General features: G+C 36.4%; 3 protein-coding genes and 2 long non-coding RNA genes across 6 annotated transcripts; 1 reads left to right on the forward strand and 4 right to left on the reverse strand.

Annotated features, from left to right (window-relative positions):
* Nucleotides 1–14,759: 14,759 nt before the first annotated feature.
* Nucleotides 14,760–19,212, reverse strand: LOC123555258 (sodium-dependent glucose transporter 1A-like). Of its 2 annotated transcripts, none has more exons than XM_045345925.2 (5): nt 18,768–19,212; nt 18,459–18,641; nt 18,023–18,126; nt 16,470–16,651; nt 14,760–16,184 (listed from the first exon to the last, which is right to left on the reverse strand). In XM_045345925.2, exons 2-5 carry the CDS (start codon nt 18,636–18,638, stop codon nt 15,118–15,120), a joined length of 1,533 nt encoding a protein of 510 aa, XP_045201860.1. In that variant the 5' UTR covers nt 18,639–18,641; nt 18,768–19,212; the 3' UTR covers nt 14,760–15,117. The 2 variants fall into 2 exon arrangements, with proteins under 2 accessions (XP_045201860.1, XP_045201861.1); XM_045345926.2 differs by having other exon boundaries at nt 18,459–18,651.
* Nucleotides 19,213–24,622: 5,410 nt separating this feature from the next.
* LOC123553759 (DNA polymerase delta subunit 3-like) lies at nt 24,623–70,184 on the forward strand. The gene is made up of 13 exons (XM_053548827.1): nt 24,623–24,750; nt 35,684–35,739; nt 37,726–37,834; nt 42,060–42,167; nt 44,256–44,320; nt 50,311–50,404; nt 51,041–51,202; nt 51,708–51,771; nt 53,716–53,841; nt 55,670–55,738; nt 57,447–57,680; nt 68,965–69,068; nt 69,749–70,184. The coding sequence occupies exons 1-13, from the start codon at nt 24,688–24,690 to the stop codon at nt 69,839–69,841; spliced, it is 1,347 nt and encodes a 448-aa protein (XP_053404802.1). The 5' UTR covers nt 24,623–24,687; the 3' UTR covers nt 69,842–70,184.
* Nucleotides 70,185–75,480: 5,296 nt separating this feature from the next.
* On the reverse strand, nt 75,481–82,804 carry LOC128558702 (uncharacterized). Its single transcript, XR_008371867.1, has 4 exons — nt 82,740–82,804; nt 78,429–78,575; nt 77,713–77,742; nt 75,481–76,714 (listed from the first exon to the last, which is right to left on the reverse strand). It is a non-coding gene; the product is annotated as an uncharacterized LOC128558702 (long non-coding RNA).
* LOC123553757 (uncharacterized) lies at nt 80,055–81,301 on the reverse strand. The gene is made up of 2 exons (XM_053548828.1): nt 80,904–81,301; nt 80,055–80,395 (listed from the first exon to the last, which is right to left on the reverse strand). The coding sequence occupies exons 1-2, from the start codon at nt 81,284–81,286 to the stop codon at nt 80,248–80,250; spliced, it is 531 nt and encodes a 176-aa protein (XP_053404803.1). The 5' UTR covers nt 81,287–81,301; the 3' UTR covers nt 80,055–80,247.
* Nucleotides 82,805–96,261: 13,457 nt separating the features above from the next.
* Nucleotides 96,262–99,819, reverse strand: LOC123553758 (uncharacterized). The gene is made up of 3 exons (XR_006686845.2): nt 99,685–99,819; nt 98,344–98,535; nt 96,262–97,890 (listed from the first exon to the last, which is right to left on the reverse strand). It is a non-coding gene; the product is annotated as an uncharacterized LOC123553758 (long non-coding RNA).
* Nucleotides 99,820–102,637: the final 2,818 nt, after the last annotated feature.

The following is a 102,637-nucleotide window of genomic DNA, read 5'->3' on the forward strand; positions in this document are numbered from 1 at the left end:
AGTTAGTAAAGTATGTATAAAAACATGCAAAAATGTATATTCGCACAATCAAGGCTGAAAAGAAGGAATAAGTTGTACTTTTACACCATGCAGGATAAGTATCAACTTATATTGGTTTATTATGTCTCCCACACCACTGTGGTGGGAGACATATTGATTTACTCCTGTCTCTGTGTGTGTCCATCTGTCAGTATGTTTCAAATCTTATCTGTGCTCCAAGTCAAACAGTTCTCTTTCAATCTTCACTAAACTTAAACAAAATGTGTTTGCCAGTAAGTCCTCGACCAAGTCTGATAACTAGCCAAATCGGCTCAAGCACTTTATAATTATGGCCCTTGAATTACCGAAAATTCTGATGCTAGTGATACCAGTCTTGGTGCATGGTTGACTCAGATATATAATGGAGAAGAAATGCCAATTAGGTGGACCTGCCTGTCAATCTTACATGCAAGATTTTCCTTTCCAAATGGTAGGTCTATGCTTTTTTCTATGTTATCTGGATAAACCACGTTATGCTACAACTTCCAGATTCTGAAACATGCAGAAATCCTCATTAAATTCTCTAGTGAAGTCAGATTTAAAGGTTGATTACTACAATATCAAGTGTAAGCCTACACCTGTCGCCGCAGTCTAAACAGAAATAGTCCTATTCCTTCTTCAGTTCCTTGTACCCTTTCTCAACAGGGTCAGGTCTTCTTATACTCTATTGTGTTTCAGTTAGTATTTGAAGCATTCAATCAAAATCCCCATGCAAGATAAAAATGGCAGGGTAAGGATTTTATGTCCTACAATGAGACATAGAAAGAAGCCAATAGGTTTAAAGTCAGAGGGTTGTGTATAATGAAGTGTTTATGTGAATTTAAGTTTCTGAATTTTCGATGTAAATGAGATGTAGAACCAAAATTTGTAGTCGTGTTTGGCGCCATATAACCTATACTGTGTTGGTGTGTCGTAAAACCCAAATAAACAAGTTTCTGAAGACCTGGTGCTATAGAAAATGTCAAAATAATTTTATAAGTTCCTATGGAACTTATATGAAACAAGTAAATTCGATGAATTGGTATCCCCCACCAAAAGGGTTTGTGGTGAGGAATGGCATAAAAATATATCCGGCAAAAAGTTAAGGATGTTAATAAGAAGCAAATAATTTCATTAGCCAAAATCAATTTAACAGAAAACAAATGTTTAATAAAAAGAGTACATAATAAATGTATGATACTTTGATCCTGACTAAAGAATTTATTTTGAATGGGATATGCTTACTGTAGTAAGCTTAGCTTTTAAAATTAAATGCAGTTAATTGAAATGTGAGCTTGAAGTTTAACTGGAACGTAATATTGTCTTTGAGTGGTTTTGCACTAGGTGTTGCTGTTTAACAAGTACATTTGAACTTAAAAGAACAGATGTTCTTAAGAGAACACAGGTAAGATATTTTGAACATGGCGGAGGACAAGGTTTGTGCAGTCACAACTTAATATATATTTATTTTTTTAGGGGGTGAGGGTGCGGGGGAACGGGAGAGGAAACAAAATTTCACATTTTGATTATAAATATTGATGGAAAATTAAAAATGAAAAAAAAGGGTAAAAGGGTGAAGTTGAGGGAAGGGGTGGGGGGGGGGCAGAGGATGCATGATCAGTGGTGGGCATGACTGGGTGGAGGAGTGAGGTGGGGGAATGGTACAACTTGCATGTTGATAAATAATCATGGAAGGTTTGAAAAAAATCTAAAATAAGAAATGAAAAAACAAATTTTTTTTTTTGAGGGGGGTGGGGGGGGGGTGACCAAGGCAAGTGGGTGACCAGGTGTGGGTGCGCAACTTCACATTTTTATAATAAATGTTCACAGAAAATAATGAAAGAAATTTAATGAAATTCTACCAAATGGTAAATTTGTTATGTACAAATATGTGGATTTTTATACAATTAAAGGGCAATAACTCTTAATTTACAAATAAATCCAAACGAAATTGTGTGTACACAACCACATTATGGTGATCTAAATTCTGTTTAAGTTTCATAGTTCTAGGTCAAATATATCAAAAATTATGATGCAGAAATTGCCATATTTATAGTACCCTATATAGTTAACACTAGAAATTTCTAAGGGCCATAACTCTGGTGTTACTTGGACAATCTGACTGAAACTTGACGGGCTGCAAGAACTCATAGTGGTAAACAAGTATATGAAGTTTTAAATAAATATTCCCAACCATTTCCTAGATATGGCTCCGGACAGAAGGACGGACAGAAAGACGGACGGACAACGCCAAAACTATATCCCTCCGACTTTCGTCGGGGGATAGTAAAGAACAGCCTGATTTTGTATGCGCACCCCAAAATATGTGAGACATTCAGTTTAAAATCAGAGATATTCTTGATATAGTTCATGTGCTGTGCAATTCATGTAGCGTTCATAAATAAGTTTCATTGAATTCCATCAGGAGATGCAAAGTAATTGTCGGAAATGTCAAAAAATAAAATGAGGTAGATTATTTTGAAATTGTTCAACACAAAGATTCTTCTAAAGTACACTTCCTTATGACTATTTTCACATAATTTTAAATTTCCATCAAAGGAATAAAATTATGTTTATCAAGAGCAATGCCTGCAAATGCTTATCTGTAAGTGTTTGACAATAAGGTAATATTCAAGAAAAGAGTTGTGATTCTTAGACTTTTCACAAACTGTTGATAAAAATATATAATCAAAGCCTTGAGACATCTGATGGGGGCAGGTTTTGTTAGATTTATTTTCTGTTATATGGCAACTATTGTGTACCTCAATGCCATTCATTAACAGCTATGGTAAAGCAGCAAATACCTGAATTTATATTTTGTCTATTAAAAATGTCATGTCGTCTGTATAAAATGTAACTTTATAAAACAAAAAACAACAAGAAGTTTGCATGTAAATAGGAAAAACCTTCACTGTGAAATAATAACATTCACCACCTTTACTTTACAAATTTCACTTATAAATTGTGCTATTAATAATGTACTTCTGATCTTTTTGTATCAAAGCAAATGGCAAACTATTAAAATAAATGAGGTGAATACAAATATGCCTCAAATCTAAAATGAACTCTACGTGAACTAACATGAAGGTATCTAAATGGTAGGCTTGAAAGCAGCGATGTAACCATGGGCAGGAATACCTTATTAATATAGCTTATAGAGTGTGAATGGAGAAAGGCTAAATTAGGACTATTGTTCATTGATAATTCTAGCATAAAACTGCTGTTCTTGTCACTTTTCGGGGGTGTTTTAACAGGAGAGAAAACGTGTGTTAACAGAGAGATTCTCGCGCTCGCGTGTTGTTATAACACCTTTTTATAAATGCGCGTTCCGTGGCAAAGCGTAAACGTCATTCGGCCCCAAAACGGATAATTCAAAACGAAATGACGTCAACGTAAAAAAACGACTCGGACATTCCCGCGCATTTCTTGGAAATTTAATGACGTTCAGTGACATTGTATTTATTTATCAGTTTTTAAGCGTTTTATGCTAGAATAGCCCTAACGGGCTCGGGCACCAACCAATCCCTTGGGATTCTGCAAATGTTATAACACGAAAAAACATGCGTTATCCCTACATTCATCCGCGAACTGAACTGAACTAATTTGTGTGGCGCATGAACATTTTTTTTTTGATGTGATTAGTAATAAAATAAAGATTCTATCACTAGAAACTTTGGTAGCTGGTAACCCCGCACCCAACACTATAAGATTCAACGCTATAGTGGCCAAGAATAGAGAACCTGAATAAAATATATACCAAGAAATACCAATTTCGACTAAATGCAAAGGAGATTTAAGATTCGTTACCTTCTTAATCACCTGAAGATGATACACTTATACAAGACTGTGAAGTCTTTTCCAGCTGACTTCAGTTGTTTTAAAAACTTTTTTTGTAAAGTGATCAAGTATTCAGATGAATTTACCTTTTGCAGACAGTTTCTAGTAAATACAGTAGAATTCCTTTAAATTGGATAGCCTGAGGACCGTGCTTTTTGTCCGGTATTGAAGATGCAGAACGTAATCTGACTTGACACAACCAAGTGTGCACTAGACCCTTGGACCTAGTGACATCGGTTGTACGCGTTGCGCGTTGTCTTGATGAGGTTAATGTAGGGATAACGCATGTTTTTCGTGTTATAACGTCTGCAGAATCCCGAGGGATTGGTTGGTGCCCGAGCCCGTAGGGCGAGGGTACCAACGTATCCCGAGGGATTCTGCAGATGTTATAACACGAAATGAACATGCGCTAACGCTATTCTAGCATAAAACGCGGAAAAATACTAATAAATGAATACATCCTACCTCAACGTCATTAAATTTCCATGAAATGCGCGGGAATGTCTGAGCTGTTTTTAACGTTGACGTCATTTCGTTTTGAATTATCCGTTTTGGGGCCGAATGACGTTTACGCTTTGCCACGGAACTCGTATATATAAAAAGGTGTTATAACAGCACGTGAGCGCGAGAATCTCTCTGTTAACACACGTTTTCCCTCCTGTTAAAACACCCCCGAAATGTGACAATAACAGCAGTTTTATGCTAGAATAAGTATCTAGCATAAAACTGCTGTTCTTGTCACTTTTCGGGGGTGTTTTAACAGGACAGAAAACGTGTGTAAACAGAGAGATTCTCGCGCTCGCGTGCTGTTATAACACCTTTTTATATATGCGCGTTCCGTGGCAAAGCGTAAACGTCATTCGGCCCCAAAACGGATAATTCAAAACGAAATGACGTCAACGTAAAAAACAACTCAGACATTCCCGCGCATTTCGTGGAAAATTAATGACGTTGAGAGACATTGTATCCATTTATCAGTTTTTACGCGTTTTATGCTAGAATAGAGTTAGCGCATATTCATTTCGTGTTATAACATTTGCAGAATCCCTCGGGATACGTTGGTACCCTCGCCCTAACGGGCTCGGGTACCAACCAGTCTCTCGGGAATCTGCAGATGTTATAACACGAAAAAACATGCGTTATCCCTACATTCTAGCATAAAACTGCTGTTATTATCAATTTTCGGGGGTGTTTTAACAGGAGAAAAAACGTGTGTAAACACAGAGATTCTCGCGCTCACGTGCTGTTATAACACATTTTTATATATGCGCATTCCGTGGCAAGCGTAAACGTATTACGGCCCCAAAACGAATAATTCAAAAGGAAATGACGTCAGCGTGAAGAAACAACGTAGACTTTACCGCGCATTTCATGAAAATTAATGACGTTGAGGGACAATATATTCATTTACCTGTTTTTTACGCGTTTTATGTTAGAATAGCGTTAGCGCATGTTCTTTTCGCGTTATAACATCTACAGAATCCCTCGGGATTCTGCAGATGTTATAACACGAAAAAACATGCGTTATCCCAACATTACAACTTTTGTGAAAATCTTCCCAGGGGTTAAGAAAATACGCACGGGCGGAAAACGCCAAAACTATCCATTCGCCCACGATGGGGAAAAAGCTCAGCACGCATGCGACACATTTACAATTGATGTGTGCCCACTGTGCAGAGACACTAACCTCGATTCAAATACATGCACATGTAGCTCTTTTTAAGCTCAACATTTTAAGTTAGTTCGTCTTCGAAAAGAAAGCTGAGGCATTGTCACAACCTTAGTCATCGTGCGAACGCTTCAAAATCGCCTATGACATTTTATTTTCCCTGTGAATTAAGCTCCTATACACAAAGAATACGCTTCACATAAACATTTAAAGTTTGGCCTTGACATGGATAGCTTTTCAGTTCAATGTGAAATACACTTTCCTGATCTACTTTTAAAAAACCTTCAGAGATTCAAATGTACGGAATCCTGTTTAACTCATGCCGTAGGTCAGCCGTCGTGTTTATGGGGATACACGACGCGAAATACGACACAACACGCAACATGACGCACGACAATTTGATACGATACACGAAAATGCCACACGGTACGCCACATGTCATAAATCTCATCTTATCCCAACTAGAAACCTAAATTATTTAATCCCCATGTCTCACACTCAGTACTTTCTAACTCATACTTCCCAAGGACCATCCGACTCTGGAACTCCCTACCAATTTATGTCAAATCTAGCCCCAGTCTCAGTATCTTTAGGCATGTAACTGTTTCTCTGATAGCGCCGCCCAGTGATAGTCGGAAACCGACGGTTGGGTGAAAGATGTAGATGTTTCCATATCGTTGCGTTTTGTCGTGTGTCAAGTGTCGTATCACATTGTCGTGCGTTGTGTGTCGGCTGTCTATTCTAGGTCGACGCACAACATGCGATATGACACATGACAATACGACACAAAACGTGACATGACCGCGGCACAAAAATGTGACACCACACTCAACATACGATATGGGCGATATCGTAACATAAATGCGCGCGTAGTGTCACATTGCGTGCCTTATTTCGTGTCGTATTGCCGTGCGTCGTGTCAGGTCGCACTTCCCTCAATCTCTGCATGAAGTGAAGACAAACCAGAACTTAATATATTTATTCCAGACAGACAGACAGACAGACAGAGAGAGAGACAGACAGACTGACTGACTGCTCGTGTTGGAATCAACGTCGTTTTTCTCACCAAGTATTTAATAATGGACAGCGGTCCATCTGTAGAGGTTTTCTCTACTTTAGCTGCTATTCAACAAATTAACACTGAAAAGGATTTTTATTCTTTATAATTATATTCTCACTAGAAGATTTACTACCTGTATTGCAGACAGAAACAATTTTATCTTTTTAGATAACACTTCAGTTGCTTTAAACTAAAATGAGAAAGTATGTGCTACAACATTACCAAATTTATGCGGACCGCATGGTCGAACCATACTGTGTTTATAGAACTTTGAAAAAAAATGTGTGGAAGGCTATGTATGGTAGGCCAGTGCGTCATGCTAAATACCATAAAGTTAAAGCAAAATGCTATTTGTCAAATGCATAATGCCAAATGTTGACTGTTTAACGGCAAATATTGTCAAAAGTAATGAATGCCAAATGCCTAAATGTGCTTATTCAAATAAAGAAGAGGATGAATGCATCGTTTAAAAGTCATTTGTCTTCGTTACATAACTTTGTTACTGTTAAAAACTTCTTGTATGAAATAATTTTCCAAAAAACCCACGTCTTTTCCAATATGAGACGATGTGTTACACAAAAGATACGTGTCCATCGCTTCAAAGCTTAGTAGCACTGTAACAATTAAGGAGAATGTAAGTACATAATTATGCCTAATGGCTGTTCCATCGTTTAATGACACCAACACTTGAATTTTAATATATGAGTAACCGCCATTAAAATAGTCATAGCTTTTTGATAAACATCTCTGACGTTCTCCATGATCCAGTCATGGCTACAATTTTTAAAGTGATCGCTCCGCCAGACAGGTAGGCACAGGACAATGCGATACGATTAGGTATTTCTTATATGCCATTTCGCATTATAGAGCGTTGCTTTGCATTGCAGAGTCATATTACGGCATGACGTGCGATAATTGTTGTTTCGCGTTGTCGGTCGTTATATCGCATTGTTAAGTGTCGTGGTTAGCAAAACTGCAGAGCATGACACACAACATGGCGAAATAACATCGCGACAATGCGAAGTGACATCCAGACAATGCGATACGACGCACGACAGTGCGAAATGGGATTGCGATAAATCGTGCTATAGACCTGCAAAATGTAATCGCGACATTATCATATTTTCGTCCGTCGTATCGCTTTATATAGTTCGTTTTGCATTGTTGTGCACTGTCGCATTGTCATATCGCAATGTCACCTCGCATTGTCGTGTTTCCCCCTGAGTGCGGTGGACGACATTACAGCATGCACGAACAGGATTCCGTAAGTATAACTGAAGTAAAAATTTGTCATGAAAATACTTTTATTTCACATTTAATTGCAAAGATTTACCTATTTATATATATGGCAGCCCCTAAAAAGAGCTGAGCAGAAACATTTGAACAAATTTGAGAAAAAATCCATACAAGGATACTACAAGTTTGGTGAAGATCCTTCAAACGAATTATGAGCAGAAGTCATTCAAATGTTTTCTATTTTTAGCTTTAACGGCCTAAAAAGGGCCAATGCACACATTTTAGCACATTTAAGAGAGGGCATTACAAGGATGTTATGGCCAAAGTTTGATGGAGAAACATCACGCTTTTCATAAGAAAAAGTAATTTAAAAGTGTTTCTTCTTTTGCTCTAGCGATCCATAAATAGGGCCAAGTGCCCCGATTCAAACAAAATTAAGATAGACTTCATAGTGATGCTACAAACCAAGTTGAAGATCCATCAATCAGTTCATGAGAAGAAGTCATTTAAAGGCATTTCTATTTTAGCTTGGCCCTTATTTGAACAAATATACAACAAGACCTTGTACCGATGCTACAAAGTTTGATGAAGATCCGTCAAGCAGTTTAGGAGAAGTCGTTTAAAGGTTTTACTATTTTGAGCTCTAGCGGTCCCTAAATTGGTCTAAGTACCCCCTTCTATTAAACAAACTTGGGAGAGACCTTAAATGATCTAAAGACCAAGTTTGATGATCATAAGTTATTTAAAGTTTTTTTTTCTCTGTATATTTTCTCTCTAATGGCTCCTAAAAAGGACTGAGTGAACAAACTTGAGAGAAGACCTCACCAGGACGCGCAGACTAAACTTGTTGTAATTCTGACGAGACTGAAATGTTTCATGACATGAAAACTGGGTATACGGTCGAACTGACAAGTATTCTATCACTGCCGTGGAGCCGACACGTTTCTATCCTCGACGGCTATCTGACATGTGTTCTTTATAGTTCAAACATTGATTCTATCCAATGACAAGCGAGGGATTTTCAAAAAAGTAACCAACTTATTTTCATATTATTTCATAACTGAAGAATTTGATCCATTTAATCATGAAGTAGTTCAAAATTAATGAGTATTCATTGTTCCGCCTACTATAGATTTCCCACATAGAAGGAGGCGGAGCATTTACCCAAACAGGGACTGCATACAAGAATTATTGTGTCTATGTAATAAACAAACCAAAGATAAATATCAAATTGTGTGATTTTTTAGCCTCACTTTAATGCAAGCTGTATTTTCATAGCTCAAGTTTGACCTTGCTGCACCTTTCACTCCAAGTCAAATACCTCTACTGGTCTAAAAATAAACCAGGGTGCACTTACTTTGTCTTGTTTTATTTATACATGTAGTTGCTTAAATTGTACTGTTGGATCATTACAAGTTAAACCTGCACATTATATTTTCATTGAATAAGAATATAATATTGTGTTCTACAAACTACTCGATAAGTGAGCCGTCTACTATATACTTATAATAACTAAATTAAAATCTTCCAGCACTGGATCAGCCGCCGTTTTGCTAAAGTTGGCACTAAAATGACCTTGTATCAAGTTGTAGTAAAAACATGTACTTCTCCAAGACTAACCAATGAATTCCAAGAGATTGAAGAAGGCGTGGTTAAGTTAACTTCAGAGAGAGCTTTTTGTTTCTTTAACTTGTCAGTAAAATGTAATGGGGCGTTTAAACTATAAATAGGTTATAGATACACTTATTGAACATTTAACGCATTAAGTTTTGCCTTCACTATGCTACGCTCCGTTTCGGCAAACTTAATTGCATTAGAAGTTCAATAAATGATTTATACATACAAAACGTTTGGCTTGCATGCGTTCTTTTCCCGCCGTGAAGTTAACACTTGTTCTATTACCTCCACCCAGCTGACACCAGTGCTATCCCTATCGGCAAGCTGACACGTCTTCTATCCCCGTCAGTGAGCTGAAATTTCTTTCACACGTTAGGGCTGGCGTGTGTTCTAGTCGAACTAATCCGACGCATACAGTTTGTTTTATATTGTGACAGTCAAACTGTTACAAATGTCAGAAATTAAAAAGCAGCCACACAGCGACAGTAAGCTTGTCTAGCGTGGATGCTATTCTTGCCGGCGAGATGAAACTTATTCAGTGACCACCGTCGAGCAGAAAAACAAAAGCGTCATATTTATAATTTAAGCTCCTCAAAAAAGTCAAAAGCAATTATGAAATCAAATCACGGTTTGCTTTAAATTTTCCATGGAAGTGATAATTATCTGTCAATAATCTTCCATCCTAACATAAGTAGGAACAGTTCTACGTGTTATTTTTAGACGCGTGATCAGTCAATTTAGCTGTTTTAAAGATAGGATGTTATTCTCAGTAGAGCCTCTTCACTTCAATTACTGCTGGATTTCTCACCATCTAAACTTTACCATCTCTGAGGCTGACTTTTTTTAGCTATACCTACTCAACAACGAATGTCATATCAAAAATATCATAATGGAAAGACTTAAAGGATCGATTGTATCTTAGAGTTGCATACATCGAACATTTATATGTATAACAAAACAACCGTATGAAGTTGTACCTTTGTGCTTGAATTGTAGACATGTGCTACACTCGAGCATACAGCTTTTACGTTGCTTCCAAGTACATAGTTATCTTGTCTGTGACTCACTTGTAACAATTAAAACTGAAACTTGTGTTACAGAATACTATAATTTCTTTAATATACTACATGTATTCATCATCTTTTGGATTATCTAACCACTGCGCCTTAATAACGAATCCTCCTCTGGCTACAATGGTCCAGACGTCCATTTTAACAGAATATTGTTCTATTACTTTTTTGTTATAATTTGTTTCTACATCCAGCAAATAATGTGTAAAAAAACAAAGACAAATATCAAACAGGGAATGCCACGCACCAAAAACGCAGCCTCCTCAAAACGAAACCCAAAGCACGCAGACGCGTGCACCACACACACACACACACACACACACACAACCAACACATCAGGACAAAACGAACAAACAAAGGAACACACACACACACACACACACACACACAACAACAACACACACACACAACACACACACAACACACACAACACAAAACACACCCAACTCAGTGCAAAAACACCAGGGACTAAACAAGATTAAGTGGGGCACCGCCTTGGACGTCATTGACAAAAACACCACTGGAGCTTAAACCAGTTCATGGTGCGCACCAACCTCATCTCCCCCACATTTCAAAGAACGGAAAGCAATCCCCGGGGGGGATAAAAAACAAAGACAAATATAAAAAAAACAAAGACGAATATCAAACAGGGAATGCCACGTACCAAAAACGCAGCCTCCTCGAAACGAAACCCACAGCACGCAGACGCGTGCACCACACACACACACACACACACACACACACACACACACACACAGCCAACACATTAGGACAAAACGAACAAACAAAGGAACACACACACACACGCACGCACGCACGCACGCACGCACACACACACACACACACACACAAAGGGCCAATTCGTTTCACTCAACCCGGGGCACGCCGGTCACGTGGGCGGCAAGAAAAAAATCTCGCCGGTTTATTAATAAAACGAACGTTTCGGCGTACGCCAGCCACGAGAGCTGCAAATAAAAAAAATAAATTTCCAATTTATTATGATTTTCTCTTGCGGCCTTTTCCAAATAAGTTAGCAAATAGTTCTTGCAGCATGTTTCTATATTTACTGGTACTAACCCAAATTTTCAAATGTTTACTCGATTTCGTATCGCGAAAATATATGATTTGCCGCTTTGCCTAACTCGCAAGACCGGCGCACATCGGCGTACGCCGGATAGACCCGGGCAGAGCCGGCAAGCCAAACGAACGCCTAGCCGGTTGTACGCGGCGAAACGGCGTACGCCGCAAAAGTGAAACGAATTGACCCAATGCCAACAAATCAGGACAAAACGAACAAACAAAGGAATACAGTGGGGCACCGCCTTGGAACGGTCAGTGGCAAAAACACCACTGGGGAGCTTAAACCAGTTTATGGTGCGCACCCAACCTCACTCTTACCCCCACCATGTTCCAAAGACACGGGAAAGCAATCCCCTCCGGGGTGGGGGGATAAAAAACAAAGACAAATATAAAAAACAAAGACGAATATCAAACTGGGAATGCCACGTACCAAAAACGCAGTCTCCCCAGAACGAAACCCACAGCACGCAGACGCGCACACCACAAACACACACATACACAAAGCCAACACATTAGCACACCACAAACACACACACACAAAGCCAACACATTAGGCCAAAACGAACAAACAAAGGAACACAGTGGGGCACCGCCTTTGAACGGTCAGTGGCAAAAACACCACTGGGGAGCTTAAACCGGTTTATGGTGCGCACTCAACCTCACTCTTACCCCCACCATGTTCCAAAGACACGGGACAGTGTAAATAAAAGTAATCCCCTCCAGGTGAATCTCTTACACACGTAATGGAAACAAAAAGGCATGGCATGTAAAACACAAAAATGCTCGTGTATAAATATATAAAAAGCAAACCTTAAGAACCGAAAACGTATGTACTCAATGCCTTTTCAGAAGACAGAGCAACAAGAGAAACACCCTTAAGGGCCCGACGAAACAGGTCAGAAGACAAATATCAAAACAGTTCTGTCCTGGTAGGATTTATAAACTGCTTATCATAGAGTCCTCCCCCTCTTCCGTCAGACACAATCAAAGAGGGAAGCGTAGTGTCCAACTGTAAACGGGTTGAACACTAAACATGCGGTATGTCTCAAAACAATTGGGTCGTAACCTCTTTTAATAAAACGGTTTATAATTTTACCAAATGCATTAGGAAAATTACCATGTCCCAATATCTTACGAAGTTTGTAAACCACATCCCCATAAAAAACGGGTTTAGAAATACCTTCTCGCAGAAGTGTCTTTAAATTACTATTGAATTTTAAAACTAAATCAGAATTACGATAGTAAAATTTAGCAAACTATTTACGTAATTTGTAATAACGGTAGCCTTGCTGAAGAAGTTTACTTGTAATATATTGCTTACGTTCATTGAAATGCTTGACATGACTACACGCTCTGGCAAACCGAATTAATTGAGAAATATATACCCCATAAGATGTAGCATGAGGTACATCCCCATCCAAATGGGGAAAATTTACAATACTAAAATTAAAATCATTCCTCTTGTCATAAATTTCGGTATGTATAATATTGTCATAAATAGAGAGATGTAAATCTAATAATAAAGCATCAGTATCCGAATTGTTAGTTTTAATTAACTGAAGCTCCCTAGGATAAATAGTACCCACCAAATGACCAAAAAACGGATTATCCATATTAAGAATATCATTCAGATAGCGTGATGTATTATTAAATGCAGTTATAATATCTGCCTGCGTATCTGGAGAAAGGCTCAACATAAAGTCTCTTTCATAACAATATAAAACAAATCTGCGACAAGGGGTGCACAATTTCTTCCCATGGGAATACCAACAACTTGTCTAAAAACTGCATTCCCAAACCTGATGTAAATGTTGTTCAATAAAAAGGAAAGGGCTTTACAAACTTCGTCACAGCTCCACATTGTATAACGTTTAATAATATTGCTAGTAAAAAAGCTTTATCAAAATTGCAAGCGAGAAATGTAGCATTCTCTCTGGCAAAAGTCTTTTGAATTAGGGCAGTTAATTTGTCATTTATTAAGTTATGTGGTAAAGTGGTATACAAAGTAGAAAAATCGTATGTACTGACTGTAGAAACTTTGTAATTAATAATTTTAAACTTATCCAGAATTTCGCCAGAATTTTTAATCGACCAAAATAAGTGTTTACCAGAGTTTTCGTATACTTTATCGCAGTATCTTTCCACGTGGGCTTTCACAGCAGTTAGACATGATGTTAATAGTTTTGAAATATTTGTAGTTGTACTAGAGCTTGAATTAGCGATGAAGCCAGCTTTATATGGTTGTTTATGCAATTTAGGAATCCAGTACATTGTCGGTAGTTTAATTTGTTGATCGTCTATACGGACTTTTAAATTAGAAACTTCAGTGATGTGATCAGTGACCAACTTATTTTCAACAGAAGGACTAAATGTATAAGTGTTAGTGCTATTTAGTTCGTTTTGTAAAACATTAATACGATGTAGGTGTCAAATGATGATAATATTGTTTGCCGCCTTGTCTGCTGGAACTAAGACATACTTAGAATGAAATTCTAGGATTTCTGTTTAACTTCACAGATGCCAAATTTTTCAGAATTGTAAGCTACATATGTCTTAAAGAGACTGAAACCAAAACATTGTTTCTGGAACAATTTTTCAAATTTTAATAAATGTGCTATTAAATGTTTCTATGTTTAGGCATAATTAAACAAGTACTAGTATGGCATTGCTTTTGGTTATAGGACAGTAAAATCTTCCGAAGAAATACTGTCAGCCTAGGCTCCTCCTCCTCTGATAACAGTATCCTTCTAATGTTGACAATATTTACTATCTCGTTCAAAGCATAACATTTAATTTATATGATAGTGTTATTCGTCTTTTTTTTCAATTTTCACACCCTTGCATTGACAAGACTGATCTATTTGAAATGTGCATAAGGTATTTAAAAGTACTTGTAACACGTTTTCATTGGGATAAATGTATTTAGTACATGTATGTCTAAAATATTTCCATAAAAATGTCAGTTGGTTGTGGACACCGTTTTGATTCAAAAAGATCCGAGTACTGTACATTAATCATCGTGATATTGAATTCCTATAACAGGATGTGCATAATTCAATAATCGTTACTCTATATACTTGGCTTGCCCAAGTGTCTTCCTCCACTTTTAACTTAAACCCGAAAGTCGCCGTGTAACCAGGTCTGTGGGGTCATCTTGTTCAGAAAGAATATGCATCATAAAAGTATTTAATCTTTCTTTCGAACTCGCATTTATACACAGAATATAATGTTTTAATTAATTGTAATAAAGTCATATAACAGAATAAGGTAAATATGAACTATTTCCATATACATGAATATTTGAAATCTAAGAGCGAATAAAGGTATACATACAAATTTGAAACCAATTACCAGAAAATTGCTAAATATTGAGAGATTCACAGATGAGGCAAACAATCTCAGAGCATTACGCGAGTAATAATAATAAAAATCTAAAGATCAATGAGCAATACACGTATAAGTATATTTTACAATGACATGAAATTAAACCAGAAACTAACATAACATATAGTAGTGTCAACACGGTCAGTTTATGATGTAATTTGCTCTGCTCTCCTTTCTACCTCCGACTTACCATGCATTTTCTTTAAAACATTAAAATACACGAATACAAATGTAAAACAAATACACATTGCGCTGATGAGAATCAGCTGAGAATATATATACCACATTAGAGAAATTTTATCCATCAAATTTCCAACCAAAATTGGAATCACCATATTGCCACTGGTCATAAACACAAAGATAACACTGGTTATTTTCCCTGTCAATTTTCTTATGTGCTTAGAGAGCCACGAGAAGACGGAGGCAAATATAACAGACATTCCAAAGCCTGAAATGCCAACTGACAGCCACACTAAAATGTCAACATCAAGCACAACGGCAATAAGAAATAGTACAGAAGAAGAAATCATTATACCAAAAAATGCAAAAATCACTGCAGATAAATTAATACATTTTACGATGATTATACCAGATATTCGACCAACCGAAAATGTTATCCAAAACAAAGAGGATGCAGTAGAACCCTTTGCTTTACTCCAATTCAACTCTGATATGACGAACGTCATAAGAAATCCAATGAAACAATTTTCACTCAGAACATAAAACACCATAGTTAATCCTAAGAAAATTGTAAAAATGACTTTCATTTTTTGGCTAAGAAAGTAGTGTTCCTGAGTTGTTTGTGTCACATCAACAGATTCCTGATGTACAGATCTGTTGTACACATTACCATACACAAAACAAACGACCAAGTACAAGAGGCCAGAAACAAGGCAGATAGCTGCAGTTACAGAATATGGGATATACACAAATGTTTCACCGTATTCAGTCAGAGTATTGTTCGCCATCTTATCCGGTACTGTACTTAAGTTGTAAGGAGCAACCGAGGCAGATGATAAATTGTTCGAATCAGGTAAAGATATGGTTGACACATTTGTTGCGTTAAATCTTATAAACGCTGTGACTTTCTCTGCCAGAAAAGGTTCCGTTACTAGCGGCGATATAATCCCAGCAACGCTGAAAGCAGAATGGACGGCTTGCATGTATGGTCCGGATTTGTGTTTCCATACCACAGTTACATCGGCAGTAGCGGCTGAAAAATATTATACAAAATATGCAAATGGAAGCTAGCAATTGTAATTATGTAAAAACAAAACAAAAATAAATAGTAAGACGCTGGCTGTAAAATGAAATCTAATGGACCTAACATATGTGCGTAGAACAGTATTAAATTGCATGACAAAGTATTTAGATTGCTTAATAGCATATTACTACACATGTACATTACAGTATTATCTTTATATCCTAGTAAATGCCAAAACATATTGGCTATATCATATTTTGATTTAGAATTTGAGAAAGCCTAAAAACAGCATACCTGTATCGACAGCAGCTGCAAATATCCCATGTAGAACATGAGCAATCAGCATGGCAACAAAGTTGTAGCACCATGGGGTCATTCCTGCGGCCACACCCATGCCCCATACAAATAAGATAAACATTCCAATCTTGTTGAAACGATCGTAGGCAAGGCCACCGAATACTGATCCTATGAGTCCTCTACAACAGAAAAAATTTTCATATAATTATATATTTCCATGTGCTGACTAAACTGACACACATAATTTGAGAAAGTACAAGGGGCATATTATTATAGTAATGCAAAATCATTTCTGATAAACTGTTCATTATTTCAGCATTTTAGTGTAATATACAGTGTAAATGATGAACTCCGCCAACAACACTGCGAAAATTGAAGTTGAAATAGTTATTTTTGTATTATGAACAAAATACCGATATCCGCCTCATATTCCATCGAAAAAAAAAGAAGAAACAAAAACTACTGTTAGTGCCGTTTCCAGGCAGAGTCAAAGCGTTTTACCAGGGACTTAATCATATGCGTTTAAAATGTCTTTTTTATCTTTTATATTAGGTTATATGGCGCAACATAAAAGAATTGTGTCCCTAGACAGCGTACAATAGATAACATATCCAGTGCCCAACTTTTGCTTTAGTTATTTATTTAACATGTAGAAAATCCTCATTGTTACAAATCTTTTCAGTTATAGTGGTAGCATACATTTATACTGGGCTTAGCTATACATTTTAAATGCTAATGCATATAGTACTGCTAATACACATAACACTAAGTTTTATTACATAAACTATTCACAGTATTTATTCATTTCAAAATGAAATTTAGGTTTAGTAAACCTTAAAAACACGTTTGAAAGGAAATGAAGGGTGATCAACACACTACCCATTTTTTTTAAAACTTTTAACAGGCTTATGACACAAGTTTGTTTCTATAGCATGTGCAGAATCCCTTAAACTCGGGATCAAACGATTCTTTGATTATCTGATATCATAGAAAGAAAAAGAATCATGCGTTATCCCAACAATCAAGTGTTGAATGTGATAACGGCGAATGCTGTAACAAAATGTTGGTATAATTGCATAGCCGAAGAACTAACTTTTAAAATTAAGAAAAGTTCGCAATAAGCATAGTCGTAACTGGTCGTTTACTCATGACATTACATATATCACTCTGATAAATTAATCAATTGCCTAAACACATGCACCGAGTCAAAACGCAAAAAGAGCCTTCGCCGAATACGAGACAGAGGATGAGACTGTACTTTCTTGTAAGAGTTTCATATCTGTTATATTTCATTTTTATATATATCGATATATCTGATCACCTGCAGCGATCTGAAAATTAGACAGATTTCATACAAAACTGTACAATGTCCTTGCACCTTTAAAATGTCAAAGTCCTGGATTGTTATATCGTAGGTGTTTCTGCAAAGTAAGGAATGCAAAGGTCATATCGTTTCTTGTGTTCCTTCTCTATACAAAAGCACGAATGATGCAGATGCAAATGTTATTAGATATCAATAAAACATCACAGAGATAGATATAATACTATACCCAAGAGACTTTGCTGTAAATATCCATGAAGAAGTTGATAAATCTTCGTCAATAATTATCCTCAGATCTGGGAAAGTTGGCCCAATCATTGCGTTTCTCCAACCCTAAAATTTAAAAAGCCTTTAACTCCAGTGCACTTTGGTCAAATTTAGGTTCAAAGTTTCTTTCTATATGATAGCTCTACTGATGAAAATAAAAATAATTCTGACTAAAACTCTTGTTTGAAATGATTTAGTTATCGAAATACTCATGTAATTTTATTCCAAACCTTCGTACGTAGCTTGTGTCGCATCATATCTTTTTACAAGTGTTTTATTCACATGTTCCCCTTTGCTCATGGATAACACGAATAGCTATATGTCATAATCTAGTCGATCAGAGTCAATAGATCTAATATAGATTTAGATAATCAAAAAATATATTTTTATTAACTTACTAGTGCGAACATACTGATCCAGACGCATGAAGTATGAAGCAGACGATGCCTATATGCAATGTCTTTAGCCTCTTTACCGTCCCCGCTCCCTTCTTTGTTGTCAACACAGGATTCTTCTAGTTCTACAGTCATATTGTTTCTTGCAGTGTTTTCCTGATTTTCATTGCAATGCTTATCCATCGTCTGAAAGTAACTGTACACCTATATACCCAACAGGGCGCATAAGTTAACGATAAGCAAATAAAGAACGCTTTCAGCAAATAAAATTTAAAAAAAAACATGAAAGTGCAAAAATATAGATCTACTTACTGATGAACTTAATGGTTCTTCAGTGTCTTGACTGTGCTAAAGGTATATCATTCTTACACGAGATTAAGTTGCAAATGTAGATCTAGTCATGAGATTGCATCCTGAATAGTGATGACAACACTGTTAAAACAGAATATAAACTCCATTTTAAATTCATTAATCTACTGCAAAATAATTTGAATCTTATCAGTTTAATTAAAAAAAAATATTTTTAGCACAAACGCTACCATGACCCCAAATAACCTTTTCAGTCAGCAATATAGATCTAGTTGACACACTTGCTGATTTCAACCTGGATCTAACTTTTGAACAGTTTCAGAATTTGGAATATGTCCATTTTCAGACAATGAAAATCATTTATGTGTGCAGCAAAATATCTTATACGCGACGAGCAAAACAAATACTTTAATGCATCACTGAGATATTTGTAGAGTTACCTCCTCTAGTTAATTTAGCAGGAGCAGATCGGGAAACATAACTGAAAGGGGGCGGGGAGACGTACTTCTCCTTAAAAGTACACACAAAAAATAATCCTACTTGGTATTTCATGATCAATGGACGTGTATGACATTGGTTAAAAATGGAGAAAAAAAATCCTGTATCGTTAAATAGCCTACCAGGCGATATATGTCATTTTTGATTTAAGTCATTTTGCTCAGTATTAAAGTATCGGAGGGATGAGTCATGTTTTATTTATAATATATGTTTCACATGATATTATTTACGAAATTCAGCTTAAAAAGTGGATCTAACTGTATTTGTATTAGACTTTAAAACATCTCAATGCATAAAATACACGTGTAATTGACAGATAAGTGTATCTTGCAGTAATCAAGATATATTTTGATTTTATGCATACTTTTTCAACATCTCGGTTTTCTGGGCCTAGAGGTAGGATTATTTGCCAGAGGAACTTGACAGAAATTGAATAAGAATTATTACAACATATTATATAACATGTTTAAAAGTTAACAAGCCAAACTGCCTAATATAGATATATTGCACTTTTATATATTACTATAGTAACTTTAAATCCAAGTACTCTAAAATACGGTTATCTGTACTTGAAAATTCAAATCCAAATTTGAAGTACCCTTTTCAAAACCTGAGATCGGACAAGTCGTTAATTTATTTTTGTCTGTTTTTCGTCACCATTTTCTTCAACTTTGAAGATTTAATTCCACGGGTCATGCAAAAATGCTCTGTTCTTTTATTACAACAGCAACTCTTCAAAGTTTATCAACTTTATTAAGTACAATAGGTTCATTAGATAGAAACGATAACATTTTAAGGGTAAATGGGACAGATTCCTATATGTATATAATGCAAAGATTCTCCTGTGGGAAATAGGTATTAAGAATCATAGGTAACCAGGCTTGATCATGAATTATCTGCCCTTAAAAGTCAGAAAATACTGAAAAATCGACTTTCAAGGGCAGATAAATCATGATCAAGCCAGGGTACCTATGATTTTAATACATATTTCCGCTTTAAACTTAATTCTCTGTCAGTACACAAAGTTTAAAGAAATTCTGCCCGTAGGAAAATTTTTACCCTATATACATTTATAGGAAACTGTCCCATTTACCCTTAAAGACAGGCCCGTCCGCTTAGCTCAGTAGGGAGAGCGTAGGTCTACGGATCGCGGGGTCGCGAGTTCGATCCCCGGGCGGGGCGTATGTTCTCCGTGACGATTTGATAAAAGACATTGTGTCTGAAATCATTCGTCCTCCACCTCTGATAATTCAAGTGGGGAAGTTGGCAGTTACTTGCGGAGAACAGGTCTGTACTGGTACCGAATCCAGGAACATTGGTTAGGTTTTTATACATGACTGAAATACTGTTGAAAAACGGCGTTAAACCCAAAAAAACAAAAACAATCAAACAAACTTAAATGACAATGCAAAGTAGGCCTAAAACATGTTCCTACGATTTAAAAAGTAAATGTACGCTGTTAAAGGGTCGTTTGGGGTTTTTATTTGGATAATATCACCACTGGGAACAAAACAGAACGGAATTTTATTTCTAGGATTTGAACAAACAAGTTCATCATCCATCACATGTATGAAAATAAGTAAACAGTGGTAAATCTTACACATCAGTACTAGTTAATTCACTGTCTATTATCGTTTTGTTTAGCATTCTGAAGTGGAGCTAAGACAATCCATGTAGCCCGCTTTGCGTTATATGAACCCTGTAACGGTATTACCTGTACAAAACAACCACTCTTCAGAGTTTATCAAAATGGTACAATGGGCCCGGGTCCATTAGATGGAAACAACAATTTAATAAGCAATACAGAATAAAATATGTTCCTTAAATTAAAAATAAGTAAATTGGTTCTGTTTAACCAGTCATTTTGGCTTTTTTTGGATAATATGAATTCTGGGTACATTTTGAGTTGTATGACATTCTGAAGTGAAGATTGCATTGAATTTCATAAATATTTACTTTGTTATTCTTATTTCATTTTATACTTATAAATATTTTCCTAGAAATCCTTTATTTTGATGACAAGTACATTGGTTTGGAAAACTCTGTAAATAAAACTAGCAGAAAATACAGCTAGCCTAAAATGTTAGGGTTCATAATTCGACTTGTTTTGTCAGCATTGAAAGTACCAAAACGAAACCCTCCCCCATATATGAACTCCCATTACAGGAAAATTATTTATAAAACCAGACAAGCTAAAAATATATATCTCAAGAATAAAACAACTGAAAACTGGAAAAATTATACAAAACTAAGAAATTTAAAAACAAAAATAAAACGTGAATCTATAACGGTTTATTTTAGGGAAAGGTGTGATGGTGGCCCAAAGTCAAAAGACTTTTGGCCAACTATCAAGCCTTTTTTATCTCAAAAATCAGTCATGAAATCTGACACTCAAATCATCCTTTAAGATCAAGAACAAAATAAACTTATATCTGATCAAAACTTAGTTGTTGACAAAATGAATTCCTTTTATGTAAATTTTGCAAAAAACATTGGTATTAATAACAATACCCCAGTAAATAAGGACCATCCTAGTATAAAGGCAATAAATGATAATATAAATACACATAATTTCAATTTTTCCAAGGTTACAGAGAAAGAAATTGCAACCTGTATTAAAAAATTAGACTGTAAAAAAGCGATTGGAGTTGATGGTATACCCCCCAAAATAATTAAGGCCGGAAGTCCCAGTCTCACTTCCCCAATCACTTCTATTGCAAAGACAATTATAATTAAAGGAGAATTCCCCACAAAGTTAAAACAAGCTCAATTGACCCCTATATTTAAAAAAGATGACCCTTTTACTGAAAAAAAAAACTACAGACCCGTCAGCATCCTACCCACATTATCCAAATTGTATGAAAGAATAATAAGTAACCAGTTAAATGAACATTTCAGCTCCATTTTTCATCCCTTCTTAGCAGCATTTCGAACATCTTTTGGTTGTCAGACCACTCTTCTACGACTTGTTGAAGACTTGAAACAAGCTCTAGATGAGAACAAATATGTGGGTGCGGTGCTGATGGATCTGTCAAAGGCATTTGACTGTTCGCCACATAATCTTATTATTTTAAAGTTAAAAGCCTATTGTCTTACAGATGAGGCATGTAAACTAATGGATAATTACCTGACAAATAGAAGTCAAAGAGTTAAAATTAATAATGTTAAAAGTGACTGGTTAGAAATCATTAAAGGAGTGCCCCAAGGATCGATTTTAGGACCTCTTATTTTTAATATTTTTATAAATGACATTTTTTATTTTGTTCAGCAATGTACTCTATATAACTATGCAGATGACAATACTCTGTCCTTCAGTCATGCAGATCCAAACACCTTCAAATACACCTTAGAAACAGAAAGTAAATCTTTAATAAACTGGTTTGACATTAACCAGGCAAATCCAGAAAAATTTCAGTCTATATATGTAGGAAGCAAAACTAATAAGTTAATAAAATCCTTTCAAATTGATCAAAATGAAATCATGTGTGAAGATGAAGTTAAACTTTTAGGAATAAATCTTGATTACCTCTTAAATTTTGACAGTCAAGTTACTAATTTATGTCAGAAGGCAGCAAAACAACTAAATGTCCTGCAAAGGTTAAGTAAATTTTTAAATTTTGATACTAAATTAGTTATTTTCAAAACTTTTATCAAATCCAACTTTAATTACTGTCCGTTAATTTGGCATTTCTGTAGAAAAAGTAACACAGAAAAAATGGAAAAAATTCAATATAGAGCTCTTAGGATTGTTTTTGATGATTTTTTTTCCTCATATGACACATTACTAAACAAAGTTAATATGACATCACTTCATTTAGGTAGGCTTAGAACTATAGCCACTGAAACTTTTAAATTAATTCACAACTTGTCACCAGAAAAATTAAGATCTCTAATAAATGTCAAAGATTCTTCTTATAATTTCAGGTATGTAAATATGTTAGAAGTCCCCAGGGTGAAGACTGTCAGGTATGGCAAAAATACATTTAGGTTTGAGGCTGTCAGGGTGTGGAACAGTCTGCCAAATGAAATCAGGACCACTGATAACTATAAGGAATTTGTCAGACTGATCCGCACCTGGACTGGCCCCAAATGCAAATGTGCCATGTGTTTTTAGTTTTGCTTTATTTGCTTTCCCTGTGTGTCTTAGGTTTTTTGTTTGTTTTTCTGTTTTTTTGTTGTTTTTTTTTTTCGTTTTTTTTTTTTTGTAGTTTGCTTGCTTTGTCATCTGTAATGCATGTTTTGGTATTTTATAATACCAATGGTTTTAAATGTAACTTCTAGTTCTGTGTGTGTAACCCTTGTTTTCTTTTTTCTTTTTTAGTTTTAGTTACAGAATGCTACATGCTGGTGATGCAAATGTTTTCCTCAGCTGCTTTTAAGTAGTTTTAAATGCCTGTTGTAAAAAATGCGACTCTTCTTATTATTTTTTTGTGTAGTGTCAGCTAATCTTTTTTATATTGCTTTAAATGTGTTCCAATCTGTATGTGGTAAATTGCTTTCCTTTTCCTTTGATTTGCTAGTACCTATGTGCTATTTTTTGTTTTAATGTGCTGTAACATGTATGTGATAATTTGTGATTTGTTTATCAGTTGCTTTATTTGTTTTAATGTGCTTTAACATGTATGCTTTTTATTACAGCTGTTTTACTTATGTTGGGCTTATTTACATGTGTTTGTCGGAAAATAGCTTTAAGCTAGTGTTATATGTTTTATACTTATCCGACGTTAAATAAATCTTCTTATATCTTGTATTGATCAGTGTCCTTTTCGTAACTGAAGTTGTATAGGATCGTATTGTAAATAAAAAGGTTAGACAATTCATATAATCCTCTAAGCATTTTATATATCTAGTAGAAGTGTATAGGTTATAGGAAAAAGATGTTTCATTTTGTGAAGAAAGCACCAAACTTTGTATGTAACTAGATTTATTTTGAAGTATCGCACAAATGACCTAGGCTTCGGCTTTTTTTTTTCGGGAGGGGGGGGGGGGGGCGTCCCCACCCTGAACCCGTTAGTGTTTATTATCTTTATATACATGGAATCATGTTTAGGGTTATATGTTTCTTTATTTACTTTACAACAGCGGGTGTTAAGTGCTGTGTGGCGGCCGTAAAAAGTCGCCCCGACTTCGTCTCAGTGTTGTTATATGAAGATTGAATACTGCTTAAGCCGGTGCTAGGGGGCGTGTGCAGTGTTGCATTTTCCATTACTGCTCATGAACAGACTCAATCAAACCGAGTCTGCAACTTTCACTGTTTGCCTTGTTCTTGGTGCTTCCGAGGGATCTTCTTTCCTGACTTTATGTTATGTGGCCTTGTGCCCCGGCGCAAATTTCACGTATCTTTTTTCTTACGAATTCGCCTACAAAAGTGCGGGAAGTTGAAATTGAAAATAGAAAAGAAAGTCTGACCAAATAATTGGACAAAATGACTGTTGAAGACTTGTATATGGACAACATTGATGAATACATCAAAGATGAAAATAAAATTGTAATTTTTGCATGATAATTTTTTACTGATATGCGCGAGTTGCTCGTTTATTGCGGCTGTTATTACTTTGTCATATAATTTCGTGATATATACCATTTGGTGCTATTTTCGCGTTACATCTGGTCTCGCTGTATTTGATTTTTGCGAGGACAACAATGTGCAGCACTCCCTACAGTAAACAAATTTGACCTACTTTGGAAGCTGATTACCTTTCACACCCTATTTTTGTAAACGTAGGTCAATGCCCTCATCGATCATTTGACTCAGTCAAGAAGTATAAAATACACAGAATGGCAACTGGCTGTAATCTTGCGTGAGCACGTGTCAGAGTGTGATTCGGCGTTATCTTACTAAAAACAAACATCGGCGAGCATGGAGTTACAATTTGTACCTTTAAAACTACATTTAAAATACATGTTAACTTCTAAAACAAAATTAGTTTAATTTGAAATGGTCTTAAGACACAAAGTACACGTTTTTTTTTGAAGCGTGGTCATACGGTGATAATTATTTTACCGATGAATAATTGTTTCGAATACAAAATGGCGCGATGAGAAAGCGCCACTTCCGGTAAACGAGATCTCGTTTTTTTGTCACGGGAGGTTGGCGAGATTTGCTCTATATGCCTTTCAAGTTGCCAATCTATTTATTTTTATAGCTCTTTGACTCAGTTAAGTTGGTAATGAATTGTGTGTTGTCCAACTATTTGACAGAATTACCCTTCCAATGTGTTAATTTTACATTGCAGTAACTGTTAATTGTCTTACTCACGAAATTCATTTTGAAAATTTAGGGGTCCTATACATTTTACACTTTCACAGGAAGCGCTGTATCAAGTCGGATGCCGTACCGCGAAATAAGAATTAACTCCCGTGGCGAAAGTGAAGGTCACATGCACTGGAAACATGATGGGTTTAGAAGTAAACAAGGACTAGAAAAATGATTTTCTGCTTGAAATAATAGTGGAAAAGAAAAGGTTTACGAAGTTAATAGGAAATAATAGCAACATAATATTGCTTTTTCTTTCCTTTATTCATTTATTCCCTTAGTACCACGAAAATAGGTGCAAACAGGCTACAGGTCGGAGACATCCCCTGGATTGAAAAACATTCTCTTAATCTAAACCTGGAACAACTGATACGGGGACTGGAATGCGGAATTTATCTTATCTTATGCTGTCGTCCAATCGAAGCGTATGCCTTAGGTTATTCTGCTATTACTCACACACTTACGCCTTACAGTTTAACTCGTCCTTTCAGTGAAAATCTGGGAAATCATTTGTTAAATTTTTTGTTGAAAACAAAAGTTCTGCCATGAAATTATTGCCTGCATCTGTTTTTAAATGGGAAATATCTACATTAATGTTACATTTCGCCCTGTGAAAATGGCTAAATCTAGGCTTGTCTTACCCAGAGAGAAAGATGTCGTTTTTTACATGATATTTGCTTTGTTAATTCAGAGTGTTTAGAACAATAAAATTAGGACATATTTTAATGAAAATAGCAAGTCAAAACTGTAAACTTTGTCTGAAAATATTTGTTTATTATGATATTGCTTTGTTTTTCACCATTTAAATGCGTGTTAAACCTAGATGATTTTCTGCAGTTTTATCTAAAAGTTCGGAATACTAAATGTAACTTCGTTGTCGGCCTTTTTAAAAAAGATTCATTGTTATTTTAATTTAAATACATTGTATTTTTCACACATCAGTTTTACGATTAAATTAATTAAACTAATTTTTTGAGTTTATACAACAATTTCGTTTGAAACATTCTGTGCGTTCAAGAAGAATGTTTGTTTCTGTATGTAGAAAACTAACATGATCAACAATAGTTATAATTATGGCTCTACAAGATTAAGAAAAGTGTCAGCTTTCTGTTTTTTCCATTTTATTTATTCAAATCCAACAAAAATCGGTCCTTTGATAAAGGTTTGAAGTTACGTGGTAAAATATTTCTTCAGGGAAGTGAGCTCGAGTTAATTCATAATAATTGAGCATATCATCACATGCAGTCGCATGCTGTTTTTCCTTCATAATCCCTTTAGATCAATCTCTGATCATCTAATTATTGCCACTTAACATGTGACTGGTAAACCCAGTGTTCCCACTCAGATTTTTTTTCAGGGGTAAACTTACCCCCTGGGTACAAAAACTGGGGGTAAAACACAAATTTTGGGGGTATGAAATTTGCCGTGAAGCCAAACGCCGAAAGCTTCGACTGCGACATTCTTGCAGATGAGACAGTTTCCGGGGACCCGGATGTAGATAGGTAACCGTTTAATAAGTGTACATTCATTTACCAATGCGTTAAAAGATAAAACCCGTCTACATTTTTTGACGTCAGAGAGCTGTAAGCCAATCAATTAGCAGATGACTTACTGCGGCAGTATTTCCAAGGTTTATTTTTGTACACATAGCGTGGGATTCCAGCTTAGCGGATTCGTTCCCGGCAGTTTCGTACGCGCGCGATCTCGCACCAAGTAAAAAACACTTGCGTGAATTTTATTTTTATAACGTGATTTACGTAGTATTTTACGTGAGTGGGAACTCTGAAACAAAATGTCTTTCGATCGAAAGACTCGAATTAGCTTAAGCAATGAAAATCATTGAAAGAGTAATTAAAACTCTCTTTTTAGAATGCGCAAATTTATTTCAAATATAGAAAATTATCTTTCTTTTATCAAATTTTCAAAATCAAAATTACTTTGGGAATTTTGTTTAAGCATTATAATGCTTAAGCAAACTTCTATGACAATGTGTTATTTGTAAAGTTTACTTGAAATAACATTCAAGTTGTTTCAATGAATAAATAATGCAACTGAAATGAAATGATTGTTTTAATAATGATTTCATGTTTTTTCAACACTTAAGCTAAATACAGTCTTTCGATCGAAAGACATTTTGTCTTTCAAACGAGAGACAGTGTTTAGATCTAGAGACTGTCTATCAATGCAGGGGAAGTGTCCGACCTGATATATGTGTACTTGGGCAGGTCTAAGAAAGCAGTATATTTATATAGTTTCTGTGAATTTACAGATATTCTTTAAATTTACAAATTTTTGGATTTATAAATTTACAGATCGAGTGTAACAGGTCCCAGAAAAATCACAAATTAGCTAAATATCCTTGTGTTTCCTCTGTTTGTGCCTTTGCTCAATTTGCGATGTCATTATTTTCAGATTTTATGCATGTGGCGAACTGTATGACATCTGAATTTTATACAACTTTTCCCTCATACATTGCCAACCGTAAATACTAGGAAAAATGTGGAAGAAGCATGTAAAAATATTTCAAAAAATGATTTGTTTTTATTAAAATTTATATTTTTTTTTTCCAAAAATCTCCTTAATTTCCATTACCGTAGATACCCATGTATAATGCGCACCTGTGTATAATGCGCACCCCCGATTTTAGCCCAAAATCCTGGGGGAAGAAACGTTTTTGGTCAATTTTGAGGGGGATGGAAAACGAAAGTTGAGTTTACATCGACACCGGTAATAAATTTTATCTCCGCGGTGGAGAGCAGCATCGGTCTCGCAGTACTATCGATTTTTGTTTTCTGGAAAATAAAACCAGTAAAATATCGTTATATTTCTTGTTTTACCTTTTTAGCTCACCTGTCACAAAGTGACAAGGTGAGCTTTTGTGATCGCGCGGTGTCCGTCGTCCGTCAGTGCGTGCGTGCGTGCGTAAACTTTTGCTTGTGACCACTCTAGAGGTCACATTTTTCATGGGATCTTTATGAAAGTTGGTCAGAATGTTCATCTTGATGATATCTAGGTCAAGTTCGAAACTGGGTCACGTGCGGTCAAAAACTAGGTCAGTAGGTCTAAAAATAGAAAAACCTTGTGACCTCTCTAGAGGTCATATATTTCACAAGATCTTCATGAAAATTGGTCTGAATGTTCACCTTGATGATATCTAGGTCAAGTTCAAAACTGGGTCACGTGCCTTCAAAAACTAGGTCAGTAGGTCTAAAAATAGAAAAACCTTGTGACCTCTCTAGAGGCCATATATTTCACAAGATCTTCATGAAAATTGGTCAGAAAGTTCACCTTGATGATATCTAGGTCAAGTTCAAAACTGGGTCACATGCTATCAAAAACTAGGTCAGTAGGTCAAATAATAGAAAAAGCTTGTGACCTCTCTAAAGGCCATATTTTTCATGGGATCTGTATGAAAGTTGGTCAGAATGTTCACCTTGATGATCTCTAGGTCAAGTTTGAAAGTGGGTCACGTGCCATCAAAAACTAGGTCAGTAGGTCAAATAATAGAAAAACCTTGTGACCTCTCTAGAGGCCATATTTTTTATGGGATCTGTATGAAAGTTGGTCTGAATGTTCATCTTGATGATATCTAGGTCAAGTTCGAAAGTGGATCATGTGCCTTTAAAAACTAGGTCAGTAGGTCAAATAATAAAAAAACCTTGTGACCTCTCTAGAGGCCATACTTTTCATGGGATCTGTATAAAAGTTGGTCTGAATGTTCATCTTGATGATATCTAGGTCAAGTTTGAAACTGGGTCAACTGCGGTCAAAAACTAGGTCAGTAGGTCTAAAATTATTAAAATCTTTTGACTTCTCTAGAGGCCATATTTTTCAATGGATCTTCATGAAAACTGATGTGAATGTTCACCTTGATGATATCTAGGTCAGTTTCGAAACTGGGTCATGTGCGGTCAAAAACTAGGCCAGTAGGTATAAAAATAGAAAAACCTTGTGACCTCTCTAGAGGCCATATTTTTCATGAGATCTTCATGAAAATTAGTGAGAATGTTCACCTTGATGATATCTAGGTAAAATTCAAAACAGGGTCACGTACCTTCGAAAACTAGGTCAATAGGTCAAATAATAGAAAAACCTTGTGACCTCTCTAGAGACCATATTTTTCAATAGATCTTCATGAAAATTGGTCAGAATTTTTATCTTGATAATATCTAGGTCAAGTTCGAAACTTGGTCACATGAGCTCAAAAACTAGGTCACTATGTCAAATAATAGAAAAAACGATGTCATACTCAAAACTGGGTCATGTGGGAAGAGGTGAGCGATTCAGGACCATCATGGTCCTCTTGTTTAATCAACTATTTTGAATAAATAAATAGCAGCTGATTCAATATTTCGGAATTGTATTTTTCAAAATAACATGAACTTCTCAATTCAAACAGATAACAAAACGTGTGATAGTCTTTTTGTCACGATCAAATAGCCAGTAATTACCGGCAATTAACATGTCACCTCGTGTCAATTATGTTGTTCACAGTTTGATCTCGGTTAAAGATAATTTTCAATCTTCAATTAGTATCATAATTTTTGTGATTTTTAGCTCATCTGATTTTTTGAAAAAAAATGATGAGTTATTGTCATCACTTGAGCGGTTGTCGGCGTTGGCGTCGGCGTCGGCGTTCGGCGTTGCCTGGTTAAGTTTTATGTTTAGGTCAGCTTTTCTCCTAAACTATCAAAGCTATTGCTTTGAAACTTGGAAGACTTGTTCACCATCATAAGCTGACCCTGTATAGCAAGAAACATAACTCCATCTTGCTTTTTGCAAGATTTATGGCCCCTTTTGTACTTAGAAAATATCAGATTTCTTGGTTAAGTTTTATGTTTAGGTCAACTTTTCTCCTAAACTATCAAAGCTATTGCTTTGAAACTTGGAATACTTGTTCACCATCATAAGCAGACCCTGTACATGAAGAAACATAACTCCATCTTGCTTTTTGCAAGAATTATTGCCCCTTTTGGACTTAGAAAATCAGTTTTCTTGGTTAAGTTTTATGTTTAGGTCAGCTTTTATCCTAAACTATCAAAGCTATTGCTTTGAAACTTGCAACACTTGTTCACCATCATAAGCTGACCCTGTACATCAAGAAACATAACTCTATCCTGCTTTTTGCAAGATTTATGGCCCCTTTTGGACTTAGAAAATATCAGATTTCTTGGTTAAGTTTTATGTTTAGGTCAACTTTTTCTCTTAAACAATCAAAGCTATTGCTTTGAAACTTGCAACACTTGTTCACCATCATAAGCTGACCCTGTACAGCAAGCAACATAACTCCATCCTGCTTTTTGCAATAATTATTGCCCCTTTTGGACTTAGAAAATCATTTTCTTGGTTGAGTATTATGTTTAAGGCAACTTTTCTCATAAACTATCAAAGCTATTGCTTTAAAACTTGCAACAGTTTTTCACAATCATAAGTGGACACTGTACATCAAGAAACATAACTCTGTCCTGCTTTTTGCAAGAATGATGGCCCTTTTTAGACTTAGAAAATCATGGGTAGGACAATATTTCTATTATACAAAAAAAAATCAGATGAGCGTCAGCACCCGCAAGGCGGTGCTCTTGTTAATATTCCTTTCATCAAAATACTTTTAAATTTATATGAAATTAATTTTGTTTGAAAGAAAAATAAACCATTCGATCTTATACGGAACGTAACGGCAATCTTAGATTTTAGCGGTGACAGTAAATGCGGGGAGTAGTTTCCCTTTACCAAAATGGCAAACATCGGTAACAAACTTGTTTTAAAGTTAAAAAATTGTCTGTACCTGTGTATTATGCGCATCCACGATTTGGGGGTGGTCCCGGGGGTCAAAAAACTGCGCATTATACATGGGTATCTACGGTATATACCTTATGTTTGCATAAATCCACCTGTTGTTTACCACCTAGCAGAAGCCACCAATATCATGGAGAAGCCTTATTCATTTGGCTTATTGGGATGATATTTTATAGTTTTATTGGTTGGAAAAAAATATGACTAATTACTTCCCCAGATTGCAATAAAATGTAAATCAGATAATTATGAACTCTAAAACTTTTACTAAAACTTTTACACTATAAATGTTTGTAAACAGTTATGGACCGGACACAAAGTGTGATTGTAGTATATTCATTCAGGTTTTTTTTTGGCCGTTTTTATAGCCATTATTGGGCTATATTTCCAGTGGAAAAAAAGTAAGTAATTTTCCCAAAATAAGTGCAAAAATTCCCAGTCTACACAGGGTTTTTTTTTTTTGGCTGTTTTTATAGCTGTTATTCGGCTATATTCCCAATGCCAAAAAGTATATGTTTTCCCAAATGAGTGCAAAAATTCCCAATCTACATTCTGAAAAAAATTTCATCAAAATTGCACAAAAAATGACCAAGTTATGGACAATTTTGTAATGGAAGTATGTTAAAGAGGTTGTACAATGTGAAACAAGTGTATGAGAAAGTGCTTAAACACATCCTTACTATATCCTATGGGACTAAATATTTCCCAATTTGGAACATATACACATCAAAATTCCCAATTTTAGGGGTTTAGGCTATGTTCCCAAATTAGCCAGAAAAAACCCTACTACATTCTGAAAAAAAAATCATCAAAATTGCACAAAAATTTACCAAATTATGGACAATTTTGTAATGGAAGTATGTTAAAGAGGTTGTACAATGTGAAACAAGTGTATGAGAAAGTGCTTAAACACATCCTTACTATATCCTATGGGACTAAATATTTCCCAGTTTGGAACATTTACGCGTCAAAATTCCCAATTTTGCGGGTATAGACTATGTTCCCAAATTAGCTAGAAAAAACCCTGTCATTCATGATTCTCCCTAAGCTGTAACCTGATAAGCCCAAGTAGTCTCGCTAATACTCAAGGGTGCGTATTATACACCAGTATTATTATACACCAGTATAGATGATTTTCAAGCTTCAAAACAACTTTGTTTACGATTTTCACTATTCTGGTCAAAAGAAACTACTCTCCACGCTAATTGTATAAGATGAAAAACATTCTATATTAGATGATAGTAGTTTATTTTTACTCGAACAAAATTCATTTTATACAGTGTACGAAATTCGGATTTGAATACACTAGCCCATTCGGGCTACCAGATAGGAAATTTTACTGGCCCGAAACCAATTTCACTAGCCCAGATGGGACAATCAAAATCCCCTTGATCAAAATCCCCTACCCTGAAAAATGACAGGGTGTTACAAAATCCCCTTTATACTTTTGCAGGAGGTATCATAATCCCCTCTGTGATTTTTGAGTCGGCTAAAGGCTGAAAGCCTTTTGACGAGTCCTTGCTATCCAACGATTCTCTAAATGGACCAAATAACACAGTGAAGGGATGTAGTTCCATTAGATTTCTCAAACTTCAAACAGTTCACTGCATGAATGAAGTTAAGTTGTGTCAATTCCCTTGGCTATGACCAATATACGATGTAATCTGTCATATTTATGACTTGTAATTGTGCAATTCTCGAATGTAACTCATTAAGCATAAATGTGCATTTTAAGAATTGCGCAGGCTTACAAAGCTTGGGTAACATCCAACGAAAGACAAAAATTAGTTCCAGCAGGGCTCCAGATAAGATGCGTATTAGCGTAAATTACGTATAGAAATAATGCAAATACGCATGTCTAATAATTTCTAAGCATATAAAAACGTATATAAAATTACAGAAACGCACACAATGCTTTTTTAAAAACAAAATCTGAATCGTTTGGATGCGTTAGGTAACATAGCCGATCAGCCTTAATTCTCCCACATTGAACGTAAACACGGATCGTATGATTTCTATAAACTTTGCGTGGGTTGAATTTTGCAGTCAGTAAACAGATAAATTATCGGAAGAAGAAGCTCTTACTGGTTTGTTTAGTTACTACTGATATTAAAAATGATTTTAATTCTTATTTTTTGAGAAATAAACAAATCGGCGAAACATTAAATTGTATTTTCTTGTAGTTTTTGAAATCGAAAATAGATCGTCTATGTTTGGCGAAACGAAACAACTTTTTTATGAAAAGATTTAAATTAGAGGTAATTTAACCGTAAACTTCAATGTCAGATACTGCCAATTGCTGCTAAATGTCTTCGTATCATCACAATTTGTAAAATATATTGTTCAAACTGGAGAAAAGTGTAATCGTATCGAGCTGTGTTATGAAATTTTAAGAAAAAAACTAAAAACAAACTGAAACTGGTAGACTATACTGTCAGTACATCAATCATTAGCCGACTCAGGCCATTCAGGCCTTTGATTACTTATTTCATCAAGTTCAAATACAACTATATACAACTTCAAAGTCTATTCAATAGACTATTGCATAAAGCATGTAAATACAATGCCTTTAGGAAACATAATATAATTTAGAGCACTGATATCTATATGTCTAAAATGAAAATCACAGAGGGGATTATGATACCCCCTGCAAAAGTATGAAGGGGATTTTGTAACACCCAGTCATTTTTCAATGGAGGGGATTTTGATATACACTCAGCCCAAACTTTAACACCATAAAATATTTTGTTTTACCAACATCTGTGTATGCTTGAAGGAAAAAAAAACCATATGTTTGCCATGTTTTCAAACAGTTTATTCACGGCTATACGAAGAAAGAAGTCCGTCAATGGCAGACTCAGAATACTCCATGTCATCATCATTGGAGTCCCCATCATCGGACATATCACTCCACAAATCTATGTCTTTGACTGACTTCCGTTTTATACCCGGTTTCGCTCCGTCAAAATACTTTAAGTTGAAGAAGTCCGCCATATTGTTTATTGTTTCTTAGGGCATGCTCGATTGGTGATTCCTAGAATAAGAACAGGAATCAAATGAATTGGAACAGTCTTCCGACCGTCTTAATTCCAACAGGTAATGTGAGCGGCATTGGTTTGCATTTGTGGAAGTTTTTTATGCATGATTTTGTTCTAACTAATCTAAATCACCCATTTGGAAGAACTTAAGGAATAGTTTGAATTCGGTACCCTCACGATTCTGACCACCCAATCGAGTACGCTCATACAGTTTCAGTTATTCAATAAGCATTCCTCAATCTAGATGATGCGTCACTAATTCAATAAGCGTTCATCAACCTGGACGATGCGTGATGAGTAAGCGTTTATTAAGGTAGTTCTGCACGTTTGATAAACCGGAAGTGATGGCGTGACGCCATTTTTCCAGAAAACGTAGAATAAAGACTGGATTCGGCGTACGGAACAGAAAATCATTTTATGAATTAATTGTAACCTGTGAGTAAACTTATTACAATGGCACTGTTGCTATATTGTAAAGTCAAATTATGAGATTAAAACATATCACATGTTAAATAATTCATAATAACGTCTTAAATTTAGCGTGAAATGTCCGGTTTTACTTTAATCATTGTCAAATATCTCAAAAATAAGCACACGGACCTATATATTTTATTTCATCAAATTATAGGCCGTGTCTTCATTTACAACTGTGAGAAGTTTCATCAAAACCTACATTATAGAAAAATTTCTATTCGCGAAAATGTTAAGAAAGTTATGATTTTCCCATAGGCTCTCATTATGAAATATTGCGTGAGGTCCCTGTTTTTCAAATCAGTCTAGCAAAAAATCAAGCACGCGACCCTATCTTTTTTATTTGCTTAATTTTCTAGGTATATTCTGAAGTTTTGAAAAATCAGTGTTTAATCAAATTCTACATTGTAGAAATAATTTCGATCCAAACGTGCAGAACTACCTTAATGGAGAGTTATGAAATTACGATGCCATTCGCGTTTATTTAACATTTTGTTTTTAACACATTAGGAAAAAAGCAGTTGCCCGGTCGGGCTTGTATCTGCGGAAAATCGGTAACCCAAGCTGAAATTTGGTTGCCACGGGCTGTCGGACTACCGCGAATTTCGAACACTGTTTAAAATTATATAAATAGTATTTTGAAGAAAGAAATATCAGAAATTGTAAATATTACCCAGGTGCCCACCAATGATGAAATAATGCATAGAGGAGCACCTGGGGTTTCCCTCTACCATTAAAGCTGGAAAGTCTCCATATGAATTATAATTGTGTGAGTGTGACGTTAAATCCAACAAAAACAAAGCAAAATAAAGGTACATCTTTGTGTTGATTTTGGTTAACATGTTACCTCTTATCTGTTTCAGGTAACTTACAAATGGCTTAGTCAAACATTACAAGTGCATTGTAATACAGCTAAACAGTAAGTGGATCTGATTGATCAGAAGTCTTAACATTTACCCTGCTAAATTTCTGAAATGGACTTGTCCATTCTTCAATGGAAGTGTCTAGGGGTACGGACCCGTACCTCTAGAATCTGATTCTAAAGGTACGGATCCGTACCTCTAGACAAGCCTGTTAGGGGTTTTCTAGGGGTACGGACCTCCTTTTTCTAGAGATTTAGGGTTATTTATATCTTAAATTTTGTTGAAAATGAAATAACAACAAAGTCTTAACCAGTCTTCACTTAAAACTTGGATCTAATTGGTTTACAGATACCAGCGTTCTTGTGATTGTTTACCTTCTCTTTCAAAACCTAAATAACCGAGGAACTCCAAATGAATACACTGTTCTGTGCCGATAGAAATTAGTTTGTTGTCAAATAAGCTGTTGATAACAGCTAGATTAATGAATGAATCTATCCCTTAAATGAATTCTATTTGAAATTCAGCAAATAAATAAATAAATAAATAAATAAATAAATAAATAAATTAGGCATAATAATATGCACCAATCTATTTTGTTATTTAACAATGTACATTTTTGTATAATGATAATCGGCACGGAACTTTAATGATCAATCATAATTATTAAGCGACATTAAGTAAAAGAAACTGTTTGTGGAAACGTCCCATGTATCTCGTAACGGCTACCAAATGTGTGAAAAACGTAAATACACTAAGGGCTAATTATCAATTAAAAATAGTTTCCCCCCAACATACTTAAAATTATTTTGTTTAATCTTTATATCTTTTTTTTTCTGCCAGTTCGAAACTTCGTGATTTATTTGGTGTTCCTCGGTTATTTACGTTCCGAAAGAAAATGTAACAAATCGGATGAATGTTGTTATCTGTAAACCATTTAGATTCAAGTTTAAGGTGAATTCTGATGAAATGTTATTTGTTATTTCATTTTCAACAAAATTTGAAATGTAAATGACCCTTAATTTCTAGAAAAGCGGAGGTCCGTACCCCTAGAAAAGCCCTAACAGGCTTGTCTAGAGGTACGGATCCGTACCTCTGGAATCAGATTCTAGAGGTACGGATCCGTACCCCTAGACACTTCCTTCTTCAATATGGGCAGTAACATTTATTATTTGAAGGGTGTTCACTGAAAATTTACAGACTGTATAGCAGACAATGCAGACCATGATCAGCCTGCACAGATGCACTGGTCGCAAAGGCAGAATCACCTGCCACCAGCTGGCTGAAAGGTTAAAAACACAATCATGTATCTAAAATATATTGTTTGTGTCATTTTAAGCTTCTTAACAATTCTTATACAGAAAATTATCCGTTACTACTAACTGGTGTATTTTGACAGTGCTTGAAGCTACTCACTAAAAGCTCGGGTGAAATTTTCAACATGTTGACTTCCCATAGTTTGGCATAGATTGATAGAATGTATATGACTCTGAAAGATAGAATGAAAATAAGTTCTTTGGACAGCACTGAACACAAAATCCTCGATAGCGCTATTAGTAGTGACAGCGTAAAACTTCTTTATTGCTGTGATGGTCCGGGTTCATTTCTGATGCGGTCATCTTTTTTTCTTGATTTGGCATTTTTAAAATAATTTAGAAACATAATTAAACTCACATAATATGACCAAACTTCAGTATGAAAGAAAAAAATTGTTAAGCCAAAATCTGGAGGTCAGTGCCTTTAATTAAACGAACATACTCTTTGAATAACTGATTTACCACAAAGTCTGACATGAAAAAAAACTTCATAAATGCCATTTACCATGTAAAAGTTTTAAAATTCCATGTTTTATTGATATAATTTGAAGATTTTGAACTGTTTAGTAGTTTTGATGAATTAATTATGAATGACATGTACTTTTGTTATATTATTATATAATTGTTATACTGTTAATTTGTATACTGTTAATTGTTCTACTGTTGTATACTAATCCAATAATATTTGTACTATTTCTGTTACACTACACAGTGACATGTTATTTGCAGGATGCTGTATAAGTACATTGATACTGAGAGAAATGAGAAGGGGGCAGATGGATTAAATGTTACTTATTTTGTTTCTGGACTGACAAAACCTGATGCCAGTGGTGAACAGGTAAGTGTCCATGCTTTCTTCTCATGTGGTGAACAGGTAAGTGTCCAGGCTTTCTCACATGGTGAACAGGTAAGTGTCCAGGCTTCCTCCTCACCGTGGTGAACAGGTAAGTGTCCAGGCTTTCTCACCATGGTGAACACGAAAGTGTCCAGGCTCTTCTCTAGTGGTGAACAGGTAAGTGTCCAGGCTTTCTCCTCACTGGTGAACAGGTAAGTGTCCAGGCTTTCTCACATGGTGAACAGGTAAGTGTCCAGGCTTCCTCCTCACCGTGGTGAACAGGTAAGTGTACAGGCTTTCTCACCATGGTGAACAGGTAAGTGTCCAGGCTTTCTCACTGTGGTGAACAGGTAAATGTTCAGGCTTTCTCCTCACCGTGGTGATTAGGTAAGCGTCCTGGCTTTCTCCTCACCGTGGTGAACAGGTAAGTGTCCAGGCTTTCTCACCGTGGTGAACAGGCAAGTGTCCAGGCTTTCTCCTCTCCGTGGTGAACAGGTAAGCATCCTGGCTTTCTCCTCACCTTGGTGAGCAGGTAAGCGTCCAGGCTTTCTCCTCACCGTGGTGAACAGGTAAGTGTCCAGGCTTTCTCCTCACCATTAAAGAACTCGAGTTGCAGGAAGACTGGAGTGTCTAGATATGGAGGTAAAAATCATTATATATGGGTGGACACTGTGATCTGGTGGTTACATAGTTTTTACTATGGAAGGAAGATATAGTCCCACCTTCCTTCAACTAGGATTACTTTCATTCAGATAAGAGTTAAAAGTGTGCTTTTTAGCTCACCTGAGCAATGCTGAGGTGAGTTTTTCTGATCGCTCGATGTCCGGCGTCCATCGTCTGTCTGTCTGTCAACATTTATCTTGTGTATGCGATAGAGGCTGTATTTTTCAATTAATCTTCATGAATATTGGTCAGAATGATAACCTTGATGAAATCTAGGCCGAGTTTGAAAATGGGTCATCTCGGGTCAAAACCTAGGTCACTAGGTCAAATCAAGGAAAAACCTTGTGTATGCGATAGAGGCTGTATTTTTCAATTGATCTTTATGAATATTGGTCAGAATGATTGCCTTGATGAAATCTAGGCCAAGTTCGATAATGGGTCATCTCAGGTCAAAAACTAGGTCACTAGGTCGAATCAAAGAAAAACCTTGTGTATGCGTTAGAGGCAGTATTTTTCAATTAATCTTCATGAATATTGGTCAGAATGATAACCTTGATGAAATCTAAGCCAAGAATTGTGCATGTTGTATCTGTCTGAAATTAATGTTTGTTTTTTAGCTCACCTGCTCAGGTGAGTTTTTCTGAACGCTCGATGTCCGGCGTCCATCGTCTGTCGTCTGTCTGTCGTCCGTCTGTCGTCTGTCTGTCGTCCGTCAACATTTAGCTTGTGTATGCAATAGAGGCTGTATTTTTCAACTGATCTTCATGAAATTTGGTCAGAATGATTATCTTGATGAAATCTAGGCCGAGTTTGAAAATGGGTCATCTGGGGTCAAAAACTAGGTCACTAGGTCAAATCAAGGAAAAACCTTGTGTATGCGATAGAGGCTGTATTTTTCAACTGATTTTCATGAAATTTGGTCAGAATGATTACCTTGATAAAATCTAGGCCGATTTCGAAAATAAGTCATCTGGGATCAAAAACTAGGTCACTAGGTCAAATCAAGGAAAAACATTGTGTATGCGATAGAGGCTGTATTTTTCAATTGATATTCATGAATTATGGTCAGAATGATTACCTTGATGAAATCTAGGGCGAGTTCGAAAATGGGTCATCTCGGGTCAAAAACTAGGTCACTAGGTCAAATCAAAGAAGAACTTTGTGTATGCGATAGAGGCGGTATTTTTCAATTGATCTTCATGAATTTTGGTCAGAATGATAACCTTGATGAAATCTAGGCCGAGTTTGAAAATGGGTCATCTCGGGGCAAAACCTAGCTCACTAGGTCAAATCAAGGAAAAACCTTGTGTATGCGATAGAGAATGTATTTTTCAATTGATCTTCATGAATTTTGGTCAGAATGATTACCTTGATGAAATTTAGACAAAGTTAGAAAATGGGTCATCTCGGGTCAAAAACTAGGTCACTAGGTCAAATCAAAGAAAAACCTTGTGTATGCAATAAAGGCTGTATTTTTCAACTGATCTTCATGAAATTTAGCCAGAATGATAACCTTGATAAAATCTAGGCCGAGTTTGAAAATGGGTCATCTGGGGTAAAAAACTAGGTCACTAGGTCAAATCGAAGAAAAACATTGTGTATGCAATAGAGGATGTATTTTTCAATTGATCTTCATGAAATTTGGTCAGAGTGATTGCCTTGATGAAATCTAGGTCGATTTATAATATGGATTATCTGAGGTCAAAAACTAGGTCACCAGGTCAAATTAAAGAAAAATCTTGTGTATGCGATAGAGACTTGTTTTTTTCAATTGATTTTTATGAAATTTGGTCAGGATGATTGCCTTAATGAAATCTAGGTCGAATTTGAATATGGGTCATCTGAGGTCAAAAACTAGGTCACTTGGTCAAATCAAAGAAAAAACTTGTGTATGTGATAGAGGCTGTATTTTTCAATTGATCTTCATGAATTTTGGTCAGAATGATTGCCTTGATAAAATCTAGGTCGAGTTTGAACATGGGTCATCTAGGGTCAAAAACTAGGTCTTATCTAAGAAAATGCTTGTTTTATCGCAAGAGACCAAATTTTTGGTCCAATCTTAATGAAAATTGGTCAGAATATTTGTTTCCATGAAATCACTAGGTCAAACATGTTTTACACTGTTATAGAGTGCTTCTTAGGTGAGCGACCTAGGGCCATCTTGGCCGTCTTGTTATCTGGCATGTTTAAGTACCAGGGAAGCTTCAGGAGTGCGTCTCCTTTATCTTCCACTGTCCTCCAACTAGAATTACTACCAGTTTTGTTACTGGTGGCAACTGCAAACAAGCTTAAATACAAACAAAATATTTATATTTCAAGGATCTTTTTATGCCCCTGAAGGGAGGCATATAGTTTTTGAACCGTCTGTCTGTCTGTCCGCAATTTTCGTGTCCGGTCCATATATTTGTCATCCATGGATGGATTTTCAAATAACTTGGCATGAATGTGTACCACAGTAAGACGATGTGTCGCGCGCAAGACGCAGGTCCGTAGCTCAAAGGTCAAGGTCATAGACGTTAATGGTCATTTTTCATGATAGTGCATTGATGGGCGTTACCGGTCCATATCTTTGTCATCCATGGATGGATTTTCAAGTAACTACGCATAAATGTGTGGCACAGTAAGACGACATGTCGCGCGCAAGACCCAGGTCTGTAGCTCAAAGGTCAAGGTCACACTTAGACGTTAAAGGTCATATTTCATGATAGTGCATTGATTGGCGTGTCCGGTCCATATCTTTGTCATTCATGCATGGATTTTAAAATTATTGGGCATGAATGTGTACCACAGTAAGACGACGTGTCGTGCGCAAGACCCAGGTCCGTAGCTCAAAAGTCAAGGTCACACTTAGACGTTAAAGGTCATATTTCATGATAGTGCAATGATGGGCATGTCCGGTCCATATCTTTGTCATTCATGCATGGATTTTAAAATAACTACGCATGAATGTGTGGCACAGTAAGACGACATGTCGCGAGCAAGACCCAGGTTCGTAGCTCAAAGGTCCTAAACTCTAGCATCGGCCATAACTATTCATTCAAAGTGCCATCGGGGGCATGTGTCATCCTATGGAGACAGCTCTTGTTCCTTTCATAAACTGACTGTAAATGGGGTCATTCTCCAGTTTTCCCTATTTTGACAAAAAAACCCCTAAAAAATGTAAGAAGTCGTTTACATGGTGTAGTAAAGACTACATAAGCAAAAATAAAAAAGAATTAAAAACACAAGCACACAAGAATATTCTCTGCACTCTTGACCAATAATAGCTTGAGCACCCAAACTCACTTTAGCAATCCGTGTGGTCTGTGGCGGTTTAAAACTTTATATTTTCTATGTTCAGTTTGCTCGAAACCCTTGGATTACGTTTTACTGTGTCGCTAAATGAACATCTAAAGATGTCTAAAAGCACTCATCCTTTGCTTTGAAAAATGCTGAGAAAATTTCTCAATGGCAGTGGTTGTTTTCACTTGTTGATTTTGAAGATTTAGATAATGTTGATTTAGATGTTATTTATCTCAACAGTTTTGCATGATTTGTTTTGATTTATATTTGTTGTCTGTTTTAGATGTTTAAGTGTACGGTTGTGCCCGAGGAGAAACTAGAGGTGTGTAAGACAACATTGGCTATACTGACCAGCTGCCATGTATACAGTGTGCAGAAATCTAAATTGAAGGTAAGATGTTTAAATGGCTTAGTTCAGTTTTTGTAAACATTAGAAAAACTCGCAATGTGGGAAACTAGAACTTACTGTTTGGGTTGTTACTTTGGAATTGATAGAAAACAGAGCTTCATACTGGGTTTATGGAGGCTTAGTAACAGTTGATATATTTAACACTCTTGTGAAGGGAAAGGGCCCCAAACATAGTAAACAAGTAGCTTTTGAGCATCAGATAGAATTTAACCATAAGCTATAAGTAAATGTCACATGCTGGCATCCACTTATGTTTTTGGGAGCCTATATTCAGCTCGAGCCTTGGTAGGGAATAGGTGTTTTTATGCCCCCGAAGGGAGGCATATAGTTTTTGAACCGTCTGTCTGTCGGTCTGTCAGTCTGTCGGTCTGTCCACAATTTTCGTGTCCGGTCCATATCTTTGTCATCGATGGATGGATTTTCAAATAACTGGGCATGAATGTGTACCACAGTAAGACGACGTGTCGCGCGCAAGACCCAGGTCCGTTGCTCAAAGGTCAAGGTCACACTTAGACGTTAAAGGTCATTTTTCATGATAGTTGGGCGTGTCCGGTCCATATCTTTGTCATCGATGGATGGATTTTCAAATAACTGGGCATGAATGTGTACCACAATAAGACGACGTGTGGCGCGCAAGACCCAGGTCCGTAGCTCAAAGGTCAAGGTCACACTTAGACGTTAAAGGTCATTTTTCATGATAGTTGGGCGTGTCCGGTCCATATCTTTGTCATCGATGGATGGATTTTCAAATAACTTGGCATGAATGTGTACCACAGTAAGACGACGTGTCGCGCGCAAGACCCAGGTCCGTAGCTTAAAGGTCAAGGTCACACTTAGACGTTAAAGGTCATTTTTCATGATAGTTGGGCGTGTTCGGTCCATATCTTTGTCATCCATGGATGGATTTTCAAGTAACTATGCATGAATGTGTGGCACAGTAAGACGACATGTGGCGTGCAAGACCCAGGTCTGTAGCTCAAAGGTCAAGGTCACATTTAGACGTTAAAGGTCATATTTCATGATAGTGCATTGATGGGCGTGTCCGGTCCATATCTTTGTCATTCATGCATGGATTTTAAAATAACTACGCATGAATGTGTGGCACAGTAAAACACGTGTCGCGCGCAAGACCCAGGTCTGTAGGTCAAACGTCCTAAACTCTAACATCGGCTATAACTATTCATTCAAAGTGCCATCTGGGGCAGGGGTCATCCTATGGAGACAGCTCTTGTTTCCTTACTCTGTTACATGTTACAAATAAATCCTTCCTAAAAGTATTGCAAAATATTATTAATTATATACTGTTTGAAGAAATAATCATTATTCAGCATTTCGACATGGTTACATTAAGCTCATTGCAATTGAAAATGCAGTTGACAATCATTTTTATTGAAAAAAAACAAGATTGTATGAAATAAGTGATTAGGGCAATAGTCCATCATGCCGTCTGACGACTGAAGGCATGTTGTGACATTATATGGAAGCCTCTAATTTTATGGCATAAAATATGTTTGTTGTTATAATGAAGTAATTGAACCATCCTTGAGATTCTTAAATCTATAATAAAGTCATGGCCTTGATAGCGTATAAACACAATGTTCGGCCTCTCGTTGTCTGTTTACATTAATTTTCCTTTCCCCCTTTCAAGAAAGTTCATAAGCCCGCCCGCATAGCTCAGTAGGGAGAATTTTGGTCTACAGATCACTGTGTCGCAAGTCGGATCCCTGGGCAGGGTATATGTTCTCTGTGACAATTTCATAGAAGACATTGTGCCTGAAATCATTTGTCCTCCACCTCTGATGATTCATGTGGTGAAGTTGGCAGTTACTTGCGGAGAACAGGTTTGTAGTGGTAAAGAATCCTTGAACACTGGTTAGGTTAACTGCCCGCAGTTACATGACTGAAATACAGTTGAAAAAGGTGATTAAAAAAAAAAATTGAAAATGACTTCCAAAGCCAAACACAAAGGCTTCATGATGAGCCGCTTTCAGAGAGAAATCCCTGTTAATACATTTTTATTTGTTATATATACATGTATGACTGTGTCATTTGATTTTCATTGTCTTGCAGGATTCCAATGCCTTGTATATGACAGACTTTGCCAAATTTAAGGAGAATGTGTTTGACTCCAACAAGTGTGTATACCAAGTTTTGCTTTGTATATCAGTAAGAATAGCAACAGTCTCAGATGTTTGTCGGTGATATCATAGGATCAAGTCCCGAAAAGTCTTAACCGTCACCTGTGGTACAGGTTTTTAGCTCTATCCTGGGCATAAAGTGCCATGGGTAGGTTATTGTGGCCACCAACAGCCTGTTGTATATACGTTGACTGATGACAGTTTTCATCCAGCAACACCACTGTAAATCATTTATTGGAAGCTGATGAAGGCTGTCCTGGTTGTTTCATGTATGGTCCTATACCAAAGTTGCTCAGAGAATTTATTGCATGCAGAACAGTGGTTGCCATGGCAATTGAAAAAAGGTTTTAAAAATCTGCTGCAAAACAGAAAGGGTCAGAGCTGAGATATTTAGTATGTAGTGTTATCTAACAGTCCCCTGCCAAAGTTGTTTAAATAATGCCCAAGGGTAAAAATTGTACCACTCGTGGTTCGCTTGTTTGCAAGGACATATGAGAAAACTTCAAAAAGACTTCTTGTATAAAACAATATTGCCATGAGCTTTGATATTTGGCATCTTTGGCACTGCCCTTAGACATGTGTATATCATGGACGTTCATAGGTAAAAAAAACAAGAAAATCTTGTTTTATAGCATTATGCCCTGAGCTTAAGTGTTCAACATGTTACTTAATTTGTAACATTGTGTAGTGGTTGTCTGTCAATATTGCACATATCATCTTGTATGAAGCTGCAAGACCTAGAGTTTTTTTTCACATTATGCTCCTTTGGTTAAAATTGGTCCAAGGCTTGGGGGTCACTTGTTTTACTTGACTTTCATAAGTGCAAATATGTTTCTATGTTGCATACTGATACACCCTGGAATGCATAATTAATTAACAATCAACTTTCAAGTATCATTATATAATTATGTTAAAACCACAACTGTTACATGGTTGGCTCTCTATCAAATTTGTTCGTATCCTTGGTTTTGTTAAAAAACATTGGCACTTTTGGGTGTGGCAGATTTTCATTATAAAGCTTTAGTGTAAAGTACGATAAATTTTCTCGTCAAAACTGCTTGACTGACTTCGAAAATTATTTCAAAGAAACTTCAGGTCCGACATTTTACAATGTTAAGGAGCATGGATGCCATGTACAAATACCGCTGATGCCCCTGCCCCCAAAATTAAAATCCAGCACTTAAACACATCTGATTTTTTAAAAAAAATCTACGAAATATAGTTGGCACTTGATCATTGGAGTCAGTTTTGAGATTTTTATTTTGATTCACTTTCTCTAAAAAGTTTAAATAGCTAAAGCTGTGAAACTTTGCTCACTTATTTATTATCATCACTGACATAAGTAGCCAAGAACCATAACCTTCACTTGCAGTTTGTCTGAATTATGGCCTATGTTTTGTTTAGGTCTACTTTTCTTGAATACTATAGTTCTGAAACTACACATTTTAAGCTCATCTATTCATAGAATAGTAGAGCTGTTGGACTCGCCCCTGCGTCCGCGTCGGCGTCCCGATTTGGTTAAGTTTTTAGCTAACCTTAGCCAAAGGCTCAGGGTGAGCTATTGTGATCACTCACCGTCCGTCATCCGGCGTCCATAAACTTTTACTTTAAACGACATCTCCTCATAAACTGTTAGACCAATTTCATCCAAACTTCACAGGAATGTTCCTTGGGTGAAGCTCTACAAAAATTGTTCAAAGAATTGAATTCCATGCAAAACTGGTTGCCATGGCAACCGAAAGGAAAAACTTTAAAAATGCTCTTCTCAAAAACCAGAAGCCCTAGAGCTTAGATAATTGGTGTGAAGCATTGCCTAGTGGACCTCTACCAAATTTGTTCAAATCATGGTTAAGATTTTGTATGTAAGCTGGTATCTCAGTAACCACTAATGGGAATGGATTGAAACTTCACACACTTGTTCACTGTGATAAACTGACTTACATTGCACAGGTTCTGTAACTCTATTTTGCTTTTTTTCAAAATTTTGCCCCTTTTTCAACTTAGAAATTTTTGGTTAAGGTTTTGTATGTAAGCTGGTATCTCAGTACTCACTTATGGCAATGGATTGAAACTTCACACAGTTGTTCACTGTCATGATGTGACATGCTCTAAGCAAGTCCCATAACACTACTTTGCATTTCTTTTTCAAAATTATGCCCCTTTTTCAACTTAGAAATTTTTGTTTAAGTTTTTGTATGTAAGCTGGTATCTCAGTAACCACTAGTGGGAATGGATTGAAACTTCACACACTTGTTCACTGTGATAAACTGACTTATATTGCACAGGTTCTGTAACTCTATTTTGCTTTTTAGCTCACCTGTCACAAAGTGTCAAGGTGAGCTTTTGTGATCGTGCGGCGTCCGTTGTCCGTCCGTGCGTGCGTGCCTGCGTGCGTGCGTCCGTAAACTTTTGCTTGTGACCACTCTAGAGGTCACATTTTTCTTGGGATCTTTATGAAAGTTGGTCAGAATGTTCACCTTGATGATATCTAGGTCAAGTTCGAAACTGGGTCACGTGCCATCAAAAACTAGGTCAGTAGGTCTAAAAATAGAAAAACCTTGTGACCTCTCTAGAGGCCATATATTTCACAAGATCTTCATGAAAATTGGTCAGAATGTTGACCTTGATGATATCTAGGTCAAGTTCGAAACTGGGTCACGTGGGGTCAAAAACTAGGTCAGTAGGTCTAAAAATAGAAAAACCTTGTGACCTCTCTAGAGGCCATATTTTTCATGAGATCTTCATGAAAATTGGTGAGAATGTTCACCTTGATGATATCTAGGTCAAGTTCGAAACTGGGTCATGTGGGGTCAAAAACTAGGTCATTAGGTCTAAAAATAGAAAAACCTTTTGACCTCTCTAGAGGCCATATTTCTCAATGGATCTTCATGAAAATTGGTCAGAATGTTCACCTTGATGATATCTAGGTCAAGTTCAAAACTGGGTCACGTGGGGGTAAAAACTAGGTCAGTAGATCTAAAAATAGAAAAACCTTGTGACCTCTCTAGAGGCCAAATTTTTCATGAGATCTTCATGAATATTGGTCATAATGTTCACCTTGATGATATCTAGGTCAGGTTCGATACTGGGTCATGTTGGATCAAAAACTAGGTCAGTAGGTCTAAAAATAGAAAAAGCTTGTGACCTCTTAGAGGCCATATTTCTCAATGGATCTGCATGAAAATTGGTCAAAATGTTCACCTTGATGATTCTAGGTCAAGTTCGAACGGGGTCACGTGCGGTCAAAACTAGGTCAGTAGGTCTAAAAATAGAAAAACCTTGTGACCTCTCTAGAGGCCTTTATTTTTCAATGGATCTTCAGGAAAATTGGTCAGAAATGTTTACCTTGTGATATCTAGATCAAGTTCGAAACTGGGCATGTGGGGTTTTAAAACTGGGTCAGTAGATCTAAAAATAGAAAAACCTTGTGACCTCTCTAGAGGCCTATTTTTCATGAGATCTTCATGATATTGGTCAGAGTTCACCTTGATGATATCTAGGTCAGGTTCGAAACGGGGGTCATGTGGGGTCAAAAACTGGGTTCAGTAGGTCTAAAAATAAAAAAATTTTTGTGCCCTCTCTAGAGGCCATATTTCTAAATGGATCTTCATGAAACTGGTGAGAATGTTCAGCTTGATGATATCTGGGTCAGGTTCGTTACTGGGTCATGTGCGGTCAAAACTAGGTCGTAGGTCGAAAAATAGAAAAACCTTGTGACCTCTCTACAGGCCATATTTTTCACGAGATCTTCATGAAAATTGGTGAGAATGTTCACCTTGATGATATCTAGGTCAAGTTTAAAAGTGGGTCACGTGCCTTCAAAAACTAGGTCATTAGGTCAAATAATAGAAAAAGCTTGTGACCTCTCTAGAGGCCATATTTTTCAATGGATCTTCATGAAAATTGGTCAGAATTTTTTATCTTGATGATATCTAGGTCACATGTGCTCAGAAACTAGGTCACTATGTCAAATAATAGAAATAACGACGTCATACTCAGTTCAACACTGGGTCATGTGGGGATAGGTGAGCGATTCAGGACCATCATGGTCCTCTTGTTTCAAAATTTTGCCCCTTTTTCAACTTAGAAATTTTTGGTTAAGTTTTTGTATGTAAGCTGGTATCTCAGTATCCATTAATGGGAAAGAATTGAAACTTCACACACTTATTCACTGTCATGATGTGACATGCAGTGCAAAGGTTCAATAACTCTACTGTGCATTTTACAAAATTATGCTCCTTTTTCAATTTAGCAGTTTTTGGTTAAATTCTTATATGTAAGCTGGTATCTCAGTACCTACTAATTGGAATGGATTGAAACTTCACACACTTGTTCACTGTCATGAGCTGATAAGCACTCTGCTGGTTCAATAACCCTGTTTTGCATTTTTACAAAATTATGCCCCTTTTTATACGCCCGTTTGAAAAACGGGACGTATTATGGGAACGCCCCTGGCGGGCGGATGGGCGGGCGGGCGGCGTCCACAGACCTTGTCCGGAGCATATCTTCTACATGCATGGAGGGATTTTGATGAAACTTGGCACAGTTGTTCACCATCATGAGACGGAGTGTCATGCGCAAGAACCAGGTCCCTAGGTCTAAGGTCAAGGTCACACTTAGAGGTCAAAGGTCAAATTCAAGTATGACTTTGTCCGGAGCATATCTTCTTCATGCATAGGGGGATTTTGATGAAAGTTGGCACAATTGTTTATCATCATGAGACGGAGTGTCATGCGCAAGAACCAGGTCCCTGGGTCTAAGGTCAAGGTCACACTTAGAGGTTAAAGGATACAAGAATGAAAACTTTGTCCGGAGCATATCTTCTTCATGCATAGAGGGATTTTGATGAAAGTTGGCACAATTGTTCATCATCATGAGACGGAGTGTCATGCGCAAGAACCAGGTCCCTAGGTCTAAGGTCAAGGTCACACTTAGAGGTCAAAGGATACAAGAATGAAAACTTTGTCCGGAGCATTTCTTCTTCATGCTTGGAGGGATTTTGATATAACTTGGCACAAATGTTCACCACCGCAAGACGCAGTGTCATGCGCAAGAACCAGGTCCCTAGGTCTAAGGTCAAGGTCACACTTAGAGGCCAAAGGTCAGATACAAGAATGACTGTCCGAAGCATTTCTTCTTCATGCATAGAGGGATTTTGATGTAACTTGGCACAATTATACACCATCATGAGACGAAGTGTCATGCGCAATTCCCTTCTTTAGAATTGCTTCCCTTTGTTGTTACTAAAAATAGCTTATATTGTAACTTTTTCATTACTAGACGTAGGGAAAAATCGAGACCATTTTTCTGTGGTACAACATGCATGTTACATCCAATTTTGAGGTGTATTTTGACCAGTCTCTACCTGGTAAGGATTTTTGTGTGGACTTACAATTTTTTTTTTTTTGTATTTTTTTTTTTTTTTTTTTTTTTTTTTTTTTTTAAAGATTAACTTCCCTTAGTTGTTACTATAAATAACTTGTATTGTAACTTTTCTATAATTGACCGTACGGAAAAACCAAGACCACTTTTCTGTGGTACAACATAGTTGTTACTTTCTAATTTTAGGTGTATTTTAAGGTATCTCTACCTGGTAAGGAGTTTTTTTGTGGACTTAGAAAAACAAAAGAATTACAATGATTACTAAACAACCACAAAATTAAAATTACATCTGCAAATACAGGTGCTAGAGTAAAGAAATTTGCTGTGACGGGCGTATATTGTGACATTCTGGCACTCTTGTTTGACGGTTGTTTTCATTCAGTTGACAAGGCTGTTTAATATTCGCGCGTTGCTGTCCTCTGACAGCTCTTGTTTTGTCATTAATCATCGAGTAAGATGGCTAGGAGCCATAATTTTTTGCATATAATGGTATTAACTTTACAGCAAGGACTTACAGACTAGTGTTGTCACCGGCAAGGAGGTTCTTGTTCTTAAATTCAGGGAACTGTTGAAGCATGAAATAAAATTATGATCTGTTATTTCAGATTTAGCAGTATACAGTGTGAGAGAGCAGAATTAAGATCAGAGGATGATATGAACCTACTGTCAGTTAACTATACATCTTCAGAACCAGAAAAGGTAATTTTATTTCTAATTCTATTGAACGTCAGTTGTGAGACAAATTCTATAACTGCGGTCAGTGAACCATAAATCTTCATAACTGGAAAAAATAGTTTTTGAATGTCATTGAAACAAGTTCTGCAACTATAAGTTATCACTCTTGACCTCTCATTCCTGATGATTGCCATCACCACAGGAAAAGTGGTCAGTTACACTTTTAATGCTGAGCACTAAGAAAGGGAACTACTAGTACCCTTTCACGTCCTTAGTACCACACTGCCAGGAAGCAAACCAATGACTTCCTATTATTGGAACTGCTCTACCACCAGGGTACCAAGCTATTAAACTCACTGCTTTATCTAAAATAGTAAAGTCACACTCCAGGCTCAAATCATAAAGGTTATATTTTATTATGATATCCAGCAGAAATTTTGTACATATTGTAATTAAAAGACGTTTGAAGCAGTTTATGGCTCTTTTACTAAATATATGATTTTTCATACTATGGACTATGAGGGTTTAAGATTGTCATACAGCCAGCCTATGCTACAGTGTGCCCTTTGGGTTGTTTGTAATTTTTAAAAAAGATGTTTGCTTGTTTACTTTAGAGATTTTATATTTGTTTGATAAATTTACAGTTAGTTTCTATTTCAGAAAACAACTGTCGCCAATGGCAGTACTTCATCAAAAGCAGCAGGAAAGAAGCAACCCCAGTCGGCCATTGCCAGTATGTTTGCTAAATCTGATGCTGGAAAAAAAGGTAGTAAAACAGACGATAAACCACAGGTAAAGGAAGAGCCAAAGACCACAGCAAAGGTAAGCTTGTTTGTATACTTTCCCATCAGTTTCAGCATACTTTGAAATCATTTAATTTTGTAGGGATGAAATTGCATGATTTTTGCCAAAATGGGTATATTTGTGGAGATCTGAATTTGCGAATTTTCATTTTTGGAGATAAAACTAATGGGACTTGTTTTGTTTGGGATCTAATTTCTTGGTTGCATCAGTCCACAAAATAAAGTCCAGTCCACAAAATAAAAGTACCCCAAGAATATTAATGTCTTTGCAGTAGTTGCAAGATAGATCTATGGAATAGAACAGAGGCTGTCATAAAGCCAAGTGAACTGAAGCAAAATTTTGATAATTCATTCCATATGGGAATGTTTTTGGTCCGACTTGGGAGCCTGTGCATTCCTGAAATAATGTCCAGAGGGGCAACTAGGGTAAGCCTTCATCATTTAAAAGCTATCTGACTTTACTGTCCCGTTCTCCCCATCCCCTTTTAACCCACAAAAATTACATTGTATAACAAACATTTCAGACTGGAGGTAAAGCAGGCAACAAGAAAGCTGATGGCATGATGGCATTCTTCTCTAAACAAACAGGTTTGTTATCGTTCACAATAAGAATGGTGTTAACTCTTTCTGATTTTATAAATCCCTAAAGGTGAACTAGTTATTTCACCTAGTGTATGCAATTTTATGGACAGTTTAAACGTTAAACTTTTTTCACAATTCAGGGGGTATTTTTACGACTGGGGGGAAGAGGCCCCAGCCTGTCATTGGGGGAAGAAAATAGCGTGCGACGAGCAGTTTTGGGGGATTTTTTCACTCGGGGGAATTTACAGTTATACATAATAAACACTTTAAACTATGTTTTTATTACATATTCTTGCAACTTTTAGCAACTGTACACACTGTTACTTAGCAATAGATGGACTTGCACTAATGTTCACTTATCATTGTAACAAGGTGGGTGGGGAGAGTTGAAATGCTCAAATCATTGAATATTTAAAGGTCACATGCTTTTATTCACAAAAAATGCTTTAAAATAAGAGTTGCTTTTGCAATAGTCATCATATTATTATTAAATGCATACTTTTGTTGGCTTTTTATTTCAATTGTACTAGAAAATCTTGTAAGAAAGGATAAAAAAAGTCCGAAAATCACGATCGCGAAAACATGTGACAAATATGAAAAAACGAAAGCAAACAAAAAAATGCTTGATAGAATATCCGTTTTAAATTTCATCTTTTCACCAGAACTATTCCATACTTATAATATCTGATTACTTAAAACATTTAAATTTTATTTTGCTCTAGCCTACCTCGGCAAAGATAATAAATTTGCGTAACGGCCGACCGGCTTATTTAATCGAATCAAGCACATAAAATAATTACTTTAAATTAACAACACATATTACACAATACAGCATAAGCTGTTACCGCTAATTAACAGAGGTACAAACACGATAATCTGACGCTGCATTGTTTATCAATCATCCATATTACATACTGATGATAACCACGTGTCAGTCGGCACGTGGCGTGATTGACATCTGTCAGTAGCTAATTAACATACGACGCTCCGCCTACTGTCATACTTACGCTGGTGTCGACAAACAGTATGAAGTTCACTGGGATTTTGATTGACAAGGGGCAGAGCTTTCGAACTCGTTACGCATCAAAGAGTATTACCGCGAGACAAGCAGACGCCCACGGCATATTATGTGTGGGTTAGATACGAGTTTTTATCGATTTTCGCTGGTCAAAACCGGAACCTCGGGTCCACTGAACGCTCTTCTAACATTTTTCTACTATTTCTAAAGGTTATCACATCCATTGAAAATTGTGAAAGACCGCCTGCAATTGTGAACGGGTCCGATATTCGGTCGGGCAAATCGCTGGGAGTAATCTCCATTGCTTTGTTTACGATTTTGGAGGGGGGAATTTCGGACGTAGGGGAATTTCGACTGCGGTAGGGGAAATCCTTGGCTGTGGGGGAAATCCTCGGCTGGGGGACGAGGCGGCCTCTGCTATAGAATAAAAAAAAAACCTGCAATTGAATGGCTTTAATAGATTCGATTTTTACCAATTGTTTATCATGGACTTTATGCAAAAAAAAACCAATACATCAGCCAAGCAGTGGCTTACTTTGCAAAAGTAGTCTGTAATAGGTGTCAGCCTGCCCGTTTAGATCAATTGCAGGGGGATCACAGGGTTGTGAGATTGATCCCTGGGCAAGGCATTATGTTCTCTGTGAAGGTTTGATAAAAGACATTGTGTCTAAAATCACTCGTTTTCCACCTCTGATTCATGTGGGGAAGTTGGTAGTTGCTTGTAGAGAACAAGTTTGTACCGTTACAGAATTGAGGAAAACTGGTTTGGTTAACTGCCTGCTGTTACATAACTGAAATACCATTGAAAAATGGCGTAAAATCCAAAAAAAGTGACAGGTGTCAGGCAATGTTAGAAAATATGTATATTTACAAGAACTGGACAGATCAATGCTTCATCCCTGTACAATAAAACTGGTTGTTAAATATTGCAGATAAAAAAGCTTCAGCTGTAAAAGAGACAGAAAAGAAAGTTACCACCTCAAAATCACCAGAGAAAAAGAAGTCTCCAGTAAAAACTGAAACAAAATCAAAGAAAACTGCAAGAGAGGAAGATTCAGGTATGTATACGAGATATTATTGGGTCCAAGCCTCCGTTGTCAGTCATTTAAGGTCTCTGATACCAAATCAGTTTCAGGGGCCTCTATGGTCGAGTGGTTAATGTTGGTTACTTCAAATCAATTGCCCTTCACCAATGTGGGTTCGAAACCTCACTTATCCATGAGCCATTAAGCTAGCTTACGGAAGGCCAATTATTTTACCTAGGTGCAAGCCTATGCTTGACTAAATGCCTGTAAGTGCACCTTAAGTCTTACTCTACCATTAAAAACTGGAAAAATGACCATATGACTTACATTGTGTTGGTTTGACTCTAAACCCAACACGCAAAAAACAAGCAAAAATAATTCTGTCAGTAGTTCTACACAGGTGCCCCTTTGTACCAGGAATAATGCACAGAGGAGTATACTTTGGAAAACTGGTAAAGTAGCCATGTGACCTGTAGTTTATAAGAAGTGTAGATCTTTTCTTTAAGATTTTACTGTATAAAAATAGGAGTAAGAGTCAGAACTCAGGGCTTTTTCACCCTATCTCACGGGGCCGATATTCGGCCCCATTCCCAATGCCAAATATGCTCTATTTTTCCCAATCTGGAGCAAAAAATTTCCAATCCAATGAAAAATTTCCCAGCTGAAATGAGTTACTTTCTGTTTTTCAATAATAATTCTTGCACAATTAGTTTTGTTTGCCAAGTAAATCAAACAAAATGTTGGAAAAACCAACTCGTTTCTATTTTTAGTAACATGATCGTCTGCAACCTTGGCAAAAAATAATTACAAGATTTTGCTGAAGAAATGTATGATTTGTATGCAAAAACCTCTCAAAATGCTTAAAAACACAAATATTAATTGAATAAAGTACTCAAAACATGTTGACAGGTAGTTCTTATACCATTAAAATCAATTGTCACATATTTTCGTGACCCAGTTTTTACACTCGAAAATACATGCACTTTGCCATTCTACTTTTTGGATAATTTCAGTTATAACTTCGGTGAAAACAAACTGTAAACAAAAATTTTCGCATGACAAATAAAGAGTTACTGTATTTTTAGGCAGTATTGGAACACAATCCTGAAAAAAAAATCTCAAAATTTCGCAAGGGGATAGGCCTACTGTCTACCAGTAAAATTTGAAACTGAAGATTTAAATAATATATATTAATTAAAAACTCACTTAATTTGTCAGTATATTTTCCCAAATTTGACAATTTACCGCGTTAAAAATTCCCAATATGACCAGGGGCCTTTTTCCCAAAAACCCCTGAAAAAGCCCTGGAACTGCCCACTATACATAAAGTTTAACTCATTAATACCTGCAGCCATATCACTGCTTAATTACTGGTATCAATTTTACGATACATTCCTGAGCCACTTATCAATTTATCTGCTGTGTATGCTTGTGGATTTTCACTGATCATCAATAATCAATAAGATCTAGGTATCTTTTGATCAATATTTGGGACAAACGTCTGTATAGAACAGATGAATAAAACTGAAATTTTCACATCAGATACTACAATTTATGATCTATTCAATAATTCAAAATTTACTAATATTTTAATTTGCAAAATTGTTTCACAGGCCTACTGAAGTAACATGAATATGGAATACTGTAATATTCAAGAAAGATTTGACATAGAAAAACAGCCATTATTTGATTATTTTATATTTATTCAAATATCATTTATTGCTAAACTTTAAAGCAAATGACATTATGAAAGAACAGAATTGTGTCTACTGTAACTGTTGAAACTTCTGAACACCATAATTCATTCTGTCAGCTGTGTAGATATACAACGATGGTTTGAACATTACATGAATATTTGTAGATGAAGAGATAGGGCGACCAAAGAGACGTAGAACAAGGCAGGATTTGTTTGACAGCGACAGTGAGGAAGGTACGTCTTTCTTATAGAAATAATATATCCCAGGCAGTGGTTTGTTGTTGAAAAAAATCTTTTTCTGGTGTTCAGATTTGAAGAATTTATATCATAAGGGTGCAGCCCAAGTGATGTAATGATACGCATCTGATTTATTCAAGAAGAATCACTGAGATATATTTCCAGCTTAACTAGAGGAAGTATATGGAGAGCTATCCTACTAGCCCCGGCATCGGCGTCAGCATCTTTTGTGTTCACACCCTGGTTAAAGTGTTGATGCACTTTCTCTTATGCCAACCTCCGAAGAAGGAGGGGTATATAGTTTTGCAGATGTCGGTTGGTCTGTATGTCAGTCATGTCATTATGTGGAACAATTGGTTTCCGGATGATACCTCAAGAACACTTGGGTCTAGGATCATGAAAGTTGATAGGGAGGTTGGTCATGACAAGCAGATGACCCCTATTGACTTTGAGGTCAGTATGTCAAAGGTCAAGGTCACAGTGACCCAGAACAGTTAAACAGCTTCCAGATGATAACTCAAGAACGCTTGGGCCTAGGATCATGAAGGTTGATAGAGAGGTTGGTCATGTCCATCAGGTGGCCCCATATTGATTTTGAGGTCAGTAGGTCAGCTGTGACCTGGAACAGTTAAACCGTTTCAGGACGATAAGTTGAGAACATTTAGGCCTAGGATCAAGAAACTTTATAGGAATGTTATCATGACCAGCAGATAACACTACTGATTTTGAGGTCAAAGGTCAATGTCACAGTGACCCAGAACAGTTAAACCGTTTCTGGATTTTAAACTTAAGAATGATTGGGCTTAAGATCACTTAACTTAATAGGGACGTCGATTATGACCAGCAGATGACCCCTATCGATTTTGAGGTCAGTAGGTCAAAGGTCAAGGTCACATTGACCCAGAACATTAGAACTTGTCTAATATCACATTTGATATGGAGTTTACTTATGACTGGTAATTATGGATTTGAGGTCTGTACTTCAAATGTCTGGTCATTGTACTGTCTCAGTTCATTGGGTAATGGGAATGGCTTTAGATGATAATGTAACAAATGTTTCTTTTGACCAGAAAGAAAGTTTATATTAAAATAGATATAATATGATCTTTTCATCGATTTATGATTAACTTTTCAGTCAGGGCATCTGTGTACTTCAGATAATTTGTCAGTGTACTTATTTAAGAAAACAAAAAGAAAAACTATATAGCTCACCCGCTTAGCTCAATAGGGAGATCACAGATCAACAGATCGTAGGGTCATGAGTTTGATTCCTGGGCAAGGTGTATGTTTTTGATGATTTGATAAAAGAAACTTTGTCTGACATCATTTGTCTTCCACCTCTGTTTCATGCCTGGAAGTTGGCAGTCACTTGCGGAGAACAGGTTTGTACTGGTACAGAATTCAGGAACACTGGTTAGGATAACTGCCAGCTATTGCATCACTAAAATATTGTTGAAAAACGGCGTTAAACCCAAAACAAACAAAACTTAAGAAAATATACTTGTAAATAGTTTGATAATAAATTGAAATATTGATGAGTACTTTAAACTTCTGCTTGTAACAAAATGTTGGATGTATGAACAGGTGTTGCATGCCACAGGTAGGATCAGTAATACTAGGTGCAGATATGTGGCTCTATAGTTCTTATACCTAACATACCCATACAAGTACTGGAATGAAAACTATTTCTTATTAATATTTTAAGAAATGGAAGAAGAGCCGGAAAGCCCTATTCCCCCTACTCCACCGCCAAGAGAGATCACTCCAGAACCAGAAATTAAAGCCGACTCTCCAGAGGTGGAGGAAATAGAGAATCCTGTACCAGAGAAGATTTCTAAAAGTGAAGAGTCAACAAAGGGAGATAATTCTGGAAAAAGGAAAAGAATTAAGAAGAGGAAGCAAGTGAACAAAACATATATGGATAAAGATGGATTTATGGGTTTGTAAAATGAGTTGATTTTAAATTTTAGATGTAAAGAAGTTGAAACAAAATCACTAAAAATAGAGATGTTGTGATTTTAATACCAGTAGGTGTACAAAATAATCCCAAATTCCAGAAAGTTTTGATAATTGCAAGTGATTACCAGTGCATTAAATGAATAGTAAGGCATTCACAAAATGTCAAAAATATGATGATGGAAGTCGGAAATGTACTAATTTTTTTGCTGAAATTGTTTCAAGAGTGATTAATAGAATGAAGCACCATTTTACACTGTTTCTAGTAGCCAGGAGCATTCATTTCTGGCTCTCTTTGTGCAGATAAAATATCCCAGAAAACTGAAAATATAGTCTTGTTAATATCATGGAATTATATCAGCTTAAGTCTATCCATGTTTTTATGCCCCCGAAGGGAGGCATATAGTTTTTGAACCGTCTGTCGGTCTGTCAGTCTGTCGGTCTGTCCGCAATTTTCGTGTCCGGTCCATATCTTTGTCATCGATGGATGGATTTTCAAATAACTTGACATGAATGTGAACCACAGTAAGACGACGTGCAGTGCGCAAGACCCAGGTCCGTAGCTCAAAGGTCAAGGTCACACTTAGACGTTAAAGGATAGTGCATTGATGGGCGTGTCCGGTCCATATCTTTGTCATCAATGGATGGATTTTCAAATAACTTGGCATGAATGTGTACCACAGTAAGACGATGTGCAGTGCGCAAGACCCAGGTCCGTAGCTCAAAGGTCAAGGTCACACTTAGACGTTAAAGGATAGTGCATTGATGGGCGTGTCCGGTCCATATCTTTGTCATCGATGGATGGATTTTCAAATAACTTGGCATGAATGTGTACCACAGTAAGACGACGTGTCACACGCAAGACCCAGGTCCGTAGCTCAAAGGTCAAGGTCACACTTAGACGTTAAAGGATAGTGCATTGATGGGCGTGTCCGGTCCATATCTTTGTCATCGATGGATGGATTTTCAAATAACTTGGCATGAATGTGTACCACAGTAAGACGACGTGTCACACGCAAGACCCAGGTCCGTAGCTCAAAGGTCACATTTAGAAGTTAAAGATCATTTTTCATGATAGTGCATTGATGGGCATGTCCGGTCCATATCTTTGTCATTCATGCATGGATTTTAAAATAACTATGCATGAATGTGTGACACAGTAAGACGATGTGTCGCGCGCAAGACCCAGCTCCGTAGGTCAAAGGTCCTAAACTCTAACATCGGCCATAACTATTCATTCAAAGTGCCATCGGGGGCATGTGTCATCCTACGGAGTCAGCTCTTGTTTAGCTCAACTATTCAAAGAATAGTCTAGCTATTCTACTCACCCTGGCGTCGGCGTCACACCTTGGTTAAGTTTTTGCATGCAAGTACATACAGCTATAATTTAAAGGCATATAGCTTTGAAACTTATAAATTCTTTTTCTAGGTCAATTACCAACCTCACTGGGTCAAGTTCCATAACTCTAACATGTATTTTTGGCAAATTATGCCCCCTTTTGGACTTAGGCCATATCAAATTGATTTGTCGTTCGTTGGAACTACCGCATCAATGATTTCATTCCTGAGAAAAAGAAAAAAAATTCACCCGCCCGCACGTACATAAAAATCGCCAAATTTTTTTTCTTTCTGATTAAGCGGTCCGGAATGATAACGGTAAAACAGGTTTTATCGCAGTTTTAATGCGTCAAAGTGATATTGATCGGAATCCATGTGTTCGTAATACATGTAGCTGATGACACAAACTCATAAAGTCAGGAATTATGGTGTTGTTCATCATTTGTTTTAAATCTGGAGTGTATGTGCTAGTGCCACACATGGCCATCTATGTGCCGGTAGGTGATGAAGTAGGCACGTTCTACGATTGTTCAAATTATACAGTGAAAAGAACAAAGCCCGACTTGTAAGACATGCACGGTCATGGGGATTCAATTGAAAATTTTTGGATTAAACATAGAAATATTGTTCAGATAAATTTTTCAAACCATTTGTTATCAGCTGTTTAGTTCAATATTTTAGATCTAGAGCCAAAGCCAGAGCTTTCTCACAGTTCGTTCACAGATCCTGACTGATCCATCACATCAATTGTCTCAGACCTAAATCGTTTTGAACGTAACATTTTTAGTACGGCAGTCAGATATTCTATCAAAATGCATATATTCATTTAAAAAAGAAAATGTGTAGCTTTTGAGATAAGTAGTGTAGATATAAAACATAATTTCTGTCGTATTGTAACCCCAATTTTCCCTGTTTGTATATTAATTGGCTGTGAATTGATTGAAAGAAAGAATCTGAAAAAACAGACCTTCCCAACTCAAAATTTCTTGGTCAATCAAAGCACAACAAATAACACTTTTAAGAGTGGCCATATTGGGATCATCTTTTGTCCGTCTGTTATCATTTTTGACTGAAATGAACCTCTACCATAGCTGTGGAGGCTGTACAAAGATCACGAGTGTGATCGGGGTTCGAAGGGAAGGTTGTCCCTAGTGGGGGTCTGGAATGATCCATTAAAGCCGGAGACGCTCTCACATGGAATATTTAGCATTTTGAACATAAATTTACCTGCTTTAAAAGTTTTGAATAGTCTCCCTCCATGTTTACTTTTTATGCCCCCGAAGGGAGGCATATAGTTTTTGAACCGTCTGTCTGTCTGTCTGTCTGTCAGTCTGTCGGTCGGTCCGCAATTTTCGTGTCCGGTCCATATCTTTGTCATCGATGGATGGATTTTCAAATAACTTGGCATGAATGTGTACCACAGTAAGACGACGTGCAGTGTGCAAGACCCAGGTCCGTAGCTCAAAGGTCAAGGTCACACTTAGACGTTAAAGGATAGTGCATTGATGGGCGTGTCCGGTCCATATCTTTGTCATCGATGGATGGATTTTCAAATAACTTGGCATGAATGTGTACCACAGTAAGACGACGTGCAGTGCGCAAGACCCAGGTCCGTAGCTCAAAGGTCAAGGTCACACTTAGACGTTAAAGAATAGTGCATTGATTGGCGTGTCCGGTCCATATCTTTGTCATCGATGGATGGATTTTCAAATAACTTGGCATGAATGTGTACCACAGTAAGACGACGTGCAGTGCGCAAGACCCAGGTCCGTAGCTCAAAGGTCAAGGTCACACTTAGACGTTAAAGGATAGTGCATTGATGGGCGTGTCCGGTCCATATCTTTGTCATCGATGGATGGATTTTCAAATAACTTGGCATGAATATGTACCACAGTAAGATGACGTGCAGTGCGCAAGACCCAGGTCCGTAGCTCAAAGGTCAAGATCACACTTAGATGTTAAAGGATAGTGCATTGATGGGTGTGTCCGGTCCATATCTTTGTCATCGATGGATGGATTTTCAAATAACTTGGCATGAATGTGTACCACAGTAAGACGACGTGCAGTGCGCAAGACCCAGGTCCGTAGCTCAAAGGTCAAGGTCACACTTAGACGTTAAAGGATAGTGCATTGATGGGCGTGTCCGGTCCATATCTTTGTCATCGATGGATGGATTTTCAAATAACTTGGCATGAATATGTACCACAGTAAGATGACGTGCAGTGCGCAAGACCCAGGTCCGTAGCTCAAAGGTCAAGATCACACTTAGATGTTAAAGGATAGTGCATTGATGGGTGTGTCCGGTCCATATCTTTGTCATCGATGGATGGATTTTCAAATAACTTGGCATGAATGTGTACCACAGTAAGACGACGTGTCACACGCAAGACCCAGGTCCGTAGCTCAAAGGTCAAGGTCACACTTAGACGTTAAAGATCATTTTTCATGATAGTGCATTGATGGGCATGTCCGGTTCATATCTTTGTCATTCATGCATGGATTTTAAAATAACTATGCATGAATGTGTGACACAGTAAGACGATGTGTCGCGCGCAAGACCCAACTCCGTAGGTCAAAGGTCCTAAACTCTAACATCGGCCATAACTATTCATTCAAAGTGCCATCTGGGGCATGTGTCATCCTACGGAGACAGCTCTTGTTGTGATGTTTATTCATGCAGTAGAAATTACACGTTGCACCGGTGAATGTAAAATATTTGTAATGCTGATGCCCTGAAAGGGCTGAGATTTGAATTAAACTAAAAGCTGCATTAAACAGTTCAACGTCGTCTCGCATGTTCGATTTAATAATTTTCTACGGGAAAAAACATTTGATTGCTCTATTTTTAGCTCACCTGTCACAAAGTGACAAGGTGAGCTTTTGTGATCGCGCAGCGTCCGTCGTCCGTGCGTGCGTCCGTGCGTAAACTTTTGCTTGTGACCACTCTAGAGGTCACATTTTTCATGGGATCTTTACGAAAATTGGTCAGAATGTTCACCTTGATGAAATCTAGGTCAAGTTCGAAACTGGGTCAAGTGCGGTCAAAAACTAGGTCAGTAGGTCTAAAAATAGAAAAACCTTGTGACCTCTCTAGAGGCCATATATTTTACAAGATCTTCATGAAAATTGGTCAGAATGTTCACCTTGATGATATCTAGGTCAAGTTCGAAACTGGGTCACATGCCTTCAAAAACTAGGGCAGTAGGTGAAATAATAGAAAAACCTTGTGACCTCTCTAAAGGCCATATTTTTCATGGGATCTGTATGAAAGTTGGTCTGACTGTTCATTTTGATAATATCTAGGTCAAGTTCGAAACTGGGTCATGTGCCTTCAAAAACTAGGTCAGTAGGTCTAAAAATAGGAAAACCTTGTGACCTCTCTAGAGGCCATACTTGTGAATGGATCTTCATAAAAATTGGTCAGAATGTTCACCTTGATGATATCTAGGTCAAGTTCGAAAGTGGGTCACGTGTCTTCAAAAAGTAGGTCAGTAGGTCAAATAATGAAAAAACGTGACCTCTCTAGAGGCCATATTTTTCATGAGAGCTTCATGAAAATTGGTCAGAATGTTCATCTTGATGATATCTAGAAAAAATTCGAAACTGGGTCATGTGCGGTCCAAAACTAGGTCTGTAGGTCTAAAAATACAAAAACCTTGTGACCTCTCTAGAGGCCGTATTTTTCATGTGATCTTCATGAAAATTGATCTCAATGTTCATCTTGATGATATCTAGGTCAAGTTCAAAACTGGGTCACGTGCGGTCAAAAACTAGGTCACTAGGTCAAATAATAGAAAAACCTTGTGACCTCTGTAGAGGCAATATTTTTCATGGGATCTGCATGAAAATTGGTCAGAATGTTCACCTTGATGATATCTAGGGCAAATTCAAAACTGGGTCACGTGCGGTCAAAAACTAGGTCAGTAGGTCAAATAATAGAAAAACCTTGTGACCACGAGGCCATATTTTTATGGGATCTGTATGAAAGTTGGTCTGAATGTTCATCTTGATGATATCTAGGTCAATTTTCAGACCGGGTCAACTGTGGTCAAAATCTAGGTCAGTAGGTCTAAATATAGAAAAACCTTGTGACCTCTCTAGAGGCCATATTTTTCATGAGATCTTCATGAAAATTGGTGAGAATGTTCACCTTGATGATATCTAGGTCAAGTACAAAACTGGGTCACATGCCTTCAAAGACTAGGTCATTATGTCAGATAATAGAAATACCCTGTGACCTCTCTAGAGGCCATATTTTTCAGTTGATCTTCATGAGAATTGGTCAGAATAAACGACGTCATACTCAGTTCACGTGGGGACAGGTGAGCTATTCAGGACCATCATGGTCCTCTTGTTAGCTCACCTGTCACATAGTGACAAGGTGAGCATTTGTGATCACGCAGCGTCCGTCGTCCGTCCGTCCGTGCGTGCGTCCGTCCATCCGTAAACTTTTGCTTGTGACCACTCTAGAGGTCACATTTTTTGTGGGATCTTTATGAAAGTTGGTCAGAATATTCATCTTGATGATGTCTAGGTCAAGTTCGAAACTGGGTCATGTGCCATCAAAAACTAGGTTAGTAGGTCTAAAAATAGAAAAACCTTGTGACCTCTCTAGAGGCCATATATTTCACAAGATCTTCATGAAAATTGGTCAGAACGTTCATCTTGATGATATATAGGTCAAGTTCGAAAGTGGGTCACGTGCCTTCAAAAACTAGGTCAGTAGGTCAAATAATAGAAAAACCTTGTGACCTCACTAGAGGCCATATTTTTCATGGAATCTGTATGAAAGTTGGTCTGAATATTCATCTTGATGATATCTAGGTCAAGTTCGAAACTGGGTCATGTGCGGTCAAAAACTAGGTCAGTAGGTCTAAAAATAGAAAAACTTTGTGACCTCTCTAGAGGCCATATATTTCATGAGATCTTCATGAAAATTGGTCAGATTGTTCACCTTGATGATATCTAGGTCAGGTTTGAAAGTGGGTCACGTGCGGTCAAAAACTAGGTCAGTAGGTCAAATAATAGAAAAACCTTGTGACCTCTCTAGAGGCCATATTTTTCATGGGATCTGCATGAAAGTTGGTCTGAATGTTCATCTGGATGATATCTAGGTCAAATTCCAAAGTGGGTCACGTGCCTTCAAAAACTAGGTCAGTAGGTCAGATAATAGAAAAACCTTGTGACCTCACTAAAGGCCATATTTTTCATGGGATCTGTATGAAAGTTGGTCTGAATGTTCATCTTGATGATATCTAGGTCAAGTTCGAAACAGGGTCATGTGTGGTCAAAAACTAGGTCAGTAGGTCTAAAAATAGAAAAACCTTGTGACCTCTCTAGAGGCCATACTTGTGAATGGATCTCCATAAAAATTGGCCAGAATGTTCATCTTGATGATATCTAGATCAAGTTCGAAAGTGGGTCATGTTGCTTCAAAAAGTAGGTCACTAGGTCAAATAATGAAAAAACGTTGTGACCTCTCTAGAGGCCATATTTTTCAATGGATCTTCATGAAAATTGGTCTGAATGTTCACCTTGATGATATCTAGGTCAGTTTCGAAACTGGGTCAAGTGCGGTCAAAAACTAGGCCAGTAGGTATAAAAATAGAAAAACCTTGTGACCTCTCTAGTGGCCATATTTTTCATGAGATCTTCATGAAAATTAGTGAGAATGTTCACCTTGATGATATCTAGATAAAGTTCAAAACTGGGTCACGTACCTTCGAAAACTAGGTCAGTAGGTCAAATAATAGAAAAACCTTGTGACCTCTCTAGAGACCATATTTTTCAATGGATCTTCATGAAAATTGGTCAGAATTTTTATCTTGATAATATCTAGGTCAAGTTCAAAACTGGGTCACATGAGCTCAAAAACAAGGTCACTATGTCAAATAATAGAAAAAAACGATGTCATACTCAAAACTGGGTCATGTGGGAAGAGGTGAGCGATTCAGGACCATCATGGTCCTCTTGTTTGGTGGCTTAGCATACAGAAGAGATTCATATCTTACCTTGATGGAGAAGATACTATTTTTTTCCTGTAGCTTGATATAATACCATTTACTAGTAGATGGAGGCCTTCACATTTTTGAAGGTACAGGCGTCAGATTTGTACCATATGCATAGTTTTTTGTTTCGAAATGAAATTTGACATTGATTTTGACCTGGTGACCTACTTTCACATTTCTCAAGCTACAACCTCCAAATTTGTGTGTGTGTGTGTTGAGTTTGTTTACCCTCGCCACCGGTTAAGACCATATGGGCGAGCATAGCTTCAATTATATAACAACACTTTATAGGCTACGTGTAGAGTGTGTACCATAATTCTCAGTCTAAAGTAGGTCAAAGTGACCTCCAGTGGACTGTGAATAAGATGGGAACTTAATCCCATACATTTATTATAAAAACTACAGTTAGAAGAAAAGACTAACTTATTTTACTTCTTCATTTTTGTATGTGTATCTTCTTTCATGTACCTCATTTAGTGTGTCAGGGCATTTTGTTTCCCCCAATTTATACTATATTAATTATTAAAACATATTTTATATTTAAAACTATATTTATAAGTCTGACAGAGACAGCAAAGTCCTAAATTTATCCAAATTTGGACCACATGCATAGTTTTATGTACCGAAAAAAACTTTGACCTTGACATTGACCTAGTGACCTACTTTCACATTTTTGAAGGTACAGCCTCCAAATTCGGACCACATGCATAGTTTTGTGTGTCGAAAAAAACTTTGACCTTGACATTGACCTAGTGACCTACTTTCACATTTTTGAAGGTACAGTCTTCAAATTTGGACCACATGCATAAATTTGTTTTTCGAAATGAAATTTGACCTTGATTTTGACCTAGTGACCTACTTTCACATTTCTCAGGCTACACCAAATTTGGTTCACTTGCATAGTTTTGTGTACCGAAATGAACTTTGACCTTAAGATTGACCTAGTGACCTACTTTCACATTTCTGTAGCTACAGGCTTCAAATTTAGACCATATGCATAGGATTGTGTACTGAAACAAACTTTGACCTTGACATTGACCTAGTGACCTACTTTCACATTTTTGAAGGTACAGTGTTATGTACAGAAATGAAATTCGACCTTGAGCTAGTCAGTAAGTCTTGAAATTTGGAACACTCAAAAATGGCACATTGGTGGGCACCAAGATCACTCTGTGATCTCTTGTTGAAGGTACAGGCTTCAAATTTGGACCACATGCATAGTTTCGTGTTCTGAAATGAATTTGACCTAGTGACCTACTTTCACATTTCTCAAGCTACAGCCTTCAAATTTGGACCAAGTGCAAATTTTTGTGTACCAAAACAAACTTTGACCTTTACATTGACCTAGTGACCTACTTCCACATTTTTGAAGGTACAGGCTTCAAATTTGGACCACATGCATAGTTCTGAGTTCCGAAATAAAATTTGACCTTGATTTTGACCTAGTGACCTACTTTCATATTTCTCAAGCTACAGCCTTCAAATTTGGACCACTTGCATAGTTTTGTGTACCGAAATGAACTTTGACCTTAAGATTGACCTAGTGACCTACTTTCACATTTCTGTAGCTACAGGCTTCAAATTTAGACCAGATGCATAGGATTGTGTACCGAAACAAACTTTGACTTTGACATTGACCTAGTGACCTACTTTCACATTTTTGAAGGTACAGGCTTCAAATTTCGACCACATGCATAGATTTGTGTTCTGAAGTGAAATTTGACCTTGATTTTGACCTAGTGACCTACTTTCACATTTCTCAAGCTACAGCCTTCAGATTTGGACCACTTGCATAGTTATGTATACCGAAATAAACTTTGACCTTAAGATTGACCTAGTGACCTACTTTCAAATTTCTCTAACTACAGCCTTCAAACTTGATGCACATGCATAGTTTTGTGTACAAAGAACTTTGTCCTTGAAATTGATCGAGTGACCTACTTTCACATTTCTCAAGCTACAGCTTTCGAATTTGAACCACATGCACAGTGTTGTGTATGGAAATGAAAATTTGACCTTGAGCTAATCAATAAGTCTTGAAATTTGGAACACTCAAAAATGGCACATTGGTGGGCGCCAAGATCACTCTGTGATCTCGTTTTTGAAAATTTTCCAAAGAACTATTAATCAATTGGGTATGGCCTTAGAAAATTCTGGTTAAAGTTTTACATGCAAGTCACTATCTCCAAAACTAATGCAGATATTGAATTGAAACTTCACATGTGTCTTCTGGGTTATAAAACTAGTTGATAGCACCAAGTCCCATAACTCTGATCTTCATTTTGGCCAAATTATGCCCCCTTTTGGACTTAGAAAATTCTGGTTAAAGTTTTTCATGCAAGTACATACAGCTATTACTAAAAGGCATATAGATTTGAAACTTATTTTTTCTTTTTCTAGATCGATTACCTACCTCACTGGGTCAAGTCCCATAACTCTGACATGTATTTTGGGCAAATTATGCCCCCTTTTGGACTTAGAAAATCCTGGTTAAAGTTTTACATGCAAGTTACTTTCTCCAAAACTAATGCAGATATTGAATTGAAACTTCACATGTGTCTTCGGGGTTATAAAACTAGTTGATAGAATCAAGTCCCATAACCATGACATGTATTTTGGGCAAATTATGCCCCCTTTTTGGACTTAGAAAATCCTGGTTAAAGTTTTGCGTGCAAGTACATACAGCTATTACCAAAAGGCATATAGCTTTGAAACTTATTTATTCTTTTTCTAGGTCAATTACCAACCTCACTGGGTTAAGTTCCATAACTCTAACATGTATTTTGAGCAAATTATGCCCCCTTTTGGACTTAGAAAATTCTGGTTAAAGTTTTACATGCAAGTCACTATCTCCAAAACTAATGCAGATATTGAATTGAAACTGCACATGTGTCTTTGGGGTTATAAAACTAGTTGATAGCACCAGGTCCCATAACTCTGACCTTCAATTTGGCCAAATAATGCCCCCTTTTGGACTTAAAAAATTCTGGTTGAAGTTTTACATGCAAGTACATACAGCTATTACTGAAAGGCATATTGATTTGAATATTATTTTTTCTTTTTCTAGATCAATTGCCTACCTCACTGGGTCAAGTCCCATAACTCTGAAATGTATTTTGGGCAAATTATGCCCCCTTTTGGACATAAAACTCTTTTGATATTTAACATTTTGGGTAATAATTTCCTGCTTCTGTGACAATATTTCGAATAGTCGAGCTTGGCTGTCTTATGGACAGCTCTTGTTTGTTAACTATGTACACAGGAGGATCACAAGTGTTTTAAATATTAGTTACAGTTGATTGTCAGGTATAGGAATCTGTCCCAAGTAGTTGTGCTTATGAAACAGTGAACTTGGGTTTGAACTCCTGAAGGAACACAACTGCCTCAGTAGCCTAGTGGTAGAGTGCCAGCTACAAGTGTGGGAGGTTGTGGGTTCGATCCCTGGCCATGTCATACCAAAGACGTAAAAAAAGGTTCTAGTTGTTTCCTCACTTGGTGCTCAGCATTAAGAGGATAGTGCTAGGCTGGTCAGCCCAGTGTCAGTATAATGTGACTTAGTTGGGTATCATGTCACTTGTCTTAAGGCATGATATTCCAGTGAGGCAGCACTATAAAGTTGGGCATTATGCTCACTGCTACAAGTAGACACCATCATTTATATGACTGAAAAATTATTGAAAGAGTTAAACCCAAACACACACACAGACATGGGAAGACTGAAGCTTGTTTGTTGTACAGAGGTTGTTGTTGTTAAGACCTTTATTTGCTGAGAATTTTTATTGAAGGAGAGAAAAAAAACTCTTTTGCAGAGGAATTTACTTTCCAGAGGTGCTGTTAACAATGTTATTTGTATATTGTAAGCATTGATTCTGGTAATGACTTTAGTTATGTATGCTTTAAAGTTTCTGATCAATCTTACAGTTACAGAGAAGGTGTATAAGGAAGAATCGACTGATGCCTCAGAAGCAGAAGAACCGGTTAAGAAAGAAGTAAAGAAAACAACACCTTCTAAGTCACCGCCAAAGGTAAATTTGATTGATATGATCTGTTGCCAGTGGGTATCAGTCCTATTGTTAAATATTGTATTCAGTGATATAATGGGTTAGCGTCAGTAGTCAGTTGCAGATTTTTATGACCCCCTTCAAAGAACTAAAATGTGATTTAAAATTGAATGGTAGCAGTCAGTTATTATACATAAGATTTAATATTTAGGGTTAATTAATATTCCTGCTTTTGGACAATTTGAATAGTTGAGCATTGGCTATCTTATGGAAATCTTGTTTTGTACTGTTTACTCAAAAGTGGTATCAGTTTGGAACTGTTGTGTGTCAATGGACAACTACGTATGACAGAAATAATGATCAATTTTATATGCCTAGCAAAAAGTATTCAAGAAAACTTCCATTTTATTTAAAACTTGGTAAGTCACACTGTAAAATGTTGATTTGAAATATAAAAGAAAAATTTAGCCTTACTTGGTATCACACTCCTGAAGTTCTACTGAAATGAAACTGAATTATGAGCTTTGATAAAATGTGCATTTATGCTCTGTTATAAATTTTAAAAAATGTAGATATTGAGATGTGCAACTGCCCCTTTAGCACATATACATGGACTTAAAAAATGCAACTTTACACGAACTACTTTAATTATCTAAGCAGGATACAAAGTTAATGAATTTCTTTTGTACATTTTTTGTCTGCAGGGTAAGAAGTCTCCAAAGAAAACGTCACCAGGGAAGAAGGGCCAGGCAAGTGGAAAACAGACATCTCTCATGTCATTCTTCAAAAAATCTTAATATATATATAATCTGTGTATCTAGTGCTGGTGAACCTGTCTTATCAAAAGCCTCGGAACCAAATGAAAAGTTTAATTTATAAGGGACAAGGACAATGTTTGAGATGCTTCCTTTACATGGGATCTACTTTAAATGGTTTCATTGTATGCAGCTTTGACTTTCCTTGAAATTGAAACATGAAATTTAAAGGAAAGTGAAATAATGGAAATTTGTTTAGGTGTTGTGAAAAGGACTCGTCATTGAACGCATTTGTTGTACAAGAAGTAAACGTAGAAAATTGGTCATAAGTATTAATTAAGTAATATGTTACAAAAATGCATAGTAATAAAATTGTTAAAAGATTTTTTTTGATTTCTTGATTTATTTACCACTGATAACTGCCAGGAAATATGACCTAAAATATTATCAGGAAGTTGCTGTTCTAGAGAGGTTTATCTACTTAAGAGTTGTCATCAAGACAGTTTTGTAGTATTATAGACCATAATGGGGTAATATCATTTATTTAGATCATGTTGAATAAAGAATATGGAAACAGAAATAATTTTATGAATTAATGGCAACCCATGTGTAAATTTATCAAAACATGGATGTTACCATCTTTCTAAAGATAACATATGATAGTGAAAGTTTGACAAGATAGATAATTAACCAGGTTTTCATCGAGTTATTAGATTGGGGTAGATGTTGGTCGGGCGGCAGCGGCGTCAAACTGGTGTTTCCGGTCAATAACTTTTGTTTCGGTAAAGATATTTGAATAAAACTTGGTATGTATGTAGCTTATATCAAGACAAAGGCTGGGATTGATTTTGGGGTTTCTGGGGTCAAGGTCACTGTTACTTAAAATAGAAAAAGGGTTTCCGGTAGATAACTTAACAGGAATGAGTTATCATGATGAAACTTGGTGTATAGAAAACTTATATAAAGTTGTAGCTTGGGATTGATTTTGGGGTTTCTGGGATCAAGGTCAAGGTCATTGTTACTAAAAATAGGGTTAGGGTTAGGGTTAGCATATCTTTTACATGCATGGAGGGATTTTGATGAAAGTTGGCACAATTGTTCACCATCATGAGACGGAGTGTCATGCGCAAGAACCAGGTCCCTAGGTCTAAGGTCAAGGTCACACTTAGAGGTCAAAGGATACAAGAATGAAAACTTTGTCCGGAGCATATCTTCTTCATGCATAGAGGGATTTTGATGTAACTTGGCACAATTATACACCATCATGAGACGAAGTGTCTTACGCAGTTCCCTTCTTTAGAATTACTTCCCTTTGTTGTTACTATAAATAGCTTATATTGTAACTTTTTCATTACTAGACGTAGGGAAAAATCGAGACCACTTTTCTGAAATACAACATGCATGTTACATCCAATTTTGAGGTGTATTTTGACCAATCTCTACCTGGTTAGGATTTCTGTGTGGACTTACAATTTTTTTTTTGTATTTTTTTTTTTTTTTTTTTTTTAAGATTAACTTCCCATAGTTGTTACTATAAATATCTTATATTGTAACTTTTTTATAATTGACCGTAGGGAAAAACTAAGATCACTTTTCTGTGGTACAACATAGTTGTTACTTTTTAATTTTAGGTGTATTTTAAGGTATCTCTACCTGGTAAGGAGTTTTTTTGTGGACTTAGAAAAACAAAAGAAATACAATGATTACTACACAACCATAAAATTAAAATTACATCTGCACATACAGGTGCCAGAGTAAAGAAATTTGCTGTGACGGGCGTATATTGTGACATTCTGGCACTCTTGTTTATTCTTATGAAAAGTGTTGAAAACCTGGTTTCGTGGCATTGCCACGTTTCTTGTTCTAAATAATGTTTTGAAATCAGTTTGGATGTATTTAATGCTGGGTGAGAACCTCAAGAACAAGCACACGGACCTAAAGATAGTATTTGGCCATATAGACCATAAGTTAGTTGATAATTGTCAGAAGTTCATGAAAATTTACATTGTAGGAAAATTTTTATTCAAGGAAACATCAAAATTGTGATTTTCTTGTTGACTTCCGTTATGAAAACTTGTGTGAGGACCCAAAATCAGTCTAGCAGAAAACGAAGCACACAATGCTACTTGTTTTAGTTGCAGAATTTTCTAAGTGTGTTTCAAGTCTTGAAAAATCAGGGTTCAATTAGATTCTATTTTGTAGAAAAAAAATGATCTGAATATGCAGAATTAGCACATGTTACAGGCGAAAAATAATTATAACCACATAAACGAAATTTGGGCCACGGGGTGGGGGTGGGGGTATATAGGGGTGAGCTTGCTTGTCGGTTGGTCCATTGGTTTTCATGGTGTCTAGACAATAACTCACTTGACAGATTTAGATGTTTTGTACACAGGTGAAACATCATAAATCTGGTTGCTGTAAAAGCTGGCTAATATAGCAACAGGTAAGTTTACACTTGTACTCAACCCCACTACACATTCAGAATGGTGATCTGGTATTCTTTGCTATTAGTTTAGTGTAAAAGTCCCAGACTCTTGATCCAAGTGAAGAGCTTCGAATCGAGGAAAGAGCAGTTTTTAGCTCACCTGTCACAGAGTGACAAGGTGAGCTTTTGTGATCGCGCGGTGTCCGTCGTCCGTGCGTGCGTCCGTCCGTAAACTTTTGCTTGTGACCACTCTAGAGGTCACATTTTTCATGGGATCTTTATGAAAATTGGTCAGAATGTTCATGTTGATGATATCTAGGTCAAGTTCGAAACTGGGTCACGTGCCTTCAAAAACTAGGTCAGTAGGTCTAAAAATAGAAAAACCTTGTGACCTCTCTAGAGGCCATATATTTCACAAGATCTTCATGAAAATTGCTCAGAATGTTCATCTTGATGATATCTAGGTCAAGTTTGAAACTGGGTCATGTGCCATAAAAAACTAGGTCAGTAGGTCTAAAAATAGAAAAACCTTGTGACCTCTCTAGAGGCCATATATTTCACAAGATCTTCATGAAAATTGGTCAGAACATTCACCTTGATGATATCTAGGTCAAGTTCGAAACTGGATCACGTGCCATCAAAAACTAGGTCAGTAGGTCTAAAAATAGAAAAACCTTGTGACCTCTCTAGAGGCCATAATTTTCATGGGATCTTCATGAAAATTGATCAGAACATTCACCATGATGATATCTAGATCAAGTTCGAAACTGGGTCACGTGCCGTCAAAAACTAGGTCAGTAGGTCAAATAATAGAAAAACCTTGTGACCTCTCTAAAGGCCATATTTTTCATGGGATCTGTATGAAAGTTGGTCTGAATGTTCATCTTGATGATATCTAGGTCAAGTTTGAAACTGGGTCACGTCCGGTCAAAAACTAGGTCAGTAGGTCGAAAAATAGAAAAAGTTTGTGACCTCTCTAGAGGCCATATATTTCATGAGATCTTCATGAAAATTGGTCAGAATGTTCACCTTGATGATATCTAGGTCAAGTTCGAAAGTGGGTCACGTGCCGTCAAAAACTAGGTCAGATAATGGAAAAACTTTGTGACCTCTCTAAAGGCCATATTTTTCATGGGATCTGTATGAAAATTGGTCTGAATGTTCATCTTGATGATATCTAGGTCAAGTTCGAAACAGGGTCGTGTGCGGTCAAAAACTAGGTCAGTAGGTCTAAAAATAGAAAAACCTTGTGACCCCTCTAGAGGCCATACTTGTGAATGGATCTCCATAAAAATTGGTCAGAATGTTCACCTTGATGATATCTAGATCAAGTTTGAAACTGGGTCACGTGCCTTAAAAAACTAGGTCAGTAGGTCAAATAATAAAAAAACCTTGTGACCTCTCTAGAGGCCATACTTTTCATGGGATCTGTATGAAAGTTGGTCTGAATGTCCATCTTGATGATATCTAGATCAAGTTTGAAACTGGGTCAACTGCGGTCAAAAACTAGGTCAGTAGGTCAAAAATTATTAAAATCTTTTGACCTCTCTGGAGGCCATATTTTTCAATGGATCTTCATGAAAATTGATCTGAATGTTCACCTTGATGATATGTAGGTCATTTTCGAAACTGGGTCATGTGCAGTCAAAAACTAGGCCAGTAGGTATAAAGAAAGAAAAACATTGTGACCTCTCTAGAGGCCATGTTTTTCATGAGATCTTCATGAAAATAGTGAGAATGTTCACCTTGATGATATCTAGATAAAGGTCAAAACAGGGTCACGTACCTTCGAAAACTAGGTCAATAGGTCAAATAATAGAAAAACCTTGTGACCTCTCTAGAGACCATATTTTTCAATGGATCTTCATGAAAATTGGTCAGAATTTTTATCTTGATAATATCTAGGTCAAGTTCAAAACTGGGTCACATGAGCTGAAAAACAAGGTCACTATGTCAAATAATAGAAAAAACGACGTCACACTCAAAACTGTGTCATGTGGGAAGAGGTGAGCGATTCAGGACCATCATGGTCCTCTTGTTACAGTCTGGTACAAAGTTGATTACTAGATTACAAGTACATTAATTAAGCAGTCATCGAGCTTAGCTCACATAAGCAGCTCTGAAACTGCCTCTAGTATGATGCAACAGAAATTGGTTAAAAGGAAACCTGGCCAGAATGTTAGACAGAAGTTGTCATATGAAACCAAAGAGCTATAAAAATAAATTGTATTTTATACTGCTTTGATGAAACCTAGACTGGTTATCTGAGGTCAAAAAAGTAGGATACTGTGTTAAAATCAAATGAAACTTGTTGAAACTAGAGACTGCATTTTACATGATCTTTATAAAACTTTTTAAGTTAAAAGTATACTGTCTGTCATCAACAGTTATGTTGTTAATATATTGGAAACTTCAGTTTCAGAGAAATCTTAAACTGATGAGAGAGGTATATGGCTACAAAAACACTGTTGAGACACGGCCCTTGAATTACTCGAAATTGTTATATTTCACATTGGTAACACTTCCTGAGACTTCATGACTTGCTTAGAATGTACACAGCAACAAAACACCACAATGTCGATGATGGACGAGATTGCTCCTGTAACGCTTGAGTTCCGCCCCTTGAGCTAATGGTGAAAACTGACTTATTAGACATTTTATTTTAAAAAGGAACGGGAAAGGTAAATTTTACCGTTGCTTTGTGAAACAATTATAGCTCTGTAGAACTTTTGAGCGACCCTATTTTAAGAACCAATTGTACATTACCCCCAGCAATTTGCTGCTACCCCTTTACAGCTTAATTGACTGAGACAATCGTTTAAAAAAAACGCCTTGTCCAAGGACATCGCAACGGGAGTAGCCAGGAATTGAACTGGGGGTGGGGGCGGTGGGGTGCTTCACCTCTGTAGGAAAGCGTCTTAGCCCTCTTGATCATTCACATTTCTTTAGCTACCACAGAATGTATATAGCCACAAGGTTTTAATAAGGCTCGACTATTTGGCTTGAAATCTTTAGTATCATTCAGGTTGTGGCCCTTCAATTAATTTACAATTCCCATATTTCCCATTGCTCTTATTAAACTAAACACGGATCTGTAATAATAGGGTTAGTACTTCAGCAATACCAGAGCTATGACACCTGGAGTAGTTATAATTGCATTATTTCAAATCAGGTACTCTGGTATGTAGCCAAAGTATCGATATACCAAACTGGTGTTGAATTTATCATACTATTAAATGAACTGGACAAAAAATCTTAATTTGTAAACCGATTTAATAACTGAAAATCAAAGACGACATTCCCATTATCTACATAAAGAATAGTCCAATTTATATCTTAGTCGACACTAATAAACACTTAATATTTTGGCCACAGTTACTACAATTAAAATACAAGTACTGTTAAAACAAACTTATTTTTTATTTCCATCAGTTTTTGTAATCACTGCAATGTTGTAAACTGTAAGAAGATCCTTTGGAAGCATAGAATGCAACCGAGCAAAACGACTGAGGTTATGAAATGTGTGATACCCCTCGTGCTGCCTAGCACCGGCTTAATTAATTGGAATTCTATCATGACAGTAAAATTGAAAGGAGTCTATGATCCCAATGGACCAGAGAATATTAACACGCATTTAAAACAAGCCTTCTTGAAATTCAAGACTTATAGAAAACTGTATAAAACTTTAGTAGTCAACATGACCTATTGTATCATTAAATGCAGTTTTGGGTAAAAAATCCCAATATTAGTATTTGTTCAAACTTTGAATAAGAACACAGTGTCATATTAGATACAGAATTTTGAAAAAAAATTGATGTTCAGCTTGCTTGTTTAGGAGTTATCTGCCCTTGAATATGCAAATTTGAAGAAAAATCCAGTTTTAAAGCACTGTGACCTATGATTGATTTTGCACTTTTCTGTTTCTAACATGAAACCGTGTTCATATACAAAGTTTGAACAAATTATATTATTGGGAAATTTTTGCCTAATCACTCGTACAAGAAACTGCAGCAAGCGTCTATGGCATAGGCGTCTTTGACAATGGATAGTGATAACAGTAATTTAAGATCCGCCATTACTGTTAAAGCGTTAAAGCATCACCAACTACGTAGTCAAAAGCACAGACAAAATTAACCTGTTTTCAACAGTGGTATATTGCAAAATTTCGATAATAAACTAGACATATTCGATTAGACATTTTAGAAACATACAGTAAGTTACTAAATATTAAACTTGGCCACCGTCATTTTTAAAGCATACTGAAGCCATCCCATGTAAAGGTACACACTGCCTTTCACATGGTGTCAGATTGAACTACTTTTAAGTTCGTTCTTTGCTTCCAGTATCCCATTTGTATGACCGTCTTGTACACTCAGCACGTGTTTGCATATAGATAAATCTGAACTATTGTCCATACATCTCCCAGGATGGCTTGTAGTTCGTGAAATTAGTAAACTGATGCGCCTGTCTTGGTTCTGTCGCCCAAACTGAAATATGTGTTTGCATAAATTAATTATTTTGATTAAAAATTGGCTTACGTCTGATATTGCAGCCACTCAAATGTCGTATAATTGTTGCATCTGTTTGCTTCATTTTTATAACATTATGTAAATTTATTAAACTGTTTTTGAAAGTAGTTATTAGTTTATCTGAGTTACGGAAGGGTAATGGTTGCACCTAGGATCTTTCTACACCATCAAAAGCCTAAAAGTCGATGTGACATAAAAAACAACAACAAAAAATCTATCGCCAAAGTACCATGCATTAATATATGCGATAAAGGTAAGACTGAAACCCCTTCTATACTCGTTGTCATTGAAAAGTTACCACTTAATATATACCTCTTTACTTGTTTATACAATATCTACGTCACTTTTTCATGGTCTGTGCGCGGTCTGCTACTCATAGACCCTGTCTGATCATGTCTCCTAACCTATTTCATGACTGTCAGGTGAGAACAGCACATACGACGTGCAATTTCACGACATGAAAGTTCGGCGTCAGCCATGTCAATGGCCTGATGGCGTTGATCGTGTCTTAAACGTGGCATTCTTAACAAGGATATTCTGGATTTTTTTAACGTATTCCTTTTAGTCTGTCGACTAACTTTTAAGTGCAATGAATGATTTGCGATAGAATTTTCGTACATGTCGACATTGCTGGGAAAAGTCATTTTGCCAGTGCAGCCCGTGCCTCAAATGGAGTTAATCAAATTTGACAAATCTTTACACCAGTGACGTCTCAGTTGCGTCAAAAATTTAGTCGTGTTATGCTTTTAACACAGTCCAGTGCGATTTTTAAAAGTGGTAACTTTTCAGTGACGCTGTGTATATTTTCGTAACTAATTTTGTTCTAAAACAAGAGAGCGTTCCGTCCAGCTGTAACTCCTATTAGTCTTGAGCAGTTGAAGTTGGGACTGATTTCTTATGCGATACATTTGAATGTATTTTATATACTATAGTAGGTAAGTTCACTTAATACTCACCATATCTATTTCTCCTAGCATTTGGTAAATCTGAAAATAAAATCACTATAATTATATTTGTCAGATAAAAGCAATGTACTAATTATCGTGTAAAGTTTGTTCATTTGCAACAATTCGTTGTACTTTTCCAAATTATAAAATGAAAACTTTCGGTAAAAGACAGTCACTGTAGTACATAGTACTTCGTTATATTGGTAGATGATGTACTTCACTGTCTTCACTATTCTTGGTACGAATCCTCTGTTACTTGGAAGGTTCTACATTACCTAAATAGTGTTGATTTGACTCTAATCTAAAAGTAAATCCTGAGTGTATATTGAACATTTAGGTTAAGTGGTTTCGCCAATGTTACCTATATTTAGTTGTAAGGCGACCTCATGATTTACATGAATTACCGTTTTATTTTAACCAGTCACCAGGGTAATGGTACTTTGATTTCATTTACAATTACCTTCATTCCCTGACCTGTAGGCTATTTGTAGATCTAGTTGTTTAACCTTTACCCTGCTAAATTTCTAAAATGGACTGGTCTATCAAGCACCATATATTATTTGAAGGGTTCACTAGCTGAATAGCAAACAGTGTAGACCCAGACCAGCCTGCACTTGTCACAAAGGTATAATCACTTGCCGCCAGCAGGCTAAATGTTCCGTATTACACTAAATTATGGACATGGACCATAGACGGAAGAAGAAGGTTGTCATTAGGGGACCTACCTATGTTTGCTGATTTCCAGCTTAACTGCCGCTTCCTCTTCTCACAAGCATTGTCGCAGAACTTTGTGTCCGGGAAATAAAGCTGCCGACAGCAGAAATTACAATATCCTATTTCGTCGTCGGACTCACGGGCACTAAAGTGTAGACCTGAAACATGTTTAATTTCGATTTTGTCATTTTTCTTCTTTTGCCGTAGCTCTCTCAAATGTATTGACTCAGCGGTATATTTTGATTTATGATGCATTAAAACTCATTGCGGAATTTGCCAGTTGATGACCAGCGACTGAACCTTGTATGGGCATAAACCTTTGCCAAAAGATGGAAGGATTTGTGACATATTAGAAGATGATCATTCTAGATCTAGAGCTAGAACATGCAAATCATGTAGTTGAAATAAATGTAATATTAACGTACAGGTATCTTGATCAAAATGTCGCTAGCACTTATTCTTGCGTGGGGTTGGGTGTGTGTGTGTTGGGGGGGGGGGGGGGGGCGGCGAGTTAAATGCAGTATCAGAAATTATAATCATTTTAACAATTACTAGATGCTGGTGTCGATTGCTCAAATCGAGCTTGCCGTTTATTCAATTCTCTTTATAGATCTACATAAAAAGTGATTAGTTAACTTTCAGAGAAAACATATAGCTTCTCTATGACTCGCATGACACTGCTGATTTGTGAAACTTGAGTATATATGCAAACGATGAATCCAGTACCAATGTGTAGTGCACTTCGGGTTTAAATATAAAGCAGAATGGAATCAACTTTATCAAGAGCGATTGCAGCGGGCCAGTTATAACACTGTTCGACAAAGAAGTCAGAGGTCGTGAATTTGAACTTCCTCCATTAAAATTGGAATAATATAATAGTTTCATGCGCGGGTGCTTGAACCTGAGTACTTATGGAATTGGGGCGTCTTCTGTCTTCCATATTATCCTTCAGCTCAAAAAAATTCTAAAAATCTCTGGAGGTCGCCCATATAGTAATTTATATCCCTGACTGCACGTATAGGAACATTTATTCATTTTCCTCATTGTGTCTCCAAGATCTACTTGACTTTCAGAGAGGAAGTATAGGTTCTCAGGTCTTAATTAGTTAAAAGACTAAAATATATATGTACTACTGTGCCTTTGTGTAATTGGTATATTGTGGTGATGGCTCCTTTTTTTTAAAAAAATGACTACAAACCGAGTCTGCAATTTTCACTGTCTGCCTTGTTCTCGGTGCTCCCGAGGGATCTACTTTCCAGATTTTATTTACTTCACAACAGCGGGTGTCAAGTGCTGTGTTGCGGCCGTAAAAAGTTGCCCCGACTTCATCTCAGTGTTGTTATATTTTCTGGTCCTTCGGGATCATTGATTTCAACTCATTTAGATTTGAAGATTGAATACCGCTTAAGCCGGTGCTAGGGGGCGTGGGCAGTGTTGCATTTTCCATTACTGCCCATGAACAGACTCAATCAAACCGAGTCTGCAATTTTCACTGTTTGCCTTGTTCTCGGTGCTCCCGAGGGATCTACTTTCCAGATTTTATTTGGTATTACAAGTTAGTGTACGTGAATCATGGTTTACTTGCGTTTCAAGCCAAAGAAAAACGAATGTTCACAAAAACAAGACAGATAATTTTATTTGAACATACAGACTATCAAATTGTATAAAAATCATATTGTATATAAATCATATTGTATAAACTATATTATATATAAATTATATTGTATATAAATTACAAAAGTAATATGCAATTTGACACATTATGAACATGCATATTGCACTAAAAGTACATGCATACTTCGAAAGAAATAATTCATAAATAGCAGAATTTTAATTTTTCAAGTCTTGTTTATTTGGCTGGAACTGTTTTGAGATCCTTGTAATGTTAGATCTTGCCGAAGCCCTTGAAGTCTTTGTAGGTTTAGTGCTACCCGTGGATGTGTTGAGGAGGTCTCTGTCTGTAGTAAGATCCAGCATACTGTGGAAGATAAAATATACCATGTTCAGCATTGAGACTCGCAGACAGCAGAAATAATAATAAATAATAGAACAGCGTAAAAGACAACGCCCACGTTAAAATGTAATTCGCCTACCAAGTAAAAATAAAGTTTCTGAGTACATTTTGTATTGTTAACGTCAAGATATAGAGAATAACAGGTTACTGTCTTTTGAGAGAGGGTTTCTCAGACGAGGCTAGATATGGTCCTGGAAGGAGCGAGGCTTGTGATAAAGGGAGTTTCTACTTACAACCGGACCACAACATAATAAAAATAAGAGACTTGTCTAGGAATACTGTGTCATTTGTCAACTTCAGGAACGCGCTATGGAACAACTTAACAACTCGCCGATCACTCTAAACTCCAGACAAAGCTTTATTTACGGTATTTATTTACGTAAAAGTGTGTGCAAGTTACATTGCTTTACTTTATATATAGTAATAGTCTCTAATCTGCTTTAAAATACATTTAGAAATATGTAACATTTACCTGTCATCTAGATCGCTGCTGTAAGAAGAACGGCTGTCCCTTCCGCGCTTCCGTACTTCTACTTTCTTCTTTATTGAGCTAAGTCTCAACTGCAACTCTGTCTGACTGAGGAGATCGCTATGAGTTGACTCTTCCCGCAAAACTTCCCCAATCTTTGCCAGTTCTCGTGTGCTATCGCCACTCTTCCCTGCTTTTCTTGGAGAACTCTTTGGTGTAGGTTCTTCGTCTTCTAATGACGTGTTTCCATTCGTCATCTCAGTTTTGTTAGATTCTTCCGTTATTGTCGTCGGAATAAGTTCCCATGTTCCCTTGTCTCGGCCGCTTGCAATCGGTCTCGATTCTTCGCGAGAAAACGAGGTTATGTCAGTTTTCGACGATTTCATTGATTTTGCGCTTTCGAGTCACGTTTTTGTTTTTACTTAAACTCGTAAGGTAGCGCTCCTCGGTTTTTAGGCCAGGGTTAATCTCGGATTAAAGGGTTTTCCATATCCGATGAACGAATTCTCTTTCTAAGTTGTGTATTTTTGATTTTGTCGCTGCACTGCCGGTTATAGATTTGCTATTGCTCCCTTTTCTTTAAAACAGTTTTAAATTTATCGTTTGTTTCCCAAATCTTTTCACTTTAATTCTGCTTTAAAAGAGTCTCTAATAAATTTCTTGAAGGATCAGTTTTATCCAGATCTCGGGTTTTTTTTTTGACAATTTTAGCCCAAACGGAATTTTTGTTTCGTTTTTTGAGAGTTGTTTGGGGGGTTCATTGAAAGGTTTGGGGCGGGCGATTTTTCGTCGCCCACTTTTTTTTCCCGCCCTTTTTTTTTAAAAGGTCTTTTTTCCTTTTTTCACAGGCTATCAGGTCTTGCGTGCGGCTTTCTTTTCCTTTGGATGCAGTCAGTTGTGGATTATTACCCCGAAAAATCTTTTTTCAGACGTTTTCGGAACCCCCGGTTTAGGGTTGAGGCGGGAATTCAAGGAATTCCTCTTGATCTCTTTTGCGGGGAAAAAGGATAAAGGATTTCAATAGATTTCTCATTGGGTTTGCTATGTGCAAGATGGTGCAATTACGACTTGAGTTTGTAGTAAAATTCTTTATGCTTTAAACAGGCCACAGGAAGGGGACATGTCTTGTTTTAAAAACTATTTTTAAACAATACAAATAAAAAAAAACGACCAATTCGGGTTGAATAACTTTATGGGCAGTTCGATAGCAAGATCAACTCTGTGTATGAATAAATTTTTCCTAAAACTTGGTTTACGAAAGTCTCATTTCTTTTTTATGAAAAAGTCTAAAATTTAAAAAAAATACCAGCACCCTTCGAATTTTACAGATACAGTTTGGGGTTTTTATTTTGGTGATCCCTCTGTTACCCAAACGGGTTTTTTTTTTTGTAAAGTTTGGGGTTCCGCAAAAAACAGTCAATGTAAACTTTTTGAGGGGTAATACCCCACAGATTTTAAATGTGTCCAATTTAAATTTTAGTGAATTTTGGTGGGGAAAAGGGTCCCGAGGCTAGGGGGACAATAACCCCATTGTAGTGAAAACATTGGATTTTTTTTCTGGGGGTTCAAATAAGCTGTTTAACTTTTATTACTTTTTTTTTTTTTAATTCTTTATTTGTGTAAGGAGCCAATATTTTTCGAAATATTATAATTTTTGGTTTGGTTTAAAATTCGCTCCAAGTTTTCAAAATTTAAGATGAAAAGTCAGTGTAAACGTTATTTTATGTACGATGTTTTTTTACAGTAAAAAATATAGATTTTTGAATACTTAAAACGTGACATTCTTTTACAGTACATTTGTCTTTAATGCCAGAAAAGAAGAGATAATAGTTTACTTACGTCTCCGCTTGTCTCTTTCTGGAGATGGTTTGTCCTTTTCTATTGCCGTTATCACGTCTGAAAGGTTTACAGAAAATATATACATTTTTAAAACCTTACTTATTAAACATTTTAATACTTTCTACTTTTTTTTTTTTTTTGCATGGAGTGCAGAAACATGCTTGTTCCCTGAGGAAGAACGTACCCCTGTACGTTTTACCTTTGGAGATAACTGTGAAACATTTAAAATCTGTATTAATTATCCCCCCTTCTCCTCACAAAATATACGCAGTCAGAACATCTGGTAAAAGGTGAAAAAGAAAATTTTTTTTTAAAAATCTATCCTTGAAAAATGAATTACTGGCGCAGAAAGGGGGTTTTCCCGGGGAATGTTTTCCCCGGAAACATTTTACTGAAAGATTCCGAATCTACTCTTTCAGAAGTCTTTTTGAGATAAAATCAACTATAACGTTTAAAAAAGGTAAAGAAAAAGCTCGTTGCTACCCATATTTTAAGTAAGACAAAGGTTTAAACCCCAAAAAAGCAAAAACAAGCTTTCTGTTGGCCTACACAAAAATTCAAGTTGGGATCAAAATTATTTGTAAATATTTCAATTCTAGGCATTTCTTAAAAAACCGTGGTAACTGATCTCAATTAGGCTAAGAATTTTTCATGTGGGAAAGGGATCCATCGTTTGGGTTTCCCCCCGTGAGAAATATTGCCGGAGGGCACTTGGGGAAAGATGGAACGCCATAGACCCTAATTGTGTGGACGATGTTAAAACAAACCAAATCTATTCTATTTTTCTTCCCATTGTGGCGAAAAAAAAAGCTAATGGGAATTTTGTCTTTTAAAAATCGATATTGAGGGTAACAGTACAAGATTTACCCTTTAAAGGAAAAATTTCCCTTTTTAGCAGGATGTTTTTTTAGTCTTGGGGACTCGTTTCCTTGTCGTGTGAGGCCCGGGTGAGTACAAGGCGTGGGAAAAAATTGAGTGTTTGGGCCCGAAGAATGATAACTTTTGACTAATTTGAACAAAAATATTTTATTCGGTTTGACACCCTTTTTAATGTATTTGTTTTTTATGCGCAGATCCAACAGCTTCCAAATTCGTTCCATTTAACTGAAAGCTTCCTCACAAGTAAGAGGACGGGGGAATGGGGGTATAAAACTATATTCTGAAACTCAAAGGGGGAAATACCCTATCTTGCGGACGAAAAAATTGGGTTCTTCATTCACTTCGTCTAAAAAAAAATCAAATGAACGGAACAAAATTAAAATAATCGTGGGGAATAGATAGAAAAGTGTTTAAAAGATAGATAAATTACTTTTTGAATGCCAGTTTCACGCTTGCACGATGATCGTATTACAGAAAGTGCAAAAATTTTTTCCCCTTCCCCAAAAAAAGTGCTGCCCATTTGCACAACAGATCAAACAAATCAGAAAATTTGTTTGGGGGGGACTTGCTTCCTTTAGTACCCACCAGATCAACGGCCCACAGTAATATATTCAGTACCCCAAATACCGCTGTATAATTAAAGTTAATATTTTGAATGCGATACACCCTTTTTTTTTCCCCTTTTAAGATGTTTTTTTTTTTTTTGCAAGGTTGAAAATAAAGCAATTTTAGCACATTCTCAGTAGAATTTACATAAAGATTTAAAATACGGGAGTATGAATTTACCCAATTTTTAGCCCCGGGCGATTTTTGGGAAAAAAATTAACTTTTCAGGAAAAAGCACTTTTATAAAAAGTCATCTACCGAACTGACGGATATGGGGAAAAAACAACACAGTATGGAAAAAAAAAAAACAACTCACCTTTCGGGCCCAATTTACAAAAAAAACCATTTTTATTTGTCAGTTTATAAACTTAATAAATTTTAAAAACATTGTTAACTTTTTCACTAAATTTTTACCCCCCTTTCATAAAGCTGAAATCACAAAGGGCTTAAAATATAAATAATAAAGCGGAACATATTTTTCTTGATTTTTAGGGTTTTTAAATTTTCCCAAAAAAAACAAAGAGGGATTCATTAAGTCCCCCAATAAAAATTTTACCGGCCGCATTACAATATACGTTTTAAACGACTTTTAAAAATACCGAAAGCTTTAAAAAATTGTTTAGATTTTTTTTTCACTTAGGGTTTCTTTTTTTGAAAAAAAATTTGCGGATGAAGGGGTTTATCAAATGATAAAGAAAGATTTAGAAGAAACTAAGGGCCCGTTTTCAAACCATTAGAAAACAACAAAACTATTTTTTAAAAATATGAAAAAAAATTTTCGAAAGGGGGTTAATTAACCCGAAAATTTTTAAAAAACATTTGTACTAATTTCCTCATTTTAATGTTAAAATATTTTCATTTTAAAATCTTGAGCTTTTGAAGGGACGAAAAGCGTTGGGTTTTAAGGCAACTATTTGATTTTGAAATTTTTCGACTTTACATTTTTTCTCACCCAAACTTTGTTCACGTTTTTTCCCAAACCTCATTCTGTTATCTATACTGACGGTCCTTTTCAGTCATAAAACCTAAATATTAAATTAGCGTAATCGAGGTACTTTGTGTTTTAGAATTACGTTAACACTATTATAAATTCATGGCGAAAAAAAAAAATATTTTTATAAGGTTTCTCTAAACAAATTTCCTTTTTAGGGGCTGAGCTTAATAAGAAATACTTTAAAGACTCATAAACCGCTTGCTGGATCTTCATCAAACTTGCTATGTAGCATCATTATAATGCCCACGTTTGAATCAATTGAATAGGAGGCACATACTAATAGCTACTTTAAAGGGACACGAAAGCTAAAACTGGAAGAACCTTTAACGACTTCTTCTCGTTAACCACTTGATGGGTCTTCATTAAACTTGGTCTGTATCATAACTGTAAGATCCTTTCTCAGTTTAGCCACAGCTAAATATACAAAAACATTTAAATGATTCTTTTTAAGAACCACTATATTGTTCATCATTAATTTCGATCGATAGTCTCCATATACGATCTTCAAATTTAGGCACACAGCAGCTTTTAGCGCAGTCTAAATGCTTTGACTTTTGGTCTAGTGACAACTGATGGTGTTCAATCTAGCATTAACCTACTTTAATTTCAAATGGTCAGTCAAAACATGATGGACGGTCCCTTCTGAAATGCCTATAGTGTCGGCTATTTCGGAAATAGTACATCGGCCATCTTCTTCTAACATATATCTAACGGCAGCAAAGTTTTTCTTTGTTGCTGAAACAACAGGACTACCCGGGCGGTTACTGTCTTGAAGACTATTTTGACACCCTTGGAATTTTCAACCAAACGAAAACTATGGACATGACACAACTCTGAAAATATATCTTTTGGAGATACCCAAAAAGAAACCCGGGTTTTGATTTTTTTTCTTTACGTTTCATTATAGCACAGTATACTAGTGTGTATAAGTCAACACTTGTGAATAGATTACCTGGTCAACACTAGTGAATAGATTACCTGGTCAGTTGTTATTCGATTAAATTAAGTAAACATCCATTAAAATGTATAAATTATAAGTATGTTTGTTTGTTTGTTTGTTTTGGGTTTAACGCCGTTTTTCAACAGTATTGCAGTCATGTAACGGCGGGCAGTTAACCTAACCAGTGTTCCTGGATTCTGTACCAGTACAAACCTGTTCTCCGCAAGTAACTACCAACTTCCCCACGTGAATCAGAGGTGGAGGACTAATGATTTCAGACACAATGTCGTTTATCAAATAGTCACGGAGAACATACGCCCCGCCCGAGGATCGAACTCGCGACCCCTAGATCCGTAGACCAACGCTCTTACCTACTGAGCTAAGAATTATAAGTATGATTTTATAGCCAAAAATGCATTTCCTTGCCCCTGCATTTGAAAAAAAGCTCATAACAAAATTTTAAAAATTATTATTCTTATTATTATTATACCAGATTTGTTGAGCGCCCTTTTCATATGAAATATACCTTCAAGGGCGCTTTACAATTAAACATGTGACATATCGCAGATATGTAGGAAAATAACACAACATGACATATGCAGTCATAAAACTGAAACTGAATAATTTGATTAAACGCCTTTTTATAAATGATATATTCAATGGCGTTGTACATAATAATAAAAAATAATAGTTATTACAACAATATCAATAATGACAATGATAATAATTACAGCCTTATTGTAACAAACAGCCATGACCACACCCTTCCCCTTGAGGTCGTTTTACCCCTATTGCCAATACCAGTGCTTAAAGCACCTGGTACGCCTAGACGGGCTGCAAATAGAGGTTCACCCCGCCCCGCCCCCCCCCCCCCCCCCCGATTAATGGTGCATATTCTATATTAGATAGAAATTCCACACACTTCAAGTGAAACTCGATCAAGCCTTGCAAAAAACACACAGAACGTCATAACCCTTAAAATGTGACACGATGAAATAAAAGATGAATTGTCAGTTTAGTTATTTACATGATGAATTGTACAGTTAAGAGATCTTCGTCAGCGACGAATGACATGCCGTAGTTCTGTATCACAAAAATAACAATGGCATATTTATTATGGGTAGAAACAGTCACAGTTGGTATCTATGTTTTGTAGAAAATTTTGAAAAGGTGTGTTTTGAGAGCTCATTTGAATGAATTAAATGATGAATCTTTTCTGAGATTGTCAGGGAGAGAGTTCCATAGTTTTGCGGCGGCAACTCTGAAACTTCTATTCCCGTAGGAAACCAGTCGACTTTCTTGTGGGACAAGGGTTGTTGCTGCACTTGCTGACCTCAGATTTCTAGTTGGCACGTACACCTCCAGTAAGTCTCTCATATATACCGGCAACTGGCCATGTAAGGCCTTGAATGTTTGAATGAGAATTTTGTATTTGATTCTATCTTGTTATATGTTCAAAAAGGGTTGTTTTCGTAATAAGACGTGCAGCTGTGATTTGGACATTTTGCAGTTTGCTCGTTGTTGATTTTGGCACGCCGTACAAAAGAGCATTTCAGTAATCTAATCGTGAGGTCACAAGCGAGTTTATAAGGGTTTTGGTGGCATCAGTTATCAAATATGGTCGAACATGACCAGTGTGTCGTATTTGGCCGTAGCATGTTCGAGTCACAGAATTAACATGATGGTCCATGTGCATGTTCGAATCAAGCGTAGCACCAGTGTTTCGAAAAGTTTTTGATGGTCTTATGCTCGATTCGCCAACTTTCAGTTCTAGATTTTCAACATGTCTGGAGTGTTTTTGACTCGAGAAATACTTTAGTTTTGTCTGCATTCAATTTTAACATGTTTGAATTCATCCATGAGATGATTTCTTTTAGGTATGTTCAACTCGTGTGATTGTGGCTGCCTTTGATGGTTGGTCAACTGGTTTAAACGATAGATAGAGTTGGGAGTCATCTGCATAAAAATGGTGGTTTAGACCATGGTTTCAACAGATGGACCCGACTGGCTTTGTGTACATCGTGTAGAATTTTGGGACTAGAACAGATCCTTGAGGAACACTGAATTTCATAAGGACTGGTTCCGAGAGTTTGTAGGTCCAACATCACAAGTACTGTTACGTCACCTTTGTCTAGGGATTCGAGAATGTCGTTCTGAACTTTTAACAATGCGGTTTCAGTTGAATGAAGTTTTCTGTATGCTGACTGGTTTATTTGATGTAATTGATTGTTTTTCAAATGTTCCTCAGTTCTTCTGTTTAACACTTTTTCGAGGTTTTTTGAGAGGAATGGCAGATTGGAAACAGGTCTGTAATTCTTGAGTGTGTTTTGGTCAAGACTTGGCTTTTTTAACAATGGTCTTATTCGTGATGTTTTAAATGATTCTGGCACGGTTGCACTTTCTAGAGAGATGTTAACAATTTTCGTTAATATTGGGAGAAGTTCGTTTATACACGATTTCAAGAGCCATGTAGGAAGAGGGTCTAATTCACATGACTTATTAGCTGACTGTTGAATAAGCTTTTTCACTTCCTCCTCTGTTGCTGGACTGAAACTATCCAAACGTGCGGTATCACATAGTGCTATGCGTCCGTCTTCTGGAGTAACTGATTCACTCTGATCCTGGTATGCAATATTAGTTCTGATTTTTTTCTATTTTATCTATGAAGAAATCGCTGAACTCCTGCGCTAGTACTTCTGGGTTCTTGCCTGAGGGAAGTGCAGCTTCAATTGGACCGTTCAGTAAATGTTTCGTTATTTTGAACAAACCTTTTTTGGTCTCGTTTGCTTGATTCTACTTTCTCTGAGTAATAATCAATTCTTGCCTTTTTTAACATTTTGTTAACTATTGCTCATTGGTTCCTATACATTAAGTGGTCAACAGTGAGTCCTGAAGTCTGCCATTTACGTTCTAGTTTACGTTTCAAATGTTTGGCGTAGAGGAGCTTCTCCGAGAACCAGAGACAAGATGGTCTTAATGTGATGGTTTTTGAGCACAAAGGCGCATGATTGTCAAATAAAGCTGAAAGTTCACTATTGTACAATGAGACAAGAGTTTCTGCATCTGATGTACTCTGTGACAAATTCAAAAGATCGGATGATAGAATATTAGCTTTGAAAGAATCAACGTCAATCGAACGGAGTTTTCTGTATGTCACAGTTCTCTTTACCGGAGGGAGTTTCACGGCAAGTGCATTAAACATTACCGCGAAATGGTCCTTGGCTATTTTTCCATAGCTATCTGATAACCCAGGATCAGTCACTACTACTGCCGATACTGTTTTATCCATGTCTCTGATGATGACCAGGTCTAGGTCATGACCTTGGACGTGGATGGGCCCTTTCACATGTTGATACATGCCACACGATTGTAACACACTGTTAAATCTGATGGTGTCACGATCAGAAGGAATGTCTAAATGAAAATTCAGTTCGCCAGTTATGATGATATTCTTGTCAGTTGCGGCGTAATTTGATAAGAAATCTGGCCACTCGGTATCCAGAAAATCATTTGCATTCAAACCATTTTTCTGTGATGGAGGAGGTCTGTAAATAACGGCCATGAGCAATGTGTAGTTGTTGATACTTACATTACATTCAATATGTTCAAATGTTGAAAATGTATTGTCACTAGTTGAAGAGACTACTTCTTCATCTATCACCGATCTATAAATGAGAGCCTCCCCACCTCCACGCTTACTAGCAGAGCGTGGCACAAGCTTGATTTTGTACCCATTAGGTAACAGTTCACCTAGACATGCTTTATCGCTGGAGGTGCCTAACCATGTCTCAGTCACAGCAATAAGATCTAGATCATTCGAGATAACAAAGTCACAGAAGGATGTCGTTTTGTTTTTCAAGGATCTTGGGTTAATGCAACAAATTTTTATATTTTTCTGGCCTTTAATTATTGTTTGAGATTCATATATTATGTGGGATAAATTCATTGTTCTTTTCGAATTCAGCACTTCTTTGTTTATTTTTTTCTAATGCTTTGGTCTATCTGTTGATATTACAGTTGGAATCGCCTTAGTTAATGTTCTTATTTAGTCCAGTTTAATCCCTTGATTGATATCCCAATTACGTGTTAGTTGATTATAACCACCTCTGGCAGATCTGTAAATCAAAATATCATAATCCTTTAGAATTTTCAATGTTTCTTTGTCTGGTCGTGAAAACTTTCTGGGTATGCTTTCCAATTTCAATAATTGGTCTCTGTTATACTTTATAAAGCACATTATGTTGTGAGATTGTGTTCACTAAAATATACACTATTTTACAGTAAAAGCAGTCTATTTTATTGTACATCCAATTGTTTTATTGAATAAAATCCACTATCGAATTAATGTATCCAATTAAAATCACAGAAATGTTATCTACGTATATTCATGGAACACTATGCAATAAATCTTGGTTCTAAAGTCACTGTTTTTTCACACAATAATCAAAATATCAAGAGCACAAAATTTCCGCTGCCTACAATTGGCGCATCAATTAACATTTATGTATCTTGCCCTTTTATTCGCAAAATTTGAACGACTTAGTAATTCGAAATTTCGAGTTAGTAACGCGAAATTTCGAGCTATAATAAATAACACACACCTGGCACTAATGCTCTTCCGTACTATACCGTATAAAGTTACCGTAAGAACTATTTCAGTATGTGATTCAAAAGAAAGGATTTATACCTTGCTAAGCATTTTTCCTAGGTATTTTATTTTGTTTCAGGTGTTGGCAGTATTCCAGGAAGTGGGCGTTAATATATTTCAAAACAAAACTTTACAAAAATGTTTAAAGGGTGATATTGTTGTGACGCTAAGATATCCTGAAAGTTTCAAACAATCCATTAAGTTAAAATATTCTGTTAAATTTTATGTGTTGTTTTTTTTAACCAACTGTGTTGTCTAAAAATGGCTTAAATTCACAATGGGAATCTATCGAGATCGTTCTTTTTTTATAAAAACTCCAAAACTTATTAAAACATTTTAAATGTTTTAAACTTTCCTATTACCACGGGGGAGGAAGTGTTACACGAAGGATGGGGTTCTTCTGATAACCTGTCATGTTTTCTTCTGATAACTGTTACGGAGTTCCTGAAAAACGTTACAGAGTTCTTCTGATGTCTGAATGACGAACCAAGGAATCGGTGGATAAAACGGTAATTATTTATCTTTAAATAGAGAGAATGGGGTGTAAAACTAAAGTTTGATGATCAAGGTTGCCTGATGTCTTGTGCTATGCGTCAGAAAAAACTGTTTAGTCTAACAATCAGCGCCACTTCTTTGAAATGAAGACATTTTGAGTAAAATATCGAAATCGTTTGCTTATTCATACATATTATTCTTCTTATTCACGTTCTTCGTCCTCTCCACATGCAGTAGTATAATTTTAGTGTAAAGATGCAAACATAAACCACTTTCTAACAATTTCACGCCCGATTACCACCTTAAGAGATTTTTAGGATGAAATATCATATGAGTGTTTACGAGAAATCAAGAAAAAGTTTTGTTACGGAAATCGAGGATCTCGCAGATGGAAAATAGTTAAAACGTTTCAAAATATTTATTCGTTTCAAAAGATACCTCAAGAGGCCAGAAACTGAGAAGCAAAACAACCTTATTTTGTATTTTAAAGTTAACGTGTCATTATCGAAGTGGAAGAAACACCTGTTTGCGGACGAACAATCTTATTTGTTGACCAACATTCCATACTCAAGTATGTTATCGTTTATATATTACACAAGTCTGTTTCAGAAATGTTGGAGAGATTGACGGAAATAGAAAAAACCGATACGAATACAAGTACATAGAGAGTTTGTTTTGTTGGGTTGAACTTCTCACCGACGGAATTTAGGTCATATGGTGACTCTTCAGCTTTAATGGTGGGGAAAGATCCCAGGTGCCCCTCTGCGCATTATTTCATCACGAGCGGACACCTGGGTAGAAGAAGAAAGCGTGCAAAGTATATTCCAATAAAAGAACTACCTGCAGACAAAACAAGCACTGGAACGTTAGAAAACGCCAAAGAAGAGTACCAACGAAAATAACGACACAAGTGAAACACCAATTAGATATGTCTAGAAAAACTGATGATTAATTTCAAGTTCCAAATAGTGATATAAGAAAAAGGGTAGAAGAGGTGCTGGCGTGAAAAAGAGATATGAAATGTTCAGCGTCGAGAAATTGAAATACCGGAATGGGAAAGAAAGAAACTGGACAAGGCAAGAAAGAGAATTCAGAAAAAAAGCTGTAAAAGAACGGATTAATAGAAATATCCTCAGACTGAACGAACAGTTAAATACAGAATAGAACATTACTGCTTTTACACCAAGATCACAAAACAAAGTTATTGCTGGGAAATGCAGGTATCAATAGAAATTGAAGAAAGGATCCAGGTAATGAACAGCTTCTCGGGTGAGAACAGGCGCCCTAAAACCGAATATGGAAACATAGAAGAAGAAACATCACACCGGAAGGTGTGGATGGAACTGGTGAAAAAGAACCATGCAGTTTGCTCCCTGAGTACGCTCATGGGTTACAGGACTCGTTCAGATTTTTAAGCTCGCGTCATGAAATCTGGCATTTATGATATAATTGCGAAATTGAATACTGGCAATGCTTCCTGTTGGTAAATCCAAGATATAAAAAGCGGACGTGTTAAAACATCAAGCTGAACAGGCATAACAAAGTCTATAAGAAGATCCTTTAAAGACAAACAATGCAACCAAGCAAAATAATAGCAAACTCGGTTTGACAAAGAAAATGGAAAGTTCAACACCGCCTACACCCACTAGCACCGGCTTTAACGGAATTCTATTTTATAAGGTTAGAATTAGAAAATGGACTCCACGATCCAGAAGGACCAGAAAGATATAACAACACGGAATCCAAACACAGGGAGAGAGTATTCGGTCGTCACACGGTTTGTGAAAGTTAATAAAATCTATAATTATATCCTTGGGAAGCATGAAATTCAACCAAGCTTAATAGTTACAGAATCGGTTTGACTAAATCCATTCATAAAATGTAATAGAAATTACAATACCCTTCAACCCACTAGCACTAGCTTAAGCGGAATTTTATTGAATGGACTCCATGTTTTTCAGGGCACCAGAAAATATAACATTACTGAATTCAAGAATACATTGAAGACACATCCTTTGGTGAAAAGAAAAAAAATAGGTCAAATACTAGAAGTACCTTAAAATGGATTTTTTACCATCGCAACAATATATCAACACTGAATTCAAGAGTACACATTTAAGACACATTTTTGGTGAAAAAAGAAAAGCAGAAGAAATGAAAAAGAAGTGTTCATAGGTGATAATAATTGATTATAATACTGACTATTATATTCGAAATAACGCTTCCAGTTTGCATTATCTATGATTCAGCAGTACAACGGTTATGCTGTTAGGGCTATTCATTATTCTAGTTATTTCAGACATGCCTGCATCAGATAACTAAAAATAAAATAAAAACACAGTCAAAATCCAAACGACATAAGTCGGCTGGTCCATCAACACAACATTCTCCAAGACAGACAAAGACAACACCCTCACCACCAGGCACAACTCCAATATCATTGAACCCCTTTGGCAAAGGCTGTTTTCAACATCTCTACAGTTCCAATACCCTCTTCTTTCGAAATCCAAAACAACTTTTCAGACATGTGTTAGTGGGCATGTCGGGGTCACGTCAGTTATGATGGACTTATGGTCGGGCAGACCCTTAAATATATTGAATTTTTATGTGTGTGTTGTTTTAAGTATGTTCAAACGTTATCAAGTTATTAAATCATCAAAAAATTGTGTTCTAAGGTGATATTGCTAGATGGAAAATCGGTAAACACGCTACATGGAGGCCCGTAACTAGAGACATAAAATTTGTTTCATCCATATTCCTTTTCCGCGAGGTGTTAAATAATTACCCGGAAAATTACTTTCGTTTCTTCACATGTCATCAATAATTAGTATGTAGATCAGGCCCCGTGTTCACAAAAAGTTTTCAGTCTAATGACACTTTGTTTCTCATTTATATCTTAATTGCATGTTTTAAACTAAATTTTAAGTTAATAGCTATTTGCAAATAAATATTCAGTATTTCAGCATTGATGGTCAGTCTCATCTGGAACTGAATCATAAAGTTTTGGTAAGGTCATCCGGGCCAATTTGGTCTCTTTCAACTAGCCACTGCGTTTTCTTTAATCGGGCGAATATTTACGTGAAATGTTAACGTTAGGTCAATAACGTCAATTTAAGAAATAATATATCTCATCCAGTGATTTGTCGTTGAATAAATCATTGTTTGGAGTTCAGATGCAAAGGTCATTTCGTAGCATTTCGTATAGTAGTATGGGAGAGTAAAAAGTGGTCATAAGGGTATTGTCAACAGCTCGCGGTTCAGAGTTCAGAAGACAATATCGTAGTTAAAAAGCTTCTTGATATAGATACCTGCATTCATTGTCCCATTTTATCTATATCACATGAAGTTTTTATATGTTGTTAGGAAGGTGTGGAAGCAAGAACCAAGCAAAATAATTGCAGACTGTTCATAAGTGCGACATCCCTAACGCACCCCAGAACATTGACCATTACATCGACTTAAGCGGAATTCTGACCAATTTCTGGTAGATCTATGAGCAAAGTTCAGAACAATTATACCTCAAGCTCACGTCTTTAAATGGCACGTGTCCTTAAGGCCATTCTACGGGACGGGAGATACTACTTACAATGATTCCTTCTGTCAAGAGTTTCCAGGGGCGACATGTGTTACACAATGTTAATTGACATCAGTCTAATTTTTAGAAATTATACCTTTCTTTACCAATAATTACAGCGCACTTTTTATACACTGGTCATACAGATTCTTTAAAATTATTTTATTATTTTATTAATACAGAGCTACGTATTATGCAATTGTTTCATTTCAAAAGCACTGAATTTTGGTTAAATTGCAAGGCCAACCATAGTATATTTCTGTTTCTCCTCGCGCGACCCATACCAGTCGAAGGCCTGGTAGATAGATGTGTAGGACTTTTTTGTCAAGTAAACATTTTCAATAAACAAATATATTTATACATGTGTTGCAATACAGCTAGAGTATCGGGCTACTGTTTCTTTTTTATAAAGATAGAAAATAAGGCCATGGCCCGGGAGATGCTTCAGTACCTCACATAAACAGAGTCAGTAGACTTGAACAGCTTTGATGCATCGCTTTGCTTTCAAGAATCTTCTTGTATGTTATATTCAATAGTGAATTATAACGTGTTTGCACTTATTTCTTTCCTAACTAGGAAGAGAGCAGATTGTTTAGTTTTTATAGAATTTAAAACAATAATACCGGAAATATCATTCTAACTTTGGAGGAACATCAGAGTCAGAAAGAGGCTTTGATCCTGGTGTCATTTCCAAATCTGAAAATCATTAAAAGTAGGAAATATAAAGGATATTTGTTTGTTTTGAGTGAATATCGAATATATCTCACTGAGAAGTGAGAAAATTTCAAATATTTACACGAGCGCATATTCACGAAAAACATATTCTAACACGATCCGATTCATTTTCTTATTAAACAAAGAAGGCTGAAAACAGTGAATTATTACACAACAATTCACTGTTCTGACGTCACAATCATTACGTCATGGCGTCAAACGGCAAAGCGGCACGCTGGAAAAGAAACCGATTGAAAACGGGCAAATATTTACTGAATGCCGTCAAGGATGTACTTTAAAGTTGCTGGTTACGTGTTAGAATCGAAATAATATATCTCATTTAGTGATTTGCTCTTGAATAAAATTGTTTGTCGTTCAGATGCGTATTATTATATATTATTCCTTCGCATCTGAACTGCAAACAATGATTTATTCAGCGACAAATCACTAAATGAGATAGATCTCTATATACTTCTTATTTTTTATTATTTTATGCTCAATTACGCTAAGATGTGAATTTTGCAACATATTTTAATCTCAGAGCGGGAAACAGACGCGCGTAAACAGATACGACGTCAGACGTGTTGTGGCGTTAAAAAGGCGATCACAATATAAAGTTCCATTTCATTTCATTTTTTTTTTTGCAGCATAATGTTATGAAATTCTCATCAAGTAAAATTATTTGAATCGAGAAACAAACTATAAAGAACAAAGTGCGACTACAATTTTCATCCTGTTTTAAGCAAATAACTTAAAATTCATACATAATGTACAAGTAGATCGGCATTTACAGTGAGTGATATACAGTGAGTGATATGGATTATATCTCATTGATAAAACACAGTTTTTCATAAGTTAGCATAAAAATTTCTTGTGTTACAAGAAAAGAATTGTAATTTTTAAAGAAGTGTCATTGTTCAATATGAAAAATAAGGCGTAAAAAATTGTTTGTTTTCAGTATCCCAACTTACCCTAAATTTCTGGCCCGACCCTAAATGTGCCTTGGAGAATTTTTTTTTTTTTTCACAAAATGTTGCAATTTTTATGCTTTAAACATGCTCAGTGATGTTAGAAATTAATTTACTGATGCTCAAAATGCATATCCCCCTTGTTTGCATTCATTTTTTGACACAAAAATAATTTCTGAAAAGTCTCACTTAATAAAAAAATCCAAAAATAAAACATTTTCCGACCTACTTACCGTAATTTCTTTTAGCATGTTACCGGAAACAAAGCATTTCTTTTTTAGGCCTAATAACATGCTTGTTTAGTATAATGAATGACCCATAGGAAGGATTAAGTGGTTGACAAGAGTTGATTAATTTCCAACTTAGACTCAGAGTTGTTATATTTAATTTTGTTGTCCTTTTGGAGAGGTACGTTTAATATCTTATGCTAAGGAGAAGCTGTACAGTACCTCTCATGAACAGACTCAATAATGCCAATGTGGCAAAACTGAAACTAATTATCACTTTTTATTTGAATGTTCACTTTACAATGATTGCCGGAACGATTTTCTTAATAATCTGCGGAATTTTGATATTGACTTGGATACTGTTCTTTTTTGGTAACCCACCCCTTTCTGATCAGGATAACATGACTATATTCTTCTGCGTACAGTCCTTCATATCGGACAGCAAGAGATTCTTATAAGTCAAATGACCCCTTTCTTTAAGACAAACTTCAACACTTCTATCTCTATCTTTATAGTAAGACTATTACGCAATAGATATCATTTAATTATTACTTTATCCTATAACAACTCTATCTTCTTCTAATAACCCTTTTTCGTCTTTATTTTTCTTTAACAATAAATACTGAACTGACAATCTTTGTACATTTGTTTTCAGATAACTGTTACAGATATCATAATGACAACAATATTTTTTCTTTCAAGTCCCATTTTAGCTATAAACTTATAGTATGTCTACAAGTTAATTGTCCTCGAAGGAGAAGACTTCTATAAGACTTGTCTTCCATTATTATCCTTTCCTAAGTTATAATATTCTCTGTATGACTATGTATCAATGTATATGTTTACTGTTTGGGAATAAATATGTTTAATCTAAACTAACAGACTCAACAGACTCGGATGGCTAATAGTTTTGCTTTGATGCGCTGCTTTTCTTTCAAAACATCTTCTCACAAGTTTTAAATACTAATATTATAACGTATTTGCACTTGTTTATTTCAGTTTCTTTGAATGTTCTCCTTTCGTGTGTTTTTTCTTTTTTACTTTTTCGGGTCTTTGAGGAACATCGGAGTCAGAAAGAGGCTTTGATCCTGGTGTTATTTCAATATCTGAAATCATTAACGGTAGAATAACGTTATAATAAAAGGTGCATGGTGTTACAAAAATAGAATTTTCATTTTTTAAAAAGAAGTGTCATTGTTCAATATCCAAAAATAATAACATGCTTGTTTAGTACAAGGAAAGATCCATAAGAATTATTAAGTGTTTTTGCATTGTGATTGGTGAATTTCTAACTTAGATTCAGAGTTGTTATATTTTGTTGTCCTTTTGGAATATCGAGTACGTTTAATATCTAGTGCTAGGGAAGAGCTGTACAGTTAAGTACCTCTCATGAACAGCCAATAGACTCGGATGGCTAATAGTTTTGCCTTGCTGTGTTGCTTTGCTTGCAAAGGATCTTCTTATAAGTTTTAAATAGTAATATTTTAACGTATTTGCGCTTGTTTATTTTTCTAACACAGAAGAGAGTAATGCTTATAGAATATAGAACTAAATTCTACCGGAAATATCATCACTAAAGTCAACTACACACATATCTGGTGTACGTGTAGCATCACTTATGACGTCAATCATGAAATTCGAGGGGGTGTGATCTGTCGCTCTACCAGGTTCTTGAACATCATTTGCAACAGTGTCAGTGTTTTGACATTTTGCCATGTGCCTAGATGAACTGCTTTCACCAGAGTCCTTAACTTCAATCACAAAATCAATATAGTTATTTACGACTGCCGGAAACAAATTGATCCGAGACCAAGTTGTACTAGATCAAAGCTACAGAATTCTTTCGTAATGTGTATAATAAATGTTCGCCAAATTATTATAAAACAGCTCAATGTGTTAAAAATGGCAGAAAATGATATTACTAGTCATGATATAATATTATACTAGTCATACTATAATATTATATTATAATTTTCTGCCAGTAATACATTATTGTTTATTATTACCATTATATATTTTTTCTGTTGATTTGTAATGTTAGTGATATCTCTTTTGAAACTTTGTGTATATATCAAAATTGTTATGCCCGAGAGGTCCCGAGATATTTTATTCATCAATAGGTATACTTACGATGCAAATATACAAAGTCATCTAGAACATTCATCTATTGTAATTCAGTGACCCCGTGAAACAAGTTGTAGCTAAAATTAACCATGGATTTAGATAAAGTAAGTCCTCCTGATCCACCGCTTAGAAAAATATTCATGTCTAGACCTACCTTGTTTTAAATATAAAGCATTAATCCAGTCAAATTTCAACAATTGTTACACTGTCTCTTAACAAATGTTACACTGAGTAAGTGGAAATCCAAGGATTTTTAGAAAATTTAGGTGAATCAAAAATGAATTTAAACATTATTGTGCTACAGCTTAATGGGAAATCGGTCATACAAACCTATCAAATACAAATGTAATGTGTATAATTGCGTTATACCGAACGATAATGAATGAACTTACAATAACCCAAATAATAGCTAAAGACACTGATACAAAGTGATCTAAGACATGGTTAGAAAGAGTTCAATAAAATGTGGTAGAAAAGTTAACTGCAATAAGATTGCTTAACTTTGCTTAAATGTTCAACGCAGTCTGTGAGGGTGGACTTGCTACAAAGAAATCGAGAAACGGCTATCGTTAATCTATAAGTATTTCAAGCGAACAGTGACAAACCGAGGTGTTATGTTAATCTAATTTGAAACCTTCAATAATTTGGAATCTTATATATATATATTTCAGTTGAAAACAAATACTTTATAACTTAATTATATTTGCTATTCTATCATGCTGACATGCTGTTATCGCGTGTAAACAATATTTTCTAATAAGTTTTAAATGCTTTACCTGAACAGTTGTGTTACACAAAATTCCCGTTTTCTACTTTGTATATTTATAATTGATCCAAAAAGTATTTGCCTATCTTATGTCTATATCTGAGCTATACATTTGTATATAGCATTCAAATTTTTAAAACTCAACTTTTGCAACGCATGGTTTGTCACATTTACATGTTAAACAGGCATATAGATATCCGCATTATGCTAAATAACAAGCAAAGTCATTGTGGAAATTTTATGTTGTTACTTCTGTCACAACGGAACCGCCATCGCACCATTTATAACACCTTTAAACCAGACGAATGTAAGACAAAATCTCCTCGGATAAAATCCCTTGATAAATCCTAAATTAAATGAAGTAAATATTTGGATTTAATTAAAAAAATCTAAGGGGACAGTTTGACTGCCCTGGCCAAATTGAGCTGGGGGAGAGATTTGAGGGGTTAATTTGTCTAGGATTGGGGAGTGAGAGGTGGGGTGGGGGTTGTCAATACACAGTTGTATACGTATCAGTCAGAAAATTTATATCTTCATAACCTGATGTCCGATTTTAATAAATGATACCTTGTTGCAAAGGACAAGTCAGTACCTAGAGAAAAGAGGCCACGTCAGGTTCGAACCCGGTCGGCTAGGGGTCAAGGTCATAGGTCAAATTATGGTAATATTCTCAAAATATGAACTTGTCAGAGCAGTCAAGACGGTCGTGAAAACCCAAGCACTACCTTCACTGAGTCCAATGACACCATTAAAGTAATTCTCACGGCTCCCTGGGTCGGGTCAGATTAGTTTGGCCAGCACCCTACCACATTTAACAAGTTTGATCATTTTCTGATACCTGTCCTATTTTTTAAATTATTATTATTGTAATTTATACTGAATTTCAGTTGATAATGACACTTTGTTAGATTTTGACCCTTGTTCGAGTCTACACCCAAGGTACCTACCTATACTATATATATATGAATATGTTCGTAGATGACTTGGCTTTACATTTAAGCTACTTACAAGGCCATATGATGCCATCAGAGCTCAGGACAGGTATCAGAAAATGATCAAACTTGTTATATGCGGTAGGGTGCTGGCCAAGACTAAGCTGGCCCAACCCGGGGAGCCGTGAGAATTGCTCCAATGGTGTCATTGGACTCAGTGAAGGTAGTGCTTGGGTTTTTACGACCGTCTTGACTGCTCTGACAAGTTCATATTTTGAGAATATTACCATAATTTGACCTATGACCTTGATCCCTAGCCGACCGGGTTCGAACCTGACGTGGCCTCTTTTCTCTAGGTACTGACTTGTCCTTTGCAACAAGGTATCATTTATTAAATCGGACATCAGGTTATGAAGATATGTCTTCTCAGACAAGGACCACTCCTCTATTTTATATATGAAGAAGTATGCATATTTTCACGAAAACCGATACATTTTGAGACGGTCCTCCGACGAAACCGTCGGCGGTAAAATTATACAAGTTACGTATCCGTTTAGACAATGTTTGAATTTAATTTATAAAAGTTATTTCGTTAAAATATCTTGTGTTTGGAACATTTTACAATTATTTGAAGTTAATGAAAAACACGGACATTTTCCGTACGGAAAAGTACGGAAATATTTTACCTTTTCACCGGTAGACGGGCGACATGCGATACGACATTATGAAAATGTCGCTTCATATTGTCGAGTGTCACTTCGTGTGTCGTATATCGTTTGGAATTGTCGCGCGTCGACCCTCACCCAAACCCGCGACACGCGACATACGATACGACATTAGGAAAATGTCGCTTCGTGTTGTCGAGCGACGTTTGAGATTATCGCAAGTCGTTTGATAATGTCGCCGTCGCGTTTGCAGGGTCGACACACGACAACGCGAAGTGACATAGCGACAATGCGATATGACGCTAGACAACGCGAAGTGACATCGCGATATATCGTGCTTTTGAAAGGCGACATTTCAAAGTGGATATCGCGACATTGTCGTTTGGGGTTGTCGCCGTCGTTTGCGATTGTCGGGTGTCACTTCATAATGTCGCTATGTCACTTCGCGTTATCGTGTGTCGACCCCACAAACGCGACGGCGACATTATAAATGGCCCCAACAGGATTCCGTACGTAACTACATGTAAATTGCTCGTTGTAGGGCAATGAGAAACGCTGGTTAAACTAAGAGCAACATCTGTACTAGTCAGTAACTGCTTTGCACACGCCTAGCTATGTTTTCTTTGGCTGTACTCTCGGCAATGATAAACGATGATATTATTTGGGAGAGTGTAGCTCTACAGATCGCAGGGTTGTGAGTTCGATCTACTGGCAAAGAGTATGTTTTACGTGACGATTCAGAAAATACATTGTGTCTGAAATCATTTTGTCCTACACATCTAATTGATATTCGTACGCCATTCGTTGGGTTTTCTCTTTTACTGTAGAGATATCTATTAAATGGGCTTTATTTTCCAGTAAATACGGGGACGTTCAATAATTACCCGGAAAATTGCTCACATATGAAATATAAGCGTTAGGTCAATACCGTCAATCTGTTAATGTGACATCTATAAAATATTTTTAGGAATATTATTTTGGTTAATGTATGAAAGTCAGTGTTGAACGGACGTTTGCGATAAAATCTTGTGTTTTGAACAAAAGACATCAAGTAAAGAGACAAATGTTATGTTGCATGTTTACATGGTAAAACGCTTACACTAATAGTGGTATGGGAGATTAAAAAGAGGTCTACAAATCGCGGTTCAAAGGTCAGAATACATTTACGTATAGTCGTTCTTTTTTTTTTTTAAATAAAAAAAGCCTTATATTTCAGTGCATCACAATTCATCGTCCCATTTTATTAATACCACATGAGGTTTTTATATGTTTTAGGAAGGTGTAGAAGATCCATTAAATGGCGAGAAACATTGAACCTCTTGTTATCAGAGTTGTTCTTATTACAGTAGTAATATGTTTTGATATG

Source organism: Mercenaria mercenaria, chromosome 7 (assembly GCF_021730395.1).
Source record: "Mercenaria mercenaria strain notata chromosome 7, MADL_Memer_1, whole genome shotgun sequence".
Classification (NCBI taxonomy): Eukaryota; Metazoa; Mollusca; class Bivalvia; order Venerida; family Veneridae; genus Mercenaria; species Mercenaria mercenaria.

Coding starts and splice junctions, on each gene's coding strand:
- LOC123555258 (XM_045345925.2), bottom strand. CDS start 18,638: ATGGATAAGCATTGCAATGAAAATCAGGAAAACACTGCAAGAAACAAT. Junction 16,652..18,022: donor TTTACAGCAAAGTCTCTTGG/GTATAGTATTAT, acceptor TTTCTGTTGTAG/AGGACTCATAGGATCAGTAT. Junction 16,185..16,469: donor TGCAGCTGCTGTCGATACAG/GTATGCTGTTTT, acceptor AATATTTTTCAG/CCGCTACTGCCGATGTAACT.
- LOC123553759 (XM_053548827.1), top strand. CDS start 24,688: ATGACTGTTGAAGACTTGTATATGGACAACATTGATGAATACATCAAA. Junction 35,740..37,725: donor CATTGTAATACAGCTAAACA/GTAAGTGGATCT, acceptor TGTTATTTGCAG/GATGCTGTATAAGTACATTG. Junction 51,772..53,715: donor ATTCTTCTCTAAACAAACAG/GTTTGTTATCGT, acceptor TAAATATTGCAG/ATAAAAAAGCTTCAGCTGTA.
- LOC123553757 (XM_053548828.1), bottom strand. CDS start 81,286: ATGAAATCGTCGAAAACTGACATAACCTCGTTTTCTCGCGAAGAATCG. Junction 80,396..80,903: donor AGCAGCGATCTAGATGACAG/GTAAATGTTACA, acceptor TATCTTCCACAG/TATGCTGGATCTTACTACAG.